At 44.4% G+C, this 115516-nt stretch overlaps 5 protein-coding genes across 7 annotated transcripts; 4 read left to right on the top strand and 1 right to left on the bottom strand.

The window, feature by feature from the left end:
• Positions 1-2422: 2422 nt before the first annotated feature.
• camsap2b (calmodulin regulated spectrin-associated protein family, member 2b) lies at positions 2423-33830 on the top strand. The gene is made up of 23 exons (XM_071926912.2): positions 2423-2723; positions 8072-8331; positions 14466-14645; positions 16099-16185; positions 18181-18213; positions 20018-20159; positions 21533-21672; positions 23542-23632; positions 23782-23886; positions 24223-24292; positions 24429-24716; positions 25079-25811; positions 25944-26090; positions 26179-26416; positions 26598-26781; positions 26883-27609; positions 28627-28763; positions 28978-29192; positions 29291-29393; positions 30486-30551; positions 31295-31410; positions 31560-31678; positions 31795-33830. The coding sequence occupies exons 1-23, from the start codon at positions 2585-2587 to the stop codon at positions 32092-32094; spliced, it is 4620 nt and encodes a 1539-aa protein (XP_071783013.2). The 5' UTR covers positions 2423-2584; the 3' UTR covers positions 32095-33830.
• A 1270-nt stretch (positions 33831-35100) lies between these two features.
• wdr47a (WD repeat domain 47a) lies at positions 35101-49430 on the top strand. Its single transcript, XM_071926913.2, has 17 exons — positions 35101-35242; positions 36156-36325; positions 36862-36945; positions 37111-37195; positions 39294-39425; positions 39725-39901; positions 40262-40773; positions 40994-41111; positions 43011-43192; positions 44278-44523; positions 44613-44676; positions 45301-45458; positions 45788-45957; positions 46133-46303; positions 46407-46538; positions 46936-47154; positions 47822-49430. The coding sequence occupies exons 2-17, from the start codon at positions 36168-36170 to the stop codon at positions 47962-47964; spliced, it is 2751 nt and encodes a 916-aa protein (XP_071783014.1). The 5' UTR covers positions 35101-35242; positions 36156-36167; the 3' UTR covers positions 47965-49430.
• A 113-nt stretch (positions 49431-49543) lies between these two features.
• On the bottom strand, positions 49544-61809 carry gpsm2 (G protein signaling modulator 2). 3 transcript variants are annotated; one of them, XM_071926915.1, is made up of 16 exons: positions 61630-61809; positions 61120-61158; positions 58344-58712; positions 55840-56061; positions 55621-55756; positions 55346-55485; positions 55047-55170; positions 54767-54882; positions 54102-54257; positions 52944-53052; positions 52484-52613; positions 52298-52374; positions 51881-52069; positions 51630-51789; positions 51320-51510; positions 49544-50530 (listed from the first exon to the last, which is right to left on the bottom strand). In XM_071926915.1, exons 3-16 carry the CDS (start codon positions 58406-58408, stop codon positions 50348-50350), a joined length of 1998 nt encoding a protein of 665 aa, XP_071783016.1. In that variant the 5' UTR covers positions 58409-58712; positions 61120-61158; positions 61630-61809; the 3' UTR covers positions 49544-50347. The 3 variants fall into 3 exon arrangements, with proteins under 3 accessions (XP_071783016.1, XP_071783018.1, XP_071783017.1); XM_071926917.1 differs by lacking the exon at positions 58344-58712; XM_071926916.1 differs by lacking the exons at positions 58344-58712; positions 61120-61158; positions 61630-61809 and adding an exon at positions 56187-56298.
• Positions 61810-63102: 1293 nt separating this feature from the next.
• aknad1 (AKNA domain containing 1) lies at positions 63103-73269 on the top strand. The gene is made up of 20 exons (XM_071926831.2): positions 63103-63307; positions 63618-64861; positions 65039-65113; positions 65271-65379; positions 66102-66247; positions 66334-66393; positions 66569-66702; positions 66804-66978; positions 67430-67548; positions 68110-68280; positions 68650-68800; positions 69033-69127; positions 69412-69617; positions 69749-69863; positions 70242-70424; positions 71091-71146; positions 71288-71431; positions 72146-72260; positions 72417-72585; positions 72999-73269. Exons 1-20 carry the CDS (start codon positions 63103-63105, stop codon positions 73167-73169), a joined length of 3843 nt encoding a protein of 1280 aa, XP_071782932.2. The 3' UTR covers positions 73170-73269.
• A 5007-nt stretch (positions 73270-78276) lies between these two features.
• Positions 78277-85426, top strand: fndc7a (fibronectin type III domain containing 7a). Its single transcript, XM_071926905.2, has 14 exons — positions 78277-78333; positions 78844-78862; positions 79185-79442; positions 79603-79866; positions 80546-80803; positions 81104-81361; positions 81451-81705; positions 81842-82099; positions 82302-82559; positions 83328-83582; positions 83873-84139; positions 84300-84329; positions 84444-84480; positions 85223-85426. The coding sequence occupies exons 1-13, from the start codon at positions 78277-78279 to the stop codon at positions 84473-84475; spliced, it is 2469 nt and encodes an 822-aa protein (XP_071783006.2). The 3' UTR covers positions 84476-84480; positions 85223-85426.
• Positions 85427-115516: the final 30090 nt, after the last annotated feature.

Here is a 115516-nt window from a genome sequence, read left to right as displayed (position 1 = left end):
TTTCCCAGAGTGGAGCTGCTGTTTTATCTTTTCCTTGATTATGTTTATTTATGTGCTATATAATGACACTTGGATGCTTATAGACAATCTTTTTTATTTCCTTGTTGGCAATCATAAAAATTGATCTGGTGCATGTGAAGGCTCACAAAGAAAGGCGTATACCATCTAACTGTGACAAATCCATCCCAGGACCTTTGTTGCATGTCATCCCTCTCTCTCCCAAACTTCCCTGCCTCTCTCCCCTGTGAGTTAAGGCAATAATGCCCAAAGAAAATAAAAAAAGAAACACCTATGACCTAACCTACCGGCTGGTCTGCCATTGCCTGCAACAGGGAAAAAACCTTGGACACACTCAGGATTCGAAAATTGTTCATGACCACTTCAACTAAAGGACTGCCCTTAATACATCCAATTTGTTCTCCTCCAGTTCTCCTGTTCAGACTGGGACAGACAGAGCGAAAGAGTCTTCTGTCCCTTATAGCAAACCAGGACCAGACAATAAAACACCACACCACAAGAAGCTGCCAGCAGAGGGAGAAGGCTCATCAGGGCCACTGACAAAGACATTCACTACTGCAAATTACTTCATAAAAGCAAAATAAACTAATAATAATAATAATAATACATTTTATTTGGGGGCACCTTTCAGGACACCCAAGGTCACCTTACAATGCATAAAAAAGAAACACACTCGAACAGGTAAAAACAGCGAAACATGGCAACGACAGCAGCATAGACAAAACAAGAGACATAGAGTGGGCAGACACGTAAACTGCATGTTTTGCTTGTGTGTGACCACAATCTAAATCTCCCCGAAGGTCAAAGACATTCGTCTGGATGATCATCTCCAGAATGTGACTGAATTTACATTAGTGAGAGATGCTCGGTGCAATAAGAAATTACAGCGATCACTTATCATTTTGCTTTGTTCTTGGGGTGTGAGAGATAATGAGACACTGATATCACTTCCATCATCTTGGCACTTTTATCATTGTTATTGGTTTACTCAAATTTCTGATATCAGGAATTCAGCTTTTACAATACAAGAGACTACCAGCCATATTATCCAAGCTGCAAACTTTTGAATGATTCATCTGACTTTTAATCAGGCCAATCCAGTCACATATAAGTAGATTTGCTTAATAATCCCATGAGGATAGCATTTTGCATTAGCATTGCTGCTAATCCTTAAGGGAACTGATAAACAGGTATAGTAGATGCCTGTACAGATGTGGAGGAGTGTAGTTGTGAGTCATGACTACTAACTGTCAATGTTGTTGCATAATCCTGCTTGGGCTTTTACCTGCTGCCTGGATCATCACTGTTAAAACATCACCGCTCCATTTAGGCTCCACTTGCTTCTGCCATGAAGCTTATAGATTCATGCGGGTGCCGATCCAACATGATACACACACTCATACTGAAATGACAAATAAGCAAAGAAAGTTTTGAGACTGATAATCCATCAAACACATTTTTCCTGAATGAAAAATCAGTATAATATTCATATAATATCACTTTATAAAGGTATAGTGGCACTCAATAGTGAGTTTATAGTGACCTTATAGTAGGGTATACTTTATTTTTTTTAATATTCTATGCCATTATGGTATAGGCCTACTTAAAATATTCTTATAAGGACTTATTGTATGCCTGTGGTACTCCATAGTGAGTTTACAGTGACCTTATTATAGGCCTACTCCATGATATTTTTCTATCTCCTATGCCATTACTATAATATTCCCTTAGTGTTTATATAGTGACTTGTAGTTTTTTTGTGATGCTTGTAAAGCATCCATCTAAAATGCATTAGAAGATTACTATACTTCTTTCTCGTATGGGTTTGGCAATGTACATCAAAATCTGAACTCAATATTTCTCCAGTGGAAACGAAAACTGGGATTCAGTCGAACTCGTACCGCCACTAACTCCACCTAGGTTTTTATAATACTGTGGTGGAATGACTCCCATAAGGAGAGGAGGCATATGGCCACTGGATAGACTGGGTGGGTGGATCGCGCATGCGCACCGTGCTCTCTCCTCCGATCAGTGCGGCAGGAAAAGCGCAGAGGAGACGCCGCCGAGATTGAGGGAGAGAGGAAAACAGTTGTAAAAGAAGAAGAAGGAAAAACATGGACAGACACAGTCTTGTGGGTTTATATGTGACCCCGTCCCGTTGTGTGGCATGTTAGCTTCCCCCCGCTACAGACAGGGAGCGGTGCATCCTATCCCGCTATGCTGGACAACCTGAGGATAACGTCAGGGAATGGGGGAAATCTTCAGAAATCCTGCTACAAACGCTAAACTGCTCTGTGGTGTCCGGGTTTAAGGATATTATTGGAACAGAAGGACACAACGCTGAGGATGGTGCACATGTAACCGCGGAGCGCCCTTAGGTGTCTGCTCGTCAACTCGCCGTCCTCCTCAAAATCAGGCCAACATTCAAAGTTTTTTTTAGGAGAAGGGGAAATTTGCTGCATTGAATTCCTCTGGACGGGATGTCATCCGCCGTTAGGAGACATTCCTCAGGCTGACTGATATTCCAGTTGCAGTGTCACGGGATCCCGACAGTCCTGGGGTGAAGATGGGTGATGCGGCAGATGAGAGGGGGATGAGACGGACCTTCATCGTCCCCGCGATCAAGGCTTTCGATCACTATGACTTTACAAGGGCTAAAATATCATGCAGCCTGACGTGGCTGGTGGCCAAAGCTTTCGGCTCGGGTAGGTGGCGCCTCTTGTTTTCATTTCTGGATGAGATGAGTGGAAAGATATTGTCAGATAACATCCTCTAACATCTGTAATAATGTAATATTGGATTGGAGGCCTACAAATGGGAGTATTTTGTAAACAACATCCAGTAATCAGCCACTCACCGTTATACATAAAGCTAGAATCAGATTTTCCCTCTTGTCCAGGGAGGATAACCCACCTAAACTCAGTTTGCCCCCTTTTTATTTACATAATACAATTTACCCACCTTTTAATGCTGGCATATGTAATATCAAACTGATGTGAAGTGTATGAGAATAGGGTGTTTTAGAGGTAAAAAGCATAAATTAATGCTTTTCTGACAATATGATTGATTTTTGCTTACATTGGTGGTTGTTTGCCTTCTACCTGGAGGTCACAGTTAACCCGCTACATCACTGCTCTTGTCACAAAGTTATTGGTTTAACTTGTTGCCTTGCCTGCTCATTGGTTTTTCCTGAATTAACATGGCTACAGTCCCATTATAGACAGCCAGGCCAGGCCTATTATATAACAAACCCATAGTAAAGAATGTAGCCTAAATGTATGTCTGACTTTATGACTTGAGATCTTTACTATCTATACTCATTACCATACCTAAGCATAACTAAGATACAGTCTGTCTACTGTCGTGTTTTTGTTAACCATGATGATCATGACAATGCTAACAGTGGTGGTAATGGAGGCCGTCTAACTAGACTGGACTGATCTCTTCCCATGGATATGTGTGTGAGTGATTTTACCGTATGCATGACAACATTTATCCAGCTCTGGGCCTGCCTCCTGTCCTCAGTGTGGTCTGGAAGCAGCCTTGGCAGCCTGGCCTCATAAAGACTGAGTAATTCCAGCCTTCTCCGAGCCCAGAGGTTTACTCCAGCTCCTAATGAATGCTTTTAACGGCTGTTCCTCCATGTACAGTTCTTTGAGTCTCTGAGTGGCCGCGGCAGAGAGAGACAGAAATACTGAGAAAGAGAGATCAAAAGAGAGAGGGACTTCTGAATCACACCGACACACGATCACACCTATCGATCGGCCTGTCATCAGGGTGCACCGAATAGAGCTGCGCCGCGATACTCTTTCAACCTCTGTTTTTCACTCTTGTCCCAGAGAAAATGGAATGGTGCAGGGGCAGACAGGGTTGGATACAGCAACATGTGTTGTGTGCTAGCCTAGCTGAGCAGGCCAGCCTCATGCAGTTCTACAAGACCTGGGGCTATTAGCATACCACCACCGCCTTGTTTTTTCCTGTCCCTCCTGGTGACACAGATTCGGCTCCCAGCGCCGCCGAGAACTGTGGCCCAATTCATAACCAGTCTTCAGAGCCCCGCTTGGCCTAGTTTGGCCGTATGAGCGATGGTTTGAATCTGGTGATGCTCAGATCCTCATCAGCTGAAAGTTTGTACTGAGCATTTATTTACACAAAAACGTACACTACACTCACATACGTAGGCTAAACGGAGGGGGAGATTGTGCATATGTGTGTGTCTACCAATGCATGTGTGTTTTTGTGCGTAGGTGTGTTTTACATGTGAAACCACAGCTTCGCTCTCTTCACACTCCTCTCCCAGTGTGTCTCCATGTCATGTCGGCATCATGGGAGCTCAGCGGACAGATCAGTTACATCTCAACACAGAGTCTGTCTGGTCAGTCCAGCCCAAGGGAGCAAAGCACCAACAAAAGACGCCTCTCACATTAACAACAACTCTTTAGTGCTAACTTAATAGCCTGATGTAATTAAGCATTGTTAAGAATCAATGCGAGAGCAGCATTGATTTTTTTGTCTCACGGCTGGTGAATGTTCTCTTGCGCTAATGTAACTGGTGGTCGCTCTGACCGGCGCTTCACCTCGGCTTTGCTTGGGCTTTGAAAGGTTTTCATAAGCAAAAGGGTCGTAGAACTTTCTCAACTCATAGAGAACCATGTAATCCTGCACATAAAGCTAAACCATGAAAATCACCAAAATAGTTCTGTGGTTTTCACCCGACAATGACATTATGGTATCAGTTGCATGATATTCACCCCTTCCTCACTCACCACAGCGACTTCAGCTGGAGAGCTGGACTCACCAATGTGTCCAACGTCACCACTGGCCACTGACAGTTACTTTTGTGCGGTAGATACCCTTGGCCTGGCTAGAAACGCAATCCTTTAACTCATCAGCATCACTGAAAGCATGGGGATGGGCAACCATGTGTCCTGGAGGGCCAAAAGTCTGCAGGTTTTTGGACTGGGAAGCCCTTTGATCAACTTAGAGCTGTGCGGCGAGTTTCACATCTGTGTGCTCAGTATTTCATTTGCTACGGTGCTTTTGAGATGATGTAAAGTGAGCTCATACTGTCCACTAACATACTTGGCATGTACCATAGTCAAGTAAATAAATACTGGGCACCCAGAGATGAGTCAGCCTTCCTGTAGCACAATGTTAAGTTGATCAAACAGCTCATTTGTCAAAAAGTTGGTGTCTTCCTTAAAGTTAGATTCAGGTTTCAATAGTCAGTCTACCACTTGAGCATGATCTATAACAGATGGGAAAGGAGGAGAGAGTTTACACCAATCAACCATATAATACTAAAAACATATGAGCTAATGCTGTTGAACCAATAATATAATTTCTATATGGACTGTCCTTAGAAATCATGACCAAACATCAAACATGATCACTAACTGAGCCGGGTTTCGAACAAAGAGCAGTAGAGCAGAGTTAATGTTGCTGAGCAGACTCTTCCCTGCTCTGCTGAGCTGTGATCCAGGTCTCCAGGGTAGCGGTCTTCTCCGCGTCTGGACTTCCTGTGGCAGCTACTTCCTGTCTGTTTCCTCTTTGATGGCCGACACAAAGGAGGGTTTTTCCTTGACGAGGCAGCTTTTTCATGAACTCTAGAAAAGCCTGCCCTCTGTGTAAAGAGCTCTTGTAGCCTACTGTTCTTTTATGCTTTTTTTTTTAAATACTCTGTTATTAACCTTTAAGCTTAATGGTCATCAGATGAAACACATACACAGCTTTCAAGTGTAAATGCTACTAGCTCACTGTCAGAAAAGAAAGCTTGTATCTTTGTGAATATTTTCTGAAGCACCTCTCACAAAAGTACTTATCTCACACAGTAACCATTTTATTTATCTAACCAAATTTGAATTCACCAAGGCTAAATCCTTTTTTGTCATATGTGGCTTATATATGGCTTATGTAGCTCTATCAATCAACTTGACGGACATTTTGACAACAGTTAAGCAAATTTAATAGTTGTGACTAGACGCAGGAGTTGAGAGGGCTTGTTGTTAAGTAGTTGTTGAAGTGGTTAAACGTCTGCCTGCTGCGTCAAGTAATATCCCTCTTCATCTCTCTTGGGGGGAGGGGGGGGAGGGGGATATGCAAACCACATCCATGCCAAACTGCCTGGGTCTTCTCACAAGCCTAATGTATTTTTTTTGTGTCTTGGGCTTTACTTTTATTGTGTTATTTTGTTTTGCTGTTTTAACTGTTTTGCTGCTGCAGTATTGCTATTTTGGGGGAGTAAAGAACAGAAAACTGTACCTTTAAGATCCCTTGTTTCCCTCAGTGTGATTCACAGGCAGAGAGGGAGGAAATGACCCCACACACCAGGAATACACACTCACCGCTGTAACACACAATCTTACAGATATGTGTGTCACCACACGCACACACACACAGAGACATTCACACACAGGGCCGTCTGACTCATCATGTGATACATGAGGGGTAGAGGCGCATAAATATGTATACAGAGCATGCAGCAGTGGTGATCGCACCAGAATTGCACTGTTGTCATACTCATGACAAATTTATGACGAATACAGTTTTTTTTTTTTTTTTAAACGTGGTTAACATTGTGTAAATACAGGGAGATATAAAAAGAAAGAAAGAAAGAAAGAAAGAAAGAGAGCATAGTATCTGGATTTGGATAGGCTTTAATTGTACTGGTAATAGACAGTAAGTGTAGAATCTATTCTTAATGCCTGTCCTGGACTGTGTGTGTGTGTGTGTGTGTGTGCATGTGTGTGCGTGTGTGTGTGTGTGTGTGTGTGTGTGTGTGTGCTTGTGTCCAGCTATTTTCTACAAACCAGATTTACTGTGTGAGGTAACAGGATTAGATGGGACTCCATAGACAACATACACTTCCGCCAACACACACATACATTGCACACACACACCAACACATTGGATTTGCGCTGACACGGCGGCTTGTCCTCCTGTCCGACATACTGCAGATGCACACCAACAAATTAACACATCACATCGCAAGACGCTGTGTGAGACATCAGTCACCACTAATCACACTGGCCTCCTGGTGTTCTAATATCGCCACACTAACTCATTTCCCTCCATACAATCCCAACCACAATCACACCAGTGTGTCATTGCTGTTGCATTACTTCTTATTATAAAGCCTGGCTGGCTGTGGTTTACAGGTTGCTATGCCAACTCCTGTGGCACCAGGAACCTAGTTTATTTTTATGTATGCGTTAGAAAACTTTTCAAAGAGAACTCATGTCTTGGTAACTTGTATAAACACAAGGGGTGTTACATTATCAGTTGTGGCAACGTTGTTCACTCCGAATAAGGCTATCTACTAACTGACCAGACATTAAATGGAATAGAAGACAAAGATCACCATTTTCTCCCAATTCAATGTTCAGTTCAGTTCAGTTCTGTCCACCTCAGTTCAGTTCAGTTCTATTCAGTTCAATTCTATTCATTTCACGTCAATCATAATCACTTCAACTGAAAACCTTTAAACACAGGGATTTGCGTTTATGGGGTGTTGTCAAAGCTGCAATATGCAACTTTTTGGCATTAAATAACAATACTGTGTCACTGTATGTACACGTCTAATTCCCCCGCGTTTGCCTGAATTGGCTTCTCTATAATGTTCAGGGCGCTTTGGGGCGTAGGCTACAGTATACCATTTGCTGTGGGCGTGGCCAGCGGGGAAGTCATAGCAACAACAATAGCAGTAAGAAAAGAAAGAACAGTAAAGCTAAACCAGGCCCATTCAAAAGCACAAGTAAACATTGGCATTGCTTTTTTTATTGTTGACTGCCTGTATTTGCCATTTGCTTCTTCATCACCTTGGTGGCGTTACCCCAGCGTCCATTTCAAGGTAGACACATACTGTAAGTGACAAGTGTTGGGGTGTGAACTTGACCAACTGAGAGGAAGGACGGGACTAACATTACATTTCAATTCCTCAAGGCAGAAAGTTGTATATCGTAACTTTAAGAGCATCTATTGAATCACCATGAAAAACACATCTAACCCATCCCCTCTCTCCCTGTCTCCATGCTCTGTCTTTCTCCCTCCCCAGATGCGGTGCCAGAGGAGCTGGCGGAGCCTTTCTACAGGGACCAGTACAACCAGGAGCACCTGAAGCCCCCTGTGGCCTGCCTGCTGCAGTCTGCAGAGCTCTACTGCCGGGCGGGAAGCCTCATCCTGCGCAGCGATGCCGTCAAACCCTTACTGGGACATAACGCTGTCATCCAGGCCCTGGCCCAGAAAGGCCTGTATGTCACCGACCAGGACCGCCTGGTCACCGAGAGAGATCTGACCAGCACGCCCATACACATGGTGAGTGGTGAGGCAGGGCTGAGAGTGTGCGTGTTTGTAGCTTATGATGTAGTAGCGAATTTCAGGCATTGTGATTTTCCTCAGGCTTTCTCAGGATCTGGCCTGTGGATGCCATTAAAAGTGTGTGCAATTTAAAAATATTCAACTTTTGCATTTTTCTGGTGTTCTATAGGCCTACCTATGGTCCATTGGAAGCCATTTTTCTCTCCCCCATTGCTGTTACTGCACATATACACACACATACACACTTACACATATATATAGTAACCATGGAGATCTGTTTGATGTGTGAAATGGTGGTCACTTGATTTGGATCTCAATCTGTTGATGTGTAAATACAGATATACATACAGTATATATAGATAGATAAATATATACATACATAAGAACATTACACTTACACTATCACACTGGATGTTATTGTGCCCTTTTGCTCTCTCCTTCCCTTATGTCTTTGAATGGGAGACAAGTGAGTTATGATCTATTGTGTGCGTGTGTGTGTGTGTCTGAGAGAGAGAGAGTACATGCATGTGTACCACTCCATGTGCCCTACTGTTCAGAGTGTCCTCCAAGATCTGTCCTGTTGGGAGAAAAACAACCCCTAATGACAGGTTTCCTATAGCAACCCATTACTCACTGTTCGGCTTCTGTGTCATCGGGCAGCACAGGGCAAACATGCCTTAGCAGCACAACATAATGCTGTTACCATTCACTGGAAATCAGTAGTGGAGAACAGATTCTACTATGGCTAAATATACTGTAGAAAAGCATCTGAGTCAATCGACTGTGTGTTTGTTATGAAGTAGTGTGAGTCCGTGGCTGGGGCTCATCTGCAGTGATGGAGGCCCAGACACACTGCTAGTACATGCATGGCTGGAGACTGGGCACTTCTGCTGACGGCAAAAGGTGTCTGCATTGCAGTGCGCCCTCTCTCTCCCCCTCCCTCCCTCCCTCAGTCTCTCTGTGTCTCTCGCTCTGTCTGTCTCACCGGCTCTTTCTCCCTCAGCTCACTTGTCTTTCTCTCTGTCTGTCTGTCGTCTGCCTCCTCTCTCTCTCTCTCTCTCTCTCTCTCTCTCGCTCTCTCTCGCTCTCTTTCCCTCTCTGCCATGCTCTCCCATGCTCATTCCTAGTCTTTCTCTGTTCCTCCTGCGATCTCTCCCTTTATCTGTCCCTGTCCCCGTCTCATCCTCGCGCCCCCTTTCTGGTTAAAGCGAGACTTATCTTTTGAATATTTAATAGAAGCTTAACCACATTTCATCTTTGCCGTCTGTACCAGCACATCTCTGTCTCTATCTCTCTCTGTCTCTCTCTCTCTCTGTCTCCTCTACTCCCCATCCCCATCCCAAAATTTGTCCCTCCTGGTTATAGACAGTTTTGCCCATGCCCTCCCTTTGTGTCGCTCAACCCTTTGTGCAGATCTAGAGGATAATTCAAAGTCACTAGTCAAGGACATGTTTATGTGTGTGTGTGTGTATGTGTGTGCACTACATCACTAATCGAGTGAAGGTGTCATGACAGTGGGAGTGATGGGTGGCGTTTTGATGCGGTACTTAATTATCCCATGTCCTCTCACACAACAGGGATTGTATATGTGTATGTGTTTGTATATCGTCTCTGTCTCTGTGTGTCTCTGTGTGTCTCTGTGTGTTTCTGTGTGTCTCTGTGTGTGTGCATGGCATGTGATTTAGTAGACAGTTTTAGTGACAGTGTTTAAGCAGACAAATGGAGCCTATAGGCCTAACGAGTCCCTAAGGCTATTGACCTTCATCTGTGTACCACACAGCCAGGCTAGCTGTTAATCTGTCTATCGTTTCTGTTGCTCTGTCTCTCACACACATTGAATTCGTAAGGTTAATGCTGTCCCTTAGGAAGTGTGTGTGTGTGTGTGTATGCGTGTGTGGGGTGTGTGTGTAGACTCAGCACGTCAGCAGTATAGTTTCCGTCACGCTGAAGTCGAGGTTTTTCATTTTGGGTTATGGCATATCTGAAAAGAAAATGATGACCTCATGCTTTTCCATACACTGTGCAGCGGAGGGAGAACTAGTCAGGGAGGAGAAGGGAGAGGAGGAGGAGGAGGAGGAGGAGGAGCGTGGCAGAGGGTGAATGGATGGAGAGGGGGGGGAGTGATGGAGGTTAGGGGCTGCCATTTGGCTGGGATCCAGCCGGAAGCAGGAAAGTAGAGCAAGAGATGAGAGGAAAAGGGTGAATGTGAGAGTCTATGAGAGGACGAATGGAAAGGGGCAAGAGTTGTGGCAAGGGGGCCAAGGGAGGAGGGAGAGGAGGAAGAGGAAGAGTGGAGAGGTATAGGGTAAGGTATGGCCGTTTTGGCGGGCGAGAGAAAAGAGAGGGAGGACATGTGCGTGCCAGAGAAGGAGTGGAAAAGGCCCACTGTTAATGTGGCCATCTGGAAAGAAGGGAGAAGGGGGGGGGAGAAAATAAGGAGATGAAGGGAGAGATGAAGGGAGAGGAGAAGAGCGGAGAGCAAGAAAGGCGGGGAGGTTTGAGGAGAGGAGGAGGGAGGAAGACGTGATGTGCTCTACTGCAGCACTATGGAGGGTGGGGTCTCGCAGTGAGTCGAGGCATGTCTGGTGCACAAATGAGAGACACACACACACACACACACACACTCCACAAGCTGACAGACCTCCAGCAGTGTGCGAGCCACGTGTGTCCCTCTCTCTGGCTCTACTTTCCCCCTCATCCACCCATATCGCCTTGCCTCTCTCTTTGACTTCTTTTTTTTTCTTTTCCTCCACGCTCTGTCTCACGCACGCTTCACGCTGCCCTCTGAGTGTTAAAACACTGGGAAAGTAATGGAAGCGAAGAGGAGAGAGAGAGAGAGAGAGAGAGAAAGAGAGCTGGAGCGGTAATTGAATTTGTCTGCAGAGGGGCGTGTACCTGTGTCTGAAAGCTTTCTGTGGAGGGAAAAACGTTGGAAGGAGTTAGGGATTTTGTGCGTATGTGTGTGTGTGAGAGAGAGAGAGAGAGAGAGAGAGTTTTATTGGCGATGTGGACAACTGCACCAGAATCATCAATACACTCTGGCATCGCCACAAAGCGAGACATGTAGGTGTAAAGCTGCACAACACAAAGCTCAGACACAGGTCATTTGGGAGTGTGTGCCTGTGCTAAGCAGACACTTGTGATGTTTGTGGAGAAAGAGGTTACTTTCATTATCTGTTTGCTCAGCTGTATTGTGCCTTCCTCTAGATGCCTTTGATCAAGGGCGCACACACACACACACACACACAAACAGTAGTGAATATGAATACTGATGCTGCTGTTATAGTATACATGAGTGTAATGCGGCTCTGTACAGCTCTTTATGACCAGTGTCTGGGATTTCCACAGCCTTATAAGGTGTGTCCGTCACCATGAGTGGTTTAAACACACATGCACGCGCGCGCACACACACACACACGGTACCAGAGGTCTTTGTGAAGGGATAATAGGCAGCACATGGCTTTTAAATCCATGCTGTAGTGTCAACAGTAGTGTTTTTATTCCTGTGGATATGAGAGCAGTCTGTAGATATGTAAGCAGTGGCTCCATTTCTTTCTACTCTCTGTCTTTCTCTCACACACCCATACCCACACATGCACACCCACACACAGATACACCCTCTCACACACACACACACACACACACACACACACACACACACACACACACACACACACCTAGCTCAGAATAAAAGGTATGAGCGCTCGTCCCTATAGCAACAGTGCAGTGAGAAAACAGCAGAACAAAACTGTTGGTTGATTCAATTTCATGGGTTTATACTGAGGCAGGAGGTCATTTTTTCTCCCTTTCTTCGTCCATCTCCTTATTTCATAAACAAAATTCTTGGGAATTCTGGGAAGCTTACCTGATGAAGGTCTAGTGACCATAAACATAAAGTAAGTAATGAGACACAGTGTGCAGTAAGTCTTGTTCTTTTAACAAACAAAATTCCACAAAAAGGGAGTGAAGGGGGACAAATAAAAGGATAAATAATGGAAAGGGACTAGGATTCATACATGTACATTCAAACAAGCATACTAACTAAGCATAATATACTAAGTATATACAGTGTATATATACATTTGTCGTTTTCTAAACGTTTCTAAAATGTGTTATTTTTTGTGTGAAGAAACAGATTTTGATATGCAAAAGTCAAGATGACAAAGAAAATTGACAGAAGTGATTTGTTACTGACCATTTACATTCTCCGCCCAGATTTCAGAACACACACATATACACACACACATGTAAAATCACACACACACACACACACGCACACAAGCCTCTTAACGACATTAAAGATTTAGGGGTTTTATGCAAATGAGGTGAAATGAGTTCGGAAAAGCTTCAATCTCAGAAGCAGCTCAGTTGGTTTATATGGAAAGCATGGTTTTCTGGATTACCGGCGGCCCCAGCCTAAACTGCTTGGCCTGTCTGTCTGCCTGTCTGTCTGTCTGCCAGTCAGTCAGTCAGTCCAGCTGTCTGCCAGACCAGCTGCAGTACCTCTAGACGAGAATGCACGCAATGTCAAACATCTTCCAATATCCTGAAGATACAGGAAATCAAAACAGTGTCGGCAGACTGTTTCTAAGAACAAGCTCCTGTAATGTGGCAGCCTTGTCTTAAAGCCCCAATCCAGATGTTGTTTGCCCATATACATTATAATGTGTAAGATTCCAGAAGAGTTTGACTAGCATGTAAAATAATTTGTTTGTAACTTTCCTAGCCATCATAAGCCTATATACAGATCTGTTTTGCATCAACACACTTAAAATCTGTTAAACTTACTGTATGTTTAGTTGTCATAGTTTTTTTGTCAGTGCCATAAAACATCTTCTCTCCAGTTAATCAAAACATAAACAATGCCAGTAGGGTAAGTGAGATACAGTAATTTAATAGGTAGCGAGATTTTGCAATCTCAGATTGGTTGATTTAAACTTTTCAGTATTTCTCTCAGGTTACAAGTCTGACCGTTTGGTGCAGTACGAACGACTATAAGGAAGACTGCTGTTTCATCCCTGTCACCTTAGTTGTCATGTTTGGTGTTGAATTAGACTGAATGATGTAAGAGTCAGGTAATAATATTTGTTCACAGCTGACATCAAGTGGCTCTTCAGTTTATAAGAGCATCTCAGTCTAACAGCCATAGTTGGGTTTCTTCTGTACAGGCTGTCTGTTTAGACTGGCTCCAGAGCATGTGGTGCTGACGTTAAGCACCAGTAGCGGCAGCCCAGAGTCGTAGTATTGGATCGGTTATTAGTTTCTTAGGGAAACACATGGTCACACTGGCTGTTATATGAGGCTGTGCGGTTCTGAATAGAGGCCTGTGCCGGGCGGGAGGCTCCGGCGCGGTGGGTCTCGCCGCTTGTTTGTGCCCACTGGCTTGAGTCACCTGGCGTCAGGATCACGGAGCACTTGACTTGGCTGTTTGTTCAGTTAGGTTGGACACGCAGATAGATGCTTAGGTAAGCGGTAAGCGCACGCACACACACACACACACACACACAGCATAAATGTTTTTGCGTAGACCCGTGGCGTGGCAGGAAAGGGAAGGGGAGGACTTGTTGGTCTGACCGGTCTGGAATGGGATTAGAAAGGCCAGGAGAATGTCATGCTTTGTGTAGGTGTTGAGGGCTGGTAAACCCACCTCCATGAAGTTAACTATTCAACATTGGGTTGTGTGCGTACTATAAACGTTTCAAATGGTTTCAAATGCCATAACCAAGGGGATGGGGAGAGATGGCGATCAGAAGCCTTGTGTTCTCTGAAAAGATGCATTTTATACATGATACTTTATAGGATCCCAATTAGCTGCCACCTCAACCACTTGCACAAGACAGATAGATAGTATAGCATGATAAACATTACTAGACATAGAAAATACAACATAACATCATTTCAAGTAATTTGACAGGTATGAAACATCTCATAAAAGTGATTTGTATTTTAGGCATAAGAGAGAATATTTTTTAAGTCAGTGTTTTCCAGTTGTGTAGATGCTGCTTCAGAGGCTTTTTGGAGGTCTCTATCGAATGAATTAACATGTGCACCAACTCTCTTTCCAGACACTAGAAATGTCAGGTAGAATCCCTCCTAACTCGCCTGTTGTTGGCTGCTGTGTGTCTCCACAGAGTTCCCATCTGGCGCTGATCGACACTCTGATGATGGCCTACACAGTGGAGATGGTGAGTGTGGAGCGGGTGATGGCCTGCATCAACAGGTGCTCCTCCGCCGAGCCCTCGCACACCGACGGACACATCCAGGAGCTGCCGTACGACACGGAGGACGCGATCACCACCTGGATCAACAAGGTACGCATGCACACGTCAACGCCACGACACCCACACACACTCCCACAACGTACAGACAGCCTAACGCCAGCGTACATGGGCTCTTACTTATAACCAGGAAGAGATTTGCACCAGCTGGATCAATAAAGTGTGTCCACACTCGGGTGCACACAAGAACACAAGGACACATGCTTTCTTATTACAGGGGATAAACTCTGTACACATCCTCCAACATCTTCTAGTGGTCTTTCACATGACACACAGTTCTTTGTTTGCTCTGGATATAGAAGATATGTGAGGTGCAGGGAAGCTTGTCAGCTCTCAAATCCTCCATAGCTGGTTCAAATCCAAAGTGTCGTCAAGAGAACTACCTCCATCTCAGAAGAACTGGCACCATCCACATGTAATCATGTCAGAGAGATTACCAAGAGCTGACCAGCAGGTCAGGCTCAACCTGACCTCCTCTGGTCTGCCAAAACAGGATCGGGAGGGTAAAGTCAGACCTCACTCATACAATGTTGAGGTCTCTGCGTGCTGTAAGCTCCAAGAGGGCAGTAAATCTGTGAGATTGCATCCTTACTTTTCCCTCCTCATCTGAGAGAGATTACTTAGCCACTTGAAGTTTACTGACCTTGCTGGAAATTAGATTTTTGTGTAAATATGATGCAGTTATCCCAAAAGACGATGTTGACCTGATTAAACTTATTTTGAAATAATAAACTAAGCCCCAGCTTGGCATGAACCAGTCATGCTCATGTTCTTATGATCTAGAGTAACAGCCAGTAGTGTCCCCCACAAAACATGCCACATGTTGGTTCCTAGCTGAGTTTGTTGACATTCCTCAGTGCAGAAGCTCATGTGCTTCCTGCTCCCTGCTGCAGGCCAAGGACAGGCGGATACACATGCAGTACTCCCTTACACACACATGCACACACATATAAAAACACACAGGGGTGGCTGTCTCTGTCTGTAGCTCTTAGGCGTTGCATGCCATGGCTGGGATTAGCTGAATTGACTATATGTGTCCTCAGGCCAAAGTGTTACATCACTGTTTGTATAGACCCTTTGAAGACAGAGGAACAGTAACGGTAGTAAAAAGAAGAGGGCTTTTTAAGGAAACAATACTATCAATAGAGTAATCTCGTTTGCTTTTAAGATGTTTCTATATTGTGCTCCAGCAGGAAGCCAGAAGAGTGCCACATATTAAGTTACAGTGATGTTTTGTGCCACTCACTAATAAGTGGAGGTGGTGAAAAGTTTTTCTTTGATGCGTGTGGTTCTTGTTCTCATGTTCTAGTCTCTCTCTCTCTCTCTCTCTCTCTCTCTCTCTCTGTCTCTTTCGCGCTCTCTCTCTATCACTCTCCTCTGTCTAACACACAGCCTCTCCATTCATTCTCTCAGTGTGCACCAAATACTTCTCTGAAATTTGAACCAAAGTAATCTCTCTCTCTCTGTCCTCTCTCTCTCTCTCCAGGTGAATGAGCACCTAAGGGACATCCTTGTGGAGGAGCAAAAGCTGAGAGAGGCCTCCTGCCAAGACTCCAACACCACAACACACAAGGTAAGAGCAGACACACTCACACACTCACACACAGACTCCCATATGACAAGGTGTGAAAGGTCTAACTAGCAGGGATTTGGTGATGCCCTGTCTGCCTCCCCTGTGCAAACTAACTCAAACAGAAGCACAGCGGCGCTTGTATTCTTTTTCTGTTCTTTGTCTTATTCTCTCGCTCTCTAAATATTTCTCAGCCTCACTCATAGGCTTAAACACATGTGTATGCACACAAGGCACGCACACACACACCCATACAGTATGTACACACACAGCACAGCACACACAGCACACACAACTCCCCTGCAAATCAGAGGAACAGATGAGCTCAGTCTCATACCAGCTGCGGAGAAATGTTGGCAAGAGACGCAACACTGCTGTTGGAGGAGACAGAGATATGTGTGGGACGGAGGAAGAGAGAAAGGGCGATAGACAGAGACGGGGGAAAGAGAGAAAAGGAGTCGGAACAAGTGAGAAAGGAGTACAGAGTACAGTACGGCTGATAATCAGAGAGCGGGGAACGAGAGAAGAAATGACACCCATCGAGACAGGGAGAGGGTTAGACACAGCAGAAGGGAGGCAGTGACAGACAGAGACAGTGCTGTCATTCTGCAGACTGAGGGGTTATATAAGGCCCGTGTAACGGAGCGAGTCGGTCCTCAGCTCCACTTCAGACTGATGGGGGACAAAGAAGACACAGCAGTCGGGCTGCAGTCCTCCCCCACTCGCTTAACCATAAAGCTACGGCACAGTGCCTCGTCAGGTCATGACCCCCGCCTAGGGGTGGAGTTCCAACACTGCGATGAAAGGTTAAAAAATTGAAAAATGAATATTATCTGTGTGTACACATATAAAAACTAACCGTTACAACTGGGAATAGGTGAATGAACTTCCTGCAATTCAGTAACAAGTCAACAAGTGATGGTTTCTGATCAAAGATACCTACAGCTGACTGGTTAGCTAAGCTTCCTCATTGATTGGCAGTCTCTTCGCCCTGAGACTACAACACACCATTGTAGAATTAACTGTTTACATGCAACAGGTTGTAAAATGGCTGTATCATGTGACAAGAGTGTAACCCTGTTCCCTAATACGCGACAAAATTAGTTTTCTCTTCAAAGAGCTGCAGAATGTCATGAGTGGCTAAATCAGTTTAGAAGGGACCTTTTATCTTCTGTGGGAGTTTCTTGGCAAATTTCCTCCCACCCAGTGTCTGTGTGCGTTTGTCTCAGTGTGTTCTGGTATAGTGAGAGAAATCGCGGCCTATCTGCGATCACTCTGTAAGCTGATAATACACAGGGGGTGTGTGACCTATTATGCATGCACACACACACACACACACACACACACACACAGACAGACACACACAGCTTCTTTTAAAGGCAACAGGCTTCAACTGGGAAAGAAGAGAGTCCTTTAAGGGCGTGAGTGAAGACGGGGATATACTGTCAGTCAGCTGCTTTAGCTCCTGCTCTCTCTTTGCATTATCAGGCTCAACAGAAGTCCATTCACTGAATAGGACATACTGTGAGGAGATAATTTCACACACACACACACACACACACACACACACATGCCCACACGCGCACATACACACACACACATATAACCGCACACAAAATGCGACCACACACACACACTGATGGCTGAACACAAACAAACAATCCACTTCTCAGTAGTGCAACCAAGCCTATTCTTAGACGGTGCAAGAAAATCTTTAACCATGGTCTGATGACTAAGTGCGTGTTGCTCAGCATTTTTGTGGATACGGTGTGAATGAGTGTGTCTTCACATGCGACTGTGTGAAAAGTTAAGAAAAGCAGACTCCATTGTAACTTCAACAATGATAAAGAAATTTAATATGCTTAGTCTAGCTTAGTCAATGCTAGAGAGGAGTTTTTCCCCAGTCCCAGATCTAGAAACATAACCCAGTAGCCTGCTGTCGGCCTAACGCCTGTCCCACTCTCTCCCGTTGTCGTCCAATCATCATCCACCATCAAGTCTTCTGGCAAATGGTATTGGAGACTTTTACCTGTAAGTCCATCCATTCGAACACCCCTTCACCAACCTCCAGTACCTCCTCCCTCTCTAATCCCAAACCCATCATACCCCTCACCTTCCCTGGTTCCCTTGTTTGTTGGTGCATGTGGCCTTTGTCCCATCATGCATTGGTCTGATCAAACAACCCCCCTTTATTCATAGGAAGCAGATGAATTGACCTCATTCCCTCTGTGGCCATTTTGAACTTACATCACACTCGGGGTGGGAAACTCTACCTGGAAGGGAAGAACAAGTAGCCCAGCTATGGCATGTTGTACCAAGATGCACAGAATATCGGGAATCAGGCAAACATATCATTTCACAGATTTCCCACTGAAAAACATACAGTAGAAACAAATAGATCTCAAGAATCCAGAGGGATATAGGTTCACATTTTAAGATGATTTGTTTTGGGCACTTTTTGCCTTGATTGGACAGGTCACAGTACAGAGAGACAGGCAAGAGTGGGAGAGAGAGGGGGATGATGTGTGACAAGGTCCTGGTTCGAACCCAGGATGTTGTGGTTACTGGTATGTGCCTCAGACTACTGAGTCACCCGGACACCCCATAGGTTCACATTTTAAGGTAATGGCCCACTATAGCTAGCTACCGGAATCAAGCCAAAGTAACTAGCTACTAGCTAACTAGCTCTGATACAGGACCCTTTGGTCGTATTGCTTTGGAAGAGACAACACAGGGACCAAAGGGTCCTGTATCAGGGATACTAGCTAACTAGCTAGTAAGCTAGCTAACATCCCTTTTTTTGGTCCACTCTTGTTCGATCTGGTTTGTCTGACGTCACTGTTTCCATGCACTATGCCAATCTTCCGGGTAGAGTTTCCTGTTATGACATAAGTTCAAAATGGCCGCTGTGGGAACACGGTCAATGGCCTCGACCTTTTTATATAATTCAAATGCAGCTCTTCACACAAAGACAACACCTTGTCTCTCAGACACTAGTGAGGTTGTCACAGACATTGAGAGCTGCTGTGATTGCAGCTTTCCTTGTATCTGTTGTAAAATGCAGACATGACACCACTCCTGTGTGTTTATGGGCAAACTGGGAGCATTAAGCCTTGTAGACATATGTAGCAGTGCTGTATCTGTGGGTTTTTATAGGCCTGGAGAGACATAAACCTGAAGTCAGAATAGATGTCGTCCTAACACAGCTTATTATTAAACTCTAAATCACCCGCATTGCCTGTTACAACACCACAGAGGAAGTTTAGACCCTGCCTCGATGCCACTGCATTGTACACAACATTTATAATACTGTTGTGGTGCAAACCGCTCGCATGCATTTTGTTCCCCTCTCATTCCAGAGAGCCAAACACTCATAAGAAATGCAAGAGTACATTCCAAGAGAACAGAATAGAGATGAAGTGTTATATGATTCCTTCTTTTTGTCCATTTAAATTGGTTAAGATTATAATTGTCAATGCCTTTTATCCCAAAGTGTGATTGATTGCATGATTAATTCAATCCACATCATTTCAGTTGAGTCTGAAGCCCATCCTATGCTTGAAATTCCTCAACTGAACACTGATCCATGTGTGTGTGTGTGTGTGTGTGTGTGTGTGTGTGTATGTGTATGTGTATGTGGGCATGAGTGTGTTTGTGTGTGTGTGTCTATGTCTGTGCACGGGCGCATGCATATATTGTATGAGTATGTAAGAGTGAGTGTGTTTGCACTAACACTCACTGGGTGTGTGAATGAAGAGCCTACTGTACAAATCCACTCCGATGACACATATAGGCGTATGATGGTGATGTCTGTGTGCCGTTGCCATGGTTTCAGGCTCGCTACAGGAGGGAGCTTGCCCAGCAGAGGAGCGCTCCCTCACTCCCCCTGGTGGACAACCTGCTGAAGGACAACACAGACGGTTGTGCCCTGACCGCCCTGCTGCACTTCTACTGCCCACAGGCCGTCAGACTGGAAGGTGGGGCCGCCTGAAGCCAGCCCCTCAACCCATAACCACACCCACTCGCCCTCACTAGCCACACCCTCTTCTTCTTTTAATGATTTCAAAAAGTAGACACACAGAGAATACATACCAGAGAGCATTCAGTTCTGTTATGCACTCAGAAATAGGTGAGATAGGGAATACAAGGAGCTAACCACAATGTTTTTCAGTCTAAACTCGACAGTATGTCTTCTGCTGCTACAGCCGTCTCTACTGCCATACATTTTAATAGGGTGCTTCAAACAAAGAACATATTTATAATCCATTTGCCCTTTTCCACTGCTGCCTTCTGATTTTTTGCTATATGAAAATACATTGGAAAGTAAGTAAATGAAATTATATAACCCTATATAAGTACAGACAGATCAAAGCAAATAATCAGTCTTTGGCAGCATCATGGTGAGTGTAGGATTAAGTGTTTTATTGGCATCAATGGGCTAAATTTAATTCTAATCTCAAACAACAACGCGATCAAGAGATTAAGGACCATTTACTGACTTTCCGTATTTACTGTTAATGATATAAATAGAGGATGATGTAGGGAATGATGACTTAAAACTTAAACCCAAGAGGCAAAGAGGAGGGAGGGCAGAAGTGGAGGAGGGAGAGAGAGACAGAGAGACAGAGAGAAACAAAGGCTTGTTTCCTCTCAGCTCGCCCGCGCCCCTCCGTTCTAAAAATGCCCTGGGCTGGGTTGTGATTGGTCACGAGGGGTGTGTGACAGAGAACCGTTAGAGGAGAAGTTAGCCGTTGTTATTTCAAAGATAAACAGCTCTCGCCTCGGTGCTCCGAGACTCTGCGGGGTTGAATGTAGTTCAGAGCGAGTTCACACACATGGGAGCCAGCTGTGGAAGGGAGCCGCACTTCGGCCTGTTCACTGGCAGCTCTGTTTATTCTGAAAACCCTAAAGATGTACTGTAAAGTATGAAATCGTTTCAGTGAAATCGGCTGCTATAGTGCTTAATTGGAATGGAAACCTACATATTCTTGGTCTAAGGCGCATGGTTGCCCACCGCTGGTCTAGTCCCTCTTGTCAGACATCTTAATGCATCCTGGGCTGTCCTTAACATGGCAGCAGGGGCTCTGTATCCTAAATATTCCCCTATAAGGAGTTGAAGAGGTGTGTCAAAAATTGTGGAAAGAATTCTGAGTGATCCAAATCAGCTATAATGGTACAAATACAAGTGGGACAATTTAAGCAATTTGTTCTCATCTGGGTCTCTTTTTTTGGCCTAAACTATGTCTTATCTTTTCCATGCCTTCCTGTCTGGTCTTTTGTTTCACCCCTCCCTTGTGTGTGTGTATGCGCGTTTGTTTGTTTGTGTGTGACCCCTCCCCCGGCTGTGCAGATATCTGTCTGAAGGAGACCATGTCACTGGCTGACAGTCTGTACAACCTGCAGCTGGTGCAGGAGTTCTGCAGGGACAGCCTGAACCACTGCTGCCACTTCAGCCTGGAGGACATGCTCTACGCACACGCATCTATAAAGGTAGGAGAGGGCGGGTGGGGGGGGGGTGCAGGGGTGAAGATTTGGGGAAAGGGGGGGTAGGATATCGCCCGGGCCAAAGGGCTCGAACGGAGGAGGAGGAAGTTGAAAGTATAGTGTTTTATGTTGCGGATTTGGTGGGAGAAGGAGAGAAAAGAAAGGGGGATTGGGAATGAGGAAAGTTCGAGGTAGGAAATTACAGATGGGCAAAAATGAGTCACGCAAGGAGGGTTTTAAGAGTGAATGTGTGCGGAGGGGCCTCGACACTCAAGGGGGTTGTGTGTGTGTGTGTGTGTGTGTGTGTGTGTGTGTTGATGTATTAGAGGGGACATGAAGTTCATTTTGCTACAGTGAATATTGCTTTGCTGCCAAGTTAAATGAGTGTGAGAGTCTCTGTGTGTGTGCGTGTGTGTGTGTGCGCGTGTGTGTATCTAGCACAGACGGTACCCTCCGGGCCAAACCTCCCCTCTCAGACAGAGGACAGAGGCAGCTCAGAGGAGTTTCGCAGTCCTGTCCCATCTCCCCCTGCCTCTCTTGTTCTCTCCCTTCACATCGCTGCTGTTTTTATCAGACACAGAGATCTGTGAACATTTGAGCATAACACAACTGCTGATTCACCCACAAACACAACTGGAAAATGATTTCAACCCTGAGGCAGAGATTCTCCTATTCACACGCATTTGTTTCTGACTAACTGGGAGACTTGCTGTACAATGCGAAGCAGCCAGTTTATAGAGGATCTCTGTGCCATCCAGACACTAGAAGCAGCAGTAGTGGACTCCTCCTACAGCCAGTGTGGGTAAACAGTATGCGGAGAGCGTGGGCAGAAACATTCGGATTCTAGTCACGGTCCGGTCCGACAGGGACTTTCCATTCTTCAACACAACACAACAGAAGTTTTTCACACTTCTACACTCTTTGCTCTCTATTTCTCCCTCTTGTCTCTTTCTCCCCATCTTTCTCTCTGCCTTTCTTACTCACAATATGGTGTGTATCGTGTGTGTGTGTGTGTGTGTGTGTGTGTGTGTGTTGACTGGATAGTGCTACAATAGGCAAAGGAAGGAAGGAGAATGAGAACACTGGTCATGAAGAGCAGCCAAAGGCTCTGGCACCGTGCCCGTTCACCATAGGCCTACCTCCCACTGAATCCCAACAAGTGTGTGTGTGTGTCTGTGTGTGTGTGTGTGCTTGCACGCATGTGTCCATTCATTGAATATTTGATGAAAAGAAATATTGTTTATGAGCAGTTCACGATGTTCTATCCAAAGTGAAGATCCACTTTGAGGAAAAGCACAGAAGCAGTTTGGAGGAATAGAAATCTCAGCCTTTGTTTGCTGTCCTCACTGTATCTCTGCTGGAGAGGGAAGAAACCGGTCTGTATGTGTTGCTGAAAAGGTTTCCTACAGATGAAATCATCTGTGGAGGTCTCCAGAGCCTTTCTGTTTATTTAATTAATGTATTTACCATGGATCTGGGTTACTCACAGCTTGGTGCATCCGTGTGTGAATATGTGACATATTTGAACTATACTCCAGATGGTGTTTTTGGCAGTTTTCAAGAGGGTTTGGTTTTGACATTAAATAACTCAGACACTGAAACATCCACACTCACAGGTGCACACCTTGAGCCAGTTACCTAGCAACAGTTGCCAGGCCGTGACCTCGTTGATCTGTCACAGCACAGCATAATGTTCTAGCATTTCTACAGAGACACCTGGGGGAAAGGAGCTGTGCCTACAACTGCAAAGAGACTAATACAACTATTGACTTAATGGCAATAGTGAAAATTACAACGATGTGTGTCTGTGTGTGTGTGTGTGTGTGTGTGTGTGTGTGTGTGTGTGTGTGTGTGTGCGTGTGTGTGGTCTTGCAGAGTAACTACCTGGTGTTTATGGCTGAGCTCTTCTGGTGGTTTGAAGTGGTAAAACCCTCGTTTGTACAGCCCAGAGTCTTCGACCCACACGGTACGGTACAGGCACTATGATGATGATGATGATGAAGATGATGATAATTTGACAGTATCAACAGGCTAATTGTTTACTCTAATAATGAACTCCAGAGTCCTGCTGGATATTGAATGCATGTCATATTTGATGTATGTTTTCCTCTGCAGCCTGTGAGCCCGTCTCATCCTGTAGAAATATGGCTCCTGTGTCCAGCCCAGTCAAACAGAGCTATGCAGACAGACCTGACAGCCCAGAGAGCCTCCCTACTGAAGGTGACAGTACCTGTTATCAATTAGGGACGTGCACAAGTCCATTTTCCCAATGGTTGAATATTCAGCAGTGGTCCAAACAAATATTTGGATATTTTGTACGTGCTGAAATCTATAAAGGTTAAAGCAGAATATGGACAAAATCACTTATGTCACTTTCTAGTCGACCTGACCGATGAAATAAGGGATTTAAAATTGTTATGAGATTTATGTTTTTCAAATATTGCCCGACTAATTTCAGGTACCAAATTTTTTCAAAAATGGATATCCATTTTAGAATGAAACCCTTTATTTAGTAATAAAGTCAAGTAAACCACTCTGTCTCTGTGTCTGTAATAGGTGTGATGAAGAGATCCACCTCCATGTCCTATGTGGATGGCTGTGTTGGAACATGGCCCAAAGAGAAACGGTGAGTACGCAAAATCCACAGCTTAAGTTATCCTACTAGAGTAGGTGACATTCATCCACATACCATTCTGAGGTGATCTGTTGTGTCCCAGTTAAATTGATCCTGATTTAAACTAACAGACTTTCTTCTCCTTCAGCTCCTCCTCTCGGGGAATCTCCTTTGAGATTCCACTGGACGGAGACCCGGCTGTGCCGCCCGGCGGGGGTCCCGCCCTCCGCGGCATGACTCGCTCCGCCAGCACCGACGGCCTTGGGTTCAAAGTTCACTATGCACCACGAGGAGGCATGAAGCGCCACGTCTCCCTCATGCCTGTCAATGTAAATGGCCAGAGTGGGAGCAAACACATACCAGAGGAGGACGAGGACTTCACCTCCCACAAGCCCCTGGGACGGAACAACACATTCTCAATCAAGAACCAAAGCAGGTACAGTAGCGTGGGATGTGGCATGTTCTGATTTCTGAATAATGCCACATATTACATATCCACTAAATGTCTACACTACCAGTCAAAAGTGAATTATGCAGTGACCAAAAAGTGTTAAACAAATCCTAAAACTATCTATAGAAATTCATACATAGGCATCAGTATTTATTTTATTATTATCACTATATATATTTGTCTAAAAAACTAATTTCAAGCATTTAAGCATAAGCCTTTAGAATCAAAATGGCTTTAAGATAATGAAAAATATAGTACATTCAATCAGGTGTGTCCAAACTGTTGACTGGTAGTGTATGTTATCAGTTGAATCAACCATCAGTCCATTTATCCAGACATCTCCCTAGGTATTCCAATGGAGTCCTCCCAGACAGCAACCACGATCCCAGCAATCACCATGGTAACCACAGCGGCCACATCAGCCCGTCAACCCCTCCGAGCATCGAGGAGGCCCTGAAGATTATCCACGACACAGAAAGGCCCCATGCCAGCTTGGGCCTGGGGGACGGAGACAACGGCTTCTTCCTCCACGGCGCGGAGCCTCCAGAGCCTCCAGGGGCTGACGGTCAAGGAGACGACCCGGGTTTGGCGAAAGCCCAGTTGAACGACCACGACCCCAACTCTGTCTCCACGGACGAGGTGGACACGGGCATCCACGTGAGGACAGAGGACATCCAAAGCTTGGATGAGGACTCCTCCTCTCTGAGAGACTATTCAGATATAGACCCAGACTGTGAGGCCATGACCAGGTCGTGCCCTCTGCCTGAGAGGGTGGAGAGCGAGCGGGCTGGTCGGGAGGGAGAAAAGGGAGAGGCTGGTGACACTAACCCTGGGGGTGAGAGGGGAGAAGGGGGTGAGAGGAGCAGCCCCTGTCCCAGTTCGGTGCCCACGCTCCCCAGATCGCACACGGTCAGCCCCGTCTCCTCCTCCGGCGGCTCCGGAGGCGGCATGGTCCGGATGACCAGCTTCGCAGAGCAGAAGTTCAGGAAGCTGGAAGGAAGGAGCAGTGGAGGAACCACGCCGGAGAGTTCAGAGCTCAACATGCCGTATACACACCCTACAAGACCCATTTCTTCTGAGGTTCGTGACATAATTTCTTCTTTCTTTTTGCAGAGAATGATTTTAGAGTAAAACTAATTTCTGTGTAAGCTCAAAGCAGGTTGACACAGAATTCTAATTTCTAATGTCACCCATCTTTCCACCTCTTTCTAGGTCTCTGGTCCCCCTTTGCCAATCACATCTCCTTCTCCAGTCACGCCTTCCCCAAGAGACCCCTCCCACCTGCTGGCCTCAGAGATGGTACACCTGAAGATGAAGCTGGAGGAGAAACGCAGAGCCATCGAAGCCCAGAAGAAGAAGGTAGGCAGGGATGGATGGATAGATAGATAGTCAATAGTACAGCTTAAGATATGAATGTCCACATCATATTCATCTCTTCACATTCCAGGTGGAAGCAGCTTTCACTCGCCATCGCCAGAGGATGGGCAGAACAGCCTTTCTGAATGTAGTGAGGAGGAAAGGAGTCACTGCCCCCCTCAGCCCCAGCCCAGGGGGAGCAGGAACACCTTCCCCAGAGCCACCTCACCTCACACCCTCCAAGGAAACCAGCGAGGGCAGCATGGGGCGAGCAGAGAGGTGCAAGCCAGACGGAGCAGCTCCCAAGTCCCCCTGTGAAGATGGTGGAGGTGGGTAACTCAGAACATATGGAAAACAGAATGCAATAGAACAGAACAGGACAGAGCAGAATAGAGATGTATTTCTCTAGAGTGCTATTCTGCTGTGCTACTGTGCATTTAGACGTTGTGGATGATGCTGATTAAATGGTTAATGGATTGATTGACCAGTCTATCTAATGCGGTGGAATAGGTGTGGCTCCAGGAGAAATCGACCTTGGAGAATACACACGCTCCATCGAGAGGCTGAACACATCGCTGGGCTTCCTGCAGACCGAAATGCAGCGTCTGGCCCAGCAGCAGGAGAAGATCATGGCCATGAGAGATCAGCAGCAACAAGCCTGGGTCATACCTCCCCCTGCTCCATCCCCACACAGGTATCACTAATGAAATCCAGCATCTGTAATGACATTGTAAGGTTGATTTTACCCTCACCATGCGAGCGCTTACATGTCCATGTGGTTCTCTTTCCCCACAGGCAGCTTCGTGAGTTGCGTAGCAGCAGTGTAGCAGGCCGGGGATCAGGCCGAGGCTCAGTGGGCTCCTTGTCTCCCATCCTGTCCTCGTCCGGCTCACCCCACGCTCCCCATCGCTCCCCTGCTGGCATTAAACGCCGGCCGGCCTCTTTCCATGCCAGGACGCCCCGGACCCCACGGCCAAACGATCTGAAGGTCACCCCCTTCAGCCGGATGCTCAACACCCCCACCTCAGTGGACAGTCTACCCAGACTGAGGCGTTTCACCCCCAGCCAGACCCAGATCAGCTCGTTTGCCTACCTGGGCCACGACGAGGGGCCCGGGGCAAGCCAGACCCGGGACAACCAAGAAAAGAATAAGGGCAAGGAAGAGGCAAAGAAGAGTGCTGGCACTCCTCAGTCCCCTACTAAAGAACCAGCCAAAGACAAGGAGGATGAGAGACAGGTGGGGAGGAGAGACACAGAGCCGGCAAAGATGAAGGGGGAGGTCAGACAGACGAGGTCGTCAGAGGTGCTGCGTCAGCCGGTGTCTGAGATCCAGGGGGCTGGTGGCAGCCGGGCAAAGGCAGAACCCCAGGAGGACCCCCAGGGCAGGAGTGATCTGGTGGAAGTGCCTCTGTCTGGGCTGAAGCCTCCAGATGGCCGGGGTCAGGAGGCGGCAGGAGAAGGAGAGGCAGGAGGAGACACTTACGGAGAGGATCAGAAGATGTGCTGTGGATTCTTTTACAAGGTGTGTTGGAGCTACAGAACCTGAACATCAGTTTTTATGTGTAGGAGAATATTTACAGTCACACAATTAACTGGAATTTATAGAGAAAATAGTGTATTTCTGTCTTTTTAGTGTCAACGGTAACTCATGTAGTAGTTTCTCTAAATATTTCATGGTGAAATAAATTGTGTTAACAACTATTGACACAAAACTTTATGGCCCCTGTGCGCTGCTTTCTATTGCCATATTTTATTAGCTCTCCAGTGCTTTTGAAGCACACATTACTGTCTACTGGAGGGGATTTTTTTGAGACTGAGACTTCCCCATTTGTAACAATATCAGACATGTTTTTTTAGCATTACAATAGAATGTGTAATCACAACTAATTGCACAGTTCATTAAATGCTCATTAATAATACATCCATATAGCTTTATGGGGCTGTAAGTGGGCAGCAGCAGCAGAGAGATATTCATGCTGTGTGTGCCCGGCACAACATGTGCAGTGTTGTGCCTCTTGAACCGTGAGTTGATCAAGGGCCGTAGTGTATCTAGGCCAAAAGACAAGCCAGCACACAGACCCATGGTAGAACAGAAGACTGCTGCACTATGCTGTATTGCTTCATTAGGAGCTCAGAGCTTTGTTGATACAAGGTGATTGTCGTGCTGCAATACCACTAATACCCACATTTGAGATAAGGCTGTAAAATATGTACATTCCTTAAATGCTGCTTAATACAAATATAAAACTATTGCCAGTTAAAATGGGTCACATAATCTTCAGGAGGTCAGCGTCTCCTCCCATCATACATTTGACATGATTTTTGAAGTGACAGATGACACAAATACATCACATTCTGGCCTTATTTGTCCTAACTGCATACACTATGCAGTAATTAATTAAGTTAAACATTCAGTGACAAATTGCCAGCGTGTTCTTGTCTTGGAAGTACTAATTATAAAGATGCAATCTAAATGTCTATACATATAATATCTGACCTACGGATTTGTCTGTTGCCCACCCATCCCACCCACCACCAGGATGATGTGAAAGGGGAGGAGGACATGGCGGCAAAGAGGGCGGCTCTGTTGGAGAAGAGGCTGAGGAGGGAGAAGGAGACTCAGGAGAGGAAGCAACAGCAGGAGCTGGACCAGGAGCAGAAGAGGGAAGCTGCGCGGTCAGTCTGTCTTTCTCACTTCCTGTCTGTCTGATTGCCAACTCCAATACTGAACTATTCCCTGGCTTATAGTAATAATCCAGGGAATGCTGTAGCAGGTTGTAGGAATGTGTCTCTGTGTGTCTGTGTGTGATCACTCTTCTGTGAGCCAACCAGCCAACATCATTTTGTCTAGCTCCGCCTTATTGGATCTAATCTTTGTCTCCCCCTCCAGGTTGAAAGCAGAGGAGGAGCAGCAGAAGAAGGATGACGAGAAGGCGAGGAGAGACTACATCAAGCACGAGTATTTGAGGAGGAAGCAGCTCAAGCTGATGGAGGACATGGATGATGTCATCAAGCCCCGACCTGGCAGTCTCAAGAAGAAGCCACGCCCCAAGTCCATCCACAGGGACGTCATGGAGTCCCCTAAACCCCCTGTGAGAGCAACAGGTAAGCAGCACACACACACACCACATGCACACACACACACCTTATGACTGCGTGACAGACACTGATCCGTGCTTGTCCTGTGTGTTGTGGTGGTCCAGGGGTGCGTCCTCGAGGGTTCTCCGTCTCCAGTGTGTCTTTGGCCTCTCTCAACCTGGCTGACAGCAACGACAGCAACCAGCCAGATAACAAGAAGGCCCCCAGGTAAGGCCCACTCTCTGCCTGAGGAAAAACCTTTTAAGGATCCTCGCTGAATTCTAAATGTCTTCCTTCCACCTTGCCTTTGACTTTAGCAGCTAGAGCCAAAAAAACACAGTGAAAGCAATTATTCCAGCTTTATTCTTTGTGAATTTAACCATGCTAGACTTATACATACCTCAAAGAAGAAAGAAAGACTTACACCACTCAGTCAGGAGGACAATGTAATGAGAAGAAATACTGTAATGTTAAAGACTGAGCACCAAATGGCAGGTTATAGACTTTTAAGACCCCATGAAAAAACTTTCTTGAGTTGGTAAACAATATACATGATATAAGCGCTGTTAGTTTGTCTAGAATGCTTGCAATTTTAAAAAAGGCACAATGATTCCAGTAGGTTAAAGTAATTGGAGTTCATGATGAAAGCTCATATTCTGCATCCTCACAGCAGCTGTGCATACTGTCAACACTTTGACAGTATGCACAGCTCTGCAAACCTTTTACTCTCTTGATGGCAAAGTTGGTCGCGTCCAATCATCTAATCATCATGTTCCCTGGTTGTTTATACACAAAACTAAAACTTAAAACTAAACTCCACCTCAGTTTCCTCAAGTTTTTCCTCCGACTACCTCCCCATTCCCCCCCCAAAGTCACATCAACATCACCTGTCTATTGTTCTTTCTAATTATATCAAACACAGTCAGCACAAGATTGATCCACAATCGAGAGCTGACTTCACTCCGCACAGTTAAATAGTGTGTAGTACTGTTAAATAATTGGTTTCTACTGTTTGGCTTGTATTGTCACCGACGTGATGCAAAAGTTCAGCTTGCAAAACTCCAGAACTCCCGTCCATATTTCCTTTCTGTCAGAGCCAGACATCATAAAACCGAGCTCTGATTTTGATTTCATGGGGCCTTCTGATGATAAGGTTATTATTTATTATTAATGAGTTCTATGACTGTAACGTTCACAATTGCCTTATTTCCCTGTGAGCCTTAAACTCTGCATCTTGATCCTCTTTTATCCCTCTCTCTCTCTCTTTTTCTCTCTGTCTGGCTCTCTCTATTTTATTCTATTTTTTTTTGCGACCCTCAGAGGCAATAAAGTAGCTTCTGGCCATATCTCGTTCTTTCTAAGCTCTCCCAAAGAGAGAAAGGGAAGGTTAGTAAGGACGCCAAAAAGTAGTGGATTACTATAGATGTAGTTCCATGTAGATATAGCTCCATATAAGAACTTTGATCAAGCTTGCAATGCATTAACACACACACACACACACATCATGGTATGCCATAGCATAAAATGGACGTGTCAAGACTACAGTTACTTTACAGATTCCATCTTAATAAAGCATTTAGTTCATTGTAGTACTTGCTTCTGCATTAAGTTACACAATACATGCCTGGCTGAGCTGTTTCTACTCTCTACTGTCTGCCTCAGTTTCAGCTCTTTACTCTCGCTCTCTCTGCTGTAGCGCTGCTCTCAGGCTGCTGTCTGCTCACTGCTCCATACTGGCTGCTCTATGCTTTAACCACTGTGTTTGCCGTTTCCTGCAGAACTACTTGAGCTTGTCTCTCATTGTAGCCCGGCCATAATGACAGGACTGGGACTTTGCTCTGCTCGGCTGAACATGCCTTTCTTTCCGTCCCTCGCTGCACAGCTTCTGTGGGATATGTATGATGTGATGCAGGAGAACAGGCAGGGTTCGGAGAATTGTGTCACAGCGTCTGACCTTGTTTTGATCTCTCTCTGTGTTAAATATCTATGTGTGTGCATGTTTGTGTTGCAATCTGTGGGTGTATGCTTTCATACCTCGTACATGCTCGTGTGTGTCTTTGTTTATGCGTTTGTTGTGGGTGTTTTGTTGCGTCTGTGCGTGTCATTTGTTTGTATGCGGTCGTCTCCAGGCCAGACTCTGCAGAAGGCTTTTCATCCTGCCCATCGGCTGGCAGTCGGAACGGAGAGAAGGACTGGGAGAATGAGTCGACCACCTCCTCCACTCCCTCCAACGCTGAATATACAGGTACACACTCTCCACTCAGTTACACACCGTGGTTAATGGGCATTTACATAGCTACATGCCAGACTATTTCATTGTTGTACAGTAAAGTCTAGTATTGGCAAATGCAGATGTGTCCTATTGCAGTCCCATGCCTGTTGTTTTTCCCCCAGGACCCAAACTATACAAGGAGCCCAGTGCCAAGTCCAACAAACACATCATCCAGAACGCTCTGGCTCACTGCTGCCTGGCTGGCAAAGTCAACGAAGGGCAGAAGAACAAGATACTTGATGTATGTTTTGTGTTTGTGTGTTTATGTGTCTATATGTGATTTCTTCTTTACATTTCTTCCCGCTTTAGGCTAATATTCTGCATTCAACAATGATTTCTTTCCATTATCTGCTGTAGGAAATGGAGAAGTCGGAGGCCAATAACTTCCTGGTGTTGTTCCGTGACGCGGGTTGCCAGTTCAGGTCTGTGTACACCTACTGCCCCGAGACCGAGGAGATCACCAAGCTAGCCGGCATCGGACCCAAGAGCATCACCACCAAGATGATCGAGGGCCTGTACAAGTACAACTCGGACAGGAAGCAGTTCAGCCACATCCCAGCGAAGACCATGTCCGCCAGCGTGGACGCCATCACCATCGCCAGCCATCTGTGGCAGACCAAGAAGCAGGGGACGCCCAAAAAACTGCAGCCTAAGTAGTGCCAGATGTCTCGGGGCAAGATTTGGACATAACTCTCTGCCCTGCTCTGGAGTAGATATAGAAGAATTTGTGGATATTGTTTTTTTCATTAAAGGGACTCACGGCCCCACCGGTATAATTCACGACTGGAATGTAGCACACGAGCTACAACAAAAGGGCCTCACGGACATTGTTGTTATGAAACAGAACTGACTGTGACACCCTAGACTATTTAAATGGGGCACGTGTGTGTACTTGTCAGCATGTGTATCCATGTTCTTGTGTGCCAAAAAAAAAAAGAAAGAAAAGAATAGGCGGACCAATGCCTTACCTTGTTGAACCACTGAAGCACTGAATGTCACTCCTCTGAAAGAGGCAGAGTTTGGTTTCCCTAAGTTGATCATGTGTGGCCTTATGCTTGTTTTGTGTCATATGGAAGCGATGTGAGTGTCAGTGTCATTATGTAAGCGCCTGTTGCAAAGTCTGTCGTGATGCAGGAGAGAGGTTGTGTGTAACCACAGGTCTGGGATCAGATTACCCTCCCTCGCTCCCCAATCATCTGAAGGGCGAACGGTCTGATCTGGAATCAGGTAGAGGCAGCATGTGTGGATGAGAGTTCTGCTGCTACACAGGCATGCTTTCCCATGTGACTGAAAAACTGAACAGTTCAGATCTGTGTAGTGTGTGTGAATAGTGAAGTGCCAAGAAGAGTGAGGAAAATACCTCAGTTGTTGATTGCCATTACTTTCCGTCGGTGTAAGATGATGAGATTGTTTATTGAGTATCATCAGACCAATTCTGGAAAGCACCCGCAACTGACTCTTTTAATTTATTTCATTTTGATAATGCTTTGGAGATCTTTTAAAAGGCATTTGAGATTTTATTCAGAGAAACATAATATACTATATGTCTATAAGTTAAATTAGTTTGTATATAATGGCTATTCCATTCAGAATGAATGAGTCAGCTTTTAGTAGCTTTTGAGTAGCTTTTATCATTTATCATGTACGCGTATCAGTATATCGTCGTCTGGGGCCTTTTATCGTGCTACAAATGCAAAAAGTGAAGTGTGCACTCAACAGTATCACTGATAAGACTATCATCAGTAGTAGAATAGCCAGAAATCCCACACCGTGTCATCAGTCTGTGCAATCTAAGAATAATTTGAATAATCACTGTTGACATAAAGCAGTTGGACCTTACAAATATTCAACATGTCACTTTATTGTGGATATTGTCTTAACTATTAGATCCTGATTACCCTCAAAGTAGTCCACAATTGTAAATAAAAGAGTCAATTCACCTATGATAGCACTTCATGACCCTATCCACTGTAGTTGAGTCGAACCATAAAGATATTTCCACTTCAGGACCGTCATGCTTGTTATTTTACTTTTACTCGTGTTACATTTTTTAATGTGTTCCTTTATTATGTGTTCACGCTGTACAGATATATTTTGGCATATAGAGGTATTTTTTGTATCCACATTTACCATTCGGAGGTGTTGACAAAGCAGCACAATTGAAGAAGGAAGTATGTTGAAAGCATGGTGTATGGTGGGGAGATGGGCCAGAAGTTTTACTTCAGGCTTTATGGAATTATGAAACCCAATAAGTATATCCAATAAGTCGTACTATTTTTTTTTTCCAACTCTGAATTCCTTTTCTTTTCAATTTACTAAATATGTTCAACTGTTCATGAATTTTTGTTGTTTTTCTATTCCTTTGAGCTTTATTAAAATGCCAGCTATCAACAGTACTCTTGGTGTCTCTTTTAATATTCCTGTCTTGATTCTTCCAAGTTAGTGCTAATGATTATGATGGTCTTATTGTCTTAAACTATAATTAATGGTGCAACGTCCATCCCAGTTTGACAACACTTTCACTACTTGTTTACTATCTTTGTAAAGACCTAAATAAACAATATAGATATGCACCTTAGGCCAATGTAATCATCATCATCATCATCATCATCACAGTGCCTGTACTGAAGCATGTGGGTTTAAGACTGAGCTGTAAAAACAAGGCTTTTACCACATCAGACCATGAGCTCAGACATGAACACCCTGCAAGACCACACACGCACTTATCATTATCATCATTTTAGTCATTGTCATTATCTATCACCATCACTGATGTTACATAATGCATAAATTAATGAGATTATGAACTTCACTGTCACTGCTGTTACTATAGACCATATTTAACAAAAATGTTTTGACTTTTCAAAAAAAACAAAGCACCATATTATTTCTGCATTATTCTTATAGTGTGACTGTGGTACTTGGTGGGTTTAGAGTGACCTTATCTTATTTTATCATATATTTTTTTGTCTCCTATGGTATTACTGAAGGATTTTCTGTAGTATAATTATTTGACCTATAGTAGCCTAGCTGTGACATTTCTCAGTTTTGCTGTGATATGGCTATACTATCCTTTCAAAATTTACTATAGGATAAGATTACTATACTTCTTTTCGGCAATGGGTTGCTCACTATTTTTCAAATTTAACAAATTGATGGTAGTTATGCCAGCCATGTTACCTATGTTGCCCTAACGAGAATAATGCAATAATATTCCTATAATATTCCCATAAAATATAGTGTGTGTATATGGTACTCAATAGTGAGTTTATAGTGACTTCGTCGGACTATGGTATTTTTTGAAATCTCAGGTATTCTTATAATTCCTATGAGGACTAATAGTTTTGCTGTGAATTTGTAGCCTATAGTATTCCTCAAAAAAATGATCAATGGATTGCTATATGTTTATTTTATTGCCATTGCCACTGAATGATGCATCATTGCGACTGAGACCTCTGACTACATTTGATAAGACGTGGGAAAACTTTTCTATTTTTTATCCCACTTCACAACGGCCTATTTCTGAAACCTTCTGGAGTTTATGATGATGAGCAGTGAAGTTTCCAGAGAAGCTGCGCTGTGTGGATGGAGGCGGTGCTCCCGGCAGGCAGGCAGGGCTGGGTAGCAGCAGAGCGACCGCAGCGGCTCAGAAACATCCAGCAAGGAGGGGACAGTTAACGTTAGAGGAGGAGGAACAACAAGGCAGGCAACACTGACAATACCGAGCTATACCGTCGTGACAGCGTGTGTCAACACAGAAACACTCAAGGAACAGCGTTTTCATCCCATGTATTTTTAGAAACAGGTGAGCATGAATCGCATCTAAAGCGGTTGTGTTGTTGGTGGGAAAGCTGTCAGTCCGCACCCCGCCCGTCCTGCTAACTAGCGGATGATGCCTGTCATCCCCGCTTCCCTCGGCCTGGCTAGCTAGTCGGTCCCCCCCTTCCCTTTAATTCCAGCAGTCTAACAAATTAGTTAGCTTTGTATGAGCACCAGCTAACTCGCTATTTGTTGGTTTTACTTTAATCCGGTCGCTAAATTCGCTAGCTACATAACGCTAACAAGTAGCTAAGCTTCTTATGGTGTTTGACTTGTGCCTCAGTGCCAGTGTTATTAGCTAACCGCCTCTCTTGCTAGCTTAGCAAGGCTGCAGCGCTTGTCTTTGATTATTTGTAAGCTAGGCAATATTGCCTGCTAGCTTGGTAGCTGTTAAGGTGTAATGATTGATAGAAAACCAATGCTGAAGGAGGCTATTTAATGCCATGATTTCAATATGGGATTGTGATTTTCTCTGTAAACAAACCTTGTGGAGGAGAGTGCATCCCTTCCAGCTACATTTGTTGCTCTCTTGCATTATCAACTTCTTGTCTCTTAGCTACTATGAAAACATGCCTAACTGTTCTGTGTTGTCACTCCATAATTATTACATACAAGTGCCATCTAAATGTGATTACAAGAACCTACATTATTGCAGACAGTGCCCTCATCATCTGAAATGGAAAAAGTGTGGCCTTTACTGATAATTCTTTTATGTTTGATGTTCAAGTTTGATGTTGTTGATACAAAACAAGCAAGGTTGCAAGGATATGGTTAAAATGTACACAATGGTTAAACAAGAGTGTGTTGCAAATCACAACAGACATGCTGCTGTCAGGTTAAAACCTTCCATCCTCACAAAGTCAACTTGTTAGAGTTCTGCTTCGTTGTCCTTCTGGCAGCCCGTCGTCACCATGACAGCGGAGGAAACCATAAACGTGAAGGAGGTGGAGATCATCAAGGTGATCCTGGACTTTCTCAACTCCAGGAAGTTGCACATCAGCATGCTGGCTCTGGAGAAGGAGAGTGGCGTGATCAACGGGCTCTACTCTGACGACATGCTGTTCCTCAGGTAGATGAAAGAAAATAATCGAACAACAGCAACAATCACATCATGCAGTCTGGATTACAGAGCATACAGTCTTCTACTGAGAGCCAACTCCAAAGGGTAGTTTACTGTGAGACAGGAACATCAGGCAGACTATCCTAGGTATAAGTTTTGTGTACTCTGGTTTCTGATAGTATCTCATACATTTCTGATAGTGAAACTGAATCGCTGCATCAGATCTGAGTGCTCCCTTGAAAGTCAGCCAGCAGTGTGTTGTCTGCAGATCTCTATGGATTTTCACTCAGCTTGAGCATTAAATGCATAATGGGATTGCACCTTCTGTTGTGAAGTTTCCATTCATTGACCCTCTTTTATCTTGTCATTTTTATTGTGTAATAGACAACAATTAAGAGAATGCCTCAGCAATTAGGGAGACATAGACTCTTCTTTTGTTCTTTTGTTCTTTTTTGTGCTTGAGGTTAGGCATTTGTGGACCATTTTAAAATGAGGACATTATTGCAGGCATTACATGCGTATTAATGAAGTGTGATGTGTTTCAGGCAACTGGTGCTTGATGGCCAGTGGGATGAGGTCCTGCAGTTCATTCAGCCTTTAGAGTGCATGGATAAGTTTGACAGAAAAAGGTACGTGTTCATAATCACAATCACTTTCATTACATACAAGTTTACATGTACTTTTTGCACCTTTCTATATGTACAAGTTATTTGACTCTGTGAGGTTGATGCTGAGGTACACATGAACACAGTAACAAAGCGTTGACACTGTTGTCATCGTCACACTGTCTTCAGGTTCCGTTACATTATCCTAAAGCAGAAGTTTCTGGAGGCTCTGTGTGTGAACAACGCCATGTCTGCAGAGGACGAGCCACAGCATGTGAGTCAAAACACTGGATAATGGAGATCGACTGATTATTGTTTTTTGAAGGTTGCTTCCAAGTTTTAGGAGCTAAAAATTATGAATGTTTTGTGAATGTATTACAATAATAAGATCTGTAGTAGCCGCAGAGCTCCCCTGTCAGCAACATTCACCCTTGAACCCTTTCATTTATTCACAGATTGAATTTTTTAACAAATTCAGCAAATATATTGTACCACATTTTTGTAATATTATGATTGTCAGTGTTTGAAAAATGTGGTTAATAGTGATGGAAATTTATTTAAATAACCTAATTGTCCAAAATGTTCTTACATAGGCGATCTAGGGATTTAATTTTTTTTTTTTACTGATCGTAGAACAGTTGTTTGTTTAAATACATTTCTAGTCATAGTTTGAACCTGCAGCACTGCAAGTTATCTAAACAAGCGTCACAGCCTCTCTGTGTGGGGGAGGAGTAGGCAGGTTGTGTGTGTGTGTGTGTGTGTGTGTGTGTGTGTGTGTGTGTGTTGAACAGTGGCTGTGTTTACATGCAAGTAGTCACCTGGCTATTGGCCACACTCCGATTAAGTTCTTATTTGGGTTAAGCTGTTTACACGCACCTTTTATACCGTGCAAGTGAGTATCCCTGTTGCCATGAATAAACCTGTAATGCCCTGCCCACAAATGAAATAGTCCGCCAGAAAAAAAGTATGAAAGCCGTGGCCGGCAGCTGCCCGCTCCCTCTTTGATTGGACAGTAGGTTACTTCTAACACAGGGGAAAGAAATGATGATCCTAGTAGTAACAGCAATAGAAAGTACTGCTCGCCAGCGTGTTTTTGTTGACATGAAAATGTACCCATAATGCAGTGCGAGTCTGAGTTTGCGCACGTGGCAAAAAACAAAAGTAGAAGGAGTAAGATGTTGACATGCCACAGTAACCCATTTAATATGGGAGTAAGCCAGACATCTTAACTGTGATCCTCATAATCAGAGTATGAGCTTACTCAGGGTTATTGATCGAGATATGACGTTTACATGCATCAACCCAGAACCAGGTTACTGAGTGACCAGGTTAAGAACTGAATTGTCTGTCCATATAAATGTAGCCAATGAAAGACAGGGGCTTGCTGCCAGAGGGCATAGAAATACTATGTAGTTGAAGAATATATGCTGACGAAAGGCCAAAATGCCTTTAATATCCAATATGCCATATTTTGACATATTGGATATTAAATCAATATGCCCATTATGCCCAAAATAATACTAATTATGATTGAATAGTGAGGATTGCTAACAGGTTTATCAAAATCATGATAGAATAATTCCACTTTTGTGTGATTTCTTTATTGGTTGCAGAAATGCAATGTCACAAAAACAAATGCATAATGAAATATTCTGTTAGTGCCAAGGTGGCCACCTTGCACTGCCAAACATGCAGAGGCTACAATAGTACTCCGAACAAACATTGAGAGATAGCTCTAAACCATATCTATGATTTCTAATTGCTTGTACCCTAATTAATCAGCAGAAACAATAAATCGGTCGACCTCTATTTGCTATGTGTCTAGCTTCCATTTGTTTACTTTCAGAAGCCATTGTTTCTTCATCCACTCATTACTCATCCTCTTAATTCAGGCTAGCTGTAGGCCTACTGTCACATGGCGTAGCTGTGAATGCAGCCTGTGTCAGTCTGCCAGAGCTATCGTGTCCTATTACTGGATTAGGTCGGGCTTCTTTGGACATCTGCACACCATGTATTGGCGTGCATACTTGCTGGCAATTGTTTGTACAGGGGAGTGTATTGGGTGTTGTCATATGGGACTGATTGCATGTCTATTAAAATTGTTTTCAGAATGCTCCAGAGCAGCTTTTTTATCTTGGGAATCTGAAGAAATCTGTAGAGCTGAGCTAGGCTTGTGCTCCTGATCATTTTCTGTATTTTTAGTGTATGTTAGCCTTGGAGCTCTTTTTCAGTCTCACTGACATTTAAAAGTCGCCCTTCCCTCCTGTGTGCTGCTGGAGATTAGGCTCTCTTGAAAAGAACTGTAATTTTCTACCTAAGAAACTTTCTAAACTACTCTATCATCTAAGACAGTTAAAAAATATGTGTTTCAGTTGGAGTTCACTATGCAGGAGGCGGTCAAGTGTCTCCATGCCCTGGAGGAGTTCTGTCCGTCTAAAGATGACTACAGCAAACTATGTCTGCTCCTCACCCTGCCGCGCCTCACCAACCACGCTGAGTTCAAGGCAAGCACTCTGCTACAGTAGATTGAAATTACAGCTCACATGCTTTATACTACCACTGTTAATATTGCAATTATAATATAGCAATACTTGAATTCCAACTCAGATTACTGTAATATGTGATACTTGACCAATTTGTGCTTGTTGGACTATTTCTTTTATATTTGTATTATTGTTTGGAATGTGCTGTGAAAAAGTTATTATTGTTCCATATCAATAATCATGTTTGGTTGAAGTGTTAGAGAGGCAATTCTGCTTCCATGTTAGACAAGTATGTTGAATTCTTTACTGGTGTCCTGCAGGACTGGAACCCCAGCACAGCGAGGGTGCAGTGTTTTGAGGAGGCCTGCACCATGGTGGCAGAGTTCATCCCTGCAGACAGGAAGTTGAGTGAGGCCGGGTTCAAGGCCAGCGGGAACCGACTCTTCCAGCTGCTGCTCAAGGGAGTGCTCTATGAGTGCTGTGTGGAGTTCTGCCAGGTGTGGACCGCTAGAGCCAAACAACAACACAGATACTCCGAAAGTAGGATGCATGTTCGTTTTTGACATTCTTTGATCATTCAGAGGAGAGTAGAAGAATAGAGAAAAGTCTATTCTTCTACTCGCCTCTGAATGAAAATAAATAATGTCAAATCAATGTCATCAACCATTAGAACCACCCATTACCGGAAGCTTGAAGGTTTGTGCTTCTGAATGGCCAGACATCTAGTTTAGGGTGGCATAACAAGTTGCACACTGTAAGTGAGTTGGATCAGATGGCTGAATGGATGAATGAGTAAAATAAGTCACTAATTGATGGTTCATTCCCTGGTTATTGATTGTGTGTTTACCGATGTGCAGAGCAAGGCGACGGGTGAGGAGATCACAGAGAGCGAGGTCCTCCTGGGTGTTGACATGCTGTGTGGTAACGGCTGCGACGACCTGGACCTGTCCCTGCTCTCCTGGATGCAGAACCTCTCCCACAGCGTCTTCTCCTGCGCCTTCGAGCAGAAGCAGCTCAACATCCACGTGGACCGGCTGGTCAAGCCCGCCAAGACCGGCTACTCTGACCTCCTCACCCCTCTCATCAGCAAACTGTCCCCGTACCCCTCCTCCCCCCTGCGCCGCCCCCAGTCCGCCGACACCTACATGTCACGTTCCTTGAACCCGGCGTTGGACGGCCTGTCCTACGGTCTGTCTGGCCAGGACAAGAGAGGGCCTGGGGGGGACACAGCGGGGAGCAAAGGGGTCTCCCCCATGTCCCACTCCTTCGCCAACTTCCAGTACCCCGGAGTGGGGGGCCAGAGCCTGAGCAGGAGTCTCATGATGGAGAGCTCCGACTGCCACAGCATCTTCGAGGAATCACCCGAGAGGTAAGGGAGATTTGGACAGGGAAAAAAAAAGCTTTGCCTTAAAAAGGTAAAATCGGTACAGCTAGAGGGAGGCTCTGTGAATGTTTTGACATTTTGTTCTTGCATAACACCTTGTTTGAAGTATGTGACATCAGCGAGTGACAGCGGTGATCATCTGATATCTTAGGTATGATAATGATCACAGAGCTACACTAATCTGTTGCTGTTTTCTTTGTGCCAGCTCAAGGACAGACACGCCTGTGGATAAGATGATGGGTTCGGGTGGAGCCCAGAACCTGCGGCCCGCCTCAGCTCCTGGGGAGGAAGCCCCATCACCTGGTTCTGCTGACAAGAATGAGGTAAATCCTAACATTGCTGACCTCTACTTCTTATCTCGATAGACCTGTTGCATGTGAAACTTTGAGTGAGCCGCCATTGCTTTGCCCACCGCATAAATGCAGCATTCCTCGATTCCCCTGTATTGTTTCTTCTCCTTGTTGTCACCCTCCAGGATGGGTGTTGCCTACAGCAACAGTCTAAATATAGGCCAGCCCTGAGAAATCTTTTTCAGTAGGGTGTCTCTGAGTCACTGAGTCATCCTTCTGTAACTCCCCGTCAGTCTGAATTACAGCCTGGTCTACTTAAAGGCTTGACCCGGCTGGTTGGCTTGCTGACTGACTGATTTGCTGGCTCAGTGACAGACTGACGGCCCCAGTCTCTCTGCCTGGGTCAGATTTTTTTTTAATTAAGGAAAGTGAGCAGTCCACTCACCCTTAGTGTTTTTATAATTGTATTCTGTCCTGCCACCATTGAACATGGTATGCAGGACATTATGTCATCGTGGTGACATCTGTGTGTCTGTCTTTGTGTAGACACAATCTTGTGAACACAATAACTCAATATGATAGAAACTTCATGCTTACACCACAGGTTCCCTCTGTAGAGCAGATGATCTAGTTAGATTTTGGAGCACCTTGCTGCAGAAATTTGCATATTAATGAAGACAAATTGATTTTCTTGAAACTACTATAACTCCTTAATGCTTTAGGATTCAGAGTTCACCCATGCGTTATGTGAAGACAAGTATGTTGACATAGAAAGATTTACTAATTAATGCATTGGTTAGCTTAATGACCTCATTAGCATAACTTGTTATGTTTAATATATCATGGTGATTATAAGCAGCTCAAGTGCCTCTTTTGTAGGTAGTCAGCCAGTAGCAAGGGAGACTGGGTAAGGCAGACAGGAAAAAAAAAGCTCAGGCCGGGTTTGATCCTAGGTTAATGGGGCCACATGTGGCTCCAGACGCAGGGGGCCTAACCACAAAAATGAGCTATTATCTCCATCTGTTTGCCTATAAACACACTGCTAGCACAGTGTCTGTTTCTCTGTCTCTCAGTCGCTTCTATTCTGGGTCTCTTGTGCAGTCACAGTGTGAAGTTACTGCTTTGCCCTGCCCTCCCCGTCACTCTGGAGACACATAAAGAGGCCAGAAGCAGAAGCAGACTTGGGGCCTCTGTGATTTCACTTTTTAACTCCCTCCCTCTGTCTCTCTCTCGCTTCACTCTCTTCGTTTTCCCCTCTACCCTCCCTCCTACTCCTAATCTGGCACAGTGCCAGTATGTCTCCCTCTCCGCAAGTGTAGGGCCTTGCCCATCAGATAGTCAGGAAAGGAAGCAGAGAACACAGAGGGGAAATTATCTGTCCTCGGCTCTCAGTCTCACCCTCACCTCTTTCCTTATTCTAATACCTGAACTGACAGAGGAACGGGGTGGAGCTGGAGCTCATCTGACCACACTGTGGCCTTTGAATAGCGTTAATAGAAATTTGCACTACCTCAAATGTTAATGAATTTGAATGAATTTGCTTCACTTTGTGCTTCGGGTGTATGATTTTTATGTATATGCTCTGTTGTGTGACTATTCATAGAAGTTAAAGAACTTATTTCTCTTGAATCAATATGTCTTCATGTACCCTTGATCATTTGTACACACTTGTGTTCACATTTTCCATTTTAGGCAGTTAGCTGATGGTCTCATCCAATGTGGCTTACAGTGAATGCAACAGTAGAATAAATTCCTAGATCAACAAAATTACAAGCAACCAATTGTGTCTGCAAGAGTCAGGGTCATAGTGCCCTTACATTATTACATTATCGCCTTGCAATATAAGGAGAAAGATGAACAGAGATTTTTCTTGCGTGTGTTCTTGTGTTTTCATGTACCACACATATTAACGTTAACGTGTTCGATCCTCAGCTTCGCGACTCGACAGAGAAGTTCGAGGAGTACTACCGGCAGCGCCTGCGTGTGCAGCAGCACCTGGAGCAGAAGCAGCAGCAGAGGCAGCTGTACCAGCAGATGCTGCTGGAGGGAGGGGTGCAGCAGGGAGCCCCGCAGAGCGACATGCAGCACAGCCTCACCGAGAAGTTCCTCAACAGGTACCGACACGGCGGGACATGGGACTCCTGCTGAGAATGCCCCTCGTCGGGCAGGGATTGCGCATCCATAACATATAAACACCTGCCAAGTCATATAGCAGGCTTAAGAAAGCGGCTGCAGTCCGCCATGCGAGGACAGTGCGGTCGTAATACATGCACACACTGGCACAGCTTGGCAGAATTAAGCTTGCTAATTCCAGTGTGGCTTTTAATATCTTTGTACAATTGAGGAGCAGCTGTCAGACAAGGAGAGGTAAGTATGGTGCGGGGTTGATAATGATGGGTCCCATGTGGCTTTCACACACACCTCCCCCACAACCTGCCTCCAGTCCACACTGCACCATCTGTGGTGATCAGCTACGTCACACGGGATTGTCACTTTCTGTATTTAACAGTTGTACACAATATTATACCCAGAATCCACCCATAACTTATTAGCCATCAGGACCATTTTCCTTGCCAATATACCAACTTTCAAACCATAGGCATCACCCTGGCAACAAGCAGTACATTGAGCTTTGACTCCATGACAAAAATGACATTTAGGAAGTTTGTTTCTCTTTTGCTCTGTCAGCAGGACAAAGGCCCTTTGATTTTCCCCCTAAGTTCCTCCCACTCCTCCCTCTCTCCCCCCACCCATCCCTCTGCCTCTCTGCCTACCCCCTGCATTATTCACAAGGCCAGTGTATAATGACATCATTACTTCAGTTTTCTTTTGTTCCCTGCTCTTTGCAGTTTTAACTAGATTCAGACAATATGTCCATGGCAGAATATTGTTAGATCCTGTCAATCCAGTCAGAGGCAGAAACGAGGCACAAATGGCCTGTAGGCAAAAGTAAAATGAAAGCCAATTTTCCTCCTTTTCCAATACAGTTTAAAGAAATACAAAAAAAAATCCTCTATAAGCAAGAATGTCCTAAAGAAGGAAGGAAGGAGGGAGTGAGAGAGAGAGAGAGAAAAAGGGTAATGGAGAGAGAAAGAAAGTAAAAAAGAGAAAAGGAGAGATAAAAGAGAGAGACAGAGCATATACATGTGCCCATTAATGTGTTTGTGTGTGTGTGTGTCTGTGTGCGTGCGCTCCTCAGGTCCATCCAGAAGCTGGAGGAGCTGAACGTGGGGATGGAGAACTTAGGAGAGGAGGTGCAGTCTCTGGCCCAGCAGTGTAACGGCAACGGGAACACGTCTGCCACGGAGAACAACAACGACCCTTCAACTCTGACCCCGGAGCAGAGCCACACCCGGGGGGGAGGGGTGCTCAGCAGCACCCCTCAGCACACTGCGGGGGGCCAGGCAGTCCCTCCTCCCAGCGAGTCCCCTGTTGTCTCCCAGAGGTGGGTGGGATTTCTTTGTGTGTGTGTATTTGTATTCATACCAGGGTTTCTGAATTAGATGATTACTGTGTTGTGCGTTTTGTTGACAGTGGGCAGAAACAAAAGGGAAGTCAGCAAGGTGACTCTCCAGGCTCCTTATCCCGAAGTAAAGAGGTAGGAACGCACACATGCACACACCAATACAATATTAATACTATTACTCATAATGATAATCCTCAAACAATACTGTCAGACCTGCTGTAAAAAGTTCATACTTCAAACAAGCACATCATGCCTCACTGTCCTAGATATTGAACCTCATGATGGGGCCTCATGATAGTGTTTTGTTTATCCACAGTCTCACATCAGCCCTTCCACCACAAGTTTAAGGGTTAGGGTTAACCCATTTTCTCTCTCCAAGGCTTGACACACACTCTATCCCTCTTTCTATCTCTTATTCACCTGTGAAATATCACTCATGCTTGCTTCCACTCACTGTCTCACTCACACACTATTATTGCTATTACTATTTTGTCCTGGTGTTCAGCAGGGTGAATCCAACATTCTCTGAACTTCCCTATAGATTTTAGAGAAAAGCACTTTCCCTGTGTGTTCATTATAGTAAGACATTGTAGAGAAATGCTAATTCGGGGTTTGATTAAGCAGATTATACCACAGTTTCAGCCGAACGGTGGCGATGTCATGCTGGCATGATGACAGTATGGATGTCATAGGGTAGAAAAGATCAGAGTAGATTATGCCGCTAATTACATTTAATCTGTGTGCGTGTGTTTTCAGGGCGACAAGCCCAAAGGCCTGTTTGTGCAAGTGAATACTCTGGAAGACACTCAGGCTATCCGCGCTGTAGCCTTCCACCCGTCTGGCGCGCTGTATGCTGTGGGATCCAACTCCAAAACACTACGCGTCTGTGCTTATCCAGAAACTCTGGACACAAGGTACCAAACATCTGAAGAGCTTCATTCCAAAATAAGATATCCAACTTTTAAGTCACACTCTTTGTTAGAAACGGATTGATAGTACTTAATTAAAATAAATGCTAGTACTTCTTGAAGCACAGTAGGCACGTTAAGTCATTGACTGACAAAATCATGTCACTTTTACAGACCGGATAATTTATATATTACACATTTTTTTAACCTAAACGTATATATTGTATTGAAATAGAAGTTGTCATTAGGAACTGCCTTTTTACTCTTCTGCTCTCCTATTGTTTCTGTCTTCCTTCTCTCCCCTTGTTTCTCTGCCCCACCCTTCCTGTCCTCAGCGGGTCAGGTCCGACGAAGCAGCCGGTTGTCCGTTTCAAGAGGAACAAGCACCACAAGGGTTCTATCTACTGTGTGGCCTGGAGCCACTGTGGGCAGCTGCTGGCCACAGGCTCCAATGACAAATATGTCAAAGTCCTGCCGTTCAGCGCTGAGACTTGCAACGCCACGGGTAAGCGTACTCCTCATGAGTGCTATAACAGTCTTGTTTGCAAGTGTCAGCAGGCATTGGATGTAATAATAATGTGATACTTTATTGATCCCCCCTAGGAATAGTCTCCTTTCACTTGAGGTCACTGTCTCTCTCTCTCTCTCTCTCTTTCTTTCTTTCTCTCTCTATGTCCTAGGCCCGGACCTAGAGTTCAGCATGCATGATGGCACCATCAGAGACCTGGCCTTCATGGAGGGTCCAGAAAGTGGAGGAGCCATCCTGATCAGTGCTGGAGCAGGAGACTGTAACATCTACACCACCGACTGCCAGAGAGGACAGGGCCTGCACGCGCTCAGCGGACACACAGGTTTGCTGCTTCATGCATTCACAAACCTATTCATTTGACCTCTTCTTTTACTCCAAAACTTGGAGTTTAGAGTCAAATGTGTAATTTGTGCGTTGCTGTCCAGGTCACATTCTGTCTCTATATACGTGGGGAGGCTGGATGATTGCCTCTGGCTCCCAAGACAAGACGGTGCGTTTCTGGGACCTCAGGGTGCCCAGCTGTGTCCGAGTAGTGGGGACTGCTTTCCACGGCTCAGGTAAGGCTCATTGGCTCATTCGCCATGTGTGTGTCAATCATGCAACTGCGCACTCACTTTATACTACAATAAAGCTTTGGTGTATCAATTCACTACACTATATTCTGGCAGTGCCTTTGCCTCTCTCCTTAATGTATAACATATACCAGTTGGTGGACACTTGCATCCAAAGCACCATGAATGCATACATTCTTAGTCCTAGTGGGAATTGAACCTGTAATTATGTGACGCCAAATCGTCTTTTCTACCTGAAATCATGGTAACTTGTAAATGTCGTATCATCCATTTCTGGAAACTGAGACGCACACAAGATCACATCTATCACCTCCATCTTTGCACATCGATCTCTCCCTCCCTCCCTTTCTCTCTCTCTCTCTCCCTCTCTCTCACTCCACAGGCAGTCCCGTTGCCTCGGTAGCAGTGGACCCTAGCGGTCGTCTCCTAGCAACAGGACAGGAGGACAGCGCATGCATGTTGTATGACATCAGAGGGGGACGCATGGTCCAGACGTACCGGCCGCACAGCAGTGATGTGCGATCCGTTAGGTTCTCCCCCGGAGCGCACTACCTGCTCACTGGTTCCTACGACACAAAGGTCATGGTCACCAACCTCCAAGGTAAGACTAATCTGTTGACACAGACAAAGTAATGGTACAAGTCCCCCAACAAAAAACAGCAAAAAGATCTTTGCTGCCACTGCCCATACAGTGCTGGTTTTAATTTCCAAACACAATTCAAAAAAGAGATGATAGGCTGTGCTTGGGTTTCTGTTGGTGCATTTGGTATAGGTACCTCTTCTCCTTCTGTTTACCCTAGCCTCTAATGTCTATAAAGGTAACAAGGACAAAAAATATAAAGATAGGTTTAGGTTGCTGAGTTTTAATAGTTCCCTCACTTATTTATCCTTTCCTTGGTATCATCTTACATTGTTACGCTCCCTTCCCTAATGTCAAAAGCATCAAGCTACCTGTAGGATCTGCTTGATGATGACGCCTAGAAGCAGGCCTGTTTTTCCATGCTCTCTTGCCCATTTATCATGCTGTGAATATCCAAGTAAGAGTAAATTCTTGAACTAGAACACTTACTGGAGCTGATCCTCAAATGGGCCCAGGAGTGAACCTGGGTACCAGAACCAATGTTAGCCCCACATCTACAAAAACTTCTATAGGAAATGCTGCATTTTTGCCTAATAGAATCTAATGCAGGGGGTTGATTTGTCTCTCACAACTGTATGTCATGATTTTGTGTTTGCCTCCCTGAGCCCCATTCTCTGTGTGTGTCTAGGTGACCTGACCAAGCAGTTGCCCCTGAACGTGGTGGGAGAGCACGGCGACAAGGTGATTCAGTGTCGGTGGCACACACACGACCTGTCCTTCCTCTCGTCCTCCGCTGACCGCACCGTCACACTCTGGACACACAACCCCTAGCACACAAAACACACAGCCAGTCAAACACGCTAGTATCCTCTCATACACACTTTGAAACACACACATCCCCGCTAACACACACTGCTCCTTTTGCACTGTCTACACTGTCACACCCTTGCGTCGCATACAACTTGCAAAACGCAGTCACACACACAAACACGCATACGCACACAGGTGATAGGGCCTCCCCCCCCCCCCCCCACTGTAGGAAACCAAATACAAACCTGTGATCAAAAGCCCACATGTTGCTGGTTCTGCCTTTTCTTTACAATATGAGCATCTGTCACGCTGGCTGTTGTGTTCTTGAGGGGCGAACAGGAGGGTAAAACTCCCTGGATCATTCATTGTCCTCATTATCACTCCTCTCTTCATCCCTTAATCCATGCGGTGGCATCCTACACGTTCTCACTCCCTGCGCTCACCAGTCACAGTCACTGCATGTACATTTATGGAGGAGTTGGTTGAGGGTAGACGCTACAGTGCTTTGTTCATGATGGTGCCTTCCTTGAGTTCTCAGTTTCCATTAAAAGCAAAAAAAAAAAAAGACGGAAAAAATAGGTCATTTTTTAAAGATCAAATTTTGTTACTTCATTTTGAGAAAGATTACATTCCTCATTCTTTTGCACATTGTTTTCTTACAGCTGGTATTATGCTGCTATCGTTTGGGAAAACAAGAGTTGAGTTTATGGTGTAAAACGCGGATGTAAATTTTAACGTGTCGGTTTATCAGGGGCTGAATCTGTGGAAGTCATAATATAGCCTAGCTGTTGATCAGTCAGCTGTTGTCATTACTACTACCCTGTGGGATGTACTAATGTCTCGTTACTGTGCCCATTGCACCGCTAGAACTCAAAATGTGTAAATTTGCTTGTGCATTTGTTTTAAATTGAAAATCAGTGTTTTGCTCTGAAGCTGTTCAGTGTCTTGCAATGGCTTGCTTGCAATGGAAGAATAACAAGTTATTATGTCAGCATCAAAGGGAATTAAAAATGTGAGTCTTGGTTTAGCACCCTAGCGTTCAATTTAGGATTTTTCACTGTACAAAAAAAGCTTTGGTTTGTCTACTGCTGTCTTAATATATAACAACAGTAGGTGGCAGTCTTTGCCCATCAGAAGGGCATTACCATATGCACAATGAAATCTTAATGAAAGCACGGTGTTTTGATATTTATTTGGAACAAGTATTGGGGCATATGCATTGTATTCCTTTCTAGTATTTTATGTTCGCACTTTGTCTTTGAAACTCCTAATACTGATTTACTTATCAAGATGCATATTTAAGTTTTTGTTTATGTACAGTGTATTGTTTTAACAAATAAGGCCAAACTAATACATAGATGTATTTATTTCTCAATTGTGTTTTTATGTATGTACAGTTAGTATGTTTTTGAAATGCTAGTGGCTCTTGTATTTAGCCTTTCTAATTCTTGTTTTAAAAAGTGATTAAGTTAATTCAAGCTCAATGAAGTGTGATTGCTGGTACGTTAACTAAATAAAAGCGTCTTTTACACTTCAGACAAGTTGTATACTGTTTGTTTTTGATTAAATGAGACACAGGAGTTTAGTTTGAACATTTAAAAAAAAGGCAATACAACATATTACTACACTAAATAAATGAGGCTTTATTCCCTTTAACCTCAATCAAAATATATGTAGTATAAAAGAGCATAAGGGCCTGTACAATGGTTAAATTCTTTCTTTTGTCAAAGACTGTTTGTCTGAAACCGCCTTTTTAAAGTTCCTTTATCTGACCTAGGTCACTGCTACTGTAAATCAAACCAAAACCTGACATACAAACAATTAAAATACATGGAAAGAGTGCTGTACCTTTGTGTCCATACTGATTCATAGACACCATTGTGAGTAAAGCCACATTAAGTAATAAAGAGTGGTAGGACGGCAGCTTACAGAACCATAAAACAATCATCAAAAGTACAATAAATACAAACATAATTGTGTATCTATAGATACACTTTTGGTGGTATGAAATTCAAAAGGAATACAGAATCATTAAAAACAAGGATAAAAAAAACATACTGTTGTCCCTGATACTACTGTGTGTTTGTATTGTGCAAGTTCTGCGAATCCAGTTCTAGTTTAATGATTCAATCTGCTGAACCACACTCCAAGTGAGCTTTTTCCCCTACTGTACTACATAATGCTGGCAGTGCTTTGTATTGCCCATAAGGACAAATATATAGACACACAAGGTTTTCTCACACTTGACAGTTGTTAATAACTGATAGTGTGACCATCCACTGGTACAGAGTCAATATCGTCGCCATCTTCATGAGAACAGGTCCCTCTAGGTGTTTGGTTCACCCACGGGGGCCGGTCTCCTTGGTGTTTCACCCACAGTCGAAGCCCTGTTCCCTGGCGCGGGTCAGTTGGAGCTGGAGCTGGGCCTGGCTGTACAGCTTGCTGCGGAGGGCAGGGTGACACGCTGCTCGTCCATTCGTTTGGCCTGCGAGCGCATGATGAGGCTAAAGAAGTCCTCATCAGGTACGGTGGGCCCACGGGCCGGGGGAGGAGGGGGGGCGCAGCGCTGGTCATCCAAACGGGACCCCTGGTACAGAAAGAGGAAGGACGATATGAGAGAGAGGAGACAGAGAGAAACGGAGAGAGTGAGTCAGATATGGTGCTGCATTTGGGAGTATACCAGTTGCTACGGGAGCGGCCAGTGGTGAGCCCGGTTATGGCTATTAAGTGCAGGGAAATCATAACAACAACAATGGCAGAAACTAGTAAGAAACGAAAGAACAGTGAAGCTAAACGTGTGGCAGACAAGACCCATTCAAAAACATGGCTGAACATTATATTTTAATACAGATTGGCTGTGTTCACGTCTGTTTCACGTCTGGTTACCTCAGCCTCAGGCTAGATGCCGTTTCAAAGTAAACAGCTCATCAAGATGAGTGACAGGTGTTGGGGCGGGAACTTGACCAAATGAGGGCGGGACTAAATACATTTCCTGCCTCAAGGTGAAAAGTTGCTTTGTAGTTTTTAGTCATTTGTTAGAGAACAAACACCCTTATGCTGTGTTTCCTTTACATTCAGTTAAATGACTCCCATGGCTAGAAAAATATAAATACAACAAAACTTCATCATCAACATCATCTGACCTCATTGCTCAGCCTGTCCAGATAAATCCTAAATATCCATATAAGAGCCAAAGATCTACTGGAACTGATCCTACATTGGGCCCTGGAGCGAACCTGGGTCTCAGAAACAATATTACTCCCACCCACCCACCCACTCATCTAGAAAAAAAACACAGGAAAAACTGCCCTAATGCATACACTGAGCTTTTTTCCTCAAGCACTAAACATACGGTCAAAATACAGGTATGGCCCACCTGGCACTTCACGAGCATGTCGAAGAAGTCGTCGTCGGGCTCGGCGTTGTCTGCGTTGGCCATCAGGTGGCTGAGCACCGCCTGACTGCTGTGCTGATTGAGCCTGAGGCCGGGCAAGCTCCCCCCCGCTGCTGCCGACTCCTCTAACCGCCGGCCTTGGGCGCCCGAAACGTTCGCAGACTCTGACACAGCTACGGCCGAGATGGCGGGGATCAGAGAAGGGGCAGAAGAGGACAAGAAGAGGAATGTTATACAAGTCTGAAAATGAAGTTTTGTTGTGGGATTGGTTAAATTTAGTGTGTGTACTCACATTTCCTGATGGCTGTGGGAGGCGTCTCTAGGCCGCTGTTGAGTGACAGCCTGCTGCCCTTATCTTGTATTGAACAGCGCTGGTCGTCCATACGGTTGCTCTGGAAACGGCTGAGCAGGTCAAAGAAGCCCTCGTCTCCGAGCATGTCAGGACTGACTCGCTAAAGAAGAAGAAATAGACCAAAATTAATGGAATGAATGGGACCTAGGCACGTGTGTGGTATGGGTCCAAGGCTCCCTGTGCTGCGATACCTTCTGCGGTCCCTGTGCAGCGGTCTGGTTGGTATCCAGGGTGTTGCTGGTGTCCTGGAGGACCTTACTGGAGCCACCAGCCTTATGTTTCTTCCCGCGCAGACGGCTGACAAAGAACAGCTTGGAGGAGGTCTTAGCCAGGCTGGGCTTGGACTGTTTGGTCAGGATGTCGCTGTTCCACTTCTGACCCTTCGACACACAGGAATGACCCGCATTAACATGACGCAGAATGGAAACGATGGGGGGAAAGGAGTTGATAGGAAGAAATACAAAATAGGGATAAGATAAATGTTCTAATTATCTATGGTCATAAAACATCTGGAAAAATCTGGTTTGGCAGCAAGGCGTGACTCACAATGTGCAGTGAGGGAGCATAATGTGTGTGAGTGGAATGTGAAGTTCATGTGCAGCTCTTACATTCATTTTGTCTGGAGTGAGTTTCATCAGCTCCAGGTTCTCCATGCTGTGTCTCCTGCTCATCCTGGGCCTTGCTCCTGAAACACATAACCACTGTTAATACCTGGAATACGTACCACACTGTCAAAACACCACTAATAACTGTTAATTCAGAGTTCAGGATGTGTGATTATACAGTTTTTGTACCATGCAGGTTGTAGTCTATCTCCTTGTTCTCTGATAGAGTGGAGTTATTTGTGCTGTAGCTCAGACCCAGGACCATCTGGAGATCAGACACGTTCATTCGAGCAGTCAGCTCCCCGCTCCGGTCTCCAGTCTGGAAAAAACACACCACACAGATGGAGAAGTTAACATTAGCACTGAAGGATTTCTTTACCTGTTTTGTGGAATTTACTGCAAAGTACAACTCTACCATTGATGCCTTAAATCCCAAGCAACAAAAACTAACATGCACGCACCTAACACCCTCTGGAGAGTTCTATTTATTGCATGCATCAACCAGGAAATAAAAAAATGTGCACTTACTAGAATGTTGTTTTCGCATCACTACATATTTGTTCAATATGAAGTCAGAGGCTATGATAAATAAGGTTTTACTGTAGGCTAAGGTGGAGAAGCAAAATTTTCGTTTGTGTTTTGTATGTACCTCTCTGGAGATCTCCAGGTGTTTCTCAGCAAAGTGCATGGCCTGGTCATGGTTCCCCAGCGCTGTGTGAGCATTTCCCAGACTCCAACAGGCACGGCCCTCCCCAATCCTGCAGCAAATACACATCCAATGCCATATATATATATATATATATATATATATATATATATATATATAAGGTATAGTCAAAATATAGGAAACATCAGCATGAAGATTTGCTACAGTGAGTGTGCTTTGTAATAACATGGTTTTGATCCATTCATCTCCTAGATGACAAGCTCAATTGCATGCACTGTCAAAAATGATTTTGGATGATTGTCTGGGCCTGATGACAGTGGGAAAAGGAATCTCAGGCGACGTTACAGATATTTTCATTCCATGTAAATACTAACTTGGGATCATGTCTGGTTGTTGAGATTGATAATACATTGGCTCACGGCTAACATCATGGTTATGGTTTCCATTCCAGTGGACAACCACTGGTGCCTTGTTAAAGGGGCGAGAAACACTAAAACATGTTTTGAGATGTTAACTGATATCTAGGGGTTGTTTGAGATAGAAGACAATAATACCAGGCATAACCTCCATATATAAGTGCATATGTTGAACTGCCAATGTTTAAGGCGCTAAATCGACAATTCTCTTTTTTCTGAGGTTAATGTCATAGGATGTTTCGTAGTGTTTTACTTTAGTTAGACTCTACGTAATCAGATTGATTTGATATTGATCAGATGACTCTTACCATCACCAATCACATTCAAACACGTCAATGAGGCGGCCTTTATAATCTGACAGCTCACTCTACTGATTATTCGCGCCACTGCTGCTGTTGACAAAGGCTGCTGCAAAAAATCCCTCTGCCACCCTAACCTCTTGCTACTATTATCTGTACCAGGACACTTGTGCAAGCTCTGAATTATGTCTGGTTTTATGTTGGTTTCCATATTATTGGATGACATATCTAATACGCCTTGGGGTTTTACTGCGCTCCTCGCAGAATCTCTCACATGCTGCTTCAATTTATTTGGGGTAGGAATCCTCAAGAGCAGAGCCTTTTTTGGGAAATACAACTGTACAACCATTTCTTGCAATAAATGGTCCAAACTCCTTTGACGTACTGTAAGTGTTTAGTAAAGTAATAATGCTGTGTGTGTGTACCTGTCGTTGAGGTCCTGGGCTATGATGAGGTGTTTGAGGTGGTAGTCTATGGCTCTCTCGTAGTCCTGGAGAAGTGTGTAGGTGTTGCCCAGACTGTAGCAGGCCTGGGCCTCCACAGCCCGATCCTTCAACTGCCTCGCCAGCTGCAGAGTCCTCCTGACAAACAATCAGACAAACTGATTCAACAAACTGATGTGACGCCTCAATATTTGACTCTGGCTTTCCGTGGTATATGCCTACTTTCTCAGAAGACAAGTTGGTAATATAGCAGCTGGTCTAATATAGTCAAGGAAAGGTTTTTCTTTTTTTTTTCTTTTGCTTTTACAGTCATCAGAGATCTGTTTTAAAGAGGCCTAGTGAGAAAAAAAACAAGCTGTTAATTTATTCAAGACTATGGAGAATTTTTATTAATTCCACACACACTGCATTGTCTCTGTCAGTTGGCCCTCTTGACACTGTAATGTGGTTTTTGATTTTGGATTGGAGAACTGATGTGGTTGCCATGTCTGACCAAACTAAACCCTGTGAAACTGGCTGTGTTAGACACTCCAGACAGAGACTTAAGACTCCTCTGTTGTTGTCTCAGTTGGCCTGTGAGCTGGAGCTGGCAAACTTCATTAACAGGAGATGAATGCCTGGGCTGGGGCCTAATGGGTTTGGCTTACTTGTAATGCTCAGCTGCCACTTCAAATTCCCCCAGAAATATATAGGCGTTCCCTAGGTTGCAGTAAGCCCGTCTCTCTGCCGAGCGGTCGCCAAACTCCTTGGCTATGAGCAGGCGCTGAGTAAAGAAATGAAAACACACACACATGCATTTCAACATTTCTCTCATTAACTTTAGTCACTGTAATAGTAGATTGTCATTGAGTCAAATGCTTATCAAGCTTTTCTATGGACTGAAATACGTCTTTTGATAAGGAAAGGGTTTTCAGGGTTATACTGCACCTGTTCATGCGAAGCCACAGCATTGCGAAAGTTTCCCAACAAGTAGTGAGTGTTGCCAAGGTTGCCGTAGGTTCGGCCCTGGGCAGCCCGGTCCCCAAGCTCCTTCACTATGGCCAAGTTCGCCCTGCAAAATCCAGATGAAACCGAATGGTCAGACAGCAACTAATTTCTATGATATAGATATCCGATTAGAATAGTTCGCGGTGAGGCATGTTATTATTAGTGTATTCAGTATAAGGCACGCTTACTACTGTTGAAACACCCACACACACTAACCAGCACTGCACACAGTGACTTACTCGTAGTACTCAGCCGCCTTCCTCAGTGCCGTCATGACCTCCTCTGGAAAATCCCCAGGCTCGGCTCCGCTCCAGCAGATACTTTTGCCCTTGGCGTGGTACACGTTCCCGAAGTTATACAGCGCTCTCGCCTGACCCACCTAACACATACACAGGGGAAAATGTCCTGAAGTCCTGAAACTCCACCCAATCTACAGGATCTACAAAGTACCAGCACAGTTTAGTGCCATTCTCTGCATCATTCACTAATGTGCTTGTATATGCTGCTGCCTCACCTTGTCACTGATGTCCCTCGCTATATCCAAGTGCCTCTGACAGCAAACCACAGCCTCATCAAACCGCCCCAGCACCTTCAACGTGTTGCCAAGGTTTCCGCTGGCTTTGGCCTCTCCAAGCAGGTCGCCAATTGTCCTATGTAAGACATAGTAAGTGAGTAGGATAAAGAAAGTACAAACCTGTTCGCAGAGTTAGGGCAAGATGTGTGAAGTTCTAACCTGGTCAAGGTGAGGTCATGGTGGTGGAACTCCAGGGCCTTGGCGTAGTCGTGCAGATGGAAGTAAGCATTGCCCAGCTGGCTGTAGATGGCACTCAGCACCTGCAGGTCCTCTGTGCCCACCTGGATGGCAGCCTCAAAGAAGGACACGCCGGCTCTGTAGTCGCCCACCTTACAGAGCCGCTCACCTTCCAAGGCCAGCTCCAGGCAGGACGCCTCCATCCTACAGCAGACAGAAACGTACCGCTTACACAACAAAAATTCCACTCAAGTGTCAAGCACAAACAAGGCTTTGGTCTGCTGTTTGCGCTGGCTAAGCTTCAGGGGGAAAAAAATCAGCTTACTCACTCGTTGAGTAGTTCCAAAGTAACTACAATCCACATGCATAAACCGAGAACCAGAGCTGAAGAAGTTGAAGAAAAACAGAAAGTCTTTGGCTGTAACCTATGGCCAACTGATTGGACTCCTCTCACAACCAAGGAACAAAATCTCTTTCTAAGGAGAGCTTTCAACAGGGAATGTTGTTTAGCTACTTCCTTCCACCTTCAGAGAACAATGGCCCAAGTTAGCTGGGTTTGTTTATCATGGTAGGTCTCACATCCTTTTGGCATGGCCAAGACAGTAAAGTGGGCTCCTTGTACACTCAAGCTTAGACTGGGTAGAAATGTTATAGAGCACTAATGTTCACCATTCCCCTCTTTATTACAAACATATTAAGCTAGATTAAGTACCAGAAATTGTTTGAATATTTTGTGTTGTTCCTTATGACCACAGAGTAGCTAAGCCTCATGGCATTGGAAATGAGGTTAGGCTGCAGTGTGCCTAGGTCAGGCCAGAGGAGTATCCACAATGGCAGATGGATTTTCTGCAGATGGATTAATAGCAGATTAAGCGGTGAATTTGTGCACAGCAAAAATTGTTACAGGCGTGCCAACTTTTGGTTTTGAGCAAGCCAACCCACTATTTTGTTGGGGATGAGATTAGCTTCACACAAAGTCTATTCAATTTGTTTACTTCAAGCTTTCCTCCTGTGCCCACCCAGTGTTTTGTCTGGAAGCTCTCAAAGAAAACTGACCGCAGAGAGCCACAAAGGCATAGGCTAATCTGGGCTGCTTCACACAAAGTAATAGGCTACACAGTGTATGGTGTGCTACTGAAATGACATAGAAATAACATAACAGTCCCAACAAGGTAGCTTGTTTCTTCATTCAGTTAGCCTATAATTTTGTCAAAAATGGTGTTCTGAATAATTGGTAAAGATCATGGAAACATTAGTCTTAGGCCTTAAATTAGAAAAGCCCACCTTTTGTTTACTACAAAGTAACAACACACGACACCACTCTAGCTTTGGTAAATACTAGCCTACCTGCCGGCTTTTCGTGTCTTACAACAACAACAACAGCACATGGAACATCTGAGAGGCATCTACAGAGGCTTCCACTGGGGAAAACTTCCAGGCTGCAGCTCCTTCTCTGTCTCTGAAGCATTGAGAGATGGACTCAGACCCAACTTACTAGCCTATACTGAAAGAAGATGATGAGGATCTTGTTGGGTGTTCAATCAAATCTAAATAAAGGTCAAAAGATAGCGCTCCTTTCCTGTAACAAAACCACTGGTCATTTTATGTCACAAAGACATTTTGCACCACATATAGTAAAAGCTTTCAAGGTGAAGCCTGTGATATTGTCATGGTATTAACCCCAACCGCAGGGCAGCAAGGAACCTCCTGAATCAGCATTTTCTCAGATAATCTGCTTGTCTTTCTCTCAAGCTCTTTCTTCTGACCTGGTCACCTGAGATTACAGGAGTAGAGTGCACACACCCCACAGATTACCGAGCTGGCTGGTGTTAAGGAGCTTTATTAGACATGTCAGACACAAGTGGTCACTGTAAATTAATCTAATGGACTCACTTCATTGAGAATAATTGCCCTGCTAGTAGTTCCACCAAGCAGATGTATGCTCCATCCCAAAAAGTAGGATAAACTTGTGTGTCAAAAAAACAAAACAAAGCAAGCAGTGATGAATTTTTCAGGGGCTTGTTAAATATTGATGCTATAGCTGGAGCAGGTCTTCCTGTGTTTGGCAGGTCACACCTGCTGCCAGTGCTCTTTACCTGGGCAAGTGGGGACAGCTGGGTGATGCCTATTTAAGTCACTAACCTGCCTTTAGTCAACAAACTCACAGGAAGCGCTGTGAAAAGCAACCCCCACTCACTCTGAACTCTTGAATTTACCTTTAAGCTTCAAGTTTCAACTCCATATTACTCATAATGCCATTATTTCCTCAACTAGGCTACAACAAATGGAAAAGTACCTCATCTTGTGTAACAAGCATTAACAAGTATGAAAATAGAAGAGCTTTTTCTCTTTTAACCATCATCTAATCATTTCATTAACAGTCCCATCTAAAACTAATATGGAAAAACAAAAAGGAAAAAGTGGAAAACAGAGCCATGCCATCTTCTCCACAACCATACTTTAGTCGAGAGATGAGAGATGCCTACCTGTAGCGGACATGAAAGGATTGCTCCTCTTTCCGAATGCTACCCATTGAACCACTGGTATCCATTGAAGAGCATAATATGAGGGAAACTCCCGATTTATATCCAGAAAAAATGGTTGCGTTTAAAAACAACAGTTAACAAGATAAAAAAAAAGTTCTTTGGCTGAAGCGAGGTGGGCAAGAGCAGCACTGAACTAAAAGTCACCCTTTTTGGTCAAGTTTGAGATTGTCCCTCTGCTGAATGTAGACAGGGGGAAGAAAACCCCATGAGTGAAAGACAGCCGCAGAGTCTTGAGCGTCAGTCCGTAGGGCTGCGTTCGTTTACTGTATGTTTTGCATCACTGCCCCGCGATCTCTCCTCAGCGGCCCTCTGTGAAGAGAACACAAGATGCTGAATGTGAAGCCTCATTCTGGCCACACGATGCCATGGCAACACCAACCAAACAGCAGCGCACACAAGCAGGGCAGGCAGGAAGTGAGAGAGTGGGGTGAGAATGAATGGGGTCAATCACACGCAAGCTGTCACTCTAAGGCAGTGACTCAATTCATCCAGAGTTGGAAGGTGTGTGAGCTCTATTTACAAGGTGAGCGAGCTACAAATGCCTTGAGATGTAGCCTAAGCAAGCAGAGATGCAGGGAAGAGATCACTTCCAGAGTGTGCAAATGCAAATCACAGGTAGGCAATGAAAACAACCGACAACCGACAACTTGCTGCATGATTCATGAAGAAGAAGGTCACTAAATTAAAACAAAGAGGTGAAATAGTCCAGACACCACTTGCAAAAAAACAGGAATTAGAGGAACTCACAGTGTGCATGTAATTTCCACCAGAGGCAAGGACAATGATAAGCAAGCTACATGGATAAGATAGAATAGACCAAGGAAAGACCAGAGCCAACCATTGCCTCATTCCCACATGAGGTCATTCTAACCACACCCACTTGTCCCCCAAGTTTAGCCCCCCAGCCCCTCCCTCCCCTTCGCACACACAAAGTGGGAAATGGAGCAGACCAGAAATTTGCAAACTGGGCTGATTCTTTCAACAAAATAACAGCTAAAAAATGTAGAGGTGATAAATAAGCAGAGGCTACTATTCTCATTTGTACGTTCATAAAAACTTTAAGAAGGAATCTTTAATTTTTCTAATAGATTTTTAGGGCATCTTAGTTGAGGCATACTGTAACTTTGCAGTCGAACTGCATTACATTTTAGATATGATCATAGATTAGGCATTGTGAATTATCCACATACAATTATCTACATACTTCTCATTGTCTCCCCATTTTGCTTAGCATTTTCCAATCATCAACAAAATATCAGCCAGCTATATGAGATATTGTTTGGCTGCAAAAGTCTTGTCACTGTCCACATCACAGACAGCATGAGTGACCAGCTAAGATTATCACCACAAACATGAGCCTGTAATTATCAGGCTTCTAAAAATAGTTACCAGTCAAAATGGTGTCAGATCAGTATGCCAACTTTACAATACTTTGTGAATGCAGGCCTAGTTCTACCTACCTAACAACTAACCAGGGCCTGTATTCACAAAGCACCTCAGATTAAGACCACTGATCTACATGTATTATCAAAAGGTAAAACCAAGATCATCAGCACTGAACTCATACTGTAAGAAGAGTTGCACTGAAGCTTAAAACACAAATGACAAGCAAAAGACCAAACAACAACAACAACAAATCCAAGACTACGAAGCCTACACTAGAACACCATTCTTGTTGTGACAAACATGCAACAACTCAATCAGGCCTTGTTGATATCAGCCTTTCCCATTCATCTGAGAATAAGGCTTGTAAAGTTGAGCTGAAGCATAAACTGCAGTAGACATCAAACAGTAAAATTTGGACTTAAGGGACATTTTACACTTCAGAGCTTACTAGATGATACACCAATAGGTGTATGTATGTATACAGTGTGTGTGTGTTTACATGCATATACATTTGTCTGTGTGTGCCTCTGCATGTATCTGTTGTGTGTCACTTTTGCATTGCCTAGACCTACAGTATTAGTCAAGAGCTAAACCAGCTGTAGCTAAAGTGCTGATCACACCCAGATGACTTTAGAATCTGACACACTTTGCTGCGATGGTACATTTCCACTGAGTCTTGTATTCCGCAATAATCCATGTACTGTACCGAAATAGACAAAGCTCTGATATTTTAAGTCCTTGTGTTTTAATCAATCTGCCTGAAAAAAAAAATGTCATGAGAACTAAACCGTCTTTTTGCTCAGCCTGTTATTCCTGCTACTGCAGTAGGTGAATGTGAACAGGCATAATCCAGAGTAAAGCCCGGGGCTTTGGGAGTCTGTGCAGTACATATCCCTGCATATGTTTATAATCAGCAATCAACGACTGCCAGTGTTGGTGCAGCCTTTTCCAGTATTGTATGCCAAATGGGTGTGTTTCTCAGAGACCTGGTCACAAAGCTACAGTGTGCATGAGTAAGTGTGTAAAAGGGACAAGTGATCCATGACTAAGGGCAGTCAAAGGAAACAAGAGGTTGTCTTTTAATGACAGCTTCACAGGAGGTGATCACTGACTCTTTCAGTCACAAACAGGACATGATGCCATCCTAAACACACAGTAGATGTGATCTATTTTCTTTGTGCCTACAGCCCATTGATGCACTGAAATGACCACAACCTCTGAGAACCAAATCAAAACATGGAAACAGCACTCAGCATTACAGCATTGCACCAGCAAACCCCGCACCAAAACAAAAGGAAGACATACAACAAATAACTACTAGGATACTTACCGGTAATTCTTCAATATAGGGACAGGGAATCTGAGAAGCCTGTAGGGAAAGTATCATGATCATGAATACATCAAAGTACATCTGAATAAGAATTGGTGTTGCAACATTTGGCTACTCTGTTCAACATGCAAGAGAAATTACTTTTCAGACACACATTGATTTGAATCTCATTGTGCCCTTACATATCAGTACTAACGTCAGTAATAATCGTAACAAATAGTAACTTTATTGATTATCCGAACTCAAGGTGATTAATCATAATGGTTGGACTGTCACAGCCAGGACACATCGCTGTCTCGGTCTCTACATCAGTTCATACAGATTTTACTCTTCGTTTAGGTTGCTTGACTGAGGTTGGAGATTGTTAACACAAGACTTTACTGATGTGTAGTTTTCTCAGTCAATGGTCTGCTAAACCAAACTGCCGTTAGTTCAAAGCATGGGTGATAACAAACGCACAGTGCATCACATCTAGCTAACGTTAGTTAGCTTGTTAGCTGCTAAACTTACGTTAGACGATCCAGTTCGAACAATGGTGGATTCTCTTCTTCTTTTCTTTGCTTTCTGGCAGAATACTAACCTTGTTATATTTCCAAAAACGGACAGCTGATGGTTAAGTCTAGATATAAACTGTATTATAACCAGCCTAACACTACATTATCCCTACACTTTTCCACAGTATATTGTGAAACTTCTTAAACTTCGATGAGTAAGAAGAAACCCTGCGGCTGTACTCACTGTTTTTAGCCAAGCAGCCAATCAGAGGACTACATTCAAAGATAGCCACGCCCAGATAACTGTCATTGGACCAATAGGATTTGAATAGAATGGAGAGAGTGACGTGTTGCTAACATTCAGCTGTCAGTGCCAACTAGTTAAGAGTTAGCAAACAGCGGCTAACTTTACCTCGTTTGAAATTTTGAAAACTTTTTTTGCATGCAAACTGAGTTGCAGTAAGTAACTTATTTCCAGGCAGCCGATGTAGCACTTGGGATTTGCATACCGTGTATTCACTGACAGACAGTTGAGGGAGGTAAGGGTTCAAAGTGAACCTGCGCCGGCATGATGCAGAAATCAGATCATCTAACTGGTCTGAGTCAAAAGCATCACACCCGAAAAGCCTTACTAAAAGCAGCAGGGTATGAAGTTGATTCGCCCGGAGTCTTTGCTGCTACTTGCTAGCTAGCTAACGTCTTCAGCAGTCTTTGGAGGAGGCTTCGCCGGGGTTACCAGGCAACCAGGCTCCGCCTGCACGCTGCCAGTCCGACACCAGACGTTCAGCGCTGCGATGTACATTATTGATGAGGCCGCAGAAACTCAGCCTGCCCGTGAAACCATGTACTGTAGCGTAACAGCGAGAAACAATGTAATTGCAAGATGATGTCAGGAGCAAGAGCTATAGGCTGTGGATCTGAAGTACTCCAAAAGATGTCAAGTACAAACCTGATGTGGGATCACTGAGGGACCAAATCATTACACAGAGTAAGTTACCAATATATATGTCATTGGACATTCAGCTATTTTAAAAACTTTCTTTATGTTATGTCTGCAAATTGTGGCAGAATTGTGAAGTGAACAGGTTTACTGAATTGAGCTATGGCAGTACAGGAATTGTTTTGAAATTGCATTGGTCATGGTCTGCATAGCAATCTCACTTTCTAGTAATGCTGAAGAACTAGTTAATCAGCTTTCACAATGCACTCACATGTGCTCGCACATAGGCACACGCACACACACGCAAACTCTGTCATCCATACACAGCACACATTCATACAAACACCTACCACACTCACACCACCCAAACCTTCGCCCACACAATGCATAGATTGTTGAATAATTGACAGCTTCAGCACATTTTGATCCAGTGTTGTCTGCTCGTCAGCCTGCGTTGCTAAGGAATGAACAGGTGCTCCATCCTCCTGCACGGGCCAAGACAGGCTTGACGAGCCTCCACACGCATTGTCTGTCAGAGAGAAAGTGTCCATGGAGGGAGATCCAGAGGAATCGGACGATGATGTTGCGGGACGGGACAGGTCTGCGGTGCTGTGGGAAAAGTGCATCCAGCAGAGCATCTTTGTGGACCTGAGTGAGGATGAAAGTCTCCACCTCAGCGATCTGGAGAGTTCGTTTGCTGTGCATCTCTCCCAGGCAGAGTCCGCTGCCTCGGAGGCCAGCATCCATCTCAGTGGTAAGTCCTACAGTCATCACCATTCCTATTTGTCTGTTGAACATTTAGTTTTTCGTTTTTTGACTGACTTGCTGTATCTATGCTGAACTATACCTCATGTGGCCTGAATAATTCTATGCAATGTTATAACACAGATGTAACACAGTTTACAGTTGACATTTAAGCAATGTACAGTGTTTTCGTCAGTTATTAGTGGTGATGGCAGGTTGGGGTGGGAAAGGACACAAAGTCAAACAATAGAATGTTTAAAGGCAGCTATGTGACACTTCAGTTAGGCAGTTATATTGCTTCAATGTTTTGTCATTTGCAGGGAGCGCGGAGCTGTCAGCCTTGGATGACACATCCTCAGACTGCAGTAGTGTCAGCAGTCAGAGTGAGAGGGTGGTGGAGGGCAAGACCAAGAGCAGCATAGTGCGAGTGTCTGCCCAGAGACCAAACACCGTGCACGAGGAGCCGCCCCTAACCCACGGGTACGAGGACCCAGGGCAAGACACCAGTGACGAAGACCAAGAAGACCTGCCCTATGATGGTGACCTAGGCAGCCGCTACTTTAACCACACAGCCGGCTCTGAGGGGAACATGAGCTCTGATGGAGGGGAAACTCTTCATGGAAACCCCGAAGGCCCTGAATTAACAACAGTAGACAGAGATAATAATATCATAGAAGATTTGGCTTCTGTAGAGAGTAATGCTATGAAACCAGCGTCTAGGTCTCTAGAGGAAGTCAACACTAAACAAGACAGCTTTATTCATGCCTCCAATCCAAGTAAGGGAGCCCCTCTATGCAAAAGCCCTGTTGATGAAGCCAGACAGCCAGACATTAACCAGTTGTTGCTGCGACACTTCTCCCAGGAAGAGCTGCTGTGCTCAGGTAGGCTGATCGAAGCAGAGACCCTGCCGGAGGTGTCGCTCCTGGAGAGCATGGATGACACTCTAGTGAGCTGGGCTCCAAGACTCAGCAACACAGAAATGCCTAGGAATTATAGTAGCGGCACTGGGAGCCACGCTGGTGACAGTGAGAATAATCAGAGTCAGGAATATGGGAGCAGGACCGATGAAAAGAGTAACAGTGCTTCAGAAATATCAGCAAGTCTGGAAGAGGAAGCTGAAACAAAATCTAATAATGTCACCTCCACTGCTACTGACAGCGTTACATCAAACTCTAAGAGTACAGACTCTAAACAGGACAGTGGGGAAAGCACTGCTCTAGATTTACTGGAGCAGGAAAAGGCCAAAGAAGATGCTCAGGCTCAGAGAGTCTCACTGGTGCGTACCAGGTCCTTCAGCGAGATGAAGTACGGCCAGGGCCAAGTCCATTACCCTCTCCCTGACTTCTCCAAGGTTGCCCCCAAGGTAAAAATCCCTAAATCTCCTAGTGGTCCAGCCAGGCCCGTTGCTCAGTCCCCCAGCACCATGCACAGAGCCCAGTCTTCTCCAGGCATTCTAGAGGTGATCAGCAGAGTACTGGAGGATTCAGTCCAGCCATCAGAGAAGCCCTATGTCTTCAAAGACCAGGACAAGCAGACTGCCCCAGCGCTGGTGCATCACCTACAGGTGGCAAACTTTGAAGATTTGCTCTTTACGGTGCGATTATAGCATCTCAGTACCTATGACCTTTGGTTTCATTTGCTTGCATTTCCTAGTACAGCAACAAAGTAATCTGGACATTCTTGTCTTAGGCATAGGCCTACTGTATTTTAATGTTTGTCTCATTGCTCATCCTTCTCCTAGGCTGAATATGATAAATTGCTAACCAAATATGCTGAAGCAGAGAACCTTATTGATCAAATGAGACTAGGAACCAAAGTAAGTAAGAAGTGGTTTCTCGATTTTCTGACCTAAACCAAGTAGGAACTCAAAAATTTGAAATGAGTTCCTACGTGGCTGGCCAAATTACAAAGTTATTTATTTATTTGTTTATTTATTTATTTATTTATTCAATGTTATGAATCTCGTTTAACAGGCTCAGGCCCCGTCAGAACTGCTACTTGATTTAGACTGTGATGATCATCAGGATAACTTGGTTGAGGGGAGCCATTTTGGATCATTGGCTACTCCCCCTCCTCCATCAGGTACGTCTCTGTGTCTGACATCTGATATTATGACAGTTCGACACTTTACTTTGCTAACAACAAATTACCCATTCAAGTGCAACCGGTTTCCATAGAGACAAATGAGGTCGGATGACACAAGTCTAGTTACACAAACATCTTTGCTTTTGGAGCACTTCACATAAGTGGCTTTGGAAGAAGATGACACACTAAACCATCTGACATCATTTTATGTGCGTTTTATAACATCTTTCAAAAACACATCTCATAAAAATTGTTTTCCTGTAATTATACAAAGTCACTTTTCATTATGCTATAGTTTTTCACATTGGAAAGTCATCAGTTATGGCATTATGTGCAATTTTTAATCATTCACAACACAGAGATTAGCAGCATCCACTTATATATTGTCATGTCTCCATTTTTTATATGTTTTCAGTCTAGTCTAGTCTAGTCTTGTTTATTTATATAGCCCTTTATCACAGTCAAGTCTCAAAGGCCTTTACATACCATCATATACCATACATATGCATATACTGTATACACATCATATACATCCTATACTAGGTCATATACATACTTCATATACGTTGTTTACTACACCATATACATACTACACATCATATACTATGTCATATACTACAATATGTACTACATCATATACAATACCACACAAACACATTCACCTCTATGGGCAATTTAGAGTCTTCAATTCCCCTGACCTGCATGTCTTTGGACTTCAGGGAGGTTCTTAGAGGAACCAGCCCCCCAGAGCAGCACTAAGGAGCTGAACACAGCTTCCTCCAGCCAGCTTGATCAGCAGGATCCCAGCGATGGGGAAAGGATGACCACTGAGCTAACAGACATCATCAGCCAGTTCATGCAGAAGGTAACTTTGAAGACATGCCAAAATATTAATAAGCTACCATTAAATTTACAGAAGTCTAAAACCATCTGTTGACATCTTCTGTTCAGGTGGAAGAATTCAAACTGAGTGTAAGCAGTATGTCAGTCAGCACTGCAGAACAGCAAATGGTAAGCACTGTTTATTTCCTATATGCAATGCACTGGATATGGAGATACAGAACATCTGGATTGTATAATATGCCTCCCCAGTGCATTGTAGTATTTAGGAGAAATGTAATTAATCTGTTAATCTGTACTTGTGGGCGTGTGTGTGTGTGTGTGTGTAAAACGTGTTCTGCATCAGATCTTGAGGAGCATGATGGAGGCTCAGGACCAGCTGGAGAGGAGATACATCAGTAAGAAAGAAGAGCACAGAGCTTTGGAGATGCAGAACTACATGGGCCTGTCCAGGAACACGGGGACCTTTGACCCCAACAGGTCAGAGCTCAGATTGCAGTAGACGCCATCGTACGTGTGTGCATGTGTCGTATATGCGCACGTACGTTTACGCATCCATTCACGTGTGTGTGTGTGCATAGGCTGGTGGAGGGAGACATATTCAGGATAGGGATGCACCTGGAGGACATAAAGGAGATGATAGACAGGAACGTGTGTGAGCAACTCTCCCCACCCCACTCATCCTCCACTCCCACGCCCACGCTAGAGTCACTGAGTGTGAAATCCACCCCCTCACCTCCACCATCCCAGCAGGAGGTAACTCACCCACCCATTCACTCACTGACACTCACTCTCTCTCTCTCACTCTTGTTTCCCTCTCACTCTGTCTCTCCCTCTCCTCTAATCACTACAACATGTCTGTTGCAGCCCCGCCCCACTCCCCAACTCCCTAAATGACTCACTCCACTGTCTGAAATAAATTTTTCTGCTAAATTTATGGCTTTAACTTCAACATGACTATGTATTTTGCGTATTTGCAAGCCTATTAGCCCTTACACTGCTCTGTGTCAAAGAGAGGAACCTTATTTTTTATCCATGCCCTCCTGGAGGAGATGCTAAGTGTGTGTGTGTGTGACTGTGTGTAAGATTATACTAACTGCAAATTATCTGACTGGGTCTCATGTTGCAGGGCCCAAGTGCAGGTCTTTCCACTGTGGGTTATGAGATGGGGAGAGGGAACGAGGAAAAGGAGGAGAAGGGAGAGGAGGAAGAGGAGGAGGAAGAGGCCAGTGAGGTCCACGATGATGGAGGATTAGAGCAAAGCAGTGAGCTCATGACCACTGACTCTCTACTGAATAACACTGGACATAGCAGCTGCCATCCACGGTACTTAAATGAAAAAAAATCCTATGATCCTTCTTTTTTCACTGCACAGTACAGTTTTGCTGCATTAAGTAGTTTAAGGCTCTGAATTCATTTTCCGAGAATGGTCTCATATTTTATAGCGTTCAGTCTTGTCTTATATTCTTGTGAATAATGTAGGCCTTTAGGTTCAATTTTTTTTTTTTGGATTATACAAGTAGAGCAACTGAGTGAAACACTGTTCTAACTGTGAATAATGAAGGTTTATAGGTACCGATGTTTATTCTATACAGAAATATTAATTGAACTATTCTAACTGTGGATAATTTGGACCTACACTTGCCCTGATGTTTATACAGATGATGTGAATATACCTCTATTGTAACTGTTTTACTGTCATTATCTGGCTGTTGATGTTTTGAGTGGTTTGTTTGTGTGTGTGTATGTGTGTGCTTGTGCTCAAATAGCGGCACGTTCTCGGCCTTCCTATGGGGCGGATAGTGTTTCAGGCACAGTGGTGGTGTTAGGTTCCACAGGGCAGAGGGTGTGGAGAGTGTTTTAGTGTTCCTCTCTGTCCCTCTTCAGGAGCTCACAAGGCTCTGTGGAGGGACTGGACATCACGACCGCCGAGGATGAGGAGGGCGAGGAAGAAGACGGGAGCTCCATCACCTCAGAGGGGATCGGCCGTGATAACATCTTAGCATATCTGAGCGGAACAAACTCGTCTTCGAGACTCAGACAGTGGACGCCCGAAAGGTCGGTGTTGTGATGTTGGAGGGTACATGGCATCGTATAGAATAGCTAACCATGACCCGCTGTCTGTTCTGGTTTCTCTATACTGGATCGCTATTAAATAATGCATGGCTCATACAAGTAATCCGTCTTGTAATCCTGCCACAGTGTAAGTGAGCTACTATGAATGTGTGCAGCAATGTAGAAATAGGAGGGATCTACCAAGAGGATTGAGCTTGATCAATGCTTCTCCTGTCATGTTGTTAAAATACAACTTGCCATTCTTCAAACAAAACCCTAACCCTTCCCTAACTCTCCTCATCTTCCCTCCAGGGACTGAAAGATGCCTCTGCACTAACTTTTTTCATGTCTGGTTTGTTGTTGTTGCTGCAGTATTGGCACCCAGGACAGTGTGCTGACCCCGGAGAGTGAATGTGATCTGGGTGCTAGTGTGAGTCTGGCTGTGGAAGTCTCCTGTTCCTCTGATGCTTTGAAAACCCAAAGCCTCTCAGAGTCTGCTCTCAACAGCTCATCCATATCACAGGTCAGTCGCAACTAAAAGCTGGTTTGATAGACTCTATCTCAGTCTATGGTGGAAGTTGTGTTAAAAGTATTGAGGTTGCATTTGCACAGCCTATTTTTCTTAATTGGACCCCCTCAGTCTCTTGTAATTTGATCTTCGTTATGCAGCAGTGTTTCAAAGCTCCTGGTTTATAAGTTAGTGTGTAGACTGTATAGGTGGCTCCACTGTAATTGATGTTGTTGTGTTCTTGCAGAGGATTGTGAGCCCAGAGACAGACAGTGGATTTGGGAGCTCTTACTTGAGTCAACCAACCACAAGTCCATTCCACCCAAAATTGCTCACGGAAAGGTACAAAAACCATAAAACCAACAACAATAAAAGTTAAAGCACTTGCAGAATTATTGCTCTACACATATCAGTATTTAAGCAAATACATGAGTTCATGTAGTAACTACTCACTGTTATACTGTCTAGGTTGCCTGTCTGTGTTTATCCTCAAAGTACCCTGCTAATCCTGAACTGACCCACAGTGACTGATAAATCATATTGTATCCTGTTATATTGTGTCACACAGGATTGTCTTGGTATCGGTAACGCGTTATATCACTGAAGTTTAATTTTCCCATCTACAGTGTGCCGCTCCAGAATGATGGGTTAAGTGGCTCAGACAGCGAGGGCTCCTGCTCCAACCTGCAGACAGCCATCCACTCAGCCACCCTGACAGGCCAGCGGAGGGCCAGCCCCCACTCATCTGTCCAGACACAGTCCTGTGGTGCAGGTGCTGCGGTGGAGCGGTGGGTGGAGAGCACCACCAAGGAGCCACCAGTCAGGCTGCAGGGTGAGGGAGCGCCTGTCCTGTGATCATAATGTCATTTTTTAATCCCCATAAGGAAGTTTTCTTTTTGTTTTGTTTCATCTGGTTATGACTGAAGTGATTGAAAGAGTACTTTTCTACTGCTGGTCCAACAGAATCTGACCCCGACCTGCCTACCCAGCTTCATCAACACCTGTCTGAACCCATCCTCAGCATCACCATGGATACAGTGCAGAGAGACAGCCATCTGTACTCCTGCTCTTGTAATAGGTCAGTGTACAACACGCTGGTAGCTCTGTATATGTCTGTAGGTCATCTCATCTGTGTCTGTATGTAGACACAGTATTCTTAGTGTAATGTTTTGCTTTGGTACATTTTTATTTTATGCTTATCTATATATAAAATATATATTCAATATGTGTTATTTTTACTGAAATCTGAAAGTAAACAAAGGTTAGCGAATAAAATCACTACTGAGAAGCAACCATAGTTGACTGATTTGTCCATAAGTGGTGAAAATTGAAATATCAAATCGTTTGTTTCACCCAAATGAAACAATATTTTAAACCTTTTATTCCCCTAGTTACTTATATATGTCAGTGAACATCTCCATCTCTCTCCCTGTGTGTGTTCATGCATGTGGTCCAGTGAGGCGATCCTGGCCCTGCAGTCAGAAGTGTCCAGGCTGAAGAAGGACCTGGAGGACGGCCTAGTCCAGCTGCCTCATCTAGCACAGAGGATGGACTACCTCACCTCCAAATACAGACAGGACCGTCAGGACCGCAGGTCTAAAACCAGACCCAGGACCCACCACAAACCACCCTGCAACAGGTAGGGGTCGGGTCCTGTTGGTCCTGGCTGGGATGAATAGATGGATGGATGGATCATTATTAGGGTTAGACTGGTATTGGTGTGCCGATATATCGGGCTGACATTGGTCTTTTCAATATTGGACAACAGCTAGACATGTTATCCACCTCCAATATGGTGGAGGTTCCATCTTAACCACAGATACATAACAACAGTCTGTAAAAGCTAGAATGGAATTTTATTTTCTTTGCATATTGTATTTATTCATTTAATTGTTCAGTTTTATGAATGAATTCTTCATTTAAATCTGATTTATCCCAGAGTCTCCCCTACCACTGAATAGGTGTGAGTCAACTCACTTAAAATAAATTTTGGGGTCAGTTGCTGTGTCCCATGGTGTCTAAATGCTGGTTTAGAGGCTTTGCACCTTGACAAGAATGAAATTATCAGGGAAACACTGAATGCTTGTAAATTGAGAATTTAATTTGTCAAATTTAAAGACAATGAATATCAGCACAAAATATCTAACTAATCTCAACTTCAGTCTAAGAACAATTGGTAAAAAAAACCCTAACCCTATATCGGTCGAACCATAGTCATTATAACCCTAATTATTATAACCTCTAGTGTGTGGAAGCCACCCGGTAGCAGGTTGGAGATACAGAATGGGAGCGACCCCAGCTCCAGTCTGGTGAAGATAGAGGACTGGATCTCTTCAGACATGGACCCCAGCAAGAGCAAAGGTGCAGTACCACCATACACTAACATGCAAGTCTGTATATCACTCCCTGTCTGCCTCTGAGTGTGTCTCTACATCTGTATGTCTGTGTGTGTCCAGGTATTTCTTCCATCATCCCTTACGGTTTTGATAATTTGCTCCCCAGGCACAGATAGTGGTGACACAGCCGGCTCTGAGGTGATGCTGCAGTTCCACAGTGCGCCTGTAGGGAGCAGGAGAGGCAGCGGTAGTCTCTGCTCTGGATCTGAGGTGCCACGGAAACCTCAGGGCAAACAGCGCTCCAGCAGAGGTCAGTTCTCTGTCACACTATCCTCAATATATATCATTACTGAAGATCGAATTGCTTAAAAGTTGGTGCATTTCCAAAGTACAGAAACAGTCAAACTGGACAGTATGGATCTGATTCTCCTTTGGGGTCAGAGGAAATCTGCTCAGTGAAAACCTCTGGTTTGACCAAGTCCACTTTAAAGAGAGGGAACCATGGGATTTCTTACAGCAGTGCCGCCCACAGACCACAGAGTCAGCAACTGTCTCTCAGTAGATGTTTACAACATGGCAACACAGCTACAACATTTTGGTTTGATTGTGAGTGATGAAGTTCATGTTTCAACTTTCAACTCTATCTGTCCCCAATAGACAAATGGTTTCCAGCAAAATTAAAAACAACATTGCATGAAAAAGCATAAGATGAACAGACACACCAAACAACAAACAGTCAGTCACCAATGCAAGGTGTCAATACAGAGCTTCAGGCATGCAAATCATTATCATCATCATCAACATCATGACATCATCATCAACAAACAATCACGGCCCTCCTCCTCTCTCTGCCAACATTTAGGAGGCCTATGGCAGCAGCAATATAAGAGTCCTTATACCTGTTTTTCTTGGCAGCAGGGAGACTGAACTGCTGGCCTGGGGCTTGTACTTTAAAAACAAAATGGTAGGGCAGCATTGTGTGTTGGTGCTCATACTGTAGTGCTCCTTATGTGTCCACTGTCAGCAGGGGACATGGAGAGTGTGTACTCCAAGGAGAGGTGGTCTCTGTTCTCTTCTCCACCTCTCCAGAAGCCCCTCCTCCAGGTCAACTATGGCTCCTCCTGCAGTCTGCCTGCAAGGTAATCACATTTCCCACCCATAACTCAAAGATGTTCAACAGCAGTTTCCCTGATAGAGCCATTAAAATTAGATGGTTCCAGTAAATTGGCTGATTCTTTCACCATCTCTCACTGTTTCTCGCCACCTATCCTCACACCGACTCTTCACAAAACCAGCTATAAAGTGAGGGAGCCTCCCCCTCAGTCCGTGTCCCACCAGTGGAAGCGTTCCACCCAGTCAGACACGGCACTCCTGCCCAGCAATGTGTACTTCCAGCGGACACTGTCCCCAGTCTTAGCCCCGTCCAAGACCGGCAGCAGGGCAAGCAGACGCAGAGGGAGCAAGGTGAGACGTATCATCCATCCACATGCAACTCCGGAGAATATTTTGACCTTTACATGTGGGGGAATATCGCTGCCGTAACGTGAAAACATTGCGTCTCCAAGCTCAGCTTTCAGTTGTTAAGATAAACCACCTGATTTTCTCATACATTTTTGAAATGATACCATGTTTTGAATTGGTTTAATGGGTGTTAGTGTCAAGGAACTTGCTCAGCACATTAAGAAGCATGACCATATTATAATTCATGTAAATAAATGTGAAACGCCAAGAATGGAATGGAATGTAAAGTAGTTTTCATGTATGATTAGTGCTGTACAAGCTTTTGAAAATGTAATCCCTGAGTTTTGAGAACATCTGAGGTGAAATATATTTTTGAACTTGGTCAGCTTGACTGAGAGTTTGCCGCTGTTCCCCAGGAGGAGGAAATGAACAGGACTCTGGACCGGGCTATTGAGACGGCCCGCAGCATGAAGAGAACCACCGATCGCATGGCCAAGAGCCTGTCTGCCGACCTGGCCAAGGCTCAGCTCTACAGGAGGCTGCACACCATGCAGCCACTGGGGGGCAGGAACCACAATGCCTTCTAACACCCGGGCTGCAGATCACTTTACCCTGTGATATCAACCTGCTAGTCCCTGTGATACCTGAAAGACCCTTATGTCGACTTGAATATTCCTTTGTTGGATGAAAAAAGAATAGCTCTGATTTTGATTGGATTTTTTGTATTTGAATTATTCAAAGACATTAAATGAATCTGTGATAAGTTATTTATGATCTAATGTTGTTTTCCTTTTGTACAGTGCTGTATGTTTACAATAATTAGAGAAGCCTGAAATTATATTGTAAAAATAAAAATGTTTTGACCAAAGTTTGACCAATATGGATTTTTGAAGGCCGATATCAGTATTTTTGGATTGAAGCTGACAATATGTTGTGCTCATACTCTATCCTACCTTTCCTGCCAAAAAAAAAATCCCCAAAAAGGGAAAACATTCAGATTTTCCCAAACAATTTTATTCTTGGCAGGGTGTAAAAGCCTCTGAAACAGCATTTAGAGACTGGGGCGCTCCACTGAAACCCAGAATTATGCTGATAATACCACTACTACTACTGCTAATAATAATAAACTACTACTAATAATAATAATAATACATATTCATTGGTCCATACTTGTGTGAAATACAATCAAAATGTTACATTAGCCAGACACAACCAGTGTAGTATTCATAAATTATACAGTAAATATGCAATCAAACCAACTGCACTATGTCCATCATATTGGAAGTGGACAATAACTGTCTGACATCTGATGAAACTCTAATTATGTTGTATACATAACAATTTATTGTGAGTGTGACAAATTTAAATAGTGTTTTCAAAAAGAAAACTCAATAGGGGGCACCAGCACTGCACTGTCATCCAGCTGTGACCTTTAGGTCGGGACAGTTTTTCACACCTATAATGCCCAAAATCCATACACTTGTGTCATCTGACCCTACTGCTACCCACCCACCTGCTATCCAACACACACAAGCAAGCACAGGGCAAAGGAGATTAAGTTAAATTAAATTGAAACTAGGTCAGATTGGCAATATTACATTTCAGGAAAATCCCTTTTGGTCTTCACTAAGAATGAGTATCAACTTTTGTCCTCTTAGATAATTTGCTCATTTGACGCCTCTATGCCCAGCCCTGCTGGCCTGTGGGTACTAGTAACAAAATCTCTTATTGAGTTTCTGTTGGATGCCTTTGTGGCGCTGTCCCTGTCCCTGTAATAGCCCGCTGGTGACTCACTGTATTCAGGTCTTGTTGTGGGGTATCGAGTTCTCCTGTTGTTCTGTTGGGGTATCAGGAAATGAGATGTGTCCAAACAACATTCCTGAACCGTCCCCTCTGGTTGTTGGAGGAACAGATAACCTCATCTGTTCCTCAGAATTCACTAACCTCTAGACCATCAGCAGGACAGGACACAAGTCACAGTGAGGCTGCCATGGCTCCTCAACCCTCTCACACACAGTCACAGCATCACACACACAAACCCAGTTCATCACTGTCATCATCACCAAACACTATTACCTGACTTCTGAAGTTCCACCATGTGAGGCCTGACAGTTAGGTGACTCTATCTACTAGCTAACTGCATAATTAATCACGTCTAATAAGACTATTTTTGTTTCCATAATTAATAATTGTAGAATATTGGGATTACTGAAAGAATTGATTTAATCTAGAATGTCCCCTGTAGTTGAATAGCTAAGGTTGACAAAAAGTGCAGTGAAATAACTGTGTTCCTCAAATCATCAACACTAACAATCGTGATTAATAATCATGATGACAATATCTTGCAAAATAATCAGGATTATAATTTTAGCCATAACTGTGCAACCCTAATGTACACCAACACTTGTAGGTAGATGCAGCTCACACCTATTTGCAAATTATTTGTAGCCAGTGAAGTACACTGATACCGCACACTGCACAGGCGTGAAACACGTATCCCAATCTCCACTTTGGGATGTAAATATTACGTCAATTGGTCATCTTCCATTGTGTGTGTTTGTGTGCATGAATGTGCAAACAGTATGTTGAAGTCTGATCTGCTGTTTTCCTCATGGGACCCATCACCTTTGATGTCCAGATAAAAAAGAAAGTAGTGGTGTAAGAGGAGGTGCCAATGCTTTTCCCAACAGCCGTAACAATGACTACAAAAGTCGGAGGAGGGCCCACCCATTAAACAGTTAACAGGTGCAGAGACAAAGAAACATGGGAAACCACTGGTGTAGCACTCCTCAGTGATGGTCTCAACTGATCTCAGTTGACTGCCATGTCTTCAATTAGTATCAGTTATCAATAATGAGAAAACAATAATGTTTATGTAGCCTGGCACTTTTAAAACTATTACAAAGTGCTTAACATGAATAAAAAATTAAGTTTACAAAAGTGAGATTACTGTCTAAAGAGTCATTCCTGATATGGTGGAACAAGGACTTGCAATTTGAGTGAAATGTATCTTATTTTCCCTTACCTAAATTTGCCAGACTCAACTGTCTCATATAAATAATGTATAACATCTTAAAAATTCCAAACTCAAAATGTAGGCATACTAAAATAGAACAGGTAAATAAAACGGGTAACACCTCAAATACAGACAAATCTTAACTGTAGCATTTTGTACAAGTTGTCAAGAGAGTTCCAGTAACCTAAATGAGAAAAGGCAAAAGTATGAATGACTTCAGATCACCATGGAATAAAAAAGGCCTTTCTACATTTCTCTCACCCTGCATATTTCTTAACTTGGGAGAGCATGACTCTGCAACCCTTTGACCTCTTCTACTAAAAGCTGGATCAGAAATCAAGATGAGAAAAAGTCAGCCCTTGATCCATAGCATGCTTAAAACACAACGTTTTCATGATAAAGAGGGGAACGGGATCTATTAATTTCATGTCTTTCGTTTTGGTATCCATCCATTGTGAGCTTGCATAGGTGGATTTTATATTGCTTAGTATCCATTAGTGTTTAGAAGTGGTTGAGGTAATTTCCCCCCTAAGCCTGTAATGCGCTATGCAACCCAGGACTCAGTTTCTTCTTTCATACACTGTAGTCACTTTGGCATTGGTGTTATAAAGCGTTATGGACCCTGAGCTTATAATACATAATAAACCCCATTATATGGTGTCATGCATAATTCTAAACATTCAACTTATAAATGCATTATAGCACATAATGAATGTGCTTATAGTGCATTATAGATATGACCTTCATAGAACGTGTTACCATGGTGAATCCTTAAAGAATAAGGATCCTCTAAGCTGTATGATGTATCTTGGTGTTATAAAGCATTCTTTCTCAAGAGTGTCTTAGAGTTTCTAAAGGGTGAATAGCAGTTTTGGAAATCAAAACAATCTTTGGCATTGGCTATTACATATTGATGTGCACCAATATATGTACACAAAAGAGTCTGACTGGTGAATTGGGAATTTGTCATTTGCTTTGTGCTATAGGGCTCTTTGATGATAGAAAGCAGGGATTATGTTGGTAGTGTGAAGTTGTGTGAATTTGATCAGTTTTCTCCTTTTGGCCTTTATTCACAAAGGAGATTTGCCCAAATCTGGTCCTTAGGGATCCTCCCATCCCGTCTTTATAACAAAGACCTGAAGCAGACACTCAGCCACCCGGGAATAGAAGGCTATTATTCCAACCTTTCTATTCAACAACAACATGGATAGAGCGACACCTTTGTCAGTTTTATTGAAACAATTTGCGCTGTACTGCACATCATTCTGAGGAGTACGGTAAAGCTCTCTGTAGCATATAGGGTTACAGTTATCCCAACCTACCAAACAAATGTGCTTACATAACTACCTATAAGGACACGTGTTTTATCATTCATATAATGTCATTTCTATGCTACTGTTGGTTTTTATTTGTAATTCCATGCTAATGTGTTGTGGTAAAAGTGAGGATTGGCCTCAGATTGCCTTCGGTGCCCAGTGCCCAGGTGGGTTATCTCGTAAAAAAGGGCCTTTCTGTGTGGAGTTTGCATGTTCTCCCCGTGCTCACCTGGGGTTTCCTCCATATAACATCGATAAGAACCCCCCACTAAAAACATGCAAGAAGCTCGTCGTCTGACCAGCGATGGCTAAAAGAGAAGTTGGTCCCCGGGCGCTGCGCTGCAAGCTGCCCACCGCTCCTGGCCTGCCCGTGGAGGAGGACGAGCCAGGATGGGATAAATGCGGAGGATATATTTCACGGCGCCATTAGAAGCATGTGTGTGTGTGTGCAAGCCGCCGTGCACGTGTGTGTGCATGCAATATGTGAAAAAAATGGTTGCTTGTGACAAATAAAGACGGGTTTGTCCGTCCTGTTTCGTTCGTTCGTTTCGTTCGTCAATTGGCTTAGTGGATAAATTTCTCAGGGTAAATATATGGTTGTATTGTGCTAATCCTAGAGCTCATAAGCAACTGTCATCAACTGCAAATGATACACTATCAGTTGCAAACACAATATCTATATTTATACAAATCTCAAGGTGTTGCTGGTGACCTGATATCTCCTTGTGATTGTTCAAGCAATGACAGATTGAGGGGAAAGTGACAAATTGATCAAAAATGGTCTCATCTATCACAAGATATCATCGGTGTTTCAACCAGGAGAAATCAAATATCAACTGAACAAAACCTTTGACAGCCCATAAAAGGTGCCTTCCAGACACAACAGGCACAGAAATAGGTCATCACTTGTATCAGGTAATGTTTTATGTAAGTGGTGACGCTGCACATTTCTCAGCTGAGATGTTCGTGTAGTTTCTTTGGTGTAAATACAACGATCAAGACTTAGACTAAACCTAACCCTAACCCTAACAATATTAGGCCAATTTGACTGTACATTTTAAGGGCTTATGGTTGTGAAAACAAAAGGATAGTAGGCTTAGACAGACACAAGTGTGTCTGTCTGCATCCTCATCTAACAGGTGAGTTTCCTCCTCTCACTCTGATAGGCCAAGCACCCCCAAGGGGAGGAGTTACAGCCTCTGGGCTCTTTGGTATTCGCTGAAACAATAAAGGACCTGTCGGTTTATCTGAGAGAGAAAAAAAAAAGTCAAAGTTAAGTTGAGCTGCTACCCTGAAGATATTCAGAAGTAGCATCATACATCTAGCCTGCAGGCAGTGACTCATCAGAAAATCACTGAAGTCATGGGAGCAACAGATTTAAAGATGCTAAAACTTTTGCTTTTACTGAGTTTAACAGAGGTAAGGTATCATTTTCTCATTATACACTAATTTTGTCTCAAATCTTTTAAAAAGAACACACTACTAAGAACGCTTTTAACAAATCAATGTACAATAATTGCCGTATTTTCTATCATTTGTATTGTTCAAATTTTATACGTACAGAAAAAGACTAGTGTATAGAGGGAGGACTTTTGAAACGTATGAACACAGGCTCTTTTGAGTGTCACTGCTTTCAACAAGTACGTGTGGCATGCCCAACCTTAGCTCAATAGACAAATTCATTCCGACCTGAAAGAAATACCTGCACTGACCAGTCCTGAAATCTGTGTTGAGTGAATGTAATGTGCAGCCTGCTGCCTCTCATGGTCCGAGAACATGATACAGGGGATAATTTGCCTCGGGATATAATGTGAAATACCAATAGCTTGCTACCCTTGGAATGAAAATACTGTATGTCCTGTCGTTTTTCATCAAGTAATTTCCTCTTTCCATTCGTTAATTAACCATCTTTTTTTATTTCATTTTCAGATATGTGCGGCTCAAAATGGTAAATGAGCTTCTTTTGACATTTGCCTCAAGTCACTGTATGATGGCCCCAAACTGAAATAATGTGTGCCTTTGTTTGAAATACAAGCTACCTTTAGATTATGTCCAGATATGACCTTGAAAGTCCTAAATAAGATTATTCATATTTTGAAAAGTAAATGAAAGCACCTACTCTGAAACCTACTCCAACATGCATATTTCATTACTTACATTTGTACTTTTGACCTAGAATGCTTAAAATATGTTTTGTTTGTCTGCTGTAATGCCACCTGTAAGCCTCTATAAATATTTCCTAACATGTATTTCTTCTATTTCTCTTCCAGACATCACTGTGTCGGTGTATACGGTGACATCTAAGAGTATGACGGTGCGTTGGAGCAGGTACAGCGGTGCCAGCTCCTACAAGATCACGGCAACACCGAAGAACTCTCCCGGATCATCTTTCTTCGCTCAGTTCAGCGGCAACTCAGTGATGGGCTCAGTCAACTTCCTCTCCCCAAACACACTGTACACCATGCAGGTACAGGCCATGGACAATGCCCTCAATGTCCTCAGTAGTGCAGAGACTGAGGAGATAACAGGTCAGTTCACAGCAGCAAAAGTATGATTAAGGATGAAGCTTTGACTCCTGGTGGTGAAATTGTGATCCTCCATTAATTTACTGGGTTGAAACTAATATCTAATGTGATAAAACGCCCTTGATTTGTGTTTCTATCTGTGGGACTGTCCTCCTCTCCACAGCTCCTGAGGTACCCGCAGTACCTGAGCAGGCCTACTCCAAGCAGAGCAACAGCATCACTGTGGAGTTCACCGAGGTTTCCGGGGCAACCGGCTACATCCTGAGGGCAGAGTCGGTGAGCGGGGATTTCTTCTCGGAGACCGCGGTGAACGGCTCGCCGGGCACAGTCCTGCAGCTCCAGCCCTACACAGAGTACAGCCTCAGCGTCATGTCCGTCAACACTGGGGGGCGGAGCCAGCCCTCGTACCCCTTCCAAGCCAGGACAGGTATGGGTGATCGTATTGATAATAGAGTCGATAATACCTAGATTCAAACTGTGACATTTCAAATGGAGCCATCTTTAAGGCTTTTGGTGATAGATTCAAAAATTGATTCAAGATCTCCTTAGCCAAGTCTAACAAAACTGATAGAAGAATAGACCACACAATGATCCTCTCCCTCCACTTTCACTCATCCAGACACAGCAAATTAAAAGCTGTTTACTTAAGATGGTAATCAGTTTATGAAGAGTGAAACGCAGCCTGTCTGTTGTTCCTGCAGGACAATAGCTTGCTATCTCGCTCCGCCGGCCATAACGGCGTGTCATTTCACTGGCCCATTGTCACGGTGTTCCTACTCTATGCAACAACCACAGCAGGGTGGAAACTGTATCCATCCTTCTGCACTTTACCATTCTCAGAATATGAAAAGGAAAACCATGAGAACTAGGTTGTCTCCCCTCCCGAAGGAGAACTGAATGTAACATAATCGCAGGGAAATCGGTTCCATTTCACACCTCTTTCAAAAAAGTTTAATTTTTTTGGGTGGCGGATGGAAGGTGGGGATCTGTCTATTTTTCCACGTTGAAAATTTCACATTCCATCACCCCCCCTAATGCCACCGCATCAATCAGCTGCAAATTGATTGATCATTTCATTACTCTCTATCCTGCGTCCCTGTCCATAGTGGTGGTGGGTCCTGTGTTGAGCACCTCCTCTCCAGCCAATGACACCATCGTAGTGAACTGGTCTCCGGTGGAGCACGCCATCCGCTACAGCCTCAGCATCATCCAGCAGGGCTCAGACACCCGCAGAGAATGGAACACCACCGAGACCACAGTGACCTTTGATGGCCTGGAGCCGGGGACTATCTACTGCATCAAGATCACGGCCTGGGACTCTGAGGGTCGCCCCGGAGACGACGTCACCGCCTGCCAGATTACACGTAAGCATGGCGATGAGTTAGGATGACGACAAAAGACTTGGGTTCCATTACTTGACTGTTGGGATCTTTTTATCCAAATATGGTTAACACATTTTATCCCAAGCTCTTTTCCACCTAGTGGTCAGCATGAGTCAATACAGCCACCTTAACTACTTCACTATCTGGATGTAGGATGTACTCCAGACTGACAGTGGTATCACAAATTATCGCTTATTATTCACAATCCCCTTTGATCAGTTGGTAGTAACATTCATAAGGTCGAACCCCCTTACTCCTTCCCTCTCGTCTTTCACTCTCCAGGTCCACCAAGGCCAGATAATGTCCATGTGGAGGGGAGGCCGGGTCGGAATCCGGACCTCACCGTGTACTGGGACGAATCCCAGGGAGCTGATGTGTACACAGTCTGGAGCAGTAGTGGCCAAAACTGCACCTCAGAGGGAGACAGGATTTCCTGTATCATTGCCCCTGTGGTCTGTGGCCAGAACCACTCTGTCATTGTCACTGCCGAAAACAGAGCTGGACCCAGCAGCCCCTCGGATTCAGCAGACTACATTACACGTGGGTATATTGCACAAAACACACGGGCACGCATGCCATTACTGTTGTTTCTGAACCTCTCTCTCTCTATCTCTCTCTCTCTCTGCCAGGCCCATGTCCCCCAGAGAGGATCTGGGTGGAGGAGCACAAGGCAGGCAGCTGCATGGTGAGGTGGAGTGAGGAGCGGCTGGTGGATTACTACGTGGCCTTCATCAAGAGGGACGACGGGGCCGAGGAGCACTGTAACACCACTGACACCACCTGCCACTTCCATTGCATCTGTGGCTACACCTATCTCACCACCGTCTTCCCCTACAACCAGGCCGGCTCCAGCACTCAAGGACAAGTCCGCAACTACACCACCAGTATGATCGCCATGCGGATGCACACACACACACACACACACACACACACACACAGATCAAGTCAATTGTCAGTCACCTAAGCTGGATGTAATATTTCTAACCAATGTCAATTATTCTCCTCACCTCATCCTCTCAGTTCCTTGTTGTCCAGAGGATGTTTCCATACAGCTGGTTTCCACGGAGACCCTAGAGATCACGTGGTCGCCGGTCCGAGGGGCGGAGCTGTATGAGACAACAGCAGCGGAGACTAATGATGTCATCCACTGTAATGACACGGCACCGGTGTGCGCGCTGTCAGACCTGAGGTGTAACACAGTCTATTCTGTGGTGGTCACACCTTGCAGCGAGTTACGGGGCTGCAACCGCACCTGCAAATCAAACGCACATGAGACAGGTAACATCTTGACCAGACAACAGTAACGGTAGATGCAGACAGGTATCTCCCATCACAAATACACATACACACCCATAAAAGAGAGACATGCTGATGGACTCTCCATATCAAACAGTTAAGACATACCGCAATATACATTAACATCATTTGTGACGCTGCATCTGTCTCTGGTATGACAACTCCATTTTCTGTCCTGCTGCAGCGCCATGCGCACCGGAGATCCTGAATGTGACGCAGATCAGCTCCTCTACAGTCAGAGTCCTCTTCAACTCCCCCAACACCCCCAACACAAATTACACCATCACCGCCGTCGGACGCACCGACACACACACTTGCCACACACAGTCCAGCTCCTGTGAGCTCACACAGGTGCCCTGCGGAACGACCTATGAGGTCATGGCAGTCGCCAGCACAGCCGTAGGGCGAAGTCTGCCCAGCTACAATATGCCTTTAGAAACAGGTACTGTGCTACTGTGCAGGCCATCAACAAGACTGTATGGCTGGTTATCATTTGATAATGTGTTTCATCATATCATTTATTTGTGTGAGGAAATTACTGAAGCTTCTGTATATGGCACCTAACAACTCTATGGTGTATCAATGGCTATTTGCCTATTACTCTAGCTAAGGTCATAACTTAACAGAATATTCCTGTCCACTTGAGGTGTCCCGTCGACAGATAAAATGGTATTAGTATGAAAACGTGAGGCTTCCAGCTACTCCCTCCCTATTTGACTGAGGTTACTTCTAATACAGGGGGAAGAAATGATGATCCCAAAAGTAATAATAAATACTGCATGTTGCCGTTTAATATAGGAGTAAGCCAAGTGATTTAACATGTCTGTCATAATCAGAATATGACCTCAACTGGGTTATTCTAACTGAGTTGAGTTCTTGAGTAACTGGATTTAGAATGGAGGTTTCCATGCATGTAAACGTAGCCAGTGAGACTTATAGGGTCCAGTGGAAAAAGACTGTGTATTGCTAAGGCTACAAAATGGACCGTATCATATAAAATCATATATAACACAATATAACCCATGATCACCCTAATGGGCTATATTCCCATAATGTACCATTGCTGAGCTAACTTGAAGTGTTTTAAAGAGCCCCTACAAATTTATATTGCAGGTGCAGTATCATTCAAAATGATGTATGATCATTTGTCCATATCAAGCAGCCATTCACTCCACTGTGGACTCTAGTGTACTGTATTCTGCTCCCTAAGGTCCTTGCTGTCCCACGTCTCTGAACGTGGAACAGGTCACCCAGGCGATGTCCAACGTGACCTGGTCAGCTGGCCGCGGGGCTCGCTCCTACATCACAGGCCTGACATCCACGCGGGGGCACGCCAAGTGCCACACTCTGGACACGCACTGCGTGATGGGATGCATCACCTGTGGCACCAACTACAGTGTGAACTTGGAAGCCATCAGCAGCACAGGACACAAATCACAGTGCAGCTACCATGGATTCTCATCCAGTGAGGACAAACATATACATACGCACGTGTAATATATACACACACACATACACTACCAGTCAAAAGTTTGGACACACCACATTTTTCTTTATTTTTTACTGTTTTCCACATTTTAGAATAATAGTAAAGACACAGGGGGGCATGGGGTAGTTGGACATGGGATAGGGGACATGGCATTTTTCCTTCCTCCCATTGCCCTTAATTTGAACACAGCACCCATGACATAAACATCACACTCAACCTACCGCCTGACTCTACTTTTCCTCTCCTCTCCAATCACCCACTTGTAGGTCCTTGCTGTCCAACAAGTGTCAAGCTCTATCGGATGGCCAACAACTCCCTCAGGGTGTACTGGCGCTCCTCGGGCCCCCCTCAGACCCAGAACCACATAGTGGACATGTACGGGACAGCCTCCAACTATACCTGCGTCCCGGCTGCCGGCAGCAACTCCTGTGACGTCCAGGATGTCATGTGCGGGGATGTCTACATAGTGGTGGTAGCACCAGTGGGACAGGACGGGGGCAAAATTAGCTTCTGTCCACGTAGGATGTACTCCGGTAAGTCATGAAGGGGGTGGAGTGTGTATACTCCGTTTCTGAAATGATTAAAATAGATAGCGCATTCAAATTTGTGTGTCTAATCTGTTATTGTGTGTGTGTAATATAGGGATTTGTGGTAATTGCTGTGTAATCTCTCTTATTCTTGTCATATTCACAGTGTCCTGCTCAGGGAATAGCGTTGGTGTGGGTAAGTATCCTGTTGTAATGAATGAATCTCCTCTTAAATCTCCTTTTAATTCACGTTTTGTATTTTGCTAGTTTGACTCTAATTAAGTAATTAACTCATCTCATCTTTCTTCAGTGATCTATCGGGGAAAGCGAAGTGTGGATTAAACATGGTAAGTTATTTGTTCAAAGGCAACTCCAGATAAGAACATTGTGTCTAAAAAAAGCAGACAAATCTATTATGTAACAAGCTGAGACTGGCATTGTGCTCTCCTTTACATCGCGGCGCTGATTGTAAAGCTGTGAAAGAATTTGACGAAAGCTGCATTCATAAGACCCGTCCATTGTGTTACTTCGCGGCTTGAAGGGTATCTTGTGACAGCATCATACGCATCCATAAACTGACCGTGCCTGTAGTGCGTTGGGAACAATAGGCGTGAATGCTTGGGTAGAACAACAGGGAGAGAGTATAGATGAGCACAGGTGAGGCCGATCTCTATCTCTTTGTTTACCTGTGGGACCGCTGGGACACATATCTGTCCTGCCTGCGTCTATAAAACGTGGAAGGAAGAACGTGACAAGGGTGAATGAAGATGGAAAAGGTGCTGCAGAAGCGTGACACAGACATGAGGCATCTTATTGTCTCTGACACGGGTTGCCGTAATTGTTGAGCACCCAACCTGTAAGAGGATAGATGTATTTAATGACTCATGATGACTCAGTCTGACAAAGCTTATGAATTCTGTTTTATGCATATACAGTTTCACAAATATTATGATTTTCTTTTGTGCAGAACAACCACTGAGTATACTGAAGCGATACTGAAGCTGAAGAGATACCTGCGATAACCTGAGATACAGGTTATTCCATCAAGTCCAAGATGATGATCTCTCTCTTGTCTCTTTTGCCTTACAGGGAAAGTTGCCTTACACGTCAACGGCAACTGTGAAGATACCATGTGCCCAGATGAAATATCACTCTTTTGTTTAGGAATACCTCTGTTTTGTTATTACTGCTGTTTGCATGACAAACTGTATACAATGTGACAAACTGTTTCTGCTAAATTAATATGATACGAAAAAAGCGAAAACTATGAAACAGAAAACTAAAGAAGAAAACTAAAGAAGAAAACTAAAGAGGACTTGTGGGGAAAAAAGTAAATAATAATGTAGGCCCACTTGTAATATTTTCTGTATCCAATGTATCTGAAAAACAATAAGTTGTATTATATTACAACTTATTGTTCATTGTAACTACTCATGTTTAATCATTACAGTTTCCTGATCAGAATGAGACTAAGATTTGAAATAACCCCATCATGTAATGGAAGAATATCTAGTAAAAATTGGGAAAAAAGCAGGTATAGAAACTATACAGTAAAATCCCACACAAAATGATTCTGGCAATAATCATTCATACAAAAGAATATCAAAGAAAAGCTTTAGGACTTCTCCAAGTAGGAAACCTCCATGGGGTTGCTGTTGGACATGTCTCGGGTTGTGAAGGTGGTCGTGGAGCTGGAAGTAGGTTACTGTAAAAGTGGAGCAGCGGGTATCCATCATGTTTGCCTGGAGTCATGCATGGCAAGTCCTACATGGATGATCAGATTGCTGGAGATGGATTCAATGTTACCTCTGCATTCATTGCGTTCATGTCTCCTAGCTGACTGATGACAACAATAAAGCACATCCCTTTTGCAATACAACTCTGTGTGGTGTCAGTCATCTTGCATGGTCTTTATGTAGCGGAGATAGTCTTCCATGTTTTTGTTCTGGTATGGGAGTTACATACATGGGGCACATTCAATCCTCCATGGTTACTTTAAGAGGAAATATAAGAGATGCATCATATAAAAGGTCTTCTCATACAGTAGAACTATTTTAAATACAATACTACTATAATACATACTGTTGGGCTGAACTTAAATGTAGTATAACTGAACCAAATTTCTGCCTTAGCTTACTTGCATCATGCATTTCAAGATTGGGTGATCAGTTGGCCAGTTGATTGATTGGCTATTATGGGCCATTCAGAAGCTTCATAAGAGACGCTGCTGGAACACCATGAGAAATACTGGCTACTCAATGATTCATGTGAAATAATGATTAGCGTAAAATAATGATTAACAATTTTTGACTTGATTTTGATGATGATTTGACTGCTTTAATCAGTTTAATTCAAAATCATAATCCTTTTCTTAAGGTATTTTGCACACTATAATAGCTCCAAATAGGAGGGAATTCATAATCTCCCATCTTTTAACCCTTCATGAGTCTGAGCACAGCCCCAGATCCTGGTTCTGCTCATTCCTTTTTTTTTTCTTTTGTTCGTCATAGGAATCTTATATGTTCAAATGTTTTTATTGGGTTATAAGAAGCAAAAACATACATAAACAATAGACATACAACATTAAAAAAAAAGTTGATTCGTAAATGTAGATTTAAGACTAAAGAAGATGGGGGCCTTCACTGTCAAACTGGCAAAATCAGTCTTGTCTTTTAAATCACTTCTTCAGACCTACTTCTACAGATGTGCTTTTATGTAATGATGTCTCTCTTTCCAGTATTGTTCCACTATATTGGTTTGTTGGATAACCCTATCCTAACCATGGTCTGTATCCCACCCCCACCCTAATGGAGTTAATGGTTGTTTTTTTATGCCTCCGCGCCGGCGACAGCTGTGGCCGGAGGGATGAACTGATTAAAAGTTGGTGGCCAATGGTCAAAGGTCAAGGTCACTGTCACCTCACAAAAGACGTTTTTGGCCATAACTCAAGAATTCATACGCTAATTATGACAAAATTTCACACAAATGTCTAATAGAATAAAATAATGAAGTGATGACATTTTATATCCAAAAGTTCAAAGGTCAACTTCACTGTGACATCATAATGTGCTGTCACTTTTGAGGACACCAAAATCCTTTAAGTTGACCTAATAATCACATTAATTATTAATTATTAATAAATAAAGACTGTCCTTGCAATGATAAAACAAAGTTTATTGGCGGAGGCATACAACCGCGAGGCGGTTATTTCTAGTTTGTCTTTGTCCTCTTCTTTGCTTGCGTAACCTTGTTTTTGTGTCCTTTATTTGTCTGATTGTAAACCACTTTGCAAACTGTGTTTTTGAAAATAAAATGCTATACAAAGGAAGTTCTGATTCTGATCCAGATTCTGATTATCTGCATAAAATATAAACTCACGTGAGAAACAAACGTGGTGGCCAATAATCCCACAGGTGCACCACCAACAAACAACTACCAGTCTGAATGCACAGAACGTGATGCACTCAGGAACGTTCGGGTCCCGCATGTGGCGGCCACAAGCTACTTGACACCCAGGAGGATGCATTTCACCGTGATGATTTGTATGCCGCAGCTCAGGTTTTTCACAATGGGACATACTGCTATACCTCATATAGCTTAGAGACAAACACAAACAGCCGGGGAGGGCTAAGACAGGAGGCTGAGGCATGGGCCTTTTGTCAAACCCTTGCTTTGTCACAGCCTTTACACACTGCTACACGCAACAGGCTATCACATTCACTTACATAACACCTATGCCGGAATACAGTGGGTATGATTGGGATACTGTACATATCGTGAGAAGGAACCCCCTGTAGCCATTCATTTTGGCAGTTTTGTTACGGTGTGGACTTTCACTACAATATCCTGAGTCACAAAGCAGTACTAAGTGGCTTTAATTTATCCCAAAAGGCAACCAAATGGCATCAATTAACGACATTTGAATAAAACGTATTACATGTTACAAGGGAATGAGGAAATAAGAAATAAAACTTTTTTTTTCCTGGGTTTTACAATGTTTCAGATGTCATAATGGGGGATCAAATGTGTCCAAATGCATCAGTAGGATCACAGATTGTATTATTATTATTATATCGATTGTATTATTTATTATTATGAAACCAGTGATATTTTTAGTGGACGGAGCAGCAGCAGGCCAGTCCTTGGAGGAGATAGCAAATGAAGGACAAAGAGAAAGTTGTAAAGCATGTATCCCTCCTCAAGACACAGCAGCGTGGCCACAGTCACAGTTTGGAAAACTTTTCGGTTCATTGTCTAAACAGCAGCGTAGCATGGTTTATGTTTCAGCTTTTTAATTCAAGTGGCATATTCGCTTTCACGTAATACACGGTTACTTCTATGCCCTCTTAATCCCACATTATCTTACAACAAAGACTGACAGTCAAGATTAGAGGAAATACACAAATATCTAGAAAGACACGTCTTACTTCCCATCTTTCAGTCCTTCCTATGGCCAATAGCCCATCGACTGTTTCACCACAACAAAAATCATCCTCAAAATTTCTGTTGACTGTTTTCTCCACCTGTCTCAGTTTTTGATAGGATTCTGTCTGATCATACTGTATTTGATCCTACTTCTATAACACAAGGATACCAAACTCTCTGTAATGTCTTCTCCTGGAGCATAATACTACATCAACATATTTAGAAGACATGAAAAATGAGCAAAACTTTGGTGTAAGAGTTATTCAGATTTTTTGGAGTGTGAAATTATTCTGTGAGTGATGTCATCAGAAAAAATGAAGCCTTGATGTGTTATTAACTAGGATGTTCAATGAAATGATGTGTAAATGATGGTAAGCAAGGCCCAAAGGCTCAGTGATATTTTTAGAGTTTTCATAGGAATTCAAATCAAAACAAAGGATTACAACCAAATATCTAATGAACTAAATTCTTATGGAGGACGATCAATTTCGTCCATTCTAGGAAATAGTACTGATGAGGTTATATACTGGAAAAAGGTCTAAGCAAAAGTATCACATTACTGGCTATTTTGGTGTCAACTAGGCAGCAATTACACAATATTGTCTAATAACAGAGCTTTTCGGGGAAAAAATGTTGTCATCAATCCAGGAAGGATGTAGGTGCACTATGAGGAATTCAGTTTCCCTATAATATTAACTCTTTTCAGTCATTCGATGTGTCATACAATGGACCTGATATTGCCTTACAGCAGGCAAATCCTGTTTCTGTACAAGGAAGTCGGAATAATTCAAGAAATATTGTGTAGATATTAAGGTAAAAATCACCTCCTACAACAAATCCTCCAGTTTATGCTTTCAATTTAAGATGAAGTTGGTCCAGTACAGAGATTAAATGCATTGTTACTATTAGAATAGCACTGAAATATTCTGTAAACATGATGGAATAGCAACCTGAGGCTGAGGATGGCGTGGGAGATTGACAGCACCCCCGCCTCCACCTCCTAAGCTTCTCATCATGACAGTGAGCCCACAGGCGTCGGGAGTCTCCCTGTCCTCATTTAGGACGTTCTGATTGGTTCTCATGCAGCTGATCTACAGTGCTCAGCCTGTAAAGATTCCAGATGAGCTGTTGTGTCCAGCACCCATGTGTGGATGTAACTCATTGAAACTCTGACAGTTACCATGGATAAGCTGTGGACATCAATCATCCTACTCTCTGTGACACAGGTAATTATACTTCTTATTGACTTTTTAATTAAATTTCTTTGCCACTGATAAATAAAGCACTATTTCTATTTTCATAATGCATACATTGTGTAATTATGTAATTTTCATTTATGCCCTTTTCGTGTTTGTTTTTTTAGATACAGTATGTTTTGGCTACAGGTGAGTGTCCTGCTCTCTCATTGATATATGTGGAAAAAAGTAGGGTTTATTAGCAATCACTTCAGGGTTTATAGCTGCCTAACTGTAATCTACAGAGGTTTTTGTCCAACACTAAAGCAGGTTGGATGGATGATGATGTTATGAGCCACTGTTGCTATTCAGTTAAGAGCCAATCTGCAAAGAAATAATGAATAAAAATAAAAAAAATATGTAAAATAATAATAAAAAAAAACAACAAACAGTAATTTAAAAAAAAACATCACAACATAAACATTAATCTTTAAAAAGATATTGTTTGTCCAAGCATTAGTACAGTAATGTTTATGTCTTTTATCAATTCTATAGTGAAATGCATAGTTCATCTTTTTCTTATTTTGATCAAAACTACCTCTAAAATATAAATGAAAGAAAGGATATGGACCCTATCACTGTAAAGCTAAAGATATAAAATAAACTGATAGATTAAAGGAAATACCACAGTGAATGAAGGATATAAAGGATTTTGAAAGTATATGAAAGCAGTTGCTTGTGGTGAAAGGTTTTGGCAAATTAGAAATGCCAATTAAGATGAAGCCATTCAGAGAGATGAACTGCATCCTACGGTGAGCCAGGATCTTGCAGGGTGTGGTTGGTTCTTGGTTCCCTTCCAGTATGAGAGTGCACCATGCGGACCGCACCACTGGTCACTGGATGGCTTGATCTAAACCTCTTTGGGGTGGATGAGCATGAAAAGAAGAGTAACTGCTAGGGATGTTTCTGTCACCACATGACAACCCACCTGGACAGTGGGGTCCTCTGGTGCACAACCACAGACATCAGCATTAATAAAACAACAAATATGAAATTTCATCCCACCAAGAGTAGTGCTGTAGTGCTGATCAGAACTTTTAGAACTACAACCAATGCAAAAAAAAAAAATCCTAATTTTGCTGGGCAGTGCACATTTTATTTGATCTGGCATTTCCCTTCTAATGAAAAATCTATATAATATTCCTATGAGAACTTAAAGTGTGTTTAAGAACCTTATTGTACTGTATGGTACTTTTTGTTTCATCTCAGTTGGTATTACTAAAATAATGCTATAGATTCTTATACAGTGGTTTTGCTGTAATACTTGTATAATATCCTTTGCAGCATCTTTTATGGGATTTACTGTTGTAGCAACCCACCGCCCAACTATAACAATTATCTGTTTCCTTTGTTATATAAAGTGTATTATATTAAATGTATCATAGAAACAAACCAAATAATTTATGGTCTCATCTATCTTTTCCAGGATGTAGTATTACGTCAGTGTCATCTCCCACAGCATCAACACTGAAAGTGGTATGGAGCAGCAACAGTGCCGCGTCAACTTATTTACTGGACTTCAGAGTCGTGAACTCTACCAGTATTGCCCCAGTGGTGGTGTCGGTGCCTGCATACAGCACACAGAGGCTAGTTCAGGGATTAAGGCCAGGACGTGCCTATGAAGTAACATTCAAGGCCTTCCAATTTTACAGCATACTCTGCAGTGACAAGCAAATAGCCATGACAGGTGAGGACACTGTTTTCAAAGTAACCAGCCTAATAAATCAGACTTACCCCTTTGTTGAATAATCTTAAATCTCTTATCTTACATTCCCACAGTGCCCGCCACGTCCCAAATCACCTTTTCCAAAGCTATTTCGAGTACCTCTATCACGTTTGAGTGGTCCAGTGTGATTGGGGCGGACAGCTACTTCTTGATTGTGAAGGAGTTTTTTAGTTCTATGTCACAGACATACAACCAGAGCTTCACCACCCTGGGTGGACAAGTGGATGGCCTGACTCCTTCCACAACGTACAACTGTTATGTTCACTCCTCCAACAGCGCTGGGTTGGGGGCCCGCAGTGGAATAAGGACAATTACAACATGTAAGTGTACATGGGATGTTGGATTTGCTTATTTGTATTCAGAGGGAATAATTCATGTAATATAAACTTGGAAGTTGGATATTCCTAAATGCACGGTCAGCTACTAAACTGGATGTGATGTGTGTACCAACCCTTCGAAAACTATGGATATTTGTAAATAGCTATAGATTTATAAATCTATAGCTATAAATAAATGTATTAGATTAACACCAGTATTTTCTCCTGGAAGTGGTGCAGCCGCCGACTGGTGTGACTCTTGTGTCAACGGGAAAGAGCACCGCCAGGGTGACATGGAACTCTGTGAGTAAAGTCCTGCTGTATCAAGTGACTGTTACTGACAGCGACTCCAGCATCACCCCAGTCATCAGGAACACTTCGTCCACAACCATGGATATCAGCAATCTGGAGCCCTGCTCCACCTATACAGTGGGGGTGTCATCAGTCAACGTCTTCCTCGTGGCTGGAGAGGCCTCTAACGTCATACACAACACCTCTAGTAAGTATTTGAGAGGCAGAATTGATCTGTCAGAAAGACTGATAAGTCTCACTGAAAGGTGAACAGACACGGTGAACCTCTCCATCATGAGATCTGTTTATCTCTCTCTCTTTCTTCAGACATAAACCCAGTGACAACAGTCTCTGTGGACTACAGCTGCTCCAGCGGCATGGTGACAGTGACTTGGGGTTTGGTATTTGGGGCCAACTCCTACAGGGCCACGGCCGTTGACGGTAACGGCACAGCTCTGAGCTGTACCACCGACTCCACCAGCTGCCAGATCACCATGCTCAAATGTGGAGAGAAGTACCAGGTCAAAGTCACAGCAATCTCTGACGACTGTGAGAGTACCTCCAACGCCTCGATGCTGTTTGACACAGGTGAGGGACACGTGGGCACATACAAACGTGCAGTGTCACTTTTTATTCTTTGTCTCCACCTTTCCCTGTCTTAAATTCCCTTTATGTGCCTCATCATCCATCTCTATATCTCTATACGTCTCCCACACGCATGCACACACCCTCTCGTTTTACCTCAGGTGTCTCTCTCTCTCTGTCACACACACTCATACTTCTAGATACACTGTAAGCTCTTGTCAAAAACGTTCCCCTTAAGTACGTCCTGTGGGATTCTGTTTAGGTTTCTCCCATGGTGTCCTATGCTGTTTTCTCATGCTGAGCGGTGAAACACACCCTCTCATTAGCCACCAGGAACTGCCATCCAACACCAGCTGATCTAAAGTTCTTTACAGTCTATTCAAGTGAGGGAGTTATCTCAAAAGGTCAGCTATAGTATCAGTCTGGGAAGACACACACAGTCCGCCCAGGGACCTGATCTAGTGTCTGGCGCACACACCTAGGCATGTGTTTACTATAGAGTGAGAATCCACTGAAGTGTATTTAAATTGAAAGAAAACAAAGAGACAAAAGGAGTCAAATCTCGTGTTTCTTAGATGCTGTTGGTTGACTTGCAACAATAGCGGGCGAAAGTCTACTGTCTGTTAGCCTGTGAATCTGTTGTAAATTGTTTACAGTATTCACTTGTTAATATAAACTCAACTGCCCTCTCAGCCAATAACCTTATCTCTCTTGTATCATTCATGTTCCATGGCACTCTTTGCTTTTATTTCCTCTCCATTTACAATACTGCAGTTCCTAATCCTCTGCCTCTTCTCTGTACCCCCTAGTCCCCTGCGCTCCTGCTGAACTTCAGACCTACCGTGAATGCTCCAGCAATGTGATCGTCTTTAGCTGGCAGCCCACCAACAACACCTACTACTATGTGGCCACCGCCGTGGACAACACAGGCAGGGTGGTTGAGTGTAGGACTGCAGACAGCACGTGTTACTTCACCAACACCGGCTGCGGTCAATCCTACACGTACAATGTGTACGCCGTCAGCAACGAGTGTAACAGTGAAGTCAGCCACCCTAAATTCGTCCGAACCTGTGAGTAGGAGTTGAGTCGGTTTGTTTGCATACAGGGTTAGTGTTTTGTAAAACATTTGTGATTCTGGAACTGTGATGTCTTTAATACAAAAGTAGGGATACATCAGTGAAAGTACAGATTCTGGACAATCCCACAATGCATCTGTTTAGGTTCTTTCTGAATGTGAGAAGTGGATTGTGGGAGTTGTGAAAATTTGCAGCTAAAGTGTGAAGATTCTTAGTTTAAATTTGATGTTCAAAATAATAGAATTTTTACTTAGTTTACTTGTGTTTGCAAGACATGGACACACCCACCATGATGACATAATGCCCCATTTACCATGTACCATGTTGGTGGGACATGATGAAAAAGGCCAGCAGGCCACATTACCTTAATCTTCTCTTTTTTTGTTGTTGTTTTCTTTTTTTCTCCTCATTCCTCCAGCTCCTTGTCCACCAACAAATGTGAGGACATCAGCTAACTGTCAGTCAGAGGTGCTGATCACTAGTTGGGACACTGCGGCTGGCGCTCTCTCCTACTTTGTAGAAGCGCAGGGCAACACCGGAGAAATCTACAACTGCAGTTCCCACAGCAACAGCTGTGCAGTGGCTGGTGTGCCATGTGGGGAACACCTCAGTGTGTGGATCGTTGCCACGGATGATGACTGCTCCTCTAACAAGGTGCTGGGAGAGGTGGCTGAGACTGGTAAGCACTGGGAGCTGTGGTGGGAGGGATAATGGGTTATGCTCTGTTTTGCTCTTGATTAGTGAGAGATTGGTCTAACACATACTGCAGGACTACACTCACACCATTGTCTTTCTCTTTCCCCCTCCCTCCAGTTCCCTGTACCCCCACCAATGTGTCAGCATTAGTTGACTGCAGCCACGATTCTGCTAGGGTTAACTGGACCCAGGGCAAGGGCGCTGTATTTTACATTGCCATTGCTCAGCATGAAGATGGGGCGGTGCATAGCTGCAGTGCAATGGGCACCAACTGTCTGATCGAGGGCCTGAGCTGCGGGCAGAACTACACTGCCAGAGTTATCGGCACAAATTTGAAGTGCAACAGCACTGACAGCGAACAGGTCAACATAATGACAGGTACGACAGAAGACTGGTCTAATTTAAAAATGGGATTTATGGCCGAGATTAGTAATTGTGTCATATCTCCTTATTTCTTTCTACTCATTGGAAGCTCTGAAGCTCTTCTTCCAGCCTTTATAGACACACGCAAAAGACAAAAGCAATCATGGTATAATAAATGTAAAATGTGTAACCCTAATGCCCAAAGTCAGATCTACTGTACAACATCCACATTCTCCTACTAAATCGTTTGCCTCTTCTCCAGCCCGCTGCCCTCCAACGAACGTTGAGGCATTCAGACACTGTGCAGCCAATCAAGCTCTGATCGTCTGGCAGAACTATCAGCCCACAGGCTTCTACATCGCAACCATAGAGGATCAGAGCGGAGGTCGGCTCAACTGCACCAGCAACACCACCAACAAATGTGATATCTACCATCTGCCCTGTGGAAAGACATACAGCGTCACTGTCACCTATAACGACGGAAACTGTCCCTCCACCTCAGCACCTATCAGCATGGACTCAGGTACTGCAACTACACAACCTGGGGTTAAGTGAATGAAGGAACGAGTGCATTTGAGTCTCAATTTATGCCTCAATTAATGAGACCTTGACCTAATTGTCTCTTTTACATTTTTAGATGTATCACATTATTTACTTAGACATCACTGAAGAGAAGTCATTAAAGTGCATAAAAGCTCTTGTTTTAAACCAAACTCTTGTGTATTTTTCCCCTTCTTCCCCTTCTTTCCCCTTCTTCCAGTCCCATGCGTTCCTCAGGATGTGCGGACCAGTGTGGCCTGCAGCACTGGGGAACTGACAGTCGCCTGGAACATCTCTGTTCCCGCAGAGAACTACACCACCATCATCTCCTCAGGAACGGGCCAGAGCCTACATTGTAACTCCACGGACACCCAGTGCACCCTGGGAGGCTTGGCATGTGGGAGCTTCTACATGGTGACGGTCTCTGCCGTCCACGAGACCTGCTTGAGTCAGCGGAGCACAGAAGTCACTATACACACTGGTGAGGGACGCAGATTTGACTAAAATGCTCATAATCTATATTGATGATGTAGATACAGCAATGGGACTTCAACCAATGTCTTGCTTGCATACAACCTTTATGCTTCTCTCATCTATATTCCCCTCCAGTGCCATGTGCCCCCACCAATGTCACAGCCACCCATATATGTGGGCAGAGTTCTGCTGAAGTGACCTGGGTGGCCAGCCTCGGTGCCATCAACTACACTGCTGTTGCTGTGAGTGGGGGGGGTCACAGGTCAGAGTGTTCCACCAATGACACGTCCTGCAGCCTCCATGGGCTCCAGTGTGGGGAGGTCTACACCATTGGTGTCGCAGCAGTAGACGACAGCTGTAGCAGTCAGCAGAGCCAGACATTCTCTCTGTACACAGGTAACACAATATGTATTATTTATTATTTATGGCTTGAAATCTCACATGAAAGTGTTTTTATTCTTATTAATGTGTCATTACAGTGTCGTTAATAATGACCTCATTGACAGTCTAATGAGCAACCCTCACTTCCCTCCCCAGTTCCATGCCCTCCCTCCAACCTGTCCAGCCAGTTGAACTGTACTGCTGGGACCGCCCAGCTGTCCTGGTCCCCCAGCCCGAATGCAGTGACCTACGCTGTGCAAGCCAGAGGGGCTGTCGGAGGGATCCTGTCCTGCAACAGCTCCAGTCCAGGCTGCCTGCTGAGTGACCTGATCTGTGGCCAAGAGTACAACATCGTCGTGTCTGCCTCTGACGGCAGCTGTGCCAGCCCCTTCAGCGCCCCCCTCAGACAAGACCCAGGTACTGAAAAAGCCGTTGAGTCTTGTTTATGAAGTGGTGATTAGACCTGGGTCAAATAGCATTTTGAAATAATTCTAGGTGTTTGCTTGCCCCATTGGACAATGCAATCAGTGCCAGAAAGGTGAAACAAATTGCAAACCGAGGGATAGATGTATAGTTGAGATCATTAAATCATATGTGAGTTATGGTTATGCAAGAAGTTTTCATCCTCTTTCCATTTCTCTTTCATTCTCTCCCTAAATATGTTCTAGATCTGTCACAATCTATATGTAAAGATATGTACAGTATAGCTTAACTTGTAAGAAAATGTATCAAGAAATGTCAGTTTTCACTGGGAAATCCCAATTCTATTTATTTTATTTTTTTTACATAAATTGCACCCTGGTTTCATGGATTGAGAATTTGTGGAATCATATTTTGCCTATATCCAGTTCAACTATTAAGAACGTTTTTGATTCAGTGCCATATTTGTCCTATCTGTCTCTGTTAGCACCCTGTGCTCCAATGAACGTGAGCACAAACCTGCTGTGTGACACCAATATCCTGATGGTCAGCTGGAACCCTGCTGCTATGCCACTCAACTACAGTGCCACTGCCATGCCGCTGGCTGGGGATATTAGCCCAGTGACCTGCCATACTGAGGACACCAACTGTAGTCTGAGTGGCCTTCAGTGTGGACAGACTTATAATGTCTTGGTCAGAGCCTCCTACGGTAGCTGCAGTGGACCATACAGCGCTGTACAGACTGTGCAAACAGGTAATAAGGATGTTGTTGGTGATCATGTTGATATTCATCCCAATGGCAGAATCAATAATGTCTTAAAAATATACACTACCAGTCAAACGTTTGGACACACCACATTTCTCTTTATTTATTTATTTTCCACATTTTAGAATAATAGTAAAGACATCAAAACTATGAAATAACACAAATGTAATTATGCAGTGACCAAAAACATGTTAAACAAATCAAAACTATCTTATATTTTGGTCTAAGAAACAAATTTCAAGCATTTAAGCATAAGCTTTTAGATCAAAATAACTTTAAGATAATGAAAAACATAGTATTCAATCAGGTGTGTCCAAACTTTTGACTGGTAGTGTATTACTTTGACAATGAATGCTGTATGGATAAATTGAAGAAGTGGCCTGAGCAAATGTTAAATAAAACCTACAGTTATGTTCATGCTGTTTACTGTGTACTCTGTGTGATGTCTTGCCCCAGCACCCTGTGCCCCTCAGAGCTTATCAGGAACGACGGCCTGTGGCACACACTCTCTTCTGGCCTCCTGGAACGCTTCCCTTGGTGCTACATCCTACACAACTACTGTGACTGGTCCCAATGGCTTCTCTGAGACTTGCTCCTCATCAAGCCTCACATGTTCCATCACTGGCTTGCAGTGCGCCAGTCAGTACAGCATCGCAGTAACATCACAGGGCAGCCACTGCAGCAGCTCTCCAAGTCAAACTGTCCTGATGACAGGTGAGATCGTGCGGCATATTTTTGTAGATTTTATGTAACTCACAAAGTGTCATCATTTGTAACTCACACATTCACACAATTGTCTTCTCTCTTCTCTGCCCCACCAGGACCCTGTGACCCAACCAATGTGACCGGTGTCCTCCAGTGCGGCTCAGACATGGCCACTGTGTCCTGGGACGCCGCTGCTGGGGCTGTGGCCTACACCGTGCTGGCCCAGGAGGACGGCTCTCAGCATTACACGTCCTGTAGAAGCAGTGCGACCTCCTGTCAGCTGAGCCAGCTGAACTGTGGGACAGTGTACAACCTGACTGTGCTGGCTGAGGATGCCAACTGCAACAGCACCGGAGACACCAGCACAGCCCTCATGACAGGTAGGGAGGAAAAAGAAAAACAGAAAAGCTGCCAAGAAATAAAACTCAACATAAAGTACCAACAGCATGAGATAGTAAGCGTCACAAACAGATCTATTTGAAATGGTGGAACATTTAGTATCTGTGTAGAAACAACCAACACATCTGGTATCCTACACATAATTCCACTGTTTCTTCTTTCATTTCTCCCCCTCAGCTCCTTGCCCTCCCTCCATCCAGAGCAGCACCCTGATCTGCGGCACCAACTCTACCTCCCTTTCATGGATGCCCGTGGCCGACACCACAGGTTACACGGCTACTGCGACAGCTGCCAACGGCCACGTGGTTTCGTGCAGCTCGGCTACTATTACCTGCGACCTGACAGGTCTCCTCTGCAGCGAGACCTACACAGCCGCCGTCGTTGCACGGGGAAGCCAGTGTGACAGCGCACCCGGCTCCAGCATCAACATTACCACAAGTGAGTGTGAGATAGAGAGACAGAGAGAGAGAGAGAGAGAGAGAGAGAGAGAGAAAAAATGAGTGGGAGATGAATCTCGTCTTGACTGCTCCACCTAATAATCCCACACCTATCATCCAGTCTAGTCTAGTCTTGTGTATTTATATAGCCCTTTATCAGAAGCATGTCTCAAAGGGCTTTACATAGCATCATATACAGTACATGTCATATACATACTACATCATATATACATACTATATACACATAATATACATCCTATACTACGTCATATGCAAACATCATATACATCATGTTACTGGATTATATACATCATACCATCATATCATATCATCCCCTCTCATTTCAGCTCCCTGTTCTCCGACCATCACGTTTAAGCACTACACCTGTGGCAACAGCACAGCAGCGGTTGGCTGGAACGACCCAACGGGCCGCGTCGCATTCCTGGCTCGGCTGGAGGGAGCAGGGCATCTGGATAGCTGCATGACTACAGATACCAGTTGTGTGTTCCACAGCCTTCCCTGTGGCCTGGACTACACCGTGACAGTCCAGGCTCAGGGAGCGCAGTGCAACAGCACCCCAAGCATGAGTGAATCCATGGAAACAGGTATTACTCCTTCCACATGCTATAGTGCTTATAAACAAGCCAAAAACCTTACTGACAGATGCAGGTAAAGGGGAAAGAAGGATTTAAGTGTGGATGTTTGCTGGACTTCACAAGATGTCAGTTGATGCACTGTACGTTTAAATTTCTGATAATAACTGTGGATTGTCCTCTTTAATTAATACAGCCACCCTCTTTGTGTTTTCTTTTTCTCTTCCCAGTCCCCTGTGCCCCGCAGAATGTTAGCGCCAGTCTGGTGTGTTTCAGCCACTCAGCCCTGGTGACATGGGTGGGAAGCCCCAGTGCTGTAGCATACAATGTGACAGCGACAGGCGAGGATGGACACACACACCACTGCCACACCAACACTACCAGCTGTCAGCTGCCCGACTTGCACTGCGGCGAAACCTATGATATCACAGTCTTACCGCACTCCGAGTCATGTGCTGGACACCCGAGCGCACCTTACATCTTCAGCGCAGGTACAGAAACACTAAGACTTGAAGTTGGAGATCCATATTCTAATCTAAGCAGTTTTCAATGAAATTAATTAATGAAAAACACCCTTCCACTTCAATCCAGAGACAAATAAAATCCTTTCCTTTTCTCCAGGTCTTTGCCCCCCCAGTAATGTCACTGTGTCTCCGGCGTGTGAGGGCAGCACTGTTTACTGGTCTAATGTAACAGGGGCAGACATGTACATAGCAACAGCTACAAGTCGAAGTGATGGACACACTCACAACTGTAGCTCAAACAACTTGAGCTCATGCTCTTTCTCTGACCTTCACTGTGGTCAAACCTACGATGTCACTGTCGTAACTGTGGACAGGGGCTGCCAGAGTGAGCCAAGCTCAGCCGTGGAGCTGAAAGCAGGTGAGAGGAAAGAGTAATAACCTGCTGCTGGCTGAATGAATGAATGACTGGATAAATGAATGAATGAATGAATGAAAGTGGTAGAGGCAGTAGTAATTTCTTGACCTGTGTAGAGAAAGACTTGCCGTTTAAACTTCTCTTTGTGTCGTCCTAGCCCTGTGCCCGCCTACTAACTTGATGGGCCAGGTCAACTGTGCCACCAACGATCTGTCCCTCACATGGAGCCCTGTGGCTGGGGCCACCTACATCTTAAACTCTCAGAGGTTAGGCACCGCAATCCTCGCTTCAAATTACACTGTCACCCAAACCACACACAACGTCACCGGCCTGTCGTGTGGACAGAAATACGCCTTCCGCATTGCAGCGAGTGATGGAACCTGCCAAAGCAGCTACAGCCCACCTATAGAAATAGGCACAGGTAGGACAGGTTTCTATGGCAACTGTGGGAAGACTTACTTGCTACAGTAGAGTTATAAAAATATAATCAAAATCTAAAATCTGTAATAAAGTATAAATAAACAGTGTTAAAGTCAACATAATGTTAAGTGTCATCCTTGTTGCACCTGTACCCCCTTTAGCCCCTTGTCAGCCTACCAACTTTGCTGCTCGTGTGGACTGTGGAACAAACAAGGGGAATTTCTCCTGGGATGAGAGCAACGGAGCAGATTTCTACACCGTCGAGGTGACAGGAGACCACGGCCATGTAGCTTCCTGCTCCTCCAATGACAGCTCCTGCGCTGTGAAACTTCACTGTGGCCACTCGTACTCTGCCTCACTGGTGGCATCCACAGATAGCTGCAACAGCAGCCAGCATGCTGACATTCACTTTGACTCTGGTAAGACATGAGCACACGCTTACATCTGGTAATATCACTCAGACAGGCATGCCTCTATCTATGCACAAATACACACCAATGCACACACATCTTTCCCATGGTATCATTTGTTTACTTATTGATAAGATCAATCCAACATAGTCCCCAAGGTGTAGAGGATGGCACTAACACTGCTTAGGTTAGAGGTTCAATTCCCACTGGGGCTACCCATGCTAAAAATGTATGCACTAATGGTTATGACTAATAAACAGTTTAGTCACTTAGTTATCACACCTCAATGTCTACATAACTGAGTATAAAACAGGTGCTCATCTCGAACTAAACTCTCTCCCTTAGCCCCCTGTCTCCCAGAGAATGTCGTGGCGGAGCTGGAGTGTGATGCCAACGTGTTGACTGTGAGCTGGCAGCAGACTCCAGGCACAGATAACTACACAGCCGTGGCCATCAGCAGTGATGGTTACAGCGCCTCCTGTGACTCCATTTCCAACTCCTGCTCTATCCATGGCCTAAAGTGTGGCCAGACTTACGCGGTGGCTGTCAATTCCTCCTCCGTTCACTGCGACATCATTGCTGGCTCTGACTATAAGGTCCAGTCTGGTGGGTGCAACTCTGTCACGTTCATAATTTGATCTGCAAAAATACTATGTTACCAAAACCAACACAGGAACAATGAATTCTATGATTATAATGGGCGATCTGCTCTTGTTTCACTCTCCCCTAGCTCCCTGTAAACCTGAGAACACCACTGTTGACCTGAACTGTAGCACCAACGCCATCACGGTAAAATGGGATCACGCCGGCACAGCTCAGAACTACACTGTGAGAGCCACCACCACCTCGGGTGTTAACTCTATCTGTAGCTCCAGTGAGACCAGCTGTTCCTTCCTGGACCTGAGCTGTGGAGAGCGCTACAATTTCACTGTGATGGGACACACTAATGTGTGCATGAGCGAGATGAGCACCCCTTTGGAGCAGCTCACTGGTACACTGAATAAATAAACTCTGACAACCATTTCTATACATGTGCAGTATTATGTCCATATGAAAACGTGTTATCTGTTGTTTTATGACCTTGAGCTGCTTAAACACATTGCTCATCCTTCTGTCTTGTTCTCTCGCTCTCACTCCCCCATCCTCCCTATCCTATTTTCCCCATCTCTTTCTCTGAACTGTACTTCTCTCCCTTTCTAGCCCCATGTCCTCCTACCAGCATGTCAGCCAATCTGGACTGTAGTACAGGTGAAGCCCTGGTCTCCTGGAGTAGTGCTGCTGGAGCCACAGCCTACAGTGTGCATGCACACAGCCAATATGGACACAACTCCTCCTGCAGTAGTGTCGGGACATCGTGTAGCCTTAACGACCTGGTCTGTGGACAGGAATACACTGTTGTTGTGGTGGCAATGCATACCGGCTGCCCTGGCCCTGCCAGTGTCCCTGTAATGCTCACTACAGGTAAGCATAACTTGCACTGTTAATACAGTTTAATATAAAAAAAAACGAGTCATAGTACATTTCACCTGGATTTCCCTAATTTTGGTATCTTATGTGTTCTTTTGATACATGTACAGAAGCTTTGCTAGACACTTGTAATTTTAATCACACTGAACATAAATGCACCTGAGATAACATCCCTCTCGTTTTTCTTCCCCCCAGAGCCCTGTGTTCCCATGAATGTGTCTGTCCAATACAATATGAGCATTGCCCATGTGCTGTGGGACGCAGCAAGAGGTGCCAGCTCCTACTCTGTTGAGGCTGTGACTGACCAGGGCTTGACAGCCACCTGTAACACCACCTACACCCACTGCTCCCTGACCGGCCTGTGGTGTAGTCAGATATACAACATCACTGTGACAGCACACAACCTGGCCTGCAACAACACTGTGACCTCTGACACCTACCGCCTCATGACAGGTGAGTCACCTGATCAGGAAGTGAGGTGGGATTGGATGGAGATTGGAGCTCCCATTATGACACTCTGTTCCTCATATTTGAGAATAAACTTTCATACTAAGATCTGAGAAAAAACTTGTGGGATGATTGGATGATGATGAAGAATTGACATGGTTTAATGACTTTAAATTACTTTTTCTTATGAGCTCAATAGAATGTGTTACACAAGCTTAAATGTGTGTGTTTTCCTCTCGTTCAGAGCCCTGCCCGCCCACCAACATTCAGGCCCATGTGATGTGCGAACAACTCGCTGCAACTGTTTCCTGGGAGCTAAGCAACTTTGCTGTGGGTTATGTCGCCTACCTTGATGACTACAATGGCTACTACACTTCCTGTGATGCCACAAGTACAGATTCCAGCTGCAGTGTGTCAGGACTGATGTGTGGCACAATGTACTACGTCAGAGTCAAGGCCCTGGGACAGCAGTACAACAGCTCTGACAGCACAGTCATCTCTCTTGCATCAGGTGAGACGGGCACATCTACACAACACATATGGATACAAACACACTACTACCTAGAATGCTAGGACACACACATAAAATATGTTCAAGTGTTTTGATGCCGGTTTGCATCTTAACAATCAAGAAAAGATTTGATACACGTTGACGTTGTATGAGATATGAGGAGATGCACGTCCCTACACACCAATTGAACTGAAGGACTGAATGCAGGAAGAGCAGTTTCCTCTATTGTTTGGATCAGTGTAAGAGATACCCATAAAAAAGGTTAGAGGAAATGATTATCTCATCTACATTAAGTCAAACTCATTCAATGTGGGTGACAGACTTCGACCTGTTTGTGACATTCATGATCAAAATATCAAGGTAACATTGGGGTGGCATCTCTACTGTTTGTGGATGATGTTGTTCTTTTAGCCTCATTGGAGCGGTTTGATGTCAAGTGTGATAGAGTTGGGATGAGGGTCACCACCTCCAAATCCGAGACCATTGCTCTCTCCTGGAAAATGTGGCCTGTCCTATGCAGGTGGGGAGTGAGCAGTGACCCCAAGTGAAGGAATTCAGATATCCTGGGGTGTTATTCATGTGTGAGGGTAAAGGGATCTTGAGATTGACTTGAGAACTGAGCCACAAAATTAAACTCTCGATTCACCGGTCAGTCTTTGTTCCGAATCCTTACATAGGAGCCACTTGAGGTGGTTTGGGCATCTGATAAGGATGCCCCACATGATGCCTCACTTTGGAGGTACAGCTACATAAAGCTTACTGTTTGCTGATGCAGTTTGGTTTCTGGAATGCTGAGTGGGCCGTTTCAAGCGAGAAGAGTCAGCCATCCCTATGGCCTATGATTGTTGGGAAAATTCAGTTTCTGAACTGCTGAATGGAGTGTTTCAAGAGATGGTCAGCTGACCAATTTGACTATTTTTGTTGAGACCAATATCGAGTTTAGAAATTATTGGGTAATGTTGTGAAGTATGTATAAGCCTAAGTGGGCAGGTACAGGGTCGTGCAGGTTGTGTTTAGTGTTGAGAGTGGGTGGGAGTTGGGTGGTTCTAGGATAGCATAATTTACTGTTGAGTCTTCTGGAGGTTTCATGGCAACAACAACATGTGATGGTCAGTGCCTTCTGTGATATACCTGCTCTCATCCTTTTTCCTCCAACATCCCAGGTTTCTACATAGCTGCTCTCCCAAAATAGCACAAAGGATAGTTACATCATATTCTGTGTATTGGTACACTAAATGATAATTAAATATCCATCTAGTGAACAATGACGCTAAGAAGCTCATGCCAGTTAGCAGGCTAATGTATGTGGTTATCATGCCAATAAACCAATTTGATTGTTGATTGGCTACTCTCCTTAGGATGACATCAAGTCCAATCAAGTTAGGGTTTCCCTTACTACTAAAAATGCAACCAAATTCAGTAACCCACTAGTTACCAGCTACTTTGTTTTTTCTAGGCCTCTAATAAGAATTTGACGGCCTAAAATAGGAATAAATACATGCATAGCAAGTTTCTTAGCTTCATTAGTTTCTGTTAAAGAGACTGGATCATTATTAAAAGACATTCTTGCAACTGTAAATATTAGGTATTCGAATTCAGTCATATTCTTCCATTAATCCTACAGGGCCTTGCAAGCCTAGCGGCATTGAGGCTATTGTGGACTGTCAGGCAGACTCTGCAACCGTATCCTGGCAACCAGCCGTTGGAGCTGTGTCCTACGTTACCGAGCTCACAGCTTCATCAGGCCAGCCCGCCAGCTGTGCCACCAACCACACCAACTGTCAGCTGACTTCTCTGCAGTGTGGAGAGGAATACAATGTCACTGTAAAAGCCCTGGGAGAGACCTGCAACAACACTGCCCAAATGGCAGGACACCTCATGACAGGTGTGTCACTGTATATGTACGTGTGTGTGTGTGTGTGGGCATTTGTAGTGTGTGAACCTGCCTTTGTGTGTTTGTTTGTTTGTCATATTTTTTGTCTGAAGCAGGGATGAGCAACCATGTGCAATGGAGGGCCAAGAGTCTGCAGGTTTTTTTTCCAACCAAACACTACACCAGCCGATTTCACAGTTAGCAGACCTTCAGCCAGAGCGTGAAATCAGCTGGTCTAGTGATTGGTTGATAACCTGCATACTCTTGGCTCAATCTCATTTGTTCTTTCAATGTTTTTATAGCATTGCATAACATCCCTCTCGTTTTTCTTCCCCCCAGAGCCCTGTGTTCCCATGAATGTGTCTGTCCACTACAATGTGAGCATTGCCCATGTGCTGTGGGACGCAGCAAGAGGTGCCAGCTCCTACTCTGCTGAGGCTGTGACTGACCAGGGCTTGACAGCCACCTGTAACACCACCTACACCCACTGCTACCTGACCGGCCTGCGGTGTAGTCAGATCTACAACATCACTGTGACAGCACACAACCTGGCCTGCAACAACACTGTGACCTCTGACACCTACCGCCTCATGACAGGTGAGTCACCTGATCAGGAAGTGAGGTGGGATTGGATGGAGACTGGAGCTCCCATTACGACACTGACAGTGTCCATACAGGTTGTTCACTTCCAGGATTGAAGAATAAACTTGTTGGATGGTTGAATGATGGTGATAGAGGTTGAATAGAAAGGGATGGTTTAGTGACTTTAAAATAGTTAACTCTGTTCAGGTATGGCTCTGTACAAGTATGGCAGTGTCTTTCTTTCATGCTGAAATGTGTGTGTTTTCCTCTCGTTCAGAGCCCTGCCCGCCCACCAACGTTCAGGCCCATGTGATGTGCGAACAACTCGCTGCAACTGTTTCCTGGGAGCTGAGCAACTTTGCTGTGGGTTATGTTGCCTACTTTGACAGCCACAATAGCCACAACACTTTCTGTGCTGCCACAAGTCCAGATACCACCTGTACCGTGTCAGGACTGATGTGTGGCACAGTGTACTACATCAGAGTCAAGGCCCTGGGACAGCAGTACAACAGCTCTGACAGCACAGTGATCAATCTCACATCAGGTGAGGACATACTCATGCACACCCACATGTCACAGCAACTAATAACTACAGTGTGTCTAAGTTTCTACCTTTCTTTTGGAGTCCATGCTTAAACTTACTTTTGTTGTTTCCTTAGCTCCGTGCCTCCCCAGCACTCTCCATGTAGAGGTTGATTGTAGCTCTGACGGTGCTGCCATGGTGTCCTGGAATATGACTGATGGGACTGCAGACTTTTCCCTGACAGCCTGGGTCCATGGGAGTCATCAGACCCTGTGTACAACCCAGCAGAACAGCTGTAATGTGACAGGTTTAATTTGTGGGGAAAGGTACAACCTCAGCCTCTCCGCCAGCAACGAGCAGTGCAATGTCACAGCACCAGTGAATGCTAACCTCGCCACACGTGAGTTGAGCATTTGCTGTAGATCCTCATAAGTAGCTACTGTTGTTTCTGGGTTTTATTTCCACAAGATTTCATCCTCATCCATCAACACGTCTCCACAGGTCCTTGTGCCCCTGAGGATTTGGCTGTAGACCTGCGGTGCGGCTCCCAGACTGCAGTCCTGTCCTGGCAGGAGAGGTCCGAGGTGGAACTGTACATAGTTAGCGCCATCAAGGAGACAGGAGGGGAAGTGCAGCAGTGTAACTCTACAGGCTCTACATGTCAGTTCCCTGGTCTGGCCTGTGGAGAAACATACAACTTCACTGCCACAGCACACAGCCAAGGCTGCTCCAGCCAGGCCAGTACCACCGTATTCATCGAAACAGGTACTGCAGATGTTCACACTTTTTTATCTGCCTTATTCTTTTGGTAGAATGTGATCATTTCACTATTTGAGGGCAATGGAGTCTAACAGCCCTGTTGTCTTTCTCCCCCATTTCCAATCTTTTTTCTATCCTTTCTCCTGCCAGAGCCGTGCCAGCCGGTGATTGTGTTTGCCCAGGCGCCCTGTCAGAGTGAGGTGGTCAACATCTCCTGGCACCAAGCGAGCGGTGCAGTGAAATACGTAATTACAGCCACTGGGAGCCTTGGATACATGGAGGCCTACAATACCACCGACACCCTTCTGTCAGCCGCTCTGCCGTGCGGACAGGACTACAGCATCACTGTGCAGGGGCAAGGCAGCCGGTGTGACAGCATCCCCAGCAGCCTTGCCTTCCTCAAAACTAGTATGATCCTACATCATATACTACAACGCACATGCACAATTTCTGTCTGTCTCTTTCAGTGTTCTGTATACATTTTTGACTGTGTGTTCTCGTCCCCCCCTCCATCCCCAGCCCCTTGTATCCCCCAGGACGTGGTGACCTATGTACAATGTGAATTGAACATCGGCTCTGTCAGCTGGGCACGCAGTGATGGTGCTGAAACATACACTGCCGTGGCCACTGGCCGTGATGGCCACACCCACCAGTGTGTCACCAACACCACCTTCTGCACCTGGGAGCACCTGCACTGTGGTGAGGAGTACACCGTCATGGTGACAGCAAAGGACGACAACTGCACCAGCCTACCTAGCAACAGCTCTGTCATCCATATGGGTACGTTATGTGCAAGTGCCTAAATTTACAGAATATGAATAATTGCAGATTTTGTATATATGTATGAGTCAAATGCATTAACTGTGTAATTGCAACCTCAGATAGACCATCAACATATCTTACTCAATTGCTACCTCTTCATCCAGATACCAGCAGCTTATTAGCACCTTCCCCCAGAAAGAGAGGGTCTAATCAGTAAAATCAGCTACTGTAGTGTTTGGTTGGAATGAAACCCTCTTGGGCCTTGATGGCACATGGTTGAAGACCACTGTTTCTAATCTATCAGCCATCTTTGTTTCTTCCAGATCCCTGTGTGCCCCAAAACCTGGTTGGCTCTGTGGACTGTGACATGAAAGTGGTCTCTCTGAGCTGGAACGCCAGTGAAGGGGCAAATTTGTACATGGTAGCAGCTGAAGCAGGGAACAGTATGATTGGGCTCACCACTAATGACACCAAAGCCTACTTCTCAGAGTTTACCTGCGGACAAGTCTACAGCCTGACAGTCACGCCTCACAACCAGCACTGCCCTGGCAACTCTAGTGCACCGACTCACATAGAGACATGTAGGTTATGCACCTCTCATATTCACCTGAAATAAAGTCAGAAAGAAGTTTAGTTTAGATTTGTTCAGTGGGACATAAAGGGTTATAAAACATAGAATCAAACAGATAAAAAAAAATAACAGTGATAAAATGCAATGGTAAAAAACAAAAAGAAGAGCTGCAATTCGCAAAGGTGAGATAAAAACAAAAGAAACAAACAAAACAGCAGAAATGACACAGCTGGATTGGATTACATAATCTAAATGACAACAGATTACAACATGGTGGAAAATGATACACAAACAAGAACCTATAAAATGAATGAAGTAGTGACAGCACCTTTACGAACACCGCAGTTGTTTTTCAGCTCACACAGGACTAAAGTTAATTTGTATGTCTCTCTCTCCCAGGGCCCTGCCCACCTACAGCGGTCAATGCCTCCCAGGACTGTCTCTCTAGCAACGTCCTGGTAAACTGGCAGGCCAGCAACGGGTCAGACTACTACATAGTCACCTTGCAGACTGATGACGGCTTATCAAATACCTGTATGTCCCCCACGAGCGAATGCAGTGTCCCCAGCCTGGCCTGTGGGCTGAACTTCTCTGTGTCAGTCACAGCTTCTAACCAGCAGTGTAACTCCACCTCCAGTGTGCCCACCAACCTGCAGACAGGTGAGGATTCAAACAGCTCTTGGCATGGGGCAACATGTGCAGTATGTCATTGTAACGAGTAGTTTCATCCAAGCAATCTGATTGATCAACGATGCATTTAACCATGATTGATCCTATAAAACACATTGGTTACTATGCAAACTCTTGTGGTAACCAGGCAGCTAGTTTGTATATTTCTTCTTTTCTCCTGTTTTTTTATTGTTATGTATGTATACTGCTTTGAAGAAAGCTTTTCTGTCTATTCACATGATGATAACCATTGTATAAAAACCTTAAAGGAATAGTTCACCCCAAAATTAAAATTAGTCATTATCTATTCAATCCCATGTCAGTCGAAAGTCCTTTGTATGCAGTTTGTAGGACCACCAAACACACAGCGAGTCACCATGGCTCCATCTCAGCCTTCTCCCAAACTGTCAGAGTTTGGGAGGTCATCTCTTCACAGCCCCAAAAAAGCATAAATATCTATCAAATTTCTTCGAACGGCACACGCAGCATAATCCAAGTTTTTTGTAGCCAAACGATTGCACTGTGGGTCCAAAAGTTCAATATTTACCTCATTATTTCCTATATTTTCCACACTCACAATGCTCTGGTTGCACATGCACGCTATAGCAAGTAGGGCGTGCGTAATATTGGACTTTTGGACCTACGGGGCAATCATTTGGCTACAAAACACTTGGATTATGCTGTACAAGCTGTTTAGAGAAATATGATGGACATTTTATGCTTTTTTTGGGGCTCTGAAAGGATGGCCCCGTTAACTATGGAACTATGGGGGATAACTCGCTGTGTGTTTGATGGTCCTACAAAATTCAAAGGACTTTTGGCTGACATGGGGGTAGATAGATAATGACTGAATTTTCATTTGGGGGTGAACTATTTCTTTAATGACCTTGAGGATGTTCTTTACTGTATTTCATCACTGCTGTACCAATAATCACAGGTATTATTGCTATATTTCGCCTTCCTCGACATTATGATTACGTTTGATTACGCTAAGTAATAATTAACCCTTCTTGTCTGTCTCCTACCTGCAGTGCCATGTGTTCCCACTAATGTCTCAGTGGTGACGGACTGCGCCAACAATACCGCTGTTGTGTCCTGGTCTGCCAGCCAGGGGGCGGTACAGTACTCTGTCTCTGCCTACAGTAGTCAGGGCAACGTCACCTGCCAGAGCTCGGACCTCCACTGTAGCCTCACCAGCCTCACCTGTGGCAGCCACTACACTGTTCAGGTGGTGGCTGTGGATGACAGCTGCTCTAGCACCCCCAGCCAGGCTCTGACATTCAACTCAGGTACACACACACACACACACACACACTCTAATATGTATATTACTAGATATACGCTCATGTACTCTATATACCGCGCACTATCAACTTTAAATTCTTAGATGAGTAATCAAATGATCCCCTTTGTTCCCAGCCCCCTGCCCACCCCAGAATGTGAGCGCCCAGGTCAACTGTTTGTCGGACGTCATGATGATTTCCTGGGATCCCAACGCAGATGCCGAGTACTTTTTGGTTTCAGCAGTGGCGGAAAGTGGAGGCAGCTATTCATGTAACAGCACAAGCACTTCATGTTCCATCAGCAGCCTGGCTTGTGGAAAGACCCTCACTGTGGGAGCCACGGCTGTCAGGGGCGGCTGCCACAGCCAACGCAGTCAAACTCTTACCGTCTTATCAGGTACAGTATAAAACTATGGGTGAAGCCTATGGAGGACAAAATGTGACACCTTTGGTAATGGTTAGGAAGTTTGGTTCATTATGTCACGTTTTGTCCTCCGTAGAAATCATGATTCCACTGAAATACACTGCGAGATTTCTGTTTTTGAATGTTTTTCATTATTCCCCGATAGTAAGACATGATTTAGAGCCTGTGTGTCCAAACCCTGAATCCAGTCACTGAATTCCCTCTCGTGTGTATTCTCCAGCTCCCTGCCAGCCCCAGGGGATTAGGGGCAACATCGACTGTGTGACCAATTCAGCCTGGATATCATGGAACGCTACCTCAGGGGCGGAGAGCTACACTGTGACGGCTTTAGGCGGAGAAGACTACAGAGCCAACTGTACCACTTCCACCAACACTACCTGTGAGGTGGAAGACCTGGCCTGTGGCGTCCTTTATAACTTCACTGTTACTGCTACCAACAGCCAGTGTGACAGTCTGCCCAGTGCCACCATTGAGTTACAGACAGGTAACAGCACTGCTTAGAGCTGAGTTCAGTCCTAGTGGTAGTGAGAAATAAATACTCTGACCATGACTAAAACCACACTGCGTACATACTGCAGTGTTCACTAATAGATGTCTTTTCCCCCAGCCCCTTGTTCCCTCTCTAGTATCACAGCATTCTCTCAGTGCCACAACTCCTCCATCCTTGTCGACTGGGAACTGATGGAGGGCGGCGAGGGAAACACTGTGTACATCGCCACAGCAGAAGCTAGTGACCGTACCTACCTGTCCTGTAACAGCACCGACACCAGCTGCTACCTCCAGGGAGCGCGATGTGGTCTCCGCTACACCATCAGCGTAGCCCCGTCGCCGGACCAGTGCAGCGATCTGAGAAGTCCGCCTTACAGGATTAGCACGGGTACATAGAGAGTTCTGTTTTGGTATTCTGTGATGCATTACATCTTCTAAAATATTAGCTCAGAGGGACAGCATTGTGTAGATTACCATGAAATACTGTTACCCTAACCATCACCCAGGCTTTCAAGATAAAACCTTTTACTCACACATAACTAATCCTGACCTCCTCTCTCTTGCTCTTCACAGAGCCTTGTCCACCCAGGAACCTGATGGTAAATGACGTGATCTGTGAAGCCCGCAGTGCGCAGGTGTCCTGGAGCCCCTCTCCGGTGGCTGAGACCTACCATGTCGTCGCTAGGGGTGAAGATGGACATGTACATCAATGCAACACCAGCTACAGCAACTGCACCCTGTCAGAGCTCCATTGTGGCCAGCGCTATACAGTATATGTGACTGCCAGCCATGAGAACTGTTCCAGCAAGGCCAGTCAAAATGTCACCCTCAACACAGGTATTTGTCTTAAAGAGAATGTATTTACGACTGTGTATATGCATGAGATACACACTCACAGACACTGGATATGGGGCACATTCACCTAACATGACTAAATAGTACCAATTTCAGCACTTTGCTAAGAAAAACAAACTTAAAACCTATCAATCTTCCTTCCCTCCAGGTCCCTGCCAGCCGGCCAATCTCTCAGTTACGTCCCACTGTGCCAATCAGTCTGCAGTGCTGTCATGGTTACCCAGCAAGAACGCTGTGGATTACTTTGGCTGTGCCCAGACTGAGGATGGCGACATGCTGTACTGTAGCAGCACAGAAACCACCTGTACCATCGAGGGTCTCGAGTGTGGAACCAATTACAACTTCTCTGTCCAGGCTTCAGATGGGACATGCAACAGCTCCTTCAGTGACCCAGTGCTGACTGGAGCAGGTATAGGATTTTGTTCTCAAAGACTCGCAAGGAACATCCAATAATGCTATCATAGAGGGCTGATACAGAATTATGTTTGCCCTGGACTGTGAAAGATCTATAAGTATAGCTTATCAGGCCTCACATTACGCCTGCTTGCTGCCTTTAAAAGCAACTAATACATTAACTCTCCCTCTCTCTCCCTTAGCTCCCTGTCCTCCAGACAATTTGCAGGTGCAGCTGCTGCCCATGCAGATGGAGAACCAGGTGTTGCTCTTCAGCTGGACAGAGGTCACCTGTACAGACATCCAATACCAGCTGAGGTTGACAGGGAGTCTCCTAGGAGACAGCCAGGCCCAATTCGAGCTCTCTTCCTATTGGACAAGCATGACGTTCTATGAGATACCCCTCCCCTGCAGTTCATCCTACCTCGCCACAGTGGAGAGCAGGAGCCCTGCTGGTGCCAGCGGCCTCTCCATGGCTATCAATGGAACTACAGGTACACTGAGGACTCAGGAACCATAACTATTGTCATCACAGGTTTCACTCTTCTCACTGTTATCTCCCCATGTACAGTATAGACAGTTCTACAATTCAATACTAAATCAACAACAAAAATGGTCTTATGTATGGGTCCCTGGGCAGAGGTGGAAAGTAACATTACTCAAGTACATTTACTCAAGTACTGTGCTTAAGTACAATTTTGAGGTACTGGCACTTTTCCATTTTGTAAGACTTTATACTTTTACTCCACTACATTTCATAGGGAAACATTGTACTTTTTACTCCACTACATTTATCTGACGGCTGTAGTTATTGCAATAAGCAGAATAAGGTTTTACATGCAGAACATCCGATAAGCTCATAAAATATGTTGCATTGTAAGAGTTTAAACTCCCCAACAGTATATGGAGTAGTAACTAACCGTAACACTCCAATTCTCCCTCCCCCAGCTCCTTGCCCACCATCAGGAGTGACGTACAGTGGTAACAGCTCCTTTGCCACTGTTTCGTGGAATGCGTCTGTGTTTGCCACCACATACACGGTGTATGACAGCCGTGTTTCGCCCCGGGCCCAGGTGTGCAGCACAGCAGAGCTGTCCTGCTCTCTGTCCAACATCTCTGCCAGTGGCCTGGTGGTCACAGCCAGCAACACAGCTGGGGAAAGTGAAGCAAGCAGCGTCACAAATGGTAGGAACTGGTGTGTGTGTGTGTGTGTGTATGTGTGAGGAGGTTGCTGTATAGTAGACAATCAGATGCATTTAAGTGTGATAGATGCATACATTCATAGATAGCATTGACTTGAACAAGAGTAATGCTATGTTGTACTATTGAAATAAAAAAGACAGAATATTATATTGTTTAAACAAACTACCTAATTTATCTAATGCTCATTCTCTACAGTGTTGACACGCAGGAGGAGAGAGCTCAGTGAAGAAGAAAATGGTGAGTTATGGTATTTGTAAGAACATATGAAAATGACATGATAGTATCACTACTCAAACTATCTGTAGATATTTTGGCTCAACCACTTATTGTTGATTTTAAAATATTCATACGCAGATTGAACTGTTATGCAAAAATACAATTCTATACAAAGTCTCACTGTATTTTTAGAAGGGGTATGACAGGGTTATGATTATTTTTGTCATGTAACAGTAAATTTTAGTAGTCAAAGCCTTCAATGCAGCCTTTTATCACAACTACTATTTTAAAGCTAAATGAAAGGGATATTTTCCAAAGAGACACTAACCTTTCATGCAATCCCCTAAGACTCAACTTCCTCCATCTGTATCAGACACAAACGTTCCGAATCAGCGAGGCCTAATTCACAAATCTGGCCTGTTTTTCCCCACAGGAGGCCTCTCAGTTCCCATGGTGCAGGTCACCGTGGAAACGTCAACAGTCATCCTAGTCGAGTGGACTCCAGTAGACGACGCCACCCAGTACAGCCTGGTTGTCAGGCAGGAGGCCAGTTCCCACAAGCCTCAGGTACTGACTGTGATCGGGCTGAGCACCATTCTCCCTGACCTCGACCCAGACACAACCTACTGCCTGTCAGTGTCGGCCAGGAGCTCAACCTCTAGTGGGCCCTACTCAGAGCCTGTGTGTGTGCAAACACAGGATCCAAATGTGGAGAAGACCTCTGAAAACTAAGCCAGCGGTCTGTGGATGTCTTGCAACTAGAATGTGACGGTCTTGCCGCTGTACAGCAGTATCAAAGCGGCAGCCCTTTTTAATAGCTATTAAAATTTGAAAGCCAAATCCGAGAACAAATCCTCTTTCCCAGTTGTTAATAATACACAAGGATGACTTTAGAGCTGGTGGAATATAGGAAGGGGCGAGGGTTGTTCAGGATATTTCTGTTGGTTTGCCATAACCTGCACAGGTATTTGTAGTGTTTGTAGGTTGTATAAGGAAAACTGGAATTGTAGGACTGTTGCAAGTCTAGCCACTGATAACACAACTACAGGGTATTCATATATTTGACAATATCCTCATCTGAAGTTAGGCGTAGGTGTCTTCCAGGTGAAGAATTTCTAACTTCCTCTGTTCTACGCTTGTGAAAAAAACTTTTCCTGAAATACATTTTCATTGTTTGCTGTTGGGTAAGAGGTTCAAATATTTTATATCTGTGATTTT

The sequence above is a fragment of the Centroberyx gerrardi genome, chromosome 13 (assembly GCF_048128805.1).
Source record: "Centroberyx gerrardi isolate f3 chromosome 13, fCenGer3.hap1.cur.20231027, whole genome shotgun sequence".
In the NCBI taxonomy this organism is placed as follows: Eukaryota; Metazoa; Chordata; class Actinopteri; order Beryciformes; family Berycidae; genus Centroberyx; species Centroberyx gerrardi.
The sequence above is the reverse complement of the archived record's forward strand: the minus strand, read 5'-3'. Positions and strand labels throughout refer to the sequence as shown.

Coding starts and splice junctions, on each gene's coding strand:
- aknad1 (XM_071926831.2), top strand. CDS start 63,103: ATGGAGGGAGATCCAGAGGAATCGGACGATGATGTTGCGGGACGGGAC. Junction 65,114..65,270: donor AAATGAGACTAGGAACCAAA/GTAAGTAAGAAG, acceptor CTCGTTTAACAG/GCTCAGGCCCCGTCAGAACT. Junction 72,586..72,998: donor GCAGACGCAGAGGGAGCAAG/GTGAGACGTATC, acceptor GCTGTTCCCCAG/GAGGAGGAAATGAACAGGAC.
- fndc7a (XM_071926905.2), top strand. CDS start 78,277: ATGGGAGCAACAGATTTAAAGATGCTAAAACTTTTGCTTTTACTGAGT. Junction 79,443..79,602: donor AGAGACTGAGGAGATAACAG/GTCAGTTCACAG, acceptor TCCTCTCCACAG/CTCCTGAGGTACCCGCAGTA. Junction 81,706..81,841: donor AGTCCGCAACTACACCACCA/GTATGATCGCCA, acceptor TCATCCTCTCAG/TTCCTTGTTGTCCAGAGGAT.
- gpsm2 (XM_071926915.1), bottom strand. CDS start 58,408: ATGGATACCAGTGGTTCAATGGGTAGCATTCGGAAAGAGGAGCAATCC. Junction 55,486..55,620: donor CGAGGGACATCAGTGACAAG/GTGAGGCAGCAG, acceptor TGTATGTGTTAG/GTGGGTCAGGCGAGAGCGCT. Junction 54,258..54,766: donor GTGGCAGCTGAGCATTACAA/GTAAGCCAAACC, acceptor ATTGTTTGTCAG/GAGGACTCTGCAGCTGGCGA.
- wdr47a (XM_071926913.2), top strand. CDS start 36,168: ATGACAGCGGAGGAAACCATAAACGTGAAGGAGGTGGAGATCATCAAG. Junction 36,326..36,861: donor GACGACATGCTGTTCCTCAG/GTAGATGAAAGA, acceptor GATGTGTTTCAG/GCAACTGGTGCTTGATGGCC. Junction 44,524..44,612: donor TCCCCTGTTGTCTCCCAGAG/GTGGGTGGGATT, acceptor TTTTGTTGACAG/TGGGCAGAAACAAAAGGGAA.
- camsap2b (XM_071926912.2), top strand. CDS start 2,585: ATGGGTGATGCGGCAGATGAGAGGGGGATGAGACGGACCTTCATCGTC. Junction 30,552..31,294: donor CCCAAAGAGAGAAAGGGAAG/GTTAGTAAGGAC, acceptor GGTCGTCTCCAG/GCCAGACTCTGCAGAAGGCT. Junction 31,679..31,794: donor AGAAGAACAAGATACTTGAT/GTATGTTTTGTG, acceptor TATCTGCTGTAG/GAAATGGAGAAGTCGGAGGC.